The sequence below is a fragment of the Ranitomeya variabilis genome, chromosome 4 (genome assembly GCF_051348905.1).
Source record: "Ranitomeya variabilis isolate aRanVar5 chromosome 4, aRanVar5.hap1, whole genome shotgun sequence".
Classification (NCBI taxonomy): domain Eukaryota; kingdom Metazoa; phylum Chordata; class Amphibia; order Anura; family Dendrobatidae; genus Ranitomeya; species Ranitomeya variabilis.
The window spans coordinates 299,012,260-299,156,438 of NC_135235.1; the positions used below are offsets into that span (position 1 = coordinate 299,012,260).

Below are 144,179 nucleotides of genomic sequence, written 5' to 3' on the forward strand. Positions count from 1 at the left end.
CCCCATTCCTCCGCGCTGTCCCCTCCTCACCTTTCTCTTCTTCATGGAGAAATCCCGGCTCGTTCCGCCGCCAAAACTCTCCTACTACTTAGTAAAACTTTCCAGGCTCCGCGTCAGCCCCGCCCAGCAACTCACACACGGAGAACCGGCCTGCGTCTGACGTCAGCGGGAAGAAGCACATAGTAACGTGGCCATCTTCACTGAGGGCAAAACAACCGGCAGCCGTGCGTAAGTGACCGCACGCAAGGGGACGTGAAGCCGACGGCAGCCATGACTGAAGCTGGCAAACGCGCATTAACCAGTTCAGCACTGGGTTCCTGATTCGTTTCCAAGGGAAAATAAAATAGTGAACCTGCAATTAAAATATATATATCTATCTCAGAACAAAGAAGACTTTAGATGGTTGGAAAAATAGCAAAATTAAAGACTGACATATAAATTCTGTACCTCATAGTTCGCGGCGTTCTTCACTATTCTCCTTTTGCCATACCAGAAGTATAGGAGCGCTGGGATCCGTCAGGGTCACATTAATCCACGGTGTCCACGTCCTTACACAGGCCCGGGTCCAGGCGTATGAGGGCCCCCCTGGACCCACCCTGAGTGGGACGCAGCTGCAGGAAGCAGTTGGCGGCAGCAGGAGTGGGGCAATGTCGCGGACCCCCGGGCTGTGAGTAGAGGGTGTCCCGGCAGTGGCACGTTGCGATCCCTGGGCTTCAAGAAAATGTCCGAGGCAGGGGCCGAGTCTGTTGATTTCCCGGTGGTGGTCTCCAGGAAAATGGCTGCCAGGGGCGGCGCATGCGCAGATTAAGATCATCTCGTCATCTCGCCGCTGTCTGCCCTTATGATCTACAACCGCCACACACTGTCCGACTTAATGAGGCATAACCGCCCAACTGTCCGCCATTATCAGCTATAACCACCACACCAGCGTCTGCCCCTGTGAACCACGGCCTATACCATGGCTGACCCTCTCCACTGTTTTCCCTTACACTCGCTATAGCTCGACACTGTCTCCCCTCATGCTAACCTCTCTCCATACTGTGCCCCATTTTATGCTGCCCCCTCTCCATATTCAGGCTGTGCCACTTTTTCACTCTATGTCCTCATCCTGCCCACTACGTTGTCCTTTCCAAACTGTATCCCCTCCTCACACTGCCCTCTTACACAGTATGATGGTCACCACAGTTGCCCATACTGTATAATATCCACAACAGCCCCAATATACACTATGATATTCATCAGAGACCCTCATGCAGTATGATGTCTACCACAGCCCCCTATTATATAACATAATTTCCCCACGGCACTCCATGCAATATTATGGCCTCCCAGTCACCAATAAAGTATAATGGCCCCATAGACCCTTACATGCAGTATAATGTCCCCTACAAAACCCCACATAGTATAATATCCACCACAGCCCACCAATATACAGTATAATGTCCCACACAGCCCCTATACTGTACTGTATGTGGAGCGCCCCCACGTAAGGGCAATGGGGTACTCGGTACCGGGTCCTTCGGTTCGGGGGATGTCACGGTGGCCCGACCCGGTCCGTGGCCCTTTGAGGGGCGTCCAATTAAAGGATGAAGTTTGTACGGTGTTCGTGACGCCACCTGTGGTATTCGGTCAGGGTGACCGACGCTGCTTAGGGGTCCGCTGGGGTGATGTTATGGCAGCTAGATGGTATACCTTCCCACAGGTGAAGTGTACCCCCAGGGCTTCCCAAATGTGTAGGTGGTGATGGTGGACGATGTAAGGTGCAATGAATAACGAGGACACAAGGTTGCAGTCTCTTTACCTTTTACTGAAGACTTCAGGGTCCACAGTCCAGAGCACAGATCACAGGGCTGGCAGAGTCCGGCCGGTCCGAAGGCACATCCAGAGTTCCCTTATCCAGGTGGAAATCAGTAGCCTTCCTACTAGCGCCTGTGTGTTGTAAGACCTCCCTGCTGAGCACCACGGGATAGTCCTCACAACTTTCGTGGATGTTTCTGATGTTCTCTCTCTCTGTCCCCCAGATGGTATGGATAGGACAACCCGTATGACGGGGTAGGCCTGGAGCTTATTTATAGGGACCCTAGAGACGCCCCTCTCCCACAATTTTCATCCGTGTTTTCTTAGGTATTAAGGTCGGGCAACCAACTTGGAATTGACTGTCCTGCCGGTCTCTGAAGTAATGCGTAGAGCCTATTACTCCCTCGGTGTTCCGGCCACCGGCTACGCGCCCCAGTAGGAGGCGGCCGATCTTGGGGCAGAACTCCTCCCGGTATTATCTCCTTGTGCTGTGACTTCGTTTCTCACTCTCCACAATACAATTCCTTTCTTGTCCTTTCTTAGGATGCTGCCGCAATGGGTGCAGGCGCAGCTCTGTAACGTTCTATCTCGTGCTAGGCTTCTGTCAGGATCCCACCCCTGACAGGGACCCTCTGTCTGCAGCTCAGATGTTCCTCCTTTCCCCCTGTCTGCCTGACAGGTCCTCTCTGGGTCAAACCCAGGTAGCTTCTCCCTAACTTCCTATCCAACCCACCAGTTTTACCCATGTGTGAGGAGTGCCCTAATAGATAGAAGCAAGGCTCCCCCTGGTGGACTGGAGTGTGAAGTGTAGTGTGTGACTTGTGATACCTGGTAAGGTGAACTCCTTTAGTACCATCAGACGTAATATCACTCCCCCTGGTGGAAGAGCGACATTACTGCAACGACCTTGACTCTGGGGCGCTGCACTCCCCCCCGTTAAATCCTGTACTCCGGGACTGGGAAAAGAAGAACAACAATACATGTTAGCAAAAGACATACACATTTTTGGAATCCTGTAAACAAGTTAATTTAACAGTGCTTCCCTTTATGGGAGGTGAGAACACTTGAACGTTACAAACAAGAACATATTTACATTGTGCAAAAGCAAATTGAAAACAGTTATTATCTATCTATGGAACCAATTACCCATACAGGTATTCTATCTACTAAGTGCTATAACAATAATTTAACATTTTTCTTTCTCCAATTGCAAAGTCTATCAACCATCTATCTATGGCTCTCTAGAGGACTCACTAACCCCTACGGGTTCACATTATTGAAATGCAGCTTCCTTTCAACTTCTTTTGTCATCAATTTTATTTAAAGTACATTATTAAACATTTTCTATCCTTAGCTACATACTATCACTACGTAAAACATTATTACTATCTATCTATTTAAGGCAACATTATCATTTTTAGGCGAAGTGCAACAACTAACATTCCCTTTAAGAGGAAACCAAGTCTTTTCTGAGGTAGTGCAAACAATCAACTTGCAAGTCAGTTATCAACTTGTAAAATAACAAGAACTTTCACGCTGTTATCAGGAACAGTCTCTTCAAAAAGCTCTTCTTTGTAAAACCAGTAGAGAGCACCTTTAAGAAGGTGCAAATTATTTACAGTAGCAGTTTGTGATCATGCACAGTCCATGATTCCGCAGTTCTTTTAAAATAAACTTGTGCAAACTGGAAACAATAGGGATCCCGGGCAAACTAAGGGATCCCTTTAAGAAGAATGACCCTAGACGGGTTTTAGCAGCAGAAAACAGGAAAAACAAACAGTTTTAAATGAACTATATACATTTTCATGGTTCCGAGGTTTATTCTGGCGATTCTAGAGGTGGCCCCTTCGGGTGCTGACCACCACCTGCTACCACATAAAGTGCATCTGCACTCCGGATAGGGGTCTGTGTACTCACAGTTCTCCTTGGAGTAATGGTCCGCAGGCACTTGGCGCACAGGGAGATCGGAGCGAGGGCCACTGGTCCTGGTGGAGAGCAGTAAGATGGTGGCACGGTCACTTCCGGTTTGTATTTGTGAACGTGAAGAGCATACCATCCTTTGTCTCCCCAGTGACAGGTGTTCCGAACGCGGTCCCCCGGGTAAAGATCCCGGCCTGGGTGTCCCTCGATGAGATGCGCCTCCACATACCGCCGATTCACGAATACCTCCAAGGCGAGACCAGGCTCTTTTGATGAAGCCCCAACCTCCCTGTAAGCGGAAGGTACTGATGACTCCGTAGTACTGTGGGCCCCAGTCCTCCTCAGCCGTCTGTCTGACCCGGGCTTTAGCCTGGAGGTCTTTTTCCCGTTCAGCCTGACGTCGGAGTTCCTTCTTTCGGGCCCACTCCTCCTGCCGGCATAGTTGTTGGCGATAGTCTCGCTGGTGGATGACCTCAATGCTCTCTCCCTCCGACTGGGCCTCTCCGGGGAACCCGATCAGGTTGGTGGTAGCACGGGTCCACTTAAAGGTCATCCACTCTCCCTGGAGGTTTACAGGCTGCTTGATGGGCTGCAATGGAACGTCGGCGGTCTGTAGAGTCTCCCAGGGCCTCTCGCATTCGATGCGGCTACACACCCGTCCGGGTGGTTGTGGCGGGGGTGAGTCTACGTCGATAAGCAGGGGTTCTTCGGTCAATCGGGCAGGGTCGATGTCTTTACCTGCCTCCGCGGCGTCTCCGGCGTCGGCCTCCTTTTCCGCAGACTGAGGTGTCGGCGACTGCTGATGACGTGGCTCCTCGCTGGTAGCGGCCGCACGCTGACACAGGCTCCAGAGCTGACGGCATAGTTCCTCCACTTCTGCCCCGAGGATCTCCTGGTCCACGCGGCCTGGTAAGGGTTCACTCGGCTCCCATTGGCTGGGACTGGTGCGGGTTTTCCCCCCCTCTCCCGGGCGACCTCCGCTCGCCATATTGCCAACCAGATTCTGCCTCGTGGCGTCCAGTGATTCCAGCTCCTCCCTGTCCGGAGGGCGGTTTCTTCTTCCTCCACCATCCCAGACTAGGAGGCAGACTTTTTTTGTTGATGGGCATATCTCTCGGACGTAATAGTATCTGTGAGGGGCTGGCTCTACTTTCGCGCAGTTCTTCCAAGCCACTCCCACGACGACACGCCCCACTCCTCCTGCACGCCACTTGATGCTGTAATGGCGGCGGTTTTGGCGGGAATTTGTGGTGGCAATTGGCAACACACAGTCCTTAAGCCAATCACAGTTTCAATACAGTTCTGACACAGTTCTTAGGCACACATGACCTGATTCTTCAGGCTTAAGTAGATCCTGTTCGTGACGCCAAAGTTGGAGCGCCCCCACGTCAGGGCAATGGGGTACTCGGTACCGGGTCCTTCGGTTCGGGGGATGTCACGATGGCCCGACCCGGTCCGTGGCCCTTTGAGGGGCGTCCAATTAAGGATGAAGTTTGTACGGTGTTCGTGACGCCACCTGTGGTATTCGGTCAGGGTGACCGACGCTGCTGAGGGGTCCGCTGGGGTGATGTTATGGCAGCTAGATGGTGGACCTTCCCACAGGTGAAGTGTACCCCCAGGGCTTCCCAAATGTGTAGGTGGTGATGGTGGACGATGTAAGGCGTAATGAATAACGAGGACACAAGGTTGCAGTCTCTTTACCTTTTACTGAAGACTTCAGCGTCCACAGTCCAGAGTACCGTTCACAGGGCTGGCAGAGTCCGGCCGGTCAGAAGGCACATCCAGAGTTCCCTTATCCAGGTGGAAATCAGTAGCCTTCCTACTAGCGCCTGTGTGTTGTAGTACCTCCCTGCTGAGCACCACGGGATAGTCCTCACAACTTTCGTGGATGTTTCTGATGTTCTCTCTCTCTGTCCCCCAGATGGTATGGATAGGACAACCCGTATGACGGGGTAGGCCTGGAGCTTTTTTATAGGGACCCTAGAGATGCCCCTCTCCCACAATTTGCCTCCGTGTTTTCTTAGGTATTAAGGTCGGGCAACCAACTTGGAATTGACTGTCCTGCCGGTCTCTGAAGTAATGCGTAGAGCCTATTACTCCCTCGGTGTTTCGGCCACCGGCTACGTGCCTCAGAAGGAGGCTGCTGATCTTGGGGCAGAACTCCTCCCGGTATTATCTCCTTGTGCTGTGACTTCGTTTCTCACTCTCCACAATACAATTCCTTTCTTGTCCTTTCTTAGGATGCTGCCGCAATGGGTGCAGGCGCAGCTCCGTAACCTTCTATCTCGTGCTAGGCTTCTGTCAGGATCCCACCCCTGACAGGGACCCTCTGTCTGCAGCTCAGATGTTCCTCCTTTCCCCCTGTCTGCCTAACAGGTCCTCTCTGGGTCAAACCCAGGTAGCTTCTCCCTAACTTCCTATCCAACCCACCAGTGTTACCCATGTGTGAAAAGTGCCCTAATAGATAGAAGCAAGGCTCCCCCTGGTGGACTGGAGTGTGAAGTGTAGTGTGTGACTTGTGATACCTGGTAAGGTGAACTCCTTTAGTACCATCAGACGTAATATCACTCCCCCTGGTGAAAGAGCGACATTACTGCAACGACCAGGACTCTGGGGCGCTGCATATGGTCATGAGAGCCCCCAATATAAGGCCCCCAAAAGCACCAATACAGTATGGTCACTCTATTGTTATGTCCCCACAGTCCCTATTGTAATGTCCTCTTAGCAAGACCCTCTTGTAATGTGACCACAGCCAACCCCTCGTGTAATGTCCCCATAGCCAACCCCTTATGTTCCCATAACCAGCCTCTTATGTCCCCATAGCCAGTCCCTATTGTAATGTCCCAATAACCAGCTCCTTATGTCCCCATAGCCAACCCGTCTTGTAATATCCCCATAGCCAGACCCTTGAGTCCCCATAGCCAGCCCCACTTGTAATGTCCCATATTCAGCCCCTATTGAAATGTCCCCACATGCCCTAGATATAATAGCCTCCATTCTATTAAATGTAAAATAATAGAATAAAAATAAAAAAAAAAGCTCATACTAACCTAAACCAGGCTCCCTGTGTAGTGCAGCTCCATATCCTCTATCTGGTGCAGCAGTGGGCACTGAATGGCACAATGACGTCACTGCTTAGCTCCGTCAGACATCCTCTGCGTGGGGGCTAATTACAGCTCTGCAGCTCCTGCCCTTGGTGGCAGCAATATCAACTGTATTTGCATCTTACAGATACGAATACAATTAAGTGCGTATAAGGAGCGATAGCCGGGCCGCAGTCAGAGAGAGGGGTGAGCATTATCAGTGACTGACACTGCTCCCTTTTTTTTTCTCCAAAATGCGCCCCCCTCGTGTAGGCAGGAGGTAGTGTCCTAAGCAAATGCCTACCCTGCCTGCCCCTTATTCCGGCCCTGCCAGTATAGATAATTGTTTGCTTAAGACCCTCTTGCCTGAGATAAGGAACCCTTCTGCCACTTTGTCCTTGTCTCCATCAGAACATGTTGCCCGAGTATAGACCACCTCTTTGTACACAAACAATGTCATGCTGTGACTGTCTTTGGTAAGAAATGGGAGCCTCAAACTGTCTCTTGAAATGGGACCTTAACTATCCCTGTCTCGGGAGTACTCTTGAAGGTACAGAGGCCCATGTCTCCAATATTACTATGCTTTTGTTAAAACCTCATCTGTCCTTTTCCCCACCCCATGAGTCATGGGACAGAAATGTAAGGTAAACAAGGCACAAAGACAAAACAGGGATAACAGAAAACCTCTATCATACAAAAGCACTGACCATCAATAGGGAGGAGGATAGGGACAGGGAGAAATAAACGGTAGCACACAGGGTAAATGCACACATACTACAGCAAATCACACAACACTACTACAACAACTGTACTCCAACCACTTAGCTTTAGCACATAGCACAGGAAGACAAGTCTTTCATTGGCAAGGACAAGAAGGTCTGACTAGTTTATACAGGAAGAAGTAATGACCAGATCAGAAGCACCTGAAATGGAGCGGCATGTTTCTGACCAGCATAGAAAGGGTTTGTTAACCTCTTGAGCACCAGAGGAAATTAAATCCATTTATTTTGGGATCACACCATCTCTAAAGAAGACCTGTGCTTCATTACCCGATGGACCGTCTAACTTCAGGTCCTCCAGGGGGACGTGACAAACACATCTGAATGCAAGTCCACTACATTAAGACCATAGGTCCTTCTACTCAATACTGTTCCCAATCTACTTAACAACAAGAACTAACTGTAGGTTAATTTGGCCAACTTAGCATCTCTCATACTCGGCTGGCCCCAATAGTTGACCCTATCTGTCGCTAACCCACTGTTGTAGAACACAAATCAGACAAATCAAAAAGCTGCACACAGCGTTTTCATAGACACATTAGGCTACGTTCCCACAATGAGCTTTTGATGTCGTATGCTTTCTGCACCTATTAATAAATTAGGTTACTAACAGTTTTTTCATTACAATTTTGAGTGTTTTTACGTGTTTTTATTGCGTTTTTGACACTGCTGCTTTTGTCTCTTTTTTTGTATGCCATGTTTTAAATAAAGCTATTTTCTTTTTGATACTTCCTGGTAATTGGCTTTGACAAAACTTTATTGATACATTCATGTGCAGATTGCATGCGTTTGACACGTTTCTGCTGCGGAAAGGCAATAAAATCACATGTGCTTTTGCCTGAAGATTTTCCACATCTAATACAAGTCTTTAGGGAAATTCTGCACATAAAGCTCAGTTTAAGTAGGGGAAGATAATGCATGAACGGACATTTGTAAGGGAACACCACTATCTGCTGTCCAAAGAAAATAAGAGGGGAAGAGTCGGCACCTGAACCTGTAACAGGACAGACATGTGGAAGCAGCTGAGCTGCCTTATGGCCACTATAATGAGGAGTCAGAGACGAGCACACCAGAGCTGAGCGACCAGTACCAGAACCAAGTAACCAGAACCGTGTAACTCGAACCAAGTAACCCTAACCCAGTAACTGGAACCAAGTGACCTGGACCGAAGGAATGGACCAATGTGCAAAGCTAAAACCATATGACCTGATAGCAGGACATGGAAAGTCATGTGAGCTATGATGCAAGGTGTGGACTTATGGTATAGAGGTGACCAGGGCCACGCTCCAGGGAATGGAGGTGGTCAGCATGACGGTTGATTGGAGCAACTCAATCAGAAACTTATGGCCTAACAGGGTAGTATCCTCGAGTCCTATTAGGGCTTGCACGACAATCAGTATTGTAGGAAGAGTGAGAGAACAACAGGTTGACGAAATAGAGTACCTAGGGCATACAGTCTCCAGTGAAGATGTTTATCTGATGAAGGAGAAGGTGGCTGCAACGCAGAAGTTGCCTACACCCACCACCTTGAGAGAACTGAGAGTATTCTTGGGTTTGTCAGGGTATTATAGAAGATTCCTAAAGGATTTCAGAAAGACTGCGGAACTTTTGCACAAACTGTTGAGGGGGACAGCAGGAAGTCCTAAGAGTTGCCCGATTCAGTGGTGGCATATACAAGAAGAGGCCTTCCAGGCAATTAAGTTGCCAGTGACAAATGCTACTTTCTTGGCTGACGCAGAATTCTCTCAGCCATTTGTGTTAAACACAGACAGGAGTCTCTATGGACTAGGAGCTGTGTTGGCCCATGACCAGGAAGGGCAGGAAGGAGTAATTGCCTATGTCAGTCGATCTCTCTGGGATCTGGAAAGGAACTGTGGCACCCCAGGAGTTCGGGTACCACAGTAGTGCTGTCTTCCTCTCGGGGAGGATAGTGCTATGTCCAGAGACAAGTGAGATTCCCTTTGGTAGGTTTACACACATACAACACCTTCCAATTCCAGACCAGGAGGGGGAGCTCAAATCCCTGTTTTAGGGCAGCTTCCCTGTATAAAGATCCTGTTTTGGTTTGGAGGCGGAGTGAGTTCAGTTAGTGCAGAGAGTCGGTGTGCGAGGACAGACAGGAGGGGAGCACAGAGGAAAGTGAGAGCTCCAGGAGGCCACGAGCAGGCCTCTGAAGAGCTATAGCGCAAGGAGCTGGGAACCGGGAGCCCGAGGCTTACGTGGACTCTACGACATGGAGCAGAACCGGAGGGCATTATGCAACTAAGACTTTGCCCATAATCACTTGTGGCACAGCAGCACCTAGGAGCTTGGAGTCACCGAGAACGGACCCCACAACACACGGCTCGAGCTGCCTGCCATACAAGTACCTATCCCAGGACAGCAGAATGAATAAATACCTCGTTGGGACACTTAGGGGCAGCAGGGACTTAGAGACAGAGAGCGCAGAGTGGTAGGCTCACACCTGACTTACCCAGGGGAACCTGTTTGACTTAGGACTGCCCGGACTTCTATGTGGACCTGTTTGCTGGTGCCCTGGACTGTGGCTGCTTAAGTCTTCAGTAAACGAGGTATAGAGACTGCAAACCTGTGTCCTCATTACTTACTGTACCTCTCACCATTCTACCATCTACACACTGGGAAGCCCTGGGGACATACTTCACCTGTGGGAAGTTATACCATCTAGCTGCCATAACATCACCCCAGAGGACCTCTTAAAGCAGCGTCGGTCACCTTGACCGAATACCACAGGTGGCGTCACGAACATAAACTTTATTCCCTTTAAAGACCTTTCCCCTTTACATGGGCGCCCAGGGCCACGGACCGGGTCGCAGCCACCGTGACATTCCCCTGTGACACTGAACCCGGTACCGAGTACCCCACAGCCCTGGCAGGCGACTCAGAAAAAAAAAACCCAACATGAAGAGCAGACTCACCAAAATCTTGTCAAATGACAAATGCACTCACAGGGTGCAGCAGACCCCCGATAAAAACGCTAAAGCAGCACAGGTCCAAGCTACTGATGAGAGCAACTACCCACTCACCCAAACATTAGAGAGGTTGGCCGCCTAGTAGCAAAAATGCACACAGGTAAGGCTTGCATAAGACACTATTCACACAGATAAATGTGATGCACAGTGTCTGGACAACCTATTGATCACGCCCATAGTATTAACAGGCGGGTCGTCCAGCACTAAATATATACATGCAACACACAAGGAACAAAATAAAGGGGCCCTGCCACACCCTGCAAAAAGATGATAAAAAGTAAATAATGTATATAATACATCAGATGAGGTATTAGTTACAATTTTGGCCAAAATGGATAAGCTTGCAGCCCAACGTCAAGGGTCCTCACCAACCTGCAAGTCCTACTCTAATATCAAAAACAGCTAACAGAAAAACTCAAAAAAAAAAACCAACACGAAGAGCAGACTCACCAAAATCTTGTCAAATGACAAATGCACTGGCAGGGTGCAGCAGGCCCCCGACAAAGTGCTGGACGACCCGCCTGTTAATACTATGGGCGTGATCAATAGGTTGTCCAGACACTGTGCATCACATTTATCTCTGTGAATAGTGTCTTATGCAAGCCTTACCTGTGTGCATTTTTGCTACTAGGCGGCCAACCCCTCTAATGTTTGGGTGAGTGGGTGGTTGCTCTCATCAGTAGCTTGCACCTGTGCTGCTTTAACATTTATCGGGGGCCTGCTGCACCCTGCGAGTGCATTTGTCATTTGACAAGATTTTGGTGAGTCTGCTCTTCATGTTGTTTTTTTTTTATTTTTTTAGTTTTTCTATGTTAGCTGCAGGCGACTCAGAACCCTGAAAATTACAGCTCGTTCAAACTTGAATTGTTACCCCTGGTATGGGCTATGACTGAGGAGTTCACGGAGTACCTGTCGGGGTCTGAGTTTCATGTGCAGACTGATAATAACTCACTTGCTCCCCTTAGAAAATGCAAAACTAGGAGCTTTGGAAAAATGTTGGGTTGCAAGGATGTCCAAGTACCGGTAAAAATTATCCTATCAAACAGAGAATACTACACTATCCAGAGTGACCTATGAGCAACTGGTCCAGGAGATGGATAAAGAGTTGGAGGGGGATAAGACCCCAGATTTCAGATGCTTTGCAACAGCTCTAGTGGCCTCCCAGGAATCAAGAGAAGGAAACTGACCAAATGGATTGCAGGGGCATCTAACAGACGCATAGGTACAACTTAAACAGTCTGACGCAGAACTATCAAAATTACATAAGTGGGTGACCTTGGGCCAGAAACCCTGCAGCGTAGAGAGGGCAGACTTGTCGATCAGTGCCTTACAGACACTGGAGAAGGAGTTCGGCTCTCAGTTAAGCAGAACTCCCGTGGTTATCATAACGGTCACAACTCCTGTGCCCTCATGATCACCAGAAACGTTTCATTGCGTCCATTTGTGGGAACTTACTGGTAAATAGGACATACTGAGGAGTTCAATGTTGGTAAGCGGTTAAAATTTGCAACGTGTAAATTGTTTGTGCATAAATCAGCAAGGATTTCACTCTTTGCAATAGAAAGGGTGAAATCTGCGACAACTACACAACAAAATCCACAGAAAAACCCTCATTTAACATACACAGATTTTAGTGCAGATAAGCTGCTGAAAATTGTGCACCATGTACCATGACCACAGATTACTATACATAAACTATAAACTGAAACTCACCTTATTCTCCTCACACAAGGAGCTATGCTATTAACTTATTAACCTCCTTCAGACTTGTGAATAGGAATGAGCGGACCCATGGAAATTTTGGTTCTGGTACCCAACCCACACTCTATTCCAAAGTTCGGTTCGGGTAGAAGAACTGTACCCGAACTTGAACCAGAACCTGAATCCCATTGAAAACAATAGAGAATCAAACTTTGGGTCTGGGTAATAAAAAAAATTCTCTCTCACTCACTTTCTCTGCAACACACTTCCCCGTACTCCAAACATTTCCACTGACCTCTCCCGGAACTCTGAACATTTCAACTGACCTCTCCCGGAACTCTGAACATTTCAACTGACCTCTCCTGGAACGCTGAACATTTCAACGGACTTCTCCCGGAACTCTGAACATTTCATCGGACTTCTTCCGGAACTCTGAACATTTCAACAGACTTCTCCCGGAACTCTGAACATTTCATCGGACTTCTTCCGGAACTCTGAACATTTCAACGGACTTCTCCCGGAACTCTGAACATTTCATCGGACTTCTTCCGTAACTCTGAACATTTCAACAGACTTCTCCCGGAACTCTGAACATTTCATCGGACTTCTTCCGGAACTCTGAACATTTCAACGGACTTCTCCCGGAACTCTGAACATTTCATCGGACTTCTTCCGTAACTCTGAACATTTCAACAGACTTCTCCCGGAACTCTGAACATTTCATCGGACTTCTCCCGGAACTCTGAACATTTCATCGGACTTCTTCTGGAACTCTGAACATTTCAACAGACTTCTCCCGGAACTCTGAACATTTCATCGGACTTCTTCCGGAACTCTGAACATTTCAACGGACTTCTCCCGGAACTCTGAACATTTCATCGGACTTCTTCCGTAACTCTGAACATTTCAACTGACCTCTCCTGGAACGCTGAACATTTCAACAAACTTCTCCCAGAACTCAGAACATTTCATGGGACTTCCTCCGGAACTCCGAACACTTCAACAGACTTCTATGTCCAGTGTCTGTCGCGCAAAGAGCAAGTCATCATACAGATCAATTGACGGATAAGTAAAAAAGTTATGAGTCTTAAAAAATGGTGACACAGGCAACATTATTTTATAAATTGTTCATTTTTTACACTATTTTTTCACTATTAATTAAAATATATATAAAAAAAACTTTTAAAGTTAGGTATCACCATTTTTTTACTGATCTGGAGAATCATGTTCCAGGTCATTTTTACCAGACAGGGAACGCCATAAAAACAAAAAACAAATGTGGAATTGCATGCTTTTGTTGTTGTTGATTTCGTCACACTTTGAAAAAAGTTATGAATTTTGAAAAAGGGGAGATAAAAAAAGAAAAATGAAAATTGGATTAAGGGGTTAAGAGAATCAACTTTGTGAGCATATAAGGAAGTTAGCAGACCGAAACGGTCCAGTGTCATACTGGCCTGTATAGCACTTTGCCATATAATTTGCCAGGTTAGTGACCGGCACTACCTAAGGGCTGTAAACATTTCATGTAATAATGAAAAAAAAATAAAATTAAAGAAGCCATAGATACTATATAGCTGAACGCTATTTTGGTATTAGTGATATCTTGGTTTCTTGTAGGAAGAGACTTTACAGGCACAAATGTTTACACAAGAGGGATGTCATTTTTTATTGTACGCAAAGAGATAAGAGTCTTAGTGGTTATGACTTGTTTTGTCGATTTATTAAAACTTTTTAAAAGAAAAATTGTTTTTGTTGCCCTTAAATTTTTTAATCTACTCTATTAAAATGAAGGCTGTGCTGAGATTGATTGCTAGGGGCAACACAGACAGTTTTCCAATTTTCTCTATAGTCATAGAGTCCTAGTATGTTAGAGTTGGAAGGGACCTCCAGGGTCATCGTGTCCAACCCCCTGCTCAATGCAGGATTCACTAAACCATCTCAGACAGATGTCTGTCCAGCCTCTGTTTGAAGACTTCCATTGAAGAAAAATTCACCACTTCTCATGGCAGCCTGTTCCACTCAATGATCACTCTCACTGTCATAAAGATTTTTTCTAATATCTAATCTGTATCTTCTCCCTCATCCATATTTTCCTCACTGAACTCCAAGCCTCTGGTTTACAAATATTGCTCCCACTATGGCTAGTCCAATGCCACTTTGTCTTATCTGGTCTTGATTTGTGCCTCTCACTTGAAAAAAATGTGTCTCGAGTCTGTGCTCAGTCTTACCATGGTGTATGACCTGTGACATGCCTTTTTGCCCCCTCTTCTTCCATAAACTCCATTTCTGGACAGACTTATCTGATCAGTAGTTGGTTGTAGCTGTGGCCAATTGGTTGCTTCCAGTTTTGATGGCACTGCTGGACATCTTCTGATTTCGAAGGGAAGTAAGCTTGATGTGTACTTAATCTGTTGCATAAAGTTTCACTGGCTTACCGTTGCGTCTACGGTCCTCAACATTGTCCACTTCTTGATCCTTCTTTAAAAGAGCTTGAACATTACATCTTGAAACCACAATCTGCTTTGAAATCTTTGCCTGGGAGAGACCTTGATGATGCAGTATAACTACCTGACGACTATTCAAGAATTTCAAAAATTTACATACAGCAATTGTTCCGTTGGTGGTATCTTATTCAAGTAATAAAGATCTAGCCAGAGTAAACTAAGCTCCAATGAGCCCCATAGAGTTGCCCACAAATGTTAACCATCTATCAACAGACTATCCATTATTTAATTTTTTTGAACACTAAAATAATAAAACAGCTATTCTTTTTGTAAAATTTTGCATACCTGGGTAATGCATAAAATTAGTCACTACAACTGAGGGTAAATCACACATTACATCCTTTGAATTTTTTGTACATTATACCTTGCTAGACAATGCCTGCAAACATGGATTCCGCTTCTGAGAAGTTAATGGGCCAACATTACGAGGTACCCTGACTTCCATCTGGAAGATTTAGAGACCTTAGATTTAGGCTAACCACATAAGCATCGGATTGGCTGCACTAAAGTGTGATAGATCTCGCCTGTCTTTTGGCGAAATGTGCTTGTTTTTTATGCCGAGCACCGGGGTTATTAACATGATGATATTCGTGCCACCAGGAATTAGTCAAGTTCCGAGTGGCTGAGCAATCGTTTTACGACGTCTGCTTCAGTGTGCTTTAGCTGGACTTTTCCAGTAATAAAAGCTAAACACATAATCAATATTTATATGAGCTTTCCGATGATGTCGCTCTATTGCTTCTGTGTGTTTCATTTGGAATTTAATAGCATAATTCCAGCCAGCATGATATTAATGATGTGAGATAGTGAGAGGCTGAGAGATTCTGGGAGGCATTGACTTTTTTAGTTTTTACTGCAGAATTATAAGAAATAAAATGGTCTGTTCCTGGTTGGAATTTTTTTTTTATGGTTCTGTTCATTCTGAATCTCCCAGTTCGTGAACATAAAGTCAGAACTTCCAAAAACTACTGCAGACTATCAGGAAATGTTCAGAGTTTTAAAGGGGTAACCTTTATTCTCCCCTTACTAATAATGTGTGTGATCATCATTACATTTATTGTTATGTAAGGGGGTGTAAGCACACTCTATTTCTTAAGAGAGAGACTATGCTGCCTTAATCTTGGTGTCAGGACTCTGAACATTTTTTACCTTTTGTGCATTACTGCCCTTTTCCAAGATAGCGTCTTTGTTCTCATGTGCACTGTGTCTTCCTGCTATAAAACTCCACCCCAGCCTTCAGTCTGTGCTAGAGTATTCTGAAGAAGAAATCCAGCTCAACGAGGTGGTGAAAAAGCAAAAACTTGATTCTTTATTCACTTCATATCAAAAATAGAGGATAAAACAACAGCACAATGAAGTTAAAAACACTATCTACGTGTTTCTGGTGACATAGCACCCTTAATCATGATTAAGGGTGCTATGTCACCAGAAACGCGTAGATAGTGTTTTTAACTTCATTGTGCTGTTGTTTTATCCTCTATTTTTGATATGAAGTGAATAAAGTATCAAGTTTTTGCTTTTTTACCACCTCGTTGAGCTGGATTTCTTCTTCATTTTGCTCTCTCCACGCCTTGACACAGCGTTTCCGTGCTCCGAGCCTCCAGGGATTACTACTATGGTGAGCTGGATCTTTTCTTTTGTTGCTAGAGTATTCTGCCTTGCATACAGCTCCTGACCTCTGATTACTCCCTGGCTATACACCTGCTCCTGTGAACCTGTGTGGTGATCCTGCTACTCTGCTCTGAGTTCCTGCTGCATACACAAGTTTCCAGTAATCCTCCTTCATCTGCTGCTCATGTTTACTTCCATCTGCATTTGCTGGACATGTAAGCTGTTGCTGCTTTGCAATGACCTGAGACTATTAACCAGGCCTCCCTGGTTGAGCTAAGATATGATTTGAACTGCCTAATAAGCATATCTATCTGTGCCTGGACTAAGACAAGGATTTATTCGTGTCAAGTATCCTCAAGAATAACTGTGCTTCATAGACTTTCTGCTTGATTGCATTTTCCTCTGAAGTTTCCTATAGACTGCTAAGCTGCGTTTAGTATTTGCACCAAGTGTTGTGGACTTGAGTTTCTCTCTGCACCTGTTTGAATCACCGTGTGATAATATAGACTTTACCAGTTATAAAACTGTGTCCTGTAGTTGTCTTGTTCCACGCAAAGAGTCTCCTGAGTTATCCCCTATAATTATTACACTTGGGACATTTTGCCCACTTTGTAATTTTGTATATTTGCCTGGTACTCATTTTGTCGTTGACTGTATCGCTTAGGCGAGGTTCACATTGCGTTAACAGCAGCCCGTTCAACACATGCATTAATGGGCTGCTGTTAACGCAAGTGTCAATATGTCGTCGCGCTAGCGCAGATAGAGCTAGCAGATGCTCTATCTGCGCTAGCAGTGACGGACCCGGAAACGCTGCAGCCTGCGTCCCAGCGTCCGTCACTCAATGACGGCACATCGCTAGCGCACGCCCACAATGGGCATGCGCTAGCGATGCGTCCGACATTGGACTAAATGGCGGCGTTAACGGACTACGTTACACCGCGTTATGCCGCGGTGTAACGTAGTCCGTCTAACTAGTAATGGTAAACTGACTGAACAGCAAACTAGTCTGAACAGGTGCATAACCAAAAACAACTTACATAGCAAATAGATAAATGGCTGCACTCAATTGTACTAAAGCAAGGGAATGTGCGATACATGAAATGTGAATAGCATAATGGCTTGTGAAATCTATGAAAAAACACATGAGATGCTTAGCACACAATTTGGCCAAAAAATGTGAGCCCATCCACCAAACGTCAAGGTAATCTCATGGATCGGATGGGTCCCTGACTTGACTGCCTAGTGTGAACACTTACATCTGGCTAATATCATGGTAAAGCCTGAATTTATAGGAAGGTCGGAAGCAACTGTGTTTGGATGTAATTAAAATCACAGCATGGTGAAGGGCGGGGCGTTCAAGTCAGAAAAAATAGTATATAGCTAGTAATGGTAAACTGACTGAACAACGAACTAGTCTGAACTGGTCCTTAACCAAAAACAACTTACATAGCAAATAGATAAATGGCTGCACTCAATTGTACTAAAGCAAGGGAATGTGTGATACATGAAATGTGAATAGCATAATGGCTTGTGAAATCTATGAAAAAACACATGAGATGCTTAGCACAAAATTTGGCCAAACAGTAGTCCGTCTAACTGACGCCAAAAACATAATGTGAACTGTTGTGAATTCCGTTCTCGGACTCCCTCCTGTGGTCGTGAATGGTACTTCGGTGAGTTCTGTCCGTGGACTCCCTCTGATGGCTGTGAGTGGAGCTGCTGGTTCTGAGATTCCTTCCCCACCTGCCCTCGTTTAGGGCTAGGTTGTATTTGCTATTTAACTCCAGTCAGATCATTACTCCATGCCAGCTGTCAATGTTCTAGTACTGGTTCAGATCTCTCCTGGATCTTTCTGAGGACCTGACTACTCCAGCAAAAGCTAAGTTCCGGCTTGTTCATTTGTTCTTATGATTTTTCTTGCTAAGTTCTAGTCCAGCTGGCTTTCATGAAACTGCCTGGCTAGCTGGAAGCTCTGGGGGTGCAGAGTGGCACCACCGCACCGTGAGTCGGTGCGGGGGTATTTTTTGCACACTCTGCGTGGTTTTTGTAGTTTGTTGTGTTGACCGCAAAGATCCCTTTTCTATCCTCAATCTGTTTAGTTAGACTGGCCTCTCTTTGCTAAAGCCTATTTCATCCTGTGTTTGTGATTTCCTCTTAACTCACAGTCAATACTTGTGGGGGGCTGCTTTTACCTTTGGGGAAATTTCTCTGAGGCAAGTGAGGCTTTGTTTCCTTTCTTTAGGGGTAGTTAGCTCTTAGGCTGTGAAGAGGTGTCTAGGCAGAGTCAGGCACGCTCCATGGCTATTTCTAGTTGTGTTGATAGGAGTAGTGTTTGCGGTCAGCAGAGTTCCCATTTCCCCAGAGCTCGTCCCGATTCCGTGTTTAACTATCAGGTCATTCCTGGTGCACCTAACCACCAGGTCCATAGCAGTACAGCTGGCCCACAAAGTGTTAATGCATCTCAATATAGGGAAAAAAGAAGTTCTGAGACCATTTTTTTTTTCTGCAGTGTGTTTTGCCTTTCTTTTCCCCTTAAACTCTGGGTGGTTCAGAACTCAGGTGTGGATATGGACATTCAAGGTCTGTCCTCTAGTGTAGATCAACTCGCTGCAAGGGTACAAAACATTCAAGATTATGTTGTTCAGAATCCTATGTTGGAGCCTAGAATTCCAATTCCTGATTTGTTTTCTGGGGATAGATCTAAATTTCTGAGTTTCAAAAACAATTGTAAACTGTTTCTTGCTCTGAAACCCCGCTCTTCTGGTGACCCTATTCAGCAAGTGAGAATCATTATTTCTTTGTTGCGTGGCGACCCTCAAGACTGGGCATTCGCCCTGGCGCCAGGAGATCCTGCATTGCGTAATGTAGATGCGTTTTTTCTGGCGCTGGGATTGCTTTATGATGAACCTAATTCTGTGGATCAAGCAGAGAAAATTTTGCTGGCTTTGTGTCAGGGTCAGGATGAAGCGGAGGTATATTGCCAGAAGTTCAGAAAGTGGTCTGTGCTTACTCAGTGGAATGAGTGTGCCCTGGCAGCAATTTTTAGAAAGGGTCTTTCTAAAGCCCTTAAGGATGTTATGGTGGGGTTCCCCACGCCTGCTGGTCTGAATGAATCAATGTCCTTGGCCATACAGATTGATCGGCGCTTACGTGAGCGCAAAACTGTGCACCATTTGGCGGTATCCTCTGAGCGGAGGCCTGAGCCTATGCAGTGATAAGACTTTGACCAGAGCTGAACGGCAAGAACATAGACGTCAGAATGGGCTGTGTTTTTACTGTGGTGACTCCACTCATGCTATCTCTGATTGTCCTAAGCACACTAAGCGGTTCGCTAGGTCTGTCACCATTGGTACTGTACAGCCTAAATTTCTTTTGTCCATTACTCTGATTTGCTCTTTGTCATTCTATTCTGTTATGGCATTTGTGGATTCAGGCGCTGCCCTGAATTTGATGGACTTAGAGTTTGCCAGGCGCTGTGTTTTTTTCTTGGAGCCCTTGCAGCATCCCATTCCTTTGAGGGGAATTGATGCTACGCCTTTGGCCAAGAATAAGCCTCAGTACTGGACCCAGTTGACCATGTGCATGGCTCCTGCGCATCAGAAGGATATTCGCTTTTTGGTGTTGCATAATCTGCATGATGTGGTCGTGTTGGGTTTGCCATGGCTGCAGGTCCAGAATCCAGTATTGGATTGGAAATCAATGTCGGTGTCCAGTTGGGGCTGTCAAGGGGTACATGGGGATGTTTCATTGTTGTCAATTTCTTCCTCCACTCCTTCTGAAGTCCCTGAGTTTTTGTCAGATTACCGGGATGTATTTGATGAGCCCAAGTCTAGTACCCTACCTCCTCATAGGGATTGTGATTGTGCTATTAATTTGATTCCTGGTAGCAAGTTCCCTAAGGGACGACTTTTCAATTTGTCTGTGCCAGAACACGCCGCTATGAGGAGTTATATAAAGGAGTCCTTGGAGAAAGGGCATATCTGCCCGTCGTCGTCACCATTGGGAGCAGGGTTCTTTTTTGTGGCCAAGAAGGATGGTTCTCTGAGACCTTGTATAGATTACCGCCTTCTTAATAAAATCACGGTCAAATTTCAGTACCCTTTGCCTCTATTGTCTGATTTATTTGCTCGGATTAAGGGGGCTAGTTGGTTCACCAAGATAGACCTTCGAGGGGCGTATAATCTCGTGCGTATTAAACAGGGCGATGAATGGAAAACAGCATTTAATACGCCCGAGGGCCATTTTGAGTACCTGGTGATGCCATTCGGCCTTTCTAATGCTCCCTCTGTGTTTCAGTCCTTTATGCATGACATCTTCCGAAAGTATCTGGATAGATTCATGATCGTATATTTGGATGATATTTTGGTCTTTTCGGATGATTGGGAGTCCCATGTGAAGCAGGTCAGAATGGTGTTCCAGGTCCTTCGTGCTAATTCCTTGTTTGTGAAGGGATCTAAGTGTCTCTTTGGAGTTCAGAAGGTTTCCTTTTTGGGTTTCATTTTTTCCCCTTCTACTATCGAGATAGATCCTGTTAAATTCCAAGCTATTTATGATTGGACTCGGCCTACATCTGTGAAGAGCCTTCAGAAATTTCTGGGCTTTGCCAATTTTTACCGTCGCTTCATCGCTAATTTTTCTAGTGTTGTTAAACCGTTGACTGATTTGACCAAGAAGGGTGCTGATGTGGTGAATTGGTCCTCTGCGGCCGTTGAGGCTTTTCAGGAGTTGAAACGTCGTTTCTCTACGGCTCCTGTGTTGTGTCAGCCAGATGTTTCGCTCCCTTTTCAGGTCGAGGTTGATGCTTCTGAAATTGGAGCAGGGGCTGTTTTGTCTCAGAGAAGTTCTGATTGCTCTGTAATGAAGCCGTGTGCTTTCTTTTCAAGAAAGTTTTCGCCTGCTGAGCGTAATTATGATGTTGGCAATCGGGAGTTGTTGGCTATGAAGTGGGCATTCGAGGAGTGGCGACATTGGCTTGAAGGAGCCAAGCATCGCGTGGTGGTCTTGACAGATCACAAGAATCTGACTTATCTCGAGTCTGCCAAGCGGTTGAATCCTAGACAGGCTCGTTGGTCGCTGTTTTTCTCCCGTTTCAATTTTGTGGTTTCGTACCTTCCGGGTTCTAAGAATGTGAAGGCTGATGCCCTTTCAAGGAGTTTTGTGCCTGATTCTCCTGGGGTTCCTGAGCCAGCTGGTATTCTCAGAGAGGGGGTAGTTCTGTCTGCCATCTCCCCTGATTTGCGGCGGGTGCTGCAGGAGTTCCAGGCTGATAGACCTGACCGTTGTCCAGCGGAGAAACTGTTTGTCCCTGATAGATGGACTAATAGAGTTATCTCTGAGGTTCATTGTTCGGTGTTGGCTGGTCATCCTGGGATTTTTGGTACCAGAGATTTGGTGGCTAGGTCCTTTTGGTGGCCTTCTTTGGCGCGGGATGTGCGTTCTTTTGTGCAGTCTTGTGGGACTTGTGTTCGGGCTAAGCCCTGCTGTTCTCGTGCCAGTGGGTTACTTTTGCCCTTGCCTGTCCCGAAAAGGCCCTGGACGCATGTTTCCATGGATTTTATTTCAGATATTCCTGTTTCTCAAAGGATGTCGGTCATCTGGGTGGTTTGTGATCGCTTCTCTAAAATGGTCCATTTGGTACCTTTGCCTAAATTGCCTTCTTCCTCTGATTTGGTTCCATTATTTTTCCAACATGTGGTTCGTTTGCATGGCATTCTGGAGAACATCGTGTCTGACAGAGGTTCCCAGTTTGTTTCAAGGTTTTGGCATTCCTTTTGTGCTAAGATGGGCATTGATTTGTCTTTTTCTTCGGCTTTCCATCCTCAGACAAATGGCCAAACCGAACGAACCAACCAGACTTTGGAAACCTATCTGAGATGCTTTGTTTCTGCGGATCAGGATGATTGGGTGACCTTCTTGCCATTGGCTGAGTTCGCCCTTAATAATCGGGCCAGTTCGGCTACTTTGGTTTCGCCTTTTTTTTGTAATTCTGGTTTTTATCCTCGTTTTTCTTCAGGGCAGGTTGAGCCTTCGGACTGTCCTGGTGTGGATTCTGTGGTGGACAGGTTGCAGCAAATTTGGACTCATGTGGTGGACAATTTGACCTTGTCCCAAGAGAAGGCTCAACGTTTCGCTAACCGCCGTTGCCGTGTTGGTCCCCGACTTCGTGTTGGGGATTTGGTTTGGTTATCATCTCGTTATGTTCCTATGAAGGTTTCTTCTCCTAAGTTTAAGCCTCGTTTCATTGGTCCTTATAAGATTTCTGAAATTCTTAATCCTGTATCATTTCGTTTGGCCCTTCCTGCTTCTTTTGCCATCCATAATGTGTTCCATAGGTCGTTGCTGCAGAGATATGTGGCGCCTATGGTTCCCTCCGTTGATCCTCCTGCTCCTGTGTTGGTCGAGGGGGAGTTGGAGTATGTGGTGGAGAAGATTTTGGATTCTCGTATTTCGAGACGAAAACTTCAGTACTTGGTCAAATGGAAGGCCTATGGTCAGGAGGATAATTCCTGGGTTGTTGCCTCTGATGTCCATGCTGCCGATTTAGTTCGTGCCTTTCATTTGGCTCGTCCTTATCGGCCGGGGGGCTCTGGTGAGGGTTCGGTGACCCCTCCTCAAGGGGGGGTACTGTTGTGAATTCCGTTCTCGGACTCCCTCCTGTGGTCGTGAATGGTACTTCGGTGAGTTCTGTCCGTGGACTCCCTCTGGTGGCTGTGAGTGGAGCTGCTGGTTCTGAGATTCCTTCCCCACCTGCCCTCGTTTAGGGCTAGGTTGGATTCGCTATTTAACTCCAGTCAGATCATTACTCCATGCAAGCTGTCAATGTTCTAGTACTGGTTCAGATCTCTCCTGGATCTTTCTGAGGACCTGACTACTCCAGCAAAAGCTAAGTTCCGGCTTGTTCATTTGTTCTTATGATTTTTCTTGCTAAGTTCTAGTCCAGCTGGCTTTCATGAAACTGCCTGGCTAGCTGGAAGCTCTGGGGGTGCAGAGTGGCACCACCGCACCGTGAGTCGGTGCGGGGGTATTTTTTGCACACTCTGCGTGGTTTTTGTAGTTTGTTGTGTTGACCGCAAAGATCCCTTTTCTATCCTCAATCTGTTTAGTTAGACTGGCCTCTCTTTGCTAAAGCCTATTTCATCCTGTGTTTGTGATTTCCTCTTAACTCACAGTCAATACTTGTGGGGGGCTGCTTTTACCTTTGGGGAAATTTCTCTGAGGCAAGTGAGGCTTTGTTTCCTTTCTTTAGGGGTAGTTAGCTCTTAGGCTGTGAAGAGGCATCTGGGCAGAGTCAGGCACGCTCCACGGCTATTTCTAGTTGTGTTGATAGGAGTAGTGTTTGCGGTCAGCAGAGTTCCCATTTCCCCAGAGCTCGTCCCGATTCCGTGTTTAACTATCAGGTCATTCCTGGTGCACCTAACCACCAGGTCCATAACAGGGAACCCAGCCTTATGGGAGAGAGGACCCCGCTGACCATAAGAGCTTATAATATACAGGAGAGAGAGAACCCTGGTGGCCATAAGAGCTTACACTCTACAGGAGAGAGAGGACCTCACTGACCGTAAGAGCTTATACTCTACAAGAGAGAGAACCTCACTGACCATAAGAGCTTACACTCTACAGGAGAAAGAGGACCTCACTGAGCATAAGAGCTTACACTCTACAGGAGAGAGAGGACCCCGCTGTCTATAAAAGCTTACACTCTCTACAGGAGAGAGAGAGGACCTTGGTGACCATAAGAGCTTATGTAGCGCCCCCACTGCCGCAGGGCCGAGGGGTACCCGGTACCGGGCCTCTGAGTCTCTGCTCTGGGGTTGTCACGGTGGCTAGGCCCGGTCCGTGACCCTGCCGAGGGGCATACAGTGATAGGTATGACGGATGATGGTGGTGAAGCTGTAGTGGTGCGGGAATGATGGTGGTGAAGCTGTAGTGGTGCGGTGCAGTAAATAACGAGGACACCAGGTTGCAGTCTCCTTACCTCTTTACTGATGATCTCTGGGTCCTCAGTCCAGAATCTGGATAACCAGGCTGCGCAAGTCCGGCCGGTCCAATGGCACCTCCAGAGTTCTCTTAGCAGGTGGAAATCTGTGCCTTCCTTCTAGCGCTATGTGTTGCGGTCCTTCCCTGCTGTGCTTACAGAAAGTCCCCACAACTGTTGTGTCTGTTTCTTAAGTTCCCTCACAACTCGATTAGATGATGTTCTGCTAATCCTCCGTCCCTCCCTGGTGTTACGGTTGGGACGGCACCCGTTTGACGGGTAGGCTCGGAGCTCTTCCGGGACCCTAGAGTCGCCCCTCTCCACAAGTTGCCCCCCAAGACTGCATAGGTGATATAAGTGAGACAGCCCGCCTTAGACTGACTGTCCTGCCGCTGTTTAGAGTATCGCTTGAAGCTGGATGTTGTAATACTCCCTCGGCGATCCGGCCACCGGTAGTGCGCCTCAGTAGGGTGTTGCTTCGGTCTTACAGCACGACCCCTACTGGTATTCTCCTTATTGCCTTGATCTCGTTTCTCACTCAGCACAATCTATCTCGCTTCTGGTCCTTCCTTGGGCACCGCCGCTATCCTGAGCAGGCACGGTCCCGTTACGTTCGTTCAAGTTGCCAAGCCTCTGTCAGGATCCCACCCCTGACAGAGACCCTACTGTATCTTCCCCCACAACACCCTCTGCCACAAGGTGTTGCCTGGTTCCAACCCAGTCAGCTTTCTGATCTAACTTCCTGCCTTACCCCCAGTTTACCCACTATGGTGGGGAGTGGCCTAGTGAATAGAACCCTTAGCTCCCCCCGGAGGCCCGGCTGTGAAATGTATTGGTGTCTGTGATACCTGATCAGATGAACTCCTTCAGTGCCATCAGACGCACCATAGCTCCCCATAGTGGCGGAGCCACAGTACTGCAACGACCAGGACTCTGGGGCGCTGCACTCCCCCCTGGTTAAACACAGTACTCCGGGACTGGGAAGAAAACAACAATACAAGTTAGCAAAAAGACATACAGTTTTGTTGAGTGCAATAACAATAAGCATATTTAAACAGAGCTTCCCTTTACGGGAGGTGAGGACGCTTGAACGTTACAAACATGGTTAAATGTCATAGCAACATGCTATAAATAACTTTCTTTTACCCAACCGGGTATTCTACTAAGTGCAAAATTGTTGAACAATAATTTAACATTGCCTTTAAGGACATACACTATGAATCCACTAAAGACCTTCTTATAATCACATTATAAGGCAATTTAACTTTTTCATTCTCCTACTTTAAATCTGCAGGACCGCCTGTCCTAACGGCACCAGACCTTCTGCCTCTCCTTTCTGTTACAGGACCGCACCGTTCAGTCCGGGCCTACTGCCTTTTCAACTACTATACACAGTATAGAGCATAACATTACTTTCAGTTTAAGAGCACTGAGCCATTTCTATATGGCTCCTAGGAGGACTCAGGGTTCACCTTCTATCCTCGTTGTCTATCAACATTATCAAACATTTTCTTTTCAATTAACTAGTTGAATACATATAACTTTCTCATGTAAACATTATCATCACTTTCTTTCGTCAAAACATTATTGCTACCTGTCTTAAAGCAATATCACCATTTAAGTGCAACAAATGAACATCCCCTTTAAGAGGGGACCAAGTCTCTATGAGGTAGCATATCTTCTCAAGCTACCAGTCCATACTCAGCAAAGGTTCCAGTGTGGTATCTTCACAAAGAGTCCTTCTTTAAGTAAAACCAGTAGGGAGCACCTTTAATAAGGTGCAAACTATTTACAAAAAGTTTGTATCATGCACTGTTCATGATTGCGGCAGTTCTTTTCAACAGGAAACAAAAAGTGGAAAAACAACCAAAAAGCAATAGGGATCCCGGGTCAACAAAGGGATCCCTTTAAGAGTTAACCCTAGACGGGTCTAGCAAAATCAGGAATCAAACAAACAGTTAAGAAACTATGTATATATTTTAAGAGTAGTATTATCTTACTCATCCTTCGGTACAGAAGGTGGTTCCCCACCCCTAGCTGAGGCAGCACCCATGCTGGTAGTTGGTCTCTCAGGCGCCATCAGATCAGCCGGTGTCTGGATTTGAAGGCTAATCCTGCTTGCAAGTTCAGTAGCCGCTACAAGGCGTACGGTGGTGATAGGAACAAGATCTGGCAAATCGGGATCAGTCATGATCGGGGCAACAGGGGGCGCTCTCTCAGGTTCACACCGTCGAACGTTCCGGGCACACCATCCTTGTGCATTCCGATGACGGGTGTAGGTCACCTGATCCCCCCTTTGTAATGGGTCACCATCTCGACTGCAGCAGGGGGTTTTCACGTTGTAGCTAGTAACAAAGACATCAGTTGGTAGCCCCGGTTCCTGTATGGAGCCCCATCCCCTCTTCGGGTGGTAGGCCAGCACAGTTCCCCGCTTTACCACGTCCTTCCTGCCGGGCGCAGACTTCCTACATTGTGTGTCATGTTGTTCGGTCTCGTCTCGATCTTTCCAGTGTTGTATTAGACATTGCTTATACTGCTCCCAGGTAAGTACCGCAAGGGTGAGGCCATCCTCCCGGGTTCCATCCGGCCCGGTCCAGGGGGTGTCCCACCGGAGGATCACCCCGTCTAGGCCCACATCTATGGGTTCTCCCATCTTGGTTGGTAGCGGAGGCACTAGCTTCCCCATCGCGTTAGAGGTGAGGATCACCCGCTCCACCAAGAAGGAACGATTATTGCTGGGGTGAGGAGCGGTCACAGGAGCGGGATCGGTCAGTGGAGCTGGATCGGTCGGGAGAGCAGAATCGGCCAGGGGAGTAGGGATGCCGTCCATACCTGCGCCTGATGTGATTCCACCGATGTCGCTCCGGTCCGTTGACAAGGACACTGGAATCGGCTGCAGCCCGGACCGCGGCTCTTCCGGAGTGGTCTCTGAATGTGGCTCCGCCCTCCATGGCTCCGTGGCTGGGATAGGTAAGCTCGGCTCCTCCACCGGCGGCTCCAAGGAGTTCAGGTCCTTCACCGGCGGTGGACGCAAGTCCGTCTCTGATGGGCAGGGGCAGGCCAGGATCACCTCGCTGTGGCTCGAGCACTTGCTGCTCATCGTCGCTGTCGGGCATTCGGCGGCAATGCATGCACCTGGCTCCGCCATTTCTCCGAGGTCGAGCTCCTCCTTCACCTCGTTCCCGCCGTTGCAAGTCAGGGGGCGGTTCTCCTCTGCTGCTGGGTAGGTCGTCCTCTCGCAGCAGGAGTCGGAGGGGGCGGTCGCTACTTCTGGCGCCGCTTTGGTAGTCTCCTCCCATGGCTCGCCCTTCTTCTTCCTCTGCGCTCCCTGTGACGCTGCAATGGCGGCGACTTTTGGCGGGAACTTTTGGCGGTAAATGGCGCAGCACAGTCTTTGCAATAAAGTACAGTCCAAGCACAGCAAATCACAGTTCCAAGGCACACATGACCTGATTCTTCAGGCTTAAGTAGATCCTGTTCGTGACGCCAAGTTGTAGCGCCCCCACTGCCGCAGGGCCGAGGGGTACCCGGTACCGGGCCTCTGAGTCTCTGCTCTGGGGTTGTCACGGTGGCTAGGCCCGGTCCGTGACCCTGCCGAGGGGCGTACGGTGATAGGTATGACGGATGATGGTGGTGAAGCTGTAGTGGTGCGGGAATGATGGTGGTGAAGCTGTAGTGGTGCAGTGCAGTAAATAACGAGGACACCAGGTTGCAGTCTCTTTACCTCTTTACTGATGATCTCTGGGTCCTCAGTCCAGAATCTGGATAACCAGGCTGCGCAAGTCCGGCCGGTCCAATGGCACCTCCAGAGTTCTCTTAGCAGGTGGAAATCTGTGCCTTCCTTCTAGCGCTATGTGTTGCGGTCCTTCCCTGCTGTGCTTACAGAATGTCCCCACAACTGTTGTGTCTGTTTCTTAAGTTCCCTCACAACTCGATTAGATGATGTTCTGCTAATCCTCCGTCCCTCCCTGGTGTTACGGTTGGGACGGCACCCGTTTGACGGGTAGGCTCGGAGCTCTTCCGGGACCCTAGAGTCGCCCCTCTCCACAAGTTGCCCCCCAAGACTGCATAGGTGATATAAGTGAGACAGCCCGCCTTAGACTGACTGTCCTGCCGCTGTTTAGAGTATCGCTTGAAGCTGGATGTTGTAATACTCCCTCGGCGTTCCGGCCACCGGTAGTGCGCCTCAGTAGGGTGTTGCTTCGGTCTTACAGCACGACCCCTACTGGTATTCTCCTTATTGCCTTGATCTCGTTTCTCACTCAGCACAATCTATCTCGCTTCTGGTCCTTCCTTGGGCACCGCCGCTATCCTGAGCAGGCACGGTCCCGTTACGTTCGTTCAAGTTGCCAAGCCTCTGTCAGGATCCCACCCCTGACAGAGACCCTACTGTATCTTCCCCCACAACACCCTCTGCCACAAGGTGTTGCCTGGTTCCAACCCAGTCAGTTTTCTGATCTAACTTCCTGCCTGACCCCCCCTTTACCCACTATGGTGGGGAGTGGCCTAGTGAATAGAACCCTTAGCTCCCCCTGGTGGCCCAGCTGTGAAATGTATTGGTGTCTGTGATACCTGATCAGATGAACTCCTTCAGTGCCATCAGACGCACCATAGCTCCCCATAGTGGCGGAGCCACAGTACTGCAACGACCAGGACTCTGGGGCGCTGCACTTATACTCTACAGGAGAGAGAGAGGACCCCACTGACCATAAGAGCTTATTCTCTATGGGAGAGAGAGGACCCCGCTAACCATAACTGACTCTCTACAGGAGAGAGAGAACCCTGGTGGCCATAAGAGCTTACACTCTACAGGAGAGAGAGGACCCTGCTGACTATAAGAGCTTACACTAAATAGGAGACAGAGGACCCCATTGACTATAAGAGCTGACAATCTACAGGATAGAGAGGACCCCTCTCTCACAGGCACCAGTGAGTCACTGTGACCTCAGGCATGCACGCAGATAAGATGCTCTCCCCAGTTCCTCCCTGCACAGTCATAGCTAGGAACCATGTGTATATAGTGATGACTATGCAGGGATGAACTGGGGAGAGTATCCCGGTTCATCCCCGGAGGTCACTGGAGTCACTGAATATAGCGCCCATAGAAGGAAGGATGAGGTATGTATTTCTGAGGGAGTGCAGGTCACAGGCGCAGGATTCAGGGGCCGTATCTGACGTGCATGGGAGGCGGGTAGTATTGTCATGAGGAGGCAGGGATTTCTTCCAGGCACCACACGCACCGGAGCCTGGAAGAAATCATTAGCATAAAGACAGAATATGACATTTCTCATTAACAAGACCGTTAATATGAGGCATACAGGTAGGACATTTCTATTACCTGTATGCCCATATTAATAGGTCATATATACATCCCAGGGGGGTGACAGATTCCCTTTAAATCCTGCTGTCAGAGATTGAGATTGTCAGGTTAACAGCCATGGGCAGAGCACCGCACCACCCGCGGCTGTTAAAGGCACATAACACCTGATCAGAGGCCACATCAAACTCAGGGACACGACATATGATGTTAATATGTTGTGAAGGGGTTAATTACATCATTGTTTTCCTTAAGTTACAATACATTTGCTTGAAGGATAAGGGATTCAATACTGGACTGATGGAAGGGACTGAAGGAGTCTCTGTTTCTGGCTCTTTTATCTATGGGTCTGATATGTGCATAACGTTTATGGGTCATTCAAAGCGCATAATATGTGAGCATTAAACTTTTAAAGCGGAACATGTACATTTTACCTAAAGGGAATCTGTCATCAGATTTATGGTACCTGAGGTGAGGGCTTCATAAATATAGGGGCAGAGACCATGACCTGACACTATTGCTGGGTCAGTACCATGATCAAGATCTCTGACTGCTAATTTCTTGGGATTTAAATTAGAATTTCTATGTACAGTAGATGTACTAATCATGACTTTCAAAAACTTAGATAGGGCTGGTTTAACCCCTTCATGCCGCGGCCCTTTTTCGTTTTTGTGTTTTCGTTGTGTTAACTTTTTTATTTTTCCGTCAATATGGCCATGTGAGGGCTTATTTTTTGCGGGACGAGTTGTACTTTTGAACGACATCATTGGTTTTACCATGTCGTGTACTAGAAAACGGGAAAAAAATTCCAAGTGCGGTGAAATTGCAAAAAAAGTGCAATCCCACACTTGTTTTTTGTTTGGCTTTTTTGCTAGGTTCACTAAATGCTAAAACTAACCTGAAATTATGATTCTCTAGGTCATTACGAGTTCATAGACACCTAACATGTCTAGGTTATTTTTTATCCAAGTGGTGAAAAAAAATTCCAAACTTTGCTTAAAAAAAAAAAAAAAAAAAAAAAAGTGCCATTTTCCGATACCCGTAGCGTCTCCAATTTTCGTGATCTGGGGTCGGGTGAAGGCTTATTTTTTGCGTGCCGAGCTGATGTTTTTAATTATACCATTTCGGCGCAGATGCGTTCTTTTGATCGCCCGTTATTGCATTTTAACGCAATGTCGCGGCGACCAAAAAAACGTAATTCTGGCGTTTCGGATTTTTTTTTGCTACGCTGTTTAGCGATCAGGTTAATGCTTTATTTTAATTGATAGATCGGGCGATTCTGAACGCGGCGATACCAAATATGTGTAGGTTTGGGTTTTTTTTTAATTGTTTTATTTAGGATGGGGCGAAAGGGGGGTGATTTAAACTTTTATATTTTTAATATTTTTTTCACATTTTTAAAAACTTTTTTTTTTCACTTTTGCCATGCTTCAATAGCCTCCAAGGGAGGCTAGAAGCAGGCACAGCCCGATCGGCTCTGCTACATAACAGCGATCATCAGATCGCTGTTATGTAGCTGAAATGCAGGTGTGCTGTGAGCGCCGACCACAGGGGGGCGCTCACAGCAGGCCGGCATCAGTAACCATAGAGGTCTCAAGGACCTCTATGGTTACCATCCTGATGCATCGCCGACCCCCGATCATGTGACAGGGGTCGGCGATGACGTCATTTCCGTCTGCCCGGCCGGATGCGGTAGTTAAATGCCGCTGTCTGCATTTGACAGCGGCATTTAACAGGTTAATAGCGGTGGGTGAATAGCGATTTCACCCGCCGCTATTGCGCGCACATGTCAGCTGTACAAAACAGCTGACATGTCGCGACTTTGATGTGCGCTCACCGCCGGAGCGCACATCAAAGCAGGGGACACGACATGCGCCGTACATGTACGGCGCATGTCGCGAAAGGGTTAATGTTGGTGGTGGTTTTTCAGCAAACAATTAGGCAATGTCTGAACCAGGGCCGGCTCCAGGTTTTCGTGGGCCCCGGGCGAAAGAGGCTCAGTGGGCCCCTTTAACACATACCACGATTCGTGATGCACAGATACAGCAGAGAAATATAGATATAGTACAGTGCCAAAGATTTCACTTACTTCTTACATTACATGAGTGATATCTAAATGTATATCATGTGTGTAAAATATTTGTGCTACACCCTTAATTCACATGTAAATATTACACCTGTGTTTTATCTGTTTATATTACAGCCATGATATATTACACCCATGGTTTATGTGTATATGTTACACCCATGGTTTCTGCGGCACATGTCCTTGGCCCGCTCCTCACCTGGTAGCTGCCAATGCTCCTCAGACTGTGATCTCTAGGTCTGTTGCCATGGGTGTGTCAGGTGTGACAGATAATCACTTGGCTCTGCAAGCACTTTCTTGATTGTGGAGTGATATTCTTCTCCCTCTAGGACATAGTGGAGACCTCCACCTTCTGCTGCTTATTGACACACCCTTGCTGGATGTTTAAATACCTTTAGTCTCTTCAGTAAGGCACTGGTGATAGCTCTATTCTGCTCTATCCCGGTTGGAAGTGCTAGTAGTTGACTAGTTTCTTCTTGGAGTTCTCTTGGAGGATTGTTGGGGTGATCTCCCTTGTGTCTTCGTAAGCTAAGTGTATTCCCTCATTTGTTTACCCGCTTTGTCTTTAGTTGTAGTGGAGGCTGACCAGCGCTCACCCCATTCCTCCCTATCCAGGGTCTGTCGCTAGGGGCAGTCAGGGATTAGGCTACTGCTTGGGGATAGGTGAAGAACCTATTTAGGGACGTTAGAGGAGTCAGATCTGCCTAAGGGCCTCCACTCCCCCCTTTCCTAGTGTTTGGTGTTCCACACTCTCTTCTTGTTGATGTGCACCTAGGTGCTCCCTCACCCAGCATGACATTATCAACAGCAATACACATTTATAGAGAAATAAAGAAAAAACAAACAAATAAAAACCTGCCACTTGTTTTTTGTGTGTTTTTCTTTTTCTTGGTGTGTTTTTTTTTTCTTTTTCCAGATTCATAGATCCTGTTTCACTCTGGTTGGTGAAAGATAATCCGATAGTGGATTGGAAATCCAGAGAAATTGTGGAGTGAGGAGATTACTGTCATGATAACTGCATAAACGTTTCCCTTTATGCAGTATCTACCGGGACCTTACCTAATTTTTGTCTGGTTTTGAGGATGTGTTTTCTGAGAAAGGGTGTCAGGATTTGCCTCCCCATCGTGCATATGACTGTCCGATTAACCTGACTCCCGGAGCTAAACTACCCAAGTCCAGACTGTACAATCTGTTTGGTCATGAGAGACAAGCCATGAAAGATTTTATTGCTGATAGGCTTGAAAAGGGACGTATCAGACCTTCATCTTCGCCCGTGGCGGCAGTTTTATTTTTCGTGAAGAAGAAAGATGGCAGTCTCCGTCCCTGTTTAGATTTAAGACTAATGCACCGGTGGTGTTCCAGCATTTCATTAATGATATTTTCCATCATTTGGTGGGCAGGTTTGTGGTGGTCTATCTGGATGATATTTTGGTTTAGTCACCTGATTTTGAGACACATCGGGGGCATGTTAAACAGGTGCTTCAGATATTAAGGGATTGCAAGCTTTATGCCAAACTTGAGAAATGTGTTTTCAGCGTCAAGGAGGTACAGTTTTTGAGGTACCTGTTGTCATCTGTGGATTTTAGGATGGATCCAGAGAAGGTTTGTGCTGTATTTGATTGGGACCATCCCAGGAACCTGAAGGCATTACAGTGCTTTCATGGATTTTACCAATTTTTACTGGAAGTTTATTCAAAATTATTCGGTAATGGTGAAACCCCTTACTGACATGACAAGGAAGGGGTGTGATTTTTCTAAATGGCCGAATGCTGCTCAGCAGGCTTTTTCCTCCTGAAAGAGTTGTTCTGACTCTGCACCTACTGTATTCTCAGTTAACCTGATATTTCTCAACCTTTTATTGTAGAAGTGGATGCATTGGAGGTGGGGGTTGGGCTGTGTTGTCTCAGGGTCCGTCCCCTGGTAAATGGCATCTATGCGCCTTCTTTTCAAAAAAATTAACCTCGGCTGAGATAAATTTTGACATGGGTAATGGGGAGCCTTTGGCAATTTGGCGACATTGGTTGGAGGGGGTAGTCCATCCTATTACTGTTATCACGGACCACAAGAACCTTACATTTTATTCTGCCTCCTGTGGTGACGTTTCGGTCCAGAGACCTTTTTCGGTCTCTGGACCGAAACGTCGCCACAGGAGGCAGAATAAAATGTAAGATTTAATCTTCACTACATTTTGAGGCGCTGTTTTTTGATTTATCTGGATATGGAACACGCTCTGGGATGGACTCCCTGGTTTTAAAGTGTGCCTCTTGGTCTTTGAAGACTTGGACATTTAAGGGTACGGTTTAACAAGTTTTTTTGTTTGGACCACAAGAACCTGTCATATCTTCAATCTGCTAAAAATCCCAACCCTAGACAAGCTTGGACCACCTGTTCTTTACTAGGTTCAAATTTCTTGTCACTTTCCGTCCAGGAGTTAAAAACACCAAGGCGGATGCTTTGTCCCGGAGCTTCCCTGGTGGGGGTGACTATGAGGACCCTGCCCCAATTTTGCAGAAGGGGATAGTCATTTCAGCCTTGTACCCTGACATGGAAGGAGAGGTGTTGGAGGCTCAGGGGGACGCTCCTGACTTCTGCCCTGCGGGGAGGTTATTTGTACCATCTAATTTGCACCGTAAAGTAATTAGGGAACATCATAACTCGGTGCTTGTTGATCATCCAGGGGGTAAGGCAACACCAGACCTCTTTTCTCGTCGTTTTTGATGGCCGGGGTTGCATCGGGATGTGGTTGAACAGATTTCTGCTTGCAGTGTTTGTGTGCATTCTAAAGTATCACATACCTGTCCGTCTAGTCCTCTTCTTCCCCTGCCCATTCTTAGTAGACCATGGACACACCTGTCCATGGATTTTACTACTGACCTACCAGTATCGGCAGGCAAGATCACCATCTGGTGGTTGTAGATAGATTGGTGGTTCAGTTCATCGCATTGCTCAGGTTTTTATTAATGAGATTGTGAAGCTTCACAGGGTTCCCCCTGATGTGATGTCAGATCGGGAGACCCAATTTGTTTCTAAGTTCTTGAAAGCTTTCTGTACTCGACTGGGGTGCAGCTGACCTTTTCCTTTGCATTCCATCCTCAGTCGAATGGACAGACCGAGTGCATTAATCAGAATTTAGAGACTTACCTTGGGTGTTTTGTCTCCAAAAACCAGGAGGATTGGGCATTCTACTTACCGCTGGCAGAATTTGCTGTTAATAATCATTGCCAAGAATCTATCAGCAAGACACCGTTCTTTGGTGCATATGGTCTCCATCCACAGTTTGGTACTTTTAGTGGGGAGGGGCTTTGCGGGTTCCTGAGGAGGAATGTTTTGCTTTGTCGCTCTCTTCTATGTGGCGGGGTTTCAGAGTAATTTGGAGATCATGGGAGACAGGCACAAATGTATGGCTGTCAGGAAACGATCACAAGGTCCGGACCAAAGTATGAATGACTTTATGTGGTTGTCTACCAGGAATATCAAGTTGAAGATCCCTTCCTGGAAGCTGGAACCTAGGTTTATTGGCCCCTGTAAAATAACCACCGTCATTAACCTTGCAGCTTTTCATCTTGAGTTACCCTAGGCTCTTAAAATCCACAATGTGTTCCACAGGTCTCTGCTCAAGAAATATGTTGAACCTCTTGAGTCTTCTCCCCTGCCGCTGCCCCCAATAATTGTTGATGGTAATTTGGAGTTCCAGATTTCGAGGATTGTTGATTCTTGTCTTCAGCATCGTTCCCTACTGTACTTGGTTCCCTAGAAAGATTATGGTCCAGAAGAGACAATGTGGGTTTCCGCATCAGAGGTGAATGCCCCTAGGCTGGTTTGTTCGTTCCATGCCTCTCATCCTGGGAAACCGAGTCCTGAGTGGACGCCACTCGTAAAAGGGGGGGTACTGTCACAGATGTGTCAGGTGTGACAGACAGTCATTGTGGATTTGGCTGTAGAAGGACATTGCGCTTAGCCTTGCAATACTTTCTTGATCGTTGCATCTCTGTTGTGGATTGTGGAATGATAATCTTCTCCCTCTAGGACCTAGCAGTGACCTTCACCTTCTGCTGCTTATTGACACACCCTTGTTGGATGTTTAAATACCTTTTATTCTCTTCAGTAAGGTACTGGTGATAGCTCTGTTTCTCTCTGTCCAGGTTCTAGTACTCAACTAGTGTCTTCTTGGAGTTCTCTTGGAGGATTATTGGCGTGTTCTCTCTTGTGTGTCTTCACAAGATAAGTGTATTCTCTTGTTTATTTACCCGTTTTGTTTGTAGTGGTAGTGGGGGCTGACTAGCGTTACCCCGTCCCCCCTATCCAGGGCTTATCGCTAGGGGCAGTCAGGGATTAGGCTCCTGCATGGTGATAGGTGCAGGACCTATTTAGGAACGTTGAGTCAGGGTGTTGTAAGATCTGCTTAGGGGCCTCTACTCCCCCATTACTAGTGTTTGGGCTTCACCACCCTCTTCCCACTGTTGTGCACCAAGCTGCTCACTCACTGGCGTGACATCTGTGCTCCTTCCTGTCCTTAGTGTCCAGAGCTGGAACACGGCCCCGGAACTACGCGAGCTCCTCTGTAGTCCTCGGGAAAGTGGCTGCACCCTATGTGTACTTCGGGCACGTCTGCAGTATGATGGCTGGAAGAGGCTGAGCGGTAATTATAGTGCTTTGGAACAAAGCACTATATTGTAATCCGAACGTGGTTAACTTCTTCTTCTTATTATTATTATTCAGTCCGCAATTAATTATTGCCCAAACCACTGCACTCACAGACTCCAGTGAGGCGTCGTTTCGAAGCCAGCGTCCATGAGAGGTGTGCTAAGTATTTTTCGTGTCGATCGGATTTGTAGTTTTGGCGCAATTTGCGTTTGAAATTTTTTTCCCCTCATTGCTCAATGTATTTCAATAGGGAAATTTTCCCATAAGGTTATAATGGCCTGATTTCTGAGGCAATTTGAAATGTAACTGCCACCTGGGCTGATTAGCTCATTGATATGCGCAGTCAGACCCAGTTACTATGCCAACGCCTACATGATCCCACCAGAACACAGTTTTGCCAGATAATATCAGCTCTTAAAGTGACCCGCCCACCAAATCGGACCCTGAGGGGCCCCGCCCACCAAATTGGACCCCGAGTGGCCCCGCCCACCAATTCGGACCCCGAGGGGCCCCGCCCACCAATTCGGACCCCGAGTGACCCCGCCTACCAAATCGGACCCCGGGTGGCCCCGCCCACCAAATCGGACCCGAGTGGCCCCGCACACCAAATCGGACCCCGAGTGGCCCCGCCCACCAAATCAGACCCTGGGTGGCCCCGCCCACCAAATCGGACCCCGAGGGGCCCCGCCCACCAAATCGGACCCAAAGTGGCCCGCCCACCAAATAGGACCCCGGGTGGCCCCGCCCACAATTCGGACCCCGGTGGCCCCGCCCACCAAATCGGACCCCGAGTGGCTCCGCCCACCAAATCGGACCCCGAGGGGCCCCGCCCACCAAATCGGACCCCAAGGGACCCCGCCCACCAAATCGGACCCCGAGGGGCCCCGCCCACCAAATCGGACCCCGAGGGTCCCCGCCCACCAAATCGGACCCCGAGGGGCCCCGCCCCCAAATCGGACCCCGAGGGGCCCCGCCCACCAAATCGGACCCCGAGGGGCCCCGCCCACCAAATCGGACCCCAAGGGGCCCCGCCCCCCAAATCGGACCCCGAGTGGCCCCGCCCACCAATTCGGACCCGAGTGGCCCCGCCTACCAAATCGGACCCTGAGTGGCCCCGCCCACCAAATCGGACCCCGAGTGGCCCCGCCCACCAAATCGGACCCTGAGGGGCCCCACCCACCAAATCGGACCCGAGTGGCCCCGCCCACCAAATCGGACCCCGAGGGGCCCGGCCCACCAAATCGGACCGCGAGTGGCCCCGCCCACCAAATCGGACCCCGAGGGGCCCCGCCCACCAAATCGGACCCCAAGGGACCCCGCCCACCAAATTGGACCCCGAGGGGCCCCGCCCACCAAATCGGACCCCGAGGGTCCCCGCCCACCAAATCGGACCCCGAGGGGCCCCGCCCCCAAATCGGACCCCGAGGGGCCCCGCCCACCAAATCGGACCCCGAGGGGCCCCGCCCACCAAATCGGACCCCAAGGGGCCCCGCCCCCCAAATCGGACCCCGAGCGGACTCGCCCACCAATTCGGACCCCGAGTGGCCCCGCCCACCAATTCGGACCCGAGTGGCCCCGCCCACCAAATCGGACCCCGAGTGGCCCCGCCCACCAAATCGGACCCCGAGTGGCCCCGCCCACCAAATCGGACCCCGAGTGGCCCCGCCCATCAAGTCGGACCTCAGGTGGCCCCGCTGTCATGATCTCTGCAGGCTGAGATCATAGCAAGCCTATAGAGGGACAAGCTCTCGGAAGATGGAACTATACTGACCATGAACTAAGCCTGCCGCGCAACTAGAAATAGCCAGGTAGCATTTCCTATTTATTGCTAGATGCCCAGCTCTGGCCTAAGACCTAAATAGCTAGCAGAGGGAAATATAAGACCTGGCTCACCTCTAGAGAAATATTCCAAAGAAGACAGTAGCCCCCCACATATAATGACGGTGAGTTCAGATGAAACAACAAACGCAGCAGGAAAATAGTCTTAGCAAATTTGAGGTCCGCTTACTAGATAGCAGAAGACAGATAGTATACTTTCATGGTCAGCAGAAAAACACTAACAAAACACCATCCAGAGATTACCTTAAACTCTGGCATTAACTCATAACGCCAGAGTAGCAATCCCTGATCAACGAGAGCTTTCCAGACACAGTAACAAAACTTCAGCTGTGAACTGGAACAAATAGGCAAAACGAAACATGGACAAAAGTCCAACTTATCTAGTAGTTGTCAGAAGCAGGAACAAGCACTGAGAGGCATCAGATAACATTGTTGACCGGCAAGAAACCACCAGAGAAATGAGCTTAAATAGCGACACCCACTACTGATGGAACCAGGTGAAACAGGAAAGAGGATGACAAGTCCAATTCCACAAGCGGCCACCGGGGGAGCCCAGAATCCAAATTCACAACAGTACCCCCCCCTCAAGGAGGGGGCACCGAACCCTCACCAGATCCACCAGGGCGACCAGGATGAGCCCTATGGAAGGCACGAACAAGATCAGAAGCATGAACATCAGATGCATTGACCCAAGAATTATCCTCCTGGCCGTAACCCTTCCAGTTGACCAGATACTGGAGTCTCCGTCTGGAAACACGAGAGTCCAAAATTTTCTCCACAACGTACTCCAACTCACCCTCAACCAACACCGGAGCAGGAGGCTCAACTGAAGGTACAACAGGTACCTCATACCTGCGCAATAACGACCGATGAAAAACGTTATGAATGGAAAAGGACGCAGGGAGGTCCAAACGGAAAGAAACAGGATTAAGAATCTCCAATATTCTATAAGGGCCGATGAACCGAGGTTTAAACTTAGGAGAAGAGACCCTCATAGGGACAAAACGAGAAGACAACCACACCAAATCTCCAACACAAAGCCGAGAACCAACACGACGATGACGGTTGGCAAAACGCTGAGTCTTCTCCTGGGACAACTTCAAATTGTCCATAACCTGCCCCCAGATGTGATGCAATCTCTCCACCACCGCATCCACTCCAGGACAATCCGAGGATTCCACCTGACCGGAGGAAAATCGAGGGTGAAACCCCGAATTACAGAAAAACGGGGACACCAAGGTGGAAGAGCTGGCCCGATTATTGAGGGCGAACTCTGCCAATGGCAAAAAAGCAACCCAATCATCCTGGTCAGCAGAGACAAAACACCTCAGATATGTCTCCAGGGTCTGATTAGTCCGCTCGGTCTGGCCATTAGTCTGAGGGTGAAAAGCAGATGAAAAAGACAAATCTATGCCCATCCTAGCACAGAATGCCCGCCAAAATCTAGACACAAATTGGGTACCTCTGTCAGAAACAATATTCTCAGGAATACCGTGCAATCGGACAACATTCTGAAAAAACAGAGGAACCAACTCAGAAGAAGAAGGCAACTTGGGCAGAGGAACCAAATGGACCATTTTAGAGAAACGGTCACAGACCACCCAGATGACAGACATCTTCTGGGAAACAGGCAGATCTGAAATAAAATCCATCGAGATGTGTGTCCAAGGCCTCTTAGGAATAGGCAAGGGCAACAGCAGTCCGCTAGCCCGAGAACTACAAGACTTGGCCCGAGCACAAATGTCACATGACTGCACAAAGACTCGCACATCTCGTGACAGGGAAGGCCACCAGAAGGATCTTGCCACCAAATCCCTGGTACCAAAAATTCCGGGATGACCTGCCAATGCAGAAGAATGTACCTCAGAGATGACTCTACTGGTCCAATCATCCGGAACAAACAGTCTATCAGGCGGACAACGATCCGGTCTATCCGCCTGAAACTCTTGCAAGGACCGCCGCAGATCAGGAGAAACGGCCGACAAAATTACTCCCTCCCTAAGGATACCTGTGGGTTCAGCATTACCAGGAGAGTCCGGGTCAAAACTCCTAGAAAGGGCATCTGCCTTAACATTCTTAGAACCCGGTAGGTATGACACCACAAAATTAAAGCGAGAAAAAAATAAAGACCAGCGCGCCTGTCTAGGATTCAGGCGCCTGGCAGTCTCAAGATAAATCAAATTTTTGTGGTCAGTCAATACCACCACCTGATGCTTAGCCCCCTCTAGCCAATGGCGCCACTCCTCAAACGCCCACTTCATGGCCAAAAGCTCCCTATTCCCAACATCATAATTCCGCTCTGCGGGCGAAAATTTGCGAGAAAAGAAGGCACAAGGCCTAATGACGGAGCAGTCGGAACCTTTCTGCGACAACACTGCCCCAGCTCCGATCTCCGAAGCGTCAACCTCAACCTGAAAAGGCAGATTCACATCAGGCTGACGTAACACAGGGGCAGAGGCAAAACGGTGCTTAAGCTCCTGAAAGGCCTCTACAGCATGAGGGGACCAATTAGCAACATCAGCGCCATGTCTGGTCAAATCAGTCAGTGGTTTAACGACATCCGAAAAACCAGCAATAAATCGGCGGTAAAAGTTGGCAAAGCCCAAAAATCTCTGAAGACCCTTAAGAGAGGAGGGCTGAGTCCAGTCACAAATAGCCTGCACCTTGACGGGATCCATCTCAATGGAAGAGGGAGAAAAAATATACCCCAAAAAGGAAATTTTCTGGACCCCAAAAACGCACTTAGACCCCTTCACACATAAAGAATTAGACCGCAGAACCTGAAAAACTCTCCTGACCTGCTGGACATGAGAGTCCCAGTCATCAGAAAAAATCAGAATATCATCCAGATATATTATCATAAATTTATCCAGAAAATCGCGGAAAATATCATGCATAAAAGACTGGAAAACTGAAGGGGCATTAGAAAGACCAAAAGGCATGACCAAATACTCAAAGTGGCCCTCGGGCGTATTAAATGCGGTCTTCCACTCATCCCCCTGCCTGATCCGCACCAAATTATACGCCCCACGAAGATCAATTTTAGAGAACCACTTAGCACCCTCTATACGAGCAAACAAATCAGTAAGCAATGGCAATGGGTATTGGTACTTAACAGTGATCTTATTCAGAAGCCGATAATCAATACATGGTCTCAAAGAGCCGTCCTTTTTTGAGACAAAGAAAAACCCAGCCCCCAAAGGAGAAGAAGATGGACGAATATGTCCCTTTTCCAAAGACTCCTTTATATATTCCCGCATAGCAGCATGTTCCGGCACAGACAGATTAAACAAACGACCCTTTGGATATTTGCAACCCGGTATCAAATCTATGGCACAATCGCACTCACGGTGCGGAGGTAACGACCCAAGCTTGGGTTCGTCAAAGACGTCTTGATAATCAGAGAGGAACTCAGGGACTTCAGAGGGAATGGACGACGAAATAGAAACCAAAGGTAAGTCCCCATGAATACCCTTACATCCCCAGCTCAACACAGACATTGCTCTCCAGTCCAAGACTGGATTGTGAGACTGCAACCATGGCAATCCCAGTACCAAATCGTCATGTAAATTATACAGCACCAGGAAACGAATAATCTCCTGGTGATCCGGATTGATACGCATGGTTACTTGTGTCCAGTATTGTGGTTTATTATTAGCCAATGGGGTGGAGTCAATCCCCTTCAGAGGAATAAGAGTCTCCAAAGGCTCTAAATCAAAACCACAACGATTGGCAAAGGACCAATCCATAAGACTCAGAGCGGCGCCAGAGTCAACATAGGCGTCCGTGGCAATGGATGACAAAGAGCAAATCAGGGTTACAGACAAAATAAACTTAGACTGAATGGTGCCAATGGAAACAGGCTTATCAAGCTTCTTTGTACGCCTAGAGCATGCTGATATAACATGAGTAGAATCCCCACAATAGAAGCACAATCCATTCTTCCGTCTAAAATTCTGTCGCTCGCTCCTGGACAGAATTCTATCACACTGCATACTTTCTGGCGTCTTTTCCATAGACACCGCCAGATGGTGCACCGGTTTGCGCTCCCGCAGACGCCTATCAATCTGAATAGCCATTGTCATGGACTCATTCAGACCTGCAGGCACAGGGAACCCCACCATAACATCCTTAACGGCATCAGAGAGACCTTCTCTGAAAGTTGCCGCCAAGGCGCACTCATTCCACTGAGTAAGCACAGACCATTTACGGAATTTTTGGCAGTAAACCTCAGCTTCGTCTTGCCCCTGAGATAGTGCCATCAAAGTTTTTTCTGCCTGAAGTTCCAAATGAGGTTCCTCATAAAGCAAGCCCAAGGCCAGAAAAAACGCATCCACATCGCGCAACGCAGGATCCCCTGCTGGCAATGAGAAGGCCCAATCTTGAGGGTCACCCCTGAGCAAGGAAATCACAATCCTAACCTGCTGAGCAGGGTCTCCAGCTGAACGAGACTTCAGGGACAAATAAAGCTTACAATTATTTCGGAAATTCTGGAAGCTAGCTCTATTCCCTGTGAAGAACTCCGGCAAAGGAATTCTCGGCTCAGATACTGGAGCATGTACCACAAAATCTTGTAAATTTTGTACTTTCGTGATGAGATTATTCAAACCCGCAGTTACACTCTGAAGATCCATTATTGTCAGGTGCACACAGAGCCATACAGAGATTAGGAGGAGAGAGAGAAAAAAGACTGCAGCAAGGCAAACTGGAGGAAAAAAAAAAAAAAAAAAATTCCAGCAGACTTCTTATAACTCTCCTTTCTCAACCTGGGTCTTTAACACTTTATGGGCCGGTCAAACTGTCATGATCTCTGCAGGCTGAGATCATAGCAAGCCTATAGAGGGACAAGCTCTCGGAAGATGGAACTATACTGACCATGAACTAAGCCTGCCGCGCAACTAGAAATAGCCAGGTAGCATTTCCTATTTATTGCTAGATGCCCAGCTCTGGCCTAAGACCTAAATAGCTAGCAGAGGGAAATATAAGACCTGGCTCACCTCTAGAGAAATATTCCAAAGAAGACAGTAGCCCCCCACATATAATGACGGTGAGTTCAGATGAAACAACAAACGCAGCAGGAAAATAGTCTTAGCAAATTTGAGGTCCGCTTACTAGATAGCAGAAGACAGATAGTATACTTTCATGGTCAGCAGAAAAACACTAACAAAACACCATCCAGAGATTACCTTAAACTCTGGCATTAACTCATAACGCCAGAGTAGCAATCCCTGATCAACGAGAGCTTTCCAGACACAGTAACAAAACTTCAGCTGTGAACTGGAACAAATAGGCAAAACGAAACATGGACAAAAGTCCAACTTATCTAGTAGTTGTCAGAAGCAGGAACAAGCACTGAGAGGCATCAGATAACATTGTTGACCGGCAAGAAACCACCAGAGAAATGAGCTTAAATAGCGACACCCACTACTGATGGAACCAGGTGAAACAGGAAAGAGGATGACAAGTCCAATTCCACAAGCGGCCACCGGGGGAGCCCAGAATCCAAATTCACAACACCCCGCCCACCAAATCGGACCCCGAGTGGCCCCGCCCACCAAATCGGATCCCAGTGGCCCCGCCCACCAAATCAGACCCCGAGGGGCCCCACCCGCCAAATAAAACCCCGAGTGGCCCCGCCCACCAAATCGGACCCTGAGTGGCCCCGCCCACCAAATCGGACCCCGAGTGGCCCCGCCCACCAAATCAGACCCCGAGGGGCCCCGCCCACCAAATCGTACCCCGAGGGGCCCCGCCCACCAAATCGGACCCCAAGTGGCCCCGCCCCCCAAATCGGACCTAGAGGGGCCCCGCCCACCAATTCGGACCACGAGGGGCCCCGCCCACCAAATCGGACCCCGAGGGGCCCCGCCCACCAATTCGGACCCCAAGGGGCCCCGCCCACCAAATCAAACGCCGAGGGGCCCCGCCCCCCAAGTCGGACCCCGAGGGGCCCTGCCCCCCAAATTGGACCCCAAGGGGCCCCGCCCCCCAAATCGGACCCCCAGGGGCCTCGCCCCCCAAATTAGACCCCAAGGGGCCCCGCCCCCCAAATCAGACCCCCAGGGGCCCCGCCCCCCAAATCGGACCCCGAGTGACCCCACCCACTAAATTTGCACCTGAGGTTCCCCGCCCACTAATGTGGCACCTGAGGTTCCCCGCCCACCAAATTGGCACCTGAGGTTCCCCGCCCACCAAATCGGCACCTGAGGTTCCCCGCCCACCAAATCGGACCCCAAGGGGCCCTGCCCCCCAAATCGGACCCCGCCCCCCAAATCGGACCCTGTGGGGCCCCGCCCACCAAATCAGACCCCATGTGGCCCCGCCCACCAAATCGGACCCCGAGTGGCCCCGCCCACCAAATCGGACCCCGAGTGGCCCCGCCCACCAAATCCTCAACCCTGAGGGGCTACAACTACCAAACCAGCACCTGAGGGGCACCCAAGTGTGAAAGTCTTGCAGGGGCAGCCCGGGCACCATTCCAAAGCACTATCTGTAGTTCCTTCAGGAAATACCCATCTAGTTGAAAGTGCCGCTCGGCAGGTCCGGGGAGCTATTCCCCAGTGCCCCGCTGTACGCGTACACCTCCCAGTCCCATATAATTTAACCAGACTCTCTGCAGCCTTTACCACCAGCGTGAAGGTGGAGATCTAGCAGAGCTTTCTGGGCATGAGTGGCTCCCTGAGCCTCTCCTCATCCCCAGAGCTCTCTTCCTCCCAGTTAACAGACTGCTCCTCCAGGGCTTCTCTGCTGCTCTCCAGCTCTTCTGCCTCCCCCATGGTCTTGGCCTGAACCTGCTGCTGGGACACTGCTGGAGAAAAGGGGACTGGTAGTGCCTCGACTGCCAGCCAGAAGGGCAGATATACAGAGTTCTTAAAGGTCAGCCAGAATACAGAGCCCCCTTTTTCGCCAAGGCTGCTGTCATCCTTCTTGTCTCACAGACTGAAGGTCGAGAAGCAGTGGACTGTCCCGTTTGTCCAGGCCCTGGCACTCGCCTGGGTACGCCGGGGTCTGAACCACCCCATCCACGTGTACAAAAACGGAATCTGTCACCAGGTTTTGTCACCTAATCTGAGAGCAGCATGATGAAGTGGCACAGACCCTGATTCCAGCGATGTATCACTTGCTGGGCTGCTTGCTCTGTATAACCCCACCCCTATCACTGAATGCCATCTTTCTGCCTATTCACAGTGCACAGACAAAGCTGGCAATCAGGGATGTGGGCGGGGCTTTGCAGAGCTCAGCATTCAGAGAACTACCAAAACTGTACAGATAAAACTGCGATTTTATCAAAACTACAGCAACCAGTCCAGCAAGTGATACTTTGCTGGAAACAGTGTCTCTGCCTCTACATCATGCTGCTCTCAGAAGCAAAAACCTGGTGACAGATTCCCTTTAAGTCCCTTTAAGTCTATGGGAGTTACAGAAAAATGTTGAGAATGTCATAATATCACCAATGGGGGAATTTCCAGGGGTGAGGGGTGTATATAGCACCCATTTGATGCTTACCTATGGGTTCCACTAGAAAATACTGGGCACAGTGAATTGGAAGAACCTGTCTGGGAAGGAAGGGTGGCTCGAGGAAGTCCCAGCCCCAAAAGTGGTGAAGGAGGACCAAGACAAGTGTCCATTGTGTGAATACATTCCTTTGCTGATTGCCCGAGTAATTCTATTTTCACATAATTTTCTCTTGCAGTCACATGAAGCGCAGTTGTAGAAACTTTCTGTTTTTTTGTGTCACTTGTGCTCTGGTTAATAATCCAATCCTGCGTACTAATCTCATCCCACCGGTTTAACACAGCAGATACAGTGAAACATATGAATCATGAAGAGACCAAAGACCTTTCGAAAGAAAACACAGAGACAGTTCGCTCCTTTGAGGTCGCTTGTGAACTCTTTGAAAACACAATTTTCAAAATCCTCCATAATTCTCCACATAGATCACTGTCTGACAAGGAATAACAGAGATTTCCCACAGGATCCTATCTCGGTGATTGAAAATGTCATTGCAAAATTAAATTGATATATCAAGTCATAATGGTGGAAATTTTTACAACTCTGTTATTTTCATGTCAGCAGCCGAGGAAACGGAAAGAAGAAATGGGAAAGGAATGAAGTGCATTCATATACTTCAATTAAAGAAAACAATCTGGTGACATAAAAAACAGCAATAATGGAAAACCAAAAGCTCTTATCAAATAATGTAAGCATTCTGCCACCAACCTGATTGATTGGAGCTGGAGAATCCGGATGGGGCTGAAAATGGAAAAAATATGTTCTTAAGAAATATTAGGGACATATTAATTATTTAGGGCTTTAAAGTAAAAAGCCCCAAAAGAGGTGTTGGAACTGCCACATACCCCAAAGCGCATATGCCTGCCATGGATTATCCAAAGGTTTCCCAAAATAGAGGTCTGATTCCTGATGCAGGGAAGTCTACAGTTGTAACCAGGGGGGAAGATTGAGCATTTGTTGTACCGTTAAAAATCCCAATAGGTCAATCAGGTCAATGTCCATATCTAATGATGGCTGAGCACCAGCAAGAACTAGCAGCCTGCCCATGCCAAGAAAGGTGTTGGAACTGCTACATACCTCGAAGCATACATGCCTCCCATGTGTTGTCCAAATGTTTCCCAAAATAGAGGTTTGTCAAACTTTTAGTACTGACGGTATTATTTATTGGAGACACTAGAATGGCAGTATAGGAATACGCCATTCTGGTACTATATATAGCCAGGGGCACCATACTGACATTGGTCATATTGGGGCCTTTGCTGTCTTTATTGTTTTCTTGAGATACTCTACTGCAGTGTTCCCTAAGTTCGATCCTCAAGAGCCACCAATGGGTCATGTTTTCAGGATTTCCTTAGTATTGCCCAGGTGAGAATTCCATCATCTAGACAGGCTACAATTCCATCACCTGGGTCATACTAAGAAAATCCTGAAAACACGACCTGTTGGTGGCTCTTGAGGACTGGAGTTGGGGGAACACTGCTCTACTGGCACTGTCAGTCATTTTGGTAGTATTTTTTATGGGGCAGTATTCTAGCATAGTTTATTGAGGGCATGTTGTTGGCCTTTATTATGGGTTGACACTTCGCTGGCACTGTTTAAAGCGGAACACCCTCCCAGCATTGCTAATGAGATTGCTATGATGGTGCTGTTAATGGATGCCCTTAAAGAGGAGCTATCACCAGGTCAAAAATGTTCAGTTTATGCTCCTATTTTATTCCCACTGCTTCTCTGACTATTGTTTATTTTTATTTTTTAATCCTCCATACAGTTCCAGAGATATGGGCCCTTTTATTTGGTGTTAATATTTATGGTCTTTACTTAGTGGGCGTGGCTCACTGGGTCATTATGCAGAGCAGCCCAAAGACACGCCTACAGAGTATTCTGTGAGCCACACCTCCTGGCTATAGAGTCTAAAAATTAGCACTAAATAAAGAGGCTCATATCTCTGGAACCGAAAGATGGATTTCAGAACAACAAAAAATGGAATAGTGGAAATAAAATAGGCACAAAAACTGTACACTTTGGATATAGTGATTGGTCCCCTTTAAACTAACATCATAGAGATATATCTTGTAGTTGGGTTGGAATTTGTGATGGGCTGTAGTATTATTCACAGCTGCATATACAGAAGTGCCGCTGTGTCTTCTACTATATAGACCACGGCACTCCATCTTATTGCACAGTTCTATTATTCTGCTTACAATAAATGTCTGATTTCTGACCCAAGATAGGCCATCATTGTAACCAGAGGACGGATTGTGCATTTGTTATACCATTAAAAATCCAAAAAGTCAGGTCAAGGTCCATATCTAAGAGGCGGTATGGTGGCTGAGCATCAGCAAGAACTAGATGCATGCCCATGCCATGGACTTCACCTGCTCCCCAAACCACTTCCTGACAGCTCCTGTCGCCACTATTCCATGCACCATAATGAAATATGTTGAGGCTGCACTTCTTTATCATAACACTCCATATCGACCAAAGTGATGGGGGTTTTTTAGTCTCTAGTACACCAGCGAGAAAGGCCTGTGATCGGTGACAGGAGAAGCACTGGGTGGACAGCGATTTTAGCTAGAAACTCTTAGCGCGCAGAAAAGCCGACAAAAACGAGTCAGAAACAGAAGACAAAGAAATATATGAAAGAATCAAGGTGAGTCCCTGAATTGTGAGCCGACGGTGGTAAAAGGATGTATTGAATATAAAACAGCAGCTACGTGACATTTTAGCTTAATTAGTATGCTGCAAAGGTTGCAGTTATCAACACAGTAATACAACAGCTCATTAAGTTTATCTTCCACATACAAATCTAAGAAAGGACACTCAGTCCATGTGTTGGGAGCGTACCAGACTCTGGGGTCTTCTAAAATGACGAAGTCCTTGTCCTCATGCATGCAGTAATACACATTACCCTCAGTTGTGTATTAGTGTGATAACCAGTATATGCTCTGCCCCAGAACAAATCACTAGGATCCAGTTCTCCATCATTAATCAGGCTCAGCATTGTGTCTCAGCATATTACCGGAATCCATGTGGTCGTTCCTGTAGAAGCCATGTAAACAGATCTTCTTTGTCAAAGGAGAAGACTTTTTAAAATTGACAAGCCTGTCTCAGATCTGATAGCATTCAGCAAGAGAGGTTACAGCTAGTAATATTGTGTGTCTATTCCTTTGGATTTTATTTTCTCCTTTCCTGTTATGGTCACCTTTTACATGGAAAAACATGATTCTTACATGTTATTGGTTAGCTTGAGTTGAAAAATAAAGTTGCATTAAGTTTCATTTTGCAATCTTCATTCATTTTCCGTCTCCCTGACTGAATTTGCAACTCACACGGGTAACATTGGAGGGGAAGAACTACCAAAGAGAGAACCGGCACCTGTTCCCAGTTGGTCCCTGTGCAGATTAGAAAAGGCCATAGCAGCACAACTAAATGCACATCCTCGAACCAGATGGGACGTCGAAACACAAATCCAAGAAAGTTAGAGGGGAGGGTGCATAGAGGCATGAGAACCCAAAGATTAGACAGGGATAAATAAGGAGAGCCAAAAAACAGACTGAAGTGAAACCTTCCAGACCTCAAACATGGAGAAGATGGGAAAGGTGTTTGGGAGGAAAACTCACAGATTTGCAACAGGATAAACAACTGGGACTTACCGGACAAGGTAACCCCCTAGCTGGGGAGCTGGAAGTCCAAACATCAATCTATATATAGAAGTATAGCCAGCAAGTGAGGTAAGTGAATGGTGAACATATAAAGCTTATTCTAAAATGTGATAGGACAGAGCCACAATGGAAATTGGAAAACACCTGGAGAGAAGCCAACCAAGAAAGGAAAATCAAGACAAAACAAACCATCAACATTTGAACAGAGATGAAAAGGACTGTAGCCCAGCAGAGAAGGAAATCAACCATACAGCAAAAGGTCACCAGATCGAATTCCGAGCCAAGACTGTACCCCCCTTCTACAAGGGGCCACCGGACCCTCAGAAGCCCCCACCGTCCAACATCACTGATGGAACTCTTTCACCACATGATCCACATGAAGATCCTCCGAATTAACCCAGGAGTTATCTTCCAGACCATAAACCTTCCACTTAACAAACTACTGCAGACAGCGTCTAACCCGCCTGGAACCCAGAACACACTCCTTTTCATACTCCTGATCCATTTCCAAGTCCACTTGGACCAGGTGACCCTTCAAATCTTTTTAAAAGGGAAGAATGGAAAGAGTTATTGATCCTCCAAGCCACAGAGAGTTGCTATTCAAACATTACAGGATTCAAAACTTTAGTAATCTTATAAGGACCTACAAATTTAGGAGCAAACTTTCTACATGACACCTTTTAACGTTGATTTTTTCCAGTACAACCACAAAAAATTCCCAACCCTAAAGACAGGAGCCTCCCTACATTTGCGGTTGACATCTCTTTTGGCCCGGTCATTGGTTACCAAAAGACCTCTTTCGACCTCTTCCCAAACTTCAATAAGTCGGGAAGAAAATCTCTTTCCTCTGGCAGGGCGGATTGTAACCCTGAAAAATGTCTCAAGTACTGGATGAAAACCCCTGCAATAAAAAAAAGTAATCAATAAACAAAGGAACACCCAGATAGAGGTACGGTTATTTAGAGCAAACTCAGCCATGGGCAGGAATTCCACCAAGTCTTCCTGATTAGATGAAACTAAACATCTAGATGAAAAAAAACATCAGATGAAACAAAAAACATCTCAAATACTGCTCTACCTTTTGGTTCATTCTTTCTGTTTGCCTGTTAGTCTTGAGATTATAACCTGAGACAAAAAGACTGCTTAATAGCCAATCTTGAGCAAAAACTATGTCAAAAGCTAGCCAGACATTGAACCCCTCTATCGGAAATAATATTTTGGGAACACCATGCAATTTAACGATTTGAGAAATTAACAAGTTTGCTAAACGTTTAGCAGTTGGCAACTTTTGGAGTGGGACCAAATGAACCATTTTACTGAAATGGTCCACAACCACCCACACAATAGTATTACTGCCAGAGTTAGGCAAATTGGTGACAAGGTCCATGGACAAGTGAGTCCAAGGCTGTGAAGGAACCTCGTCAGGCAACAGATAACATGCTAGAGCCTGACAAGAGGCTTTAGTCCTGGCACAGAGTCTGCATTTTTGGACATACTCATCAACATCCTTAGGAGCATTCTGCCACCAAAAGGACCTAGAAAAAAAATCTCCAAGTGGCAGTAGAAGCCGGATGTCCAGCCAAAATGGAATCATGCATTTCATTAAGGAGATTTAAGCGTAAAGAGGGTGGGGCATAAAGTTTGTTTTTGGGCACCCTGAATGTGCTGCCTGAAATCTTTCCCCAGGGCACCAATCACCACTCCCTTACTAAGAATCTTGACAAGATTTTAATTGTTCAACTCTGGGACAAATGCGTCAGCCTTGATATTCTTAGATCCGGGGAGATAAATCACAGTAAAATCAAACTGAGCAAAAAAGTGCCCAGCCGACCTATCAGATATTAAGACACTTAAAATAAAAACCTAAACAGATGAACTGGAATATAAGTTGGTGTTCATGCAGCGTGTAGGTGCATGTTCACACTGGCCACTAAATAGACAAAACCCAAGATAAACACATAATATGCAAATACCCTGCAGTAAATTCATAGCAATAGTGCACGACAATAATATAGGGTGCTTAGTTAACATAATTTGTCACGTCACGGTGACTGTTATGGACCTGGTGGTTAGGAGCACCTGGAATGACCTGATGAGTAAACTCAAAAAACGGAACTAGCTCTGGGGAAGTGGGAACTCTGCTGACCGCAAACTCTACTCCTATCGCACACACTAGAAATAGCCGTGGAGCGTACCTAACTCTCCCTAGACGCCTCTTCACAGCCTAAGAGCTAACTACCCCTAAAGATAGAAATATAAGCCTAACCTTGCCTCAGAGAAATTTCCCCAAAGGTAAAGGCAGCCCCCCACATATATTGACTGTGAGTTAAGAGGAAAGTCACAAACACAGGAATGAAACAGGTTTTAGCATAGGAGGCCAGACTTACTAAATAGTCAGAGGATAGAAAAGAATACTATGCGGTCAGCATAAAAAAACTACAAAACCACGCAGAGTATGCAAAAAGATCCCCGCACCGACTCACGGTGTGGAGGTGCAACACTGCACCCCAGAGCTTCCAGCTAGCAAGGAAACATCATGATAGCAAGCTGGACAAGAATTTAGCAGAGCTAAGAAATATATTCAGGCAGGAGTAACAACAAATGAACCAGCAGGGACTTAGCTTCTGCTGGAGTAGACAGGTCCTCAGAGAAGTCCAAGAGAGATCTGAACCAATTCTGATACATTGACAGCTGGCATCAGGTAACGATCTGAGTGGAGCTAAATAGGGAAGCAGCATAGCAACATAACGAGAGCAGCTGATAAAGTCAACCTAGTGACCAGCAGTTCTGCTCGAAGCCACCGGATGGAGCCCAAGAGCAGAACTAACCAAAGTACCATTCATGACCACAGGAGGGAGTCCGAGAACGGAATTCACAACAGTACCCCCCCTTGAGGAGGGGTCACCGAACCCTCACCAGGGCCCCCAGGCCGATCAGGACGAGCCAAATGAAAGGCACGAACTAAATCGGCAGCATGGACATCGGAGGCAACAACCCAGGAATTATCCTCCTGACCATAGCCCTTCCACTTAACCAGGTACTGAAGCTTCCGTCTCGAAATACGAGAATCCAAAATCTTTTCCACCACATACTCCAACTCCCCCTCAACCAACACCGGAGCAGGAGGATCAACGGAGGGAACCATAGGCGCCACGTACCTCCGCAACAACGACCTATGGAACACATTATGGATGGCAAAAGAAGCTGGAAGGACCAAACGAAATGACACAGGGTTGAGAATTTCAGAAATCTTATAAGGACCAATAAAACGAGGCTTAAACTTAGGAGAAGAAACCTTCATAGGAACATAACGAGAAGACAACCAAACCAAATCCCCAACACGAAGTCGGGGACCAACACAACGACGGCGGTTAGCGAAACGTTGAGCCTTCTCCTGGGACAACGTCAAATTGTCCACTACGTGAGTCCAAATTTGCTGCAACCTGTCCACCACAGAATCCACACCAGGACAGTCAGAAGGCTCAACCTGCCCCGAAGAAAAACGAGGATGAAAACCAGAATTGCAAAAAAAAGGCGAAACCAAAGTAGCCGAACTAGCCCGATTATTAAGGGCGAACTCAGCCAATGGCAAGAAGGTCACCCAATCATCCTGATCAGCAGAAACAAAGCATCTCAGATAGGTTTCCAAAGTCTGGTTGGTTCGTTCAGTTTGGCCATTTGTTTGAGGATGGAAAGCCGAAGAAAAGGACAAATCAATGCCCATCTTAGCACAAAAGGACCGCCAAAACCTAGAGACAAACTGGGAACCTCTCTCCGACACAATGTTCTCCGGAATGCCATGCAAACGAACCACATGTTGAAAAAATAATGGCACCAAATCAGAGGAAGAAGGTAATTTAGGCAAGAGTACCAAATGGACCATCTTAGAAAAGCGATCACAAACCACCCAGATGACAGACATCCTTTGAGAGATAGGAAGATCTGAAATAAAATCCATTGAAACATGCGTCCAAGGCCTTTTCGGGACTGGCAAGGGCAAAAGCAACCCACTGGCACGAGAACAGCAGGGCTTAGCCCGAGCACAAGTCCCACGGGACTGCACAAAAGAACGCACATCCCGTGACAAGGAAGGCCACCAAAAGGACCTAGCCACCAAATCTCTGGTACCAAAAATCCCAGGATGACCAGCCAACACTGAGCAATGAACCTCAGAAATAACTCTGCTAGTCCATCTATCAGGGATGAACAATTTCTCCGCTGGACAACGGTCAGGTCTATCAGCCTGAAACTCCTGCAGCGCCCGCCGCAAATCAGGGGAGATGGCAGACAGAATTACCCCCTCTTTGAGAATACCAGCCGGCTCAGGGACTCCCGGAGAATCAGGCACAAAACTCCTAGAAAGGGCATCCGCCTTCACATTCTTAGAACCTGGAAGGTATGAGACCACAAAATCGAAACGGGAGAAAAACAGCGACCATCGAGCTTGTCTAGGATTCAACCGCTTGGCAGACTCGAGATAAGTCAGATTTTTGTGATCCGTCAAGACCACCACGCGGTGCTTGGCTCCCTCAAGCCAATGTCGCCACTCCTCGAATGCCCACTTCATAGCCAGCAGCTCCCGATTGCCAACATCATAATTACGCTCAGCAGGCGAAAACTTTCTAGAAAAGAAGGCACATGGCTCCATCACAGAGCCATCAGAACTTCTTTGAGACAAAACAGCCCCTGCTCCAATCTCAGAAGCATCAACCTCGACCTGAAAAGGGAGCGAAACATCTGGCTGACGCAACACAGGGGCCGAAGAAAAACGACGTTTCAGCTCCTGAAAAGCCTCAACGGCCGCAGAGGACCAATTCACCACATCAGCACCTTTCTTTGTCAAATCAGTCAAAGGTTTAACCACACTAGAAAAATTAGCGATGAAGCGATGGTAAAAATTAGCAAAGCCCAGGAATTTCTGGAGGCTCTTCACAGATGTAGGTTGAGTCCAATCATAAATGGCCTGAACTTTAACAGGATCCATCTCGATAGTAGAAGGGGAAAAAATGAAGCCCAAAAAGGAAACCTTCTGAACTCCGAAGAGACATTTAGACCCCTTCACAAACAAGGAATTAGCGCGAAGGACCTGGAATACCATTCTGACCTGTTTCACATGAGACTCCCAATCATCTGAAAAGACCAAAATATCATCCAAATATACAATCATGAATCTATCCAGATACTTTCGGAAGATGTCATGCATAAAGGACTGAAACACAGATGGAGCATTTGAAAGCCCGAATGGCATTACCAGGTACTCAAAATGGCCCTCGGGCGTATTAAATGCTGTTTTGCATTCATCGCCCTGTTTTATACGTACAAGGTTATACGCCTCTCGAAGATCTATCTTGGTGAACCATCTAGCCCCCTTAATCCGAGCAAACAAATCAGACAGCAGAGGCAAAGGGTACTGAAATTTGACCGTGATTTTATTGAGAAGGCGGTAATCTATACAGGGTCTCAGAGAACCATCCTTCTTGGCCACAAAAAAGAACCCTGCTCCCAACGGTGATGAAGACGGGCGAATATGCCCTTTCTCCAAGGACTCCTTCACATAAGTCCGCATAGCGGCGTGCTCTGGCACGGATAAATTGAAAAGTCGGCCCTTAGGAAACTTACTACCAGGAATAAAATTAATAGCACAATCACAATCCCTATGAGGGGGTAGGACACTGGATTTGGGCTCATCAAATACATCCTGGTAATCCGACAGAAACTCAGGGACTTCAGAAGGAGTGGAAGCAGAAATTGACACCAATGGAACATCGCCATGTACCCCTTGACAACCCCAACTAGACACAGACATTGATTTCCAATCCAATACTGGATTATGAACCTGTAGCCATGGCAAACCCAACACGACCACATCATGCAAATTATGCAACACCAAAAAGCGAACATCTTCCCGATGTGCAGGAGCCATGCACATGGTCAACTGAGTCCAGTACTGAGGTTTATTCTTGGCCAACGGCGTGGCATCAATTCCCCTTAATGGAACAGGATACTGCAAAGGCTCCAAGAAAAAACCACAGCGCCTGGCAAACTCCAAGTCCATCAAATTCAGGGCAGCGCCCGAATCCACAAATGCCATAACCGAGTAGGATGACAAAGAGCAAATCAGAGTAACAGACAAAAGAAATTTAGGCTGTACAGTACCAATGGTGACAGCCCTAGCGAACCGCTTAGTGCGCTTAGGACAATCAGAGATAGCATGAGTGGGGTCACCACAGTAAAAACACAGCCTATTCTGACGTCTGTGTTCTTGCCGTTCAGTTCTGGTCAAAGTTCTATCACATTGCATAAGCTCAGGCCTCTGCTCAGAGGACACCGCCAAACTGTGCACAATTTTGCACTCGCGCAAACGCCGATCAATTTGGATGGCCAAGGACATTGACTCATTCAGACCAGCAGGCGTGGGAAATCCCACCATAACATCCTTAAGGGCTTCAGAAAGACCCTTTCTAAAAATTGCTGCCAGGGCACACTCATTCCATTGAGTAAGCACAGACCATTTTCTAAACTTCTGACAATATATCTCCGCTTCATCCTGACCCTGACACAAAGCTAGCAAAATTTTCTCTGCCTGATCCACTGAATTCGGTTCGTCATAAAGCAATCCAAGCGCCAGAAAAAACGCATCTACATTAAGCAATGCAGGATCTCCTGGCGCAAGGGAGAACGCCCAATCTTGAGGGTCACCATGCAAGAAAGAAATAATAATTTTTACTTGCTGAATGGGGTCACCAGAGGAGCGGGGTTTCAAAGCAAGAAACAGTTTACAATTATTTTTGAAATTCAGAAACTTAGATCTATCCCCAGAAAACAACTCCGGAATTGGAATTCTAGGTTCTAACATCGGATTCTGAACTACATAATCTTGAATGCTTTGTACCCTTGCATTGAGATGATCCACACAAGAGGACAGACCTTGAATATCCATATCTACACCTGTGTCCTGAACCACCCAGGGGTTAAGGGGAAAAGAGAGACAAAACACACTGCAAAGAAAAAAAAATGGGTTCAGAACTTCTCTTATCCCTCTTTTGAGATGCATTAACACTTTCTGGCCAGCTGTACTGTTATGGACCTGGTGGTTAGGAGCACCTGGAATGACCTGATGAGTAAACTCAAAAAACGGAACTAGCTCTGGGGAAGTGGGAACTCTGCTGACCGCAAACTCTACTCCTATCGCACACACTAGAAATAGCCGTGGAGCGTACCTAACTCTCCCTAGATGCCTCTTCACAGCCTAAGAGCTAACTACCCCTAAAGATAGAAATATAAGCCTAACCTTGCCTCAGAGAAATTTCCCCAAAGGTAAAGGCAGCCCCCCACATATATTGACTGTGAGTTAAGAGGAAAGTCACAAACACAGGAATGAAACAGGTTTTAGCATAGGAGGCCAGACTTACTAAATAGTCAGAGGATAGAAAAGAATACTATGCGGTCAGCATAAAAAAACTACAAAACCACGCAGAGTATGCAAAAAGACCCCCGCACCGACTCACGGTGTGGAGGTGCAACACTGCACCCCAGAGCTTCCAGCTAGCAAGGAAACATCATGATAGCAAGCTGGACAAGAATTTAGCAGAGCTAAGAAATATATTCAGGCAGGAGTAACAACAAATGAACCAGCAGGGACTTAGCTTCTGCTGGAGTAAAGCAAAGGAAAACAAAACAGGCTAGACCATGTATGTCCTCTCTTCATGATAGTTAAAGGTAGAATATATAGGAGAAGAAGCTAGCACCTGTACATGGGATAAAAGAGGACACACCAAATACAGCAAAAGCGAAAACCACAAAACAAATTGGTGCAACAAAGTCCAAAAGTCATTACAAAATCTTTATTCGATACAAAATATACAAAACAAGAGTAGAAAACTAGTGGAGGGTTAAAATCTGTAGACAGAATACATGGAGCACACAGAGTGCAGGGACTCCATTACAACAGCAAACAGGTATAGTATACTGTGAACCTCATGCTGATCTTATTTAGTAACACTGACATAGCAGAATAGTCAGAAAAGTCCACAGAGCTATAAAGCCAGATACCATATAATGACAAGTAAAGTCCAGTAAAATACCTGATGTGCTGATAGCGCAGGGAGACCACACACTCCGAACCCACCCCAACGCGCGTTTCGGAGATGTCCTTCCTCCACTAGTTTTCTACTCTTGTTTTGTATATTTTGTATCGAATAAAGATTTTGTAATGACTTTTGGACTTTGTTGCACCAATTTGTTTTGTGGTTTTCGCTTCTGCTGGAGTAGACAGGTCCTCAGAGAAGTCCAAGAGAGATCTGAACCAATTCTGATACATTGACAGCTGGCATCAGGTAACGATCTGAGTGGAGCTAAATAGGGAAGCAGCATAGCAACATAACGAGAGCAGCTGATAAAGTCAACCTAGTGACCAGCAGTTCTGCTCGAAGCCACCGGATGGAGCCCAAGAGCAGAACTAACCAAAGTACCATTCATGACCACAGGAGGGAGTCCGAGAACGGAATTCACAACAGGTGACCCAATTTGGGACAGTCCTAACCGCTAATATTAAAATCTTACCATGTGTACTGCAAAATCATCATCAATTAGATTCAAGATAGAACTTGAGTCCACAAATGCAGGTATAAAAATTAAACCTGTCTTAGTTTCCAGGGATACGTGTAAGAAACAATGGATGCCTGTACAAGAGACAATCTGAAACTCTTGTAATTTGTAACTGTACACTTTAGAGTTCCGTCATGTTTTTTCTTTAAACTAATTATTATATTTGAAACATTGAACAATTACAAGACCAGAACGACCACAATATAAAAAATGAGCTGAAGCTCCTAGTTCTGAACATCCTTTGGGATCTTTGCAAGCACCAATTTGTATAGGTTCACCAGTTTCAGCTAATGTGGAAGATGCCACTGAAACACCTTCGAATGCATTTCTATCTTTCAGGCATCTGCGTAAATGATCAGCGAGTGTTATAGCTTCCTCTATAATGTCTTTCATCTGTTCCAAAAGTCCATAGCAGAGCTGACTCCGAAGAGCGGGGTCATACTAGGAAGTATCTACTGCCCAGTGTAGATCCCCGCTCTGCGACCTGCCGGATCCAATAGATGGATCTTGGGGATTCAGCTACAGCGACTTTGTCACAGTCATCATAAATGAGGCTAAGAGCTCAGAAAAATGCCTTAACAGAGGACAACACCAGGGAATCCTAAGGCAAAGAAAATGCCCAAGATGAAACAATGCCTACATGCTGACTTACAGACCCTCAGGATACCGGACACAGGCAAAAATATAAATTACACGAGGCAGAAAATATAGAAAAATTATTTCTGTCCCCGTCTAAGTAATCTGGCAATTTTACCTTGGGCTTCACCACAAAGCTCTGATGACTTGAGTCATTTGGAGCGGCAGAAGGTGCATGTTGCTGTTGATACTTGTTGTCTGCAACCTCCAAGGACAAGGATTGTAGTTGTGTGGCCAAGGCGCTAACTCCATGCAGACGCCCCAGCACACACTAAATGGGCTAGCTATAATGTTATGATCATGCTCACACACTCACACGGGTACATAGGCAGAGGCACCAAGTTTTCCCAGGTGAAACCTCTTCAGGAAGAATGCACAAATAGGAGAACCATGAGTCAAAAAATTGCCAAAAGAGATTTTAACCAAAAATACAAAATTTATTAAAGACACATAAATGCCATCAGTAAAATATTACCATATAAGACAAAGTGACAGTTTTGTGACTAAATCCGTGGATACAATGGTGAACTGAGAGCACAGTCCGGGACAGTAACACACTAGATTCTTAACTCATAAACATGCAGTAAATATGCTGTCAGCAAGTGCACATAAGAATGTATACTGATGTCAAGCAGCCTGGCTAAGTAGTATAAGCATATGCATAAGTGCTAAAATAATAGCCATGAGCCAAAGTGCACATAATACAAGTAAAAAGATTAATTACCCATGTGGAGTGAAATAAAGGTCCCGTCCGGATCTGTTATGATCCGGTGACCTTGGAGCCGCATGAGACTTTCTCAGGAGAAGGTGGGACCTGTACTGACCGCAAACCCTAAACTGACACCCCAACTAGAAGTAGCCGTGGGGTGTACCTAACACATCCTAGACACCTCGACACAGCCGGAGGACTAAATACCCCTATAGATGGAAATGGGAATTCTATCTTGCCTCAGAGCAGAACCCCAAAGGATAGGCAGCCCCCCACAAATATTGACTGTGAGTATAAGAGGAAAGACAAACGCAGGCAGAAATCAGGATTTAGCAAAAGAGGCCATGCTAGCTAAATAGGAAAGGATAGGACAGAATTCTAAGCGGTCAGTATTAAAACCCTAAAAATATCCACAGCAGAAAATACAAAAATTCCACAATCTAACTAAAGTCATGGAATGTATCTCTGCATCTCCTGAGAATCCAACTGGACTGAAAATATCCAAACACAGTCTAAGCTGGACAAGAAAAAACAATGAATAGCACTGAATTGTAAAGCACACCGCATGTGTGCAGCAGAAACAAAACCAGACACTTATCCTGGATGATTTGGCAGCAGGAACCAGACAGAGATGAATAACCTCCAAGAACAATGGACAACTGGCAATGGCTAATGAATCCTGCACACCTAAATACCCCAGTCAGAGCTGCAATCAGCAGGAACACCTGCCCAGGATTGCAACCCAGGGACAACTGCATTACCACCAGCAACCACCGGGGGGAACCCAAGAGCAGAATTCACAACAGTACCCCCCCATGAGGAGGGGTCACCGAACCCTCACCAGAGCCCCCAGGCCGATCAGGACGAGCCAGATGAAAGGCACGGACCAAATCAGCAGCATGGACATCAGAGACAAAAACCCAAGAATTATCCTCCTGGCCATAACCCTTCCATTTGACAAGGTACTGAAGCCTCCGCCTCGAAAAGCGAGAATCCAAAATTTTCTCAACCACATACTCCAACTCTCCATCAACCAACACAGGGGCCGGAGGATCAACAGAAGGAACGATGGGCACCACATATTTCCATAATAAAGATCTATGGAAGACATTATGGATAGCAAAAGAGGCCGGAAGGGCCAATCGAAAAGACTCCGGATTAATAATCTCAGAAATCCTATAAGGACCAATAAACCGAGGCTTAAACTTAGGGGAAGAAACCTTCATAGGAACATGATGGGAAGACAACCAAACCAGATCCCCCACCCGAAGCCAGGAACCAACACACCGACGACGGTTAGCAAAACGTTGAGCCTCCTCCTGGGACAACACCAAATTGTCCACCACATGAGCCCAAATCTGCTGCAACCTGTCAACCACAGAATCCACACCAGGACAGTCCGAAGGCTTAACCTGCCCCGAAGAAAAACGAGGATGAAAACCAAAATTACAAAAGAAGGGTGAAACCAAGGTAGCCGAACTAGCCCGATTATTAAGGGCAAACTCGGCCAATGGCAAGAAAGCCACCCAATCATCCTGATCAGCAGACACAAAGCATCTCAAATAAGTTTCCAAAGTCTGATTAGTTTGCTCGGTCTGGCCATTTGTCTGAGGATGAAATGCGGAGGAAAAAGACAAATCAATGCCCAGCCTGGCACAAAAGGCCCGCCAAAACCTAGAAACAAACTGGGAACCTCTGTCAGACACAATATTCTCCGGAATACCATGCAAACGAACCACATGCTGAAAAAACAACGGAACCAAATCAAAAGAGGAAGTCAATTTAGGCAAAGGCACCAAATGAACCATCTTAGAGAACCGGTCACAAACAACCCAGATAACAGACATCCTCTGGGAAACCGGAAGATCAGAAATAAAATCCATAGAAATATGCGTCCAAGGCCTCTCAGGGACCGGCAAAGGCAAAAGCAACCCGCTAGCACGGGAACAACAAGGCTTGGCCCACGCACAAGTCCCACAGGACTGCACAAAAGAACGCACATCACGTGACAAAGAAGGCCACCAAAAGGACCTACCCACCAAGTCTCTGGTACCAAAAATACCAGGATGGCCAGCCAACACAGAACAATGAACCTCAGAAATCACTCTACTAGTCCATCTATCAGGAACAAACAATATCCCCGCTGGACAGCGGTCAGGTTTGTCAACCTGAAATTCCTGAAGAACCCATCGCAAATCAGGGGAAATGGCAGAAAGAACCACCCCTTCTTTCAGAATGCCGACCGGTTCAAGGACCTCAGGAGAATCGGGCAAAAAACTCCTAGAGAGGGCATCAGCCTTCATGTTCTTAGAACCCGGAAGATACGAGACCACGAAATCAAAACGGGAAAAAAACAAGGACCATCGAGCCTGTCTAGGATTCAGCCGCTTGGCAGACTCGAGGTAAATCAGATTTTTATGATCAGTCAAGACCACAATACGGTGCTTGGCCCCCTCAAGCCAATGTCGCCACTCCTCAAATGCCCACTTCATAGCCAACAACTCCCGATTGCCGACATCATAATTGCGTTCAGCAGGCGAAAATTTACGGGAAAAGAATGCACACGGTTTCATCAAGGAACCAACAGGATCCCTCTGAGACAAAACGGCCCCTGCCCCAATCTCAGAAGCGTCAACCTCAACCTGAAATGGAAGAGAAACATCCGGTTGACGCAACACCGGGACAGAAGTAAATCGGCGTTTAAGCTCCTGAAAGGCAGAGACAGCCGCAGAGGACCAATTCGTCACATCAGCGCCTTTCTTCCTCAAATCGGTCAAGGGTTTAACCACACTGGAGAAGTTAGCAATGAAACGGCGATAAAAATTAGCAAAGCCCCAAAATTTCTGAAGGCTCTTCACAGATGTGGGTTGAATCCAATCATGAATGGCCTGAACCTTAACCGGATCCATCTCTATAGATGAGGGAGAAAAAATGAAGCCCAAAAAAGAAACCTTCTGCACTCCAAAGAGACACTTAGACCCCTTCACAAACAAGGCATTATCTGTTGTGAATTCCGTTCTCGGGCTCCCTCCTGTGGTCATGAGTGGTATTGTGTGAGTTCTGTTCTTGGGCTCCCTCTGGTGGCCTTTAGTGCTTACTGCGGGTCTGTAGCTGGAATCCAGCTGCCTCGTTTTCTGCTAGTCTGGCCTCTATGTAACTCCACCTGGACCTTCACTTTTTGCCTGCTGTCGTTGTATTCAGTACTGGTTCTGATCTCTCTGGACTTTCCTTGTGACCTGTCTCCTCCTGAGAAGATAAGTCTTGCTAGTTCATGTTTGCTCATTATTTCCTTGAAAATGTTTCTCTGTATATGATGAGTTCTGTCCAGCTTGCTTATATGTAATATTCTCGCTTGCTGGAAGTTCTGGGGTGCAGAGTTGCGCCCCTCACATCGTGAGTCGGTGTGGGGGTTCTTGTAATCTCTGCATGGATTATTTTTGATAGCATTTTATACTGACCGCACAGATCCCTTGCTGTCTTCTGTCTATTTAGTGTTAGCGGGCCTCATTTGCTAAAAACCTGTTTTCATTTCTACGTTTGTGTTTTCCCCTTAACTCACCGTTATTATTTGTGGGGGGCTGTCTAAAACTTTGGGGTGAATTCTCTGAGGCAAGTGAGGATTTGCTTTCTCTCTAGGGGTAGCTAGTTTCTCAGGCTGTGACGAGGCGTCTAGGATTTTAGGTAACGCTCCACGGCTGCCTATAGTGTGTATTGATAGAATCAGGGTTGCGGTCAGTATAGCTCCCACAACCCCAGAGTTTGTCCTAAGGATTTCTGTTACTTAGCAGGTCAGTTTGCGATCCTTGCCACCAGGATCATAACAGTACAGCAGGCCGCAAAAGAGTTAATGCATCGCAAAAGAGGGATAAGAGAGATCCTGAGTTCATTTTTTTTTCCCTCTGCAGTTTGTCTAGCCTCTCTCCTCCCCTTAATCTCTGGGTGGTTCAGAATTCAGCTGCAGACATGGACATTCAGAGTCTGTCCTCTAGTCTGGATCATCTCACTGCAAGGGTACAAGGTATCCAGGATTATGTAGTTCACAGTCCTATGTCAGAGCCTAAAATACCAATTCCTGAGTTATTCTCTGGAGATAGATCTAGGTTTTTGAATTTCAAAAATAATTGCAAATTATTCCTTTCTCTGAGACCTCGTTCCTCTGGCGACCCTGTTCAGCAAGTTAAAATTATTATTTCTTTGTTACGTGGTGACCCTCAAGATTGGGCATTCTCTCTGCCGCCAGGAGATCCTGCATTACTAAATGTGGATGCGTTTTTTTCTGGCGCTTGGATTGCTTTATGAGGAACCTAATCTAATAGACCAGGCATAAAAGGTTTTGCTGGCTCTCTCTCAGGGTCTGGATGAAGCAGAGGTTTACTGTCAGAAGTTTAGGAAATGGTCTGTGCTCACTCAGTGGAATGAGTGTGCCCTGGCAGCAATTTTCAGAAAAGGTATTTCTGAAACCGTTAAGGATGTTATGGTGGGGTTCCCCACGCCTGCGGGTCTGAATGAGTCTATGTAGTTGGCCATTCAGATTGATCGTCGTTTGCGGGAGCGCAAACCTGTGCACCATCTGGCGGTATTTTCTGAGCAGAAGCCTGAGTCTATGCAATGTGACAGGATTCTGACCAGAATTGACCGGCAGAATCACAGACGTCAGAATGGGTTGTGCTTTTACTGTGGTGATTCTACTCATGTTATCTCTGATTGTTCTAAGCGCACAAATAGGTTCACTAAATCTGTCACCATTGGTACTGTACAGCCCAAATTCATTTTGTCTGTTACTTTGATTTGCTCCCTGTCATCCTACTCAGTTATGGCTTTTGTGGATTCAGGTGCTGCCCTGAAATTGATGGATTTGTCATTTGCCAGGCGCTGTGGTTTTATCTTGGAGCCTTTGCAATTTCCTATTCCACTAAAGGGAATTGATGCTACGCCATTGGCCAAGAATAAGCCTCAGTACTGGACGCAAGTGACCATATGCATGACTCCTGCACATCAGGAGGTGATTCGTTTTCTTGTGTTACATAATTTGCATGACGTTGTCGTGTTGGGTCTGCCATGGCTGCAGGCTCATAATCCAGTTCTGGATTGGAAAGCAATGTGTGTCAAGTTGGGGTTGCCAGGGGATTCATGGCGATGCTCCTTTGGTGTCAATTGCTGCTTCTACTCCTTCTGAAGTCCCTGAATTTCTGTCAGACTACCAGGATGTATTTGATGAGCCCAAATCCAGTGCCCTACCTCCTCATAGGGATTGTGATTGTGCTATAAATTTGATTCCTGGTAGTAAGTTCCCTAAGGGACGACTTTTCAATTTATCTGTACCAGAACATACCGCTATGCGGAGTTATATAAAGGAGTCTCTGGAGAAGGGGCATATTCGCCCGTCCTCGTCCCCTTTGGGTGCGGGGTTCTTTTTTGTGGCCAAGAAGGATGGTTCTCTGAGACCTTGTATAGATAATCGCCTTCTAAATAACATCACGGTCAAATTTCAGTATCCTTTGCCATTGCTGTCTGATCTGTTTGCTCGGATTAAGGGGGCTAGTTGGTTCACCAAGATAGATCTTCGAGGAGCGTATAATCTTGTGCGTATAAAACAGGGCGATGAATGGAAAACGGCATTTAATATGCCCGAAGGCCATTTTGAGTACTTGGTGATGCCTTTTGGGCTCTCTAATGCACCTTCCGTGTTTCAGTCCTTCATGCACGACATCTTCCGAGAGTATCTGGATAGATTTATGATTGTGTACCTGGATGATATTTTGGTATTTTCTGACGATTGGGAATCCCATGTGAAGCAGGTCAGGATGGTATTTCAGGTCCTGCGTGCCAATGCCTTATTTGTGAAGGGCTCTAAATGTCTTCTCGTTTCGTTCCTATGAAGGTTTCCTCTCCTAAGTTCAAGCCTCGTTTCATCGGTCCTTATAAGATTTTAGAAATCCTTAACCCTGTGTCATTTCGTTTGGACCTCCCAGCATCGTTTGCCATTCATAATTTGTTCCATAGGTCATTATTGCGGAGGTATGTGGTGCCTGTGGTTCCTTCTGTTGATCCTCCTGCTCCGGTGTTGGTTGAGGGAGAATTGGAGTATGTGGTGGAGAAGATCTTGGATTCTCGTATTTCGAGACGGAAGCTTCAGTACTTGGTTAAGTGGAATGGCTATGGTCAGGAGGATAATTCCTGGGTTGTCGCCTCTGATGTCCATGCGGCTGATTTGGTTCGTGCCTTTCATCTGGCTCGTCCAGATCGGCCTGGGGGCTCTGGTGAGGGTTCGGTGACCCCTCCTCAAGGGGGGGGTACTGTTGTGAATTCCGTTCTCGGGCTCCCTCCTGTGGTCATGAGTGGTATTGTGTGAGTTCTGTTCTTGGGCTCCCTCTGGTGGCCTTTAGTGCTTACTGCGGGTCTGTTGCTGGAATCCAGCTGCCTCGTTTTCTGCTAGTCTGGCCTCTATTTAACTCCACCTGGACCTTCACTTTTTGCCTGCTGTCGTTGTATTCAGTACTGGTTCTGATCTCTCTGGACTTTCCTTGTGACCTGTCTCCTCCTGAGAAGATAAGTCTTGCTAGTTCATGTTTGCTCATTATTTCCTTGAAAATGTTTCTCTGTATATGATGAGTTCTGTCCAGCTTGCTTATATGTAATATTCTCGCTTGCTGGAAGTTCTGGGGTGCAGAGTTGCGCCCCTCACATCGTGAGTCGGTGTGGGGGTTCTTGTAATCTCTGCATGGATTATTTTTGATAGCATTTTATACTGACCGCACAGATCCCTTGCTGTCTTCTGTCTATTTAGTGTTAGCGGGCCTCATTTGCTAAAAACCTGTTTTCATTTCTACATTTGTGCTTTCCCCTTAACTCACCGTTATTATTTGTGGGGGGCTGTCTAAAACTTTGGGGTGAATTCTCTGAGGCAAGTGAGGCTTTGCTTTCTCTCTAGGGGTAGCTAGTTTCTCAGGCTGTGACGAGGCGTCTAGGATTTTAGGTAACGCTCCACGGCTGCCTATAGTGTGTATTGATAGAATCAGGGTTGCGGTCAGTATAGCTCCCACATCCCCAGAGCTTGTCCTAAGGATTTCTGTTACTTAGCAGGTCAGTTTGCGATCCTTGCCACCAGGATCATAACAATTATCACGAAGGATCTGAAATACCATCCTGACCTGTTCCACATGGGACTCCCAATCATCGGAAAAAATTAAAATGTCATCAAAATATACAATCATGAATTTATCAAGATAAGTCCGGAAGATATTGTGCATGAAGGACTGAAACACAGATGGAGCATTAGAGAGCCCAAATGGCATCACAAGGTATTCAAAATGGCCTTCGGGCATATTAAATGCAGTTTTCCATTCATCACCCTGCTTAATACGAACAAGATTATATGCCCCCCGAAGGTCAATCTTCGTAAACCAACTAGCCCCCTTAATCCTAGCAAACAAATCAGAAAGCAGAGGTAAGGGGTATTGAAACTTGACCGTGATCTTATTCAAGAGGCGATAATCAATACAGGGTCTCAAGGAGCCATCCTTCTTAGCAACAAAAAAAAAACCCGCTCCCAACAGTGAAGAAGATGGCCGAATATGCCCTTTCTCCAAAGACTCCTTAACATAACTCCGCATGGCGGTATGTTCAGGCACAGACAGGTTGAAGAGTCGGCCCTTAGGAAACTTACAGCCTGGAATCAAGTCAATCGCCCAATCACAGTCCCTATGCGGTGGGAGAGAACTGGACCTGGGCTCATCGAATACATCCTGAAAATCAGACAAAAACTCTGGAATTTTAGAAGAGGAAGAAGAGGAGATTGACATCAAAGGAACATCATTATGAACCCCCTGACATCCCCAACTAGTCACAGACATAGACTTCCAATCCAACACAGGATTATGTACCTGCAACCACGGAAAACCCAGCACGATAGCATCATGCAAATTATGCAACACCAGAAATCGACAATCTTCCTGATGGGCTGGCGCCATGCACATGGTCACCTGTGTCCAGAACTGGGGCTTATTTTTGCCAAAGGTGTAGCATCAATGCCCCTTAAAGGAATAGGGTTCTGCAAAGACTGCAAGGGAAATCCACAACGCCTGGCAAACTCAAAGTCCATTAAGTTCAAAGCGGCGCCTGAATCCACAAACGCCATGACTGAAAATGATGACAATGAGCATATCAAGGACACAGATAACAGAAATTTAGGTTGTACAGTACTGATGGTAAATGAAGTAGCGATCCTCTTTGTACGCTTCGGGCAGACTGAAATGACATGAGAAGCATCGCCACTAGTGTTGAGCATTCCGATGCTGCAAGTATCGGGTATCGGCCGATACTTGCTGTATCGGAATTTCCGATACCGAGATCCGATATTTTTGTAATATCGGATATCGGTATCGAAACAACATTAATGTAAAAAGGTGTAAAATAAAGAATTAAAATAAAAAATATCGCTATACTCACCTGTCCGACGCAGCCGGGACCTCGGCGATTGTAAGCGGCAGCGTTGTTTCTTTAAAATTCGCGCTTTTACATGCTTACGTGAATTCCCGGCTTCTGATTGGTCAGGGCGGCCATGTTGCCGGGACGCGGACCAATCACAGCAAGCCGTGACGAAATTACGTCACGGCTTGCTGTGATTGGTCCGCGTCCCGGCAACATGGCCGCCATTAACCAATCACAAGCCGTGACGTCACGGGAGGCTGGACACGCGCTTATTTTGAAAAACGCGCGTGTCCAGCCTCCCGTGACGTCACGGCTTGTGATTGGTCACGGCGCCATATTGCCGGGATGCGGACCAATCACAGCAAGCCGTGACGAAATTACGTCACGGCTTGCTGTGATTGGTCCGCGTCCCAGGAACATGGCCGCCATTAACCAATCACAAGCCGTGACGTCACGGGAGGCTGGACACGCGCTTATTTTGAAAAGCGCGCGTGTCCAGCCTCCCGTGACGTCACGGCTTGTGATTGGTCACGGCGCCATATTGCCGGGACGCGGACCAATCACAGCAAGCCGTGACGTAATTTCGTCACGGCTTGCTGTGATTGGTCCGAGTCCCGGCAACATGGCCGCCCTGACCAATCAGAAGCCGGGAATTCACGTAAGCATGTAAAAGCGCGAATTTTAAAGAAACAACGCTGCCGCTTACAATCGCCGAGGTCCCGGCTGCGTCGGACAGGTGAGTATAGCGATATTTTTTATTTTAATTCTTTATTTTACACATTTATATGGTTCCCAGGGCCTGAAGGAGAGTTTCCTCTCCTTCAGACCCTGGGAACCATCAGGAATACCGTCCGATACCTGAGTCCCATTGACTTGTATTGGTATCGGGTATCGGTATCGGATTGGATCCGATATTTTGCCGGTATCGGCCGATACTTTCCGATACCGATACTTTCAAGTATCGGACGGTATCGCTCAACACTAATCGCCACAATAAAAACACAACCTATTCTGACATCTGAATCCATGTTGTTCCGTTCTAGACAGAATCCTATCACACTGCATTGGCTCAGGCGTCTGCTCTGAGGACAACGCCGCAGCGCGCACAGTTCTGCGCTCCCGCAAGCGCCGATCAATCTGAATGGCCAGAGACATAGAATCATTCAGACCGAAAGGCGTGGGAAACCCCACCATAACATCTTTGACGGCTTCAGAAAGACCCTTTCTGAAAATTGCCGCCAAAGCATCATCATTCCATCTAGTCAACACAGACCATTTTCTAAATTTCTGACAATACAACTCTGCTGCTTCTTGACCCTGAACCAGGGCCAACAAGGTCTTCTCAGCTTGATCAACCGAATTTGGTTCATCATATAATAATCCTAAAGCCTGAAAAAAGGCGTCTACATTAAGCAAGGCCGGATTCCCAGATTCCAGGGAAAATGCCCAATCCTGAGGATCGCCACGCAGCAGGGAGATGACAATTTTAACCTGCTGAATGGAATCACCAGAGGATCGAGGTTTCAGAGCAAAAAACAGTTTACAGTTGTTTTTAAAACTCAAACACTTGGACCTATCCCCAAAAAACAAATCAGGAGTAGGAATCCTAGGCTCCAAAACTGGAGTCTGAACAATATAATCAGAAATATCCTGTACCCTAGCAGCAAGCTGGTCCACCGAGAAGCCAATCCCTGAACATCCATGCTAGCACAAGACTCCTCAGCCACCCAGAGGAAAAGAGGGAAGAAGAGACCAAGCAGACTACAGAAAAAATAATGGCTCAACACCTTTCTTCCCTTCTTCTGAGATGCATTTAACTCATTGTAAGCCAGTTGTACTGTTACGATCCGGTGACCTTGGAGCCGCATGAGACTTTCTCAGGAGAAGGTGGGACCTGTACTGACCGCAAACCCTAAACTGACACCGCAACTAGAAGTAGCCGTGGGGTGTACCTAACACATCCTAGACACCTCGACACAGCCGGAGGACTAAATACCCCTATAGATGGAAATGGGAATTCTATCTTGCCTCAGAGCAGAACCCCAAAGGATAGGCAGCCCCCCACAAATATTGACTGTGAGTATAAGAGGAAAGACAAACGCAGGCAGAAATCAGGATTTAGCAAAAGAGGCCATGCTAGCTAAGTAGGAAAGGATAGGACAGAATTCTAAGCGGTCAGTATTAAAACCTAAAAATATCCACAGCAGAAAATACAAAAATTCCACAATCTAACTAAAGTCATGGAATGTATCTCTGCATCTCCTGAGAATCCAACTGGACTGAAAATATCCAAACACTGTCTAAGCTGGAGAAGAATAAACAATGAATAGTACTGAATTGTAAAGCACACCGCATGTGTGCAGCAGAAACAAAACCAGACACTTATCTTGGCTGATTTGGCAGCAGGGCAGGAGGAACCAGACAGAGATGAATAACCTCCAAGAACAATGGACAACTGGCAATGGCTAATGAATCCTGCACACCTAAATACCCCAGTCAGAGCTGCAATCAGCAGGAACACCTGCCCAGGATTGCAACCCAGGGACAACTGTTGTGAATTTGGATTCTGGGCTCCCCCGGTGGCTACTGGTGGAATTGAACTGGTGTCTTCATCTTCTCTGTTCACCTGTTCCCATCAAGATGTGGGAGTCGCTATATAACCTTGCTGCTCTGTTAGTTGCTTGCCGGTCAACAATGTTATCAGAAGCCTCTCTGTGCTTGTTCCTGCTCCTAGACAACTACTAGATAAGTTGGACTCTTGTCCATGTTTGTTTTTGCATTTTGTTCCAGTTCACAGCTGTAGTTTCGTTACTGTGTCTGGAAAGCTCTTGTGAACGGGAATTGCCACTCTGGTGTTATGAGTTAATGCCAGAGTTTTAAAGTAATTTCTGGATGGTGTTTTTGATAGGGTTTTCAGCTGACCATGAAAGTGTCCTTTCTGTCTTCTGCTATGTAGTAAGTGGACCTCAAATTTGCTAAACCTATTTTCATACTACGTTTGTTATTTCATCTCAACTCACCGCCAATACATGTGGGGGGCCTCTGTCTCCTTTCGGGGTATTTCTCTAGAGGTGAGCTAGGACTAATATTTTCCTCTGCTAGCTTTATTTAGTCCTCCGGCTGGGCTGGGCATCTAGAATCAACGTAGGCATGCTACCCGGCCACTGCTAGTTGTGCGTTAGGTTTAGTTCATGGTCAGCTCAGTTCCCATCTTCCAAGAGCTAGTTCCTATATATGCTTATGCTATGTTCTCTTGCCATTGAGATCATGACAGTTTGACCGGCCTGCAAAGTGTTAATTGTTTGGGCTGAAGCAGGAGAAAAAGAAGTGTTGAAGGGAAATTTTTTTTTTTTTTTCCCTCAGAGTTTTGCTGCCTAGCCCTTAATTGCTGTCTAGCTGCTTCTTACCTCCTCTTAACCCTTGAATGGCTCTGTGTCCACCTGTTTGTAATGGATCTTCAGAGTGTAACTGCAGGTTTGAATAATCTCGCCACGAAGGTACAAAATTTGCAAGATTTTGTTTGTCATGCACCTGTATCTGAGCCGAGAATTCCTTTGCCGGAATTTTTCTCGGGGAATAGATCCGGGTTTCAGAATTTTCGAAATAATTGCAAATTATTTTTGTCTCTGAAATCTCGCTCTGCCGGAGACCCTGCACAGCAGGTCAGGATTGTGATTTCCTTGCTCCGGGGCGACCCTCAAGACTGGGCTTTTTCATTGACACCAGGGGATCCTGCGTTGCTCAATGTGGATGCGTTTTTTCTGGCCTTGGGGTTGCTTTATGACGAACCTCATTTGGAGCTTCAGGCAGAAAAAACTTTGATGTCCCTATCTCAGGGGCAAGATGAAGCGGAAATTTACTGCCAAAGATTCCGTAAATGGTCTGTGCTTACTCAGTGGAATGAGTGCGCCCTGGCGGCGACTTTCAGAGAGGGTCTCTCTGATGCCATTAAGGATGTTATGGTGGGGTTCCCTGTGCCTGCGGGTCTGAATGAGTCCATGACAATGGCTATTCAGATCGATAGGCGTTTGCGGGAGCGCAAACCAGTGCACCATCTGGCGGTGTCCACTGAGAAGTCGCCAGAGAGTATGCAGTGTGATAGAATTCTGTCCCGAAGCGAGCGGCAGAATTTTAGACGGAAAAATGGGTTGTGTTTCTATTGTGGTGATTCTACTCATGTTATATCAGCATGCTCTAAGCGCACTAAAAAGCTTGGTAAATCTGTTTCCATTTGCACCTTACCGTCTAAATTTATTCTATCTGTGACCCTGATTTGCTCTTTGTCATCTATTACCACGGACGCCTATGTCGACTCTGGCGCCGCTTTGAGTCTTATGGATTGGTCCTTTGCCAAACGCTGTGGGTATGATTTAGAGCCTTTGGAGACTCCTATTCCTCTGAAGGGGATTGACTCCACCCCATTGGCTAATAATAAACCACAATACTGGACACAAGTAACTATGCGTATTAATCCGGATCACCAGGAGATTATTCGCTTTCTGGTGCTGTATAATCTACATGATGATTTGGTGCTAGGATTGCCTTGGCTGCAATCTCACAACCCAGTCCTCGACTGGAGAGCTATGTCTGTGTTGAGCTGGGGATGTAAGGGGGCTCATGGGGATGTACCTGTGGTTTCCATTTCATCATCCATTCCCTCTGAAATTCCTGAGTTCCTGTCTGACTATCGTGACGTCTTTGAAGAATCCAAGCTTGGTTCGTTACCTCCGCACCGAGAGTGCGATTGTGCCATAGATTTAATCCCGGGTAGTAAATACCCAAAGGGTCGTTTATTTAATCTGTCTGTGCCTGAACATGCTGCTATGCGTGAATATATAAAGGAGTCCTTGGAAAAGGGACATATTCGTCCATCGTCATCTCCCTTAGGAGCCGGTTTTTTCTTTGTGTCAAAAAAAGACGGCTCTTTGAGACCATGTATTGATTATCGGCTTTTGAATAAAATCACTGTTAAATATCAATACCCATTGCCGTTGCTGACTGATTTGTTTGCTCGCATAAAGGGGGCCAAGTGGTTCTCTAAGATTGACCTTCGTGGGGCGTATAATTTGGTGCGAATCAGGCAGGGGGATGAGTGGAAAACCGCATTTAATACGCCCGAGGGCCACTTTGAGTATTTAGTGATGCCTTTTGGTCTTTCTAATGCTCCGTCAGTTTTCCAGTCCTTTATGCATGATATTTTTCGCGATTATTTGGATAAATTTATGATTGTGTATCTGGATGATATTCTGATTTTTTCGGATGACTGGGACTCTCATGTCCAGCAAGTCAGGAGGGTTTTTCAGGTTTTGCGGTCTAATTCTTTGTGTGTGAAGGGTTCTAAGTGTGTTTTTGGGGTACAGAGGATTTCCTTTTTGGGATATATTTTTTCCCCCTCTTCCATTGAAATGGATCCTGTCAAGGTTCAAGCTATTTGTGATTGGACGCAGCCCTCTTCTCTTAAGAGTCTTCAGAAATTTTTGGGCTTTGCTAACTTTTATCGTCGATTTATTGCTGGTTTTTCGGATATTGCTAAGCCATTGACCGATTTGACTAAGAAGGGTGCTGATGTTGCTGATTGGTCCCCTGATGCTGTGGAGGCCTTTCGGGAGCTTAAGCGCCGTTTTTCCTCTGCCCCTGTGTTGCGTCAGCCTGATGTTGTTCTACCTTTTCAGGTTGAGGTCGACGCTTCTGAGATCGGAGCTCGGGCAGTGTTGTCGCAGAAAAGTTCTGACTGCTCCGTGATGAGGCCTTGTGCCTTCTTTTCCCGTAAATTTTCGCCCGCTGAGCGGAATTATGATGTTGGGAATCGGGAGCTTTTGGCCATGAAGTGGGCTTTTGAGGAGTGGCGCCATTGGCTTGAGGGGGCCAGACATCAGGTGGTGGTATTGACTGACCACAAAAATTTGATTTATCTTGAGACCGCCAGGCGCCTGAATCCTAGACAGGCGCGCTGGTCATTATTTTTCTCTCGGTTTAATTTTGTGGTGTCATACCTACCGGGTTCTAAGAATGTTAAGGCGGATGCCCTTTCTAGGAGTTTTGAGCCTGACTCGCCTGGTAACTCTGAGCCCACAGGTATCCTTAAGGATGGAGTGGTATTGTCAGCCGTTTCTCCAGACCTGCGGCGGGCCTTGCAGGAGTTTCAGGCGGAGAGACCTGATCGTTGCCCACCTGATAAACTGTTTGTTCCTGATGATTGGACCAGTAGAGTCATCTCTGAGGTTCATTCTTCTGCGTTGGCAGGTCATCCTGGCATTTTTGGTACCAGGGATTTGGTGGCAAGGTCCTTCTGGTGGCCTTCCCTGTCACGAGATGTGCGAGGCTTTGTGCAGTCTTGTGACGTTTGTGCTCGGGCCAAGCCTTGTTGTTCTCGGGCTAGTGGATTATTGTTGCCCTTGCCTATTCCTAAGAGGCCTTGGACGCACATCTCGATGGATTTTATTTCAGATCTGCCTGTTTCTCAGAAGATGTCTGTCATCTGGGTGGTGTGTGACCGTTTTTCTAAGATGGTCCATTTGGTTCCTCTGCCCAAGTTACCTTCTTCTTCCGAGTTGGTTCCTCTGTTTTTTCAAAATGTTGTTCGTTTGCATGGTATTCCTGAGAATATCGTTTCTGACAGAGGGACCCAATTCGTGTCTAGATTTTGGCGGGCATTCTGTGCTAGGATGGGCATAGATTTATCTTTTTCGTCCGCTTTCCATCCTCAGACGAATGGCCAGACCGAGCGGATTAATCAGACCCTGGAGACATATCTGAGGTGTTTTGTGTCTGCTGACCAGGATGATTGGGTTGCTTTTTTGCCATTGGCGGAGTTCGCTCTCAATAATCGGGCCAGCTCTGCCACTTTGGTGTCCCCGTTTTTCTGTAATTCGGGGTTTCATCCTCGATTTTCCTCTGGTCAGGTGGAATCTTCGGATTGTCCTGGAGTGGATGCTGTGGTGGAGAGATTGCATCAGATCTGGGGGCAGGTGGTGGACAATTTGAGGTTGTCCCAGGAGAAGACTCAGCTTTTTGCCAACCGCCATCGTCGTGTTGGTCCTCGGCTTTCTGTTGGGGATTTGGTGTGGTTGTCTTCTCGTTTTGTCCCTATGAGGGTCTCTTCTCCTAAGTTTAAGCCTCGGTTTATCGGCCCGTATAAGATATTGGAGATTCTTAACCCTGTTTCCTTCCGTTTGGACCTCCCTGCATCCTTTTCTATTCATAACGTTTTTCATCGGTCATTATTGCGCAGGTATGAGGTACCGGTTGTGCCTTCCGTTGAGCCTCCTGCTCCGGTGTTGGTTGAGGGTGAGTTGGAGTACGTTGTGGAGAAAATCTTGGACTCTCGTGTTTCCAGACGGAGACTCCAGTATCTGGTCAAGTGGAAGGGATACGGCCAGGAGGATAATTCTTGGGTGAATGCATCTGATGTTCATGCCTCCGATCTGGTTCGTGCCTTTCATAGGGCCCATCCTGATCGCCCTGGTGGTTCTGGTGAGGGTTCGGTGCCCCCTCCTTGAGGGGGGGGTACTGTTGTGAATTTGGATTCTGGGCTCCCCCGGTGGCTACTGGTGGAATTGAACTGGTGTCTTCATCTTCTCTGTTCACCTGTTCCCATCAAGATGTGGGAGTCGCTATATAACCTTGCTGCTCTGTTAGTTGCTTGCCGGTCAACAATGTTATCAGAAGCCTCTCTGTGCTTGTTCCTGCTCCTAGACAACTACTAGATAAGTTGGACTCTTGTCCATGTTTGTTTTTGCATTTTGTTCCAGTTCACAGCTGTAGTTTCGTTACTGTGTCTGGAAAGCTCTTGTGAACGGGAATTGCCACTCTGGTGTTATGAGTTAATGCCAGAGTTTTAAAGTAATTTCTGGATGGTGTTTTTGATAGGGTTTTCAGCTGACCATGAAAGTGTCCTTTCTGTCTTCTGCTATGTAGTAAGTGGACCTCAAATTTGCTAAACCTATTTTCATACTACGTTTGTTATTTCATCTCAACTCACCGCCAATACATGTGGGGGGCCTCTGTCTCCTTTCGGGGTATTTCTCTAGAGGTGAGCTAGGACTAATATTTTCCTCTGCTAGCTTTATTTAGTCCTCCGGCTGGGCTGGGCATCTAGAATCAACGTAGGCATGCTACCCGGCCACTGCTAGTTGTGCGTTAGGTTTAGTTCATGGTCAGCTCAGTTCCCATCTTCCAAGAGCTAGTTCCTATATATGCTTATGCTATGTTCTCTTGCCATTGAGATCATGACAGACAACTGCATTACCACCAGCAACCACCGGGGGGAACCCAAGAGCAGAATTCACAACACGGATCCCAGTCACATACCCCAACGTGCGTTTCGCGTTCGATAGTTACCGCTTTCTCAGGGGGCGCGAAACGTGCGTTGGGGTATGTGACTGGGATCCGGACGGGACCTTTATTTCACTCCACATGGGTAATTAATCTTTTTACTTGTATTATGTGCACTTTGACTCATGGCTATTATTTTAGCACTTATGCATACGCTTATACTACTTAGCCAGGCTGCTTGACATCAGTATACATTCTTATGAGCACTTGCTGACAGCATATTTACTGCATGTTTATGAGTTAAGAATCTAGTGTGTTACTGTCCCAGACTGTGCTCTCAGTTCACCATTGTATCCACGGATTTAGTCACAAAACTGTCACTTTGTCTTATATGGTAATATTTTACTTATGGCATTTATGTGTCTTTAATAAATTTTGTATTTTTGGTTAAAATCTCTTTTGGCAATTTTTTGACTCATGGTTCTCCTATTTGTGCAATATTCATGGTTGAGTCGCCATTTTTTTCATGTGATTTACGGCTGATGTTCCTTTATGTGCACTCTTCAGGAAGAAGCCAGCAGATTGTTTCCTGTAGAGGTTCCACCAGTGGTTTTGCCGTCATTTTGGCGGTGGCTCTGCGGTCGTTGTCTTTTTACTATATCCTATTTTAAGAGAGCTGGTGGCTTCTGGGTGAAAGCCGCCTGGAGATTGAGCGTGACACTTCTTGCAACCACTCCAGGGTGTCTGAACAAAAAGACTGCACAGCAATTTCATTTTTTCCATAGACATGCACATGTTCATTGTTTTGAACGTTTTCACATAGCTAGGTAAAAGAAAAGACTTCTCGAGGGTGTGTGCGCACATCGTCTTTTTCATGCATAGTGCACGCAAAATCCGTCTGAAAAAGCACCGTATCATCATGTGCAGAATACAAAACATTCCACGTAGTTCTGGATCACCAGTAAGGGTGACTGTGCTGCTGGCTGCTGCTTATTTTCCAGACTTGTCCTGCCTTTTTTTAAGACTATGAAAAACTGATGAAAAACTGCACGACCCGCACGTCTCTACTGTAATGTCACATTCAGACAAACAGAAAAACAGGAGCTGAACCTGTGCGAGCCGAGGCCCTTAATGCTGCAAATTACACCATTTCCTCTCATTTGTTTGCAGGAAGAAACCGAGGTCTGCACATGGAGCGTGGAATATACAGTAATAATCTGACAGGTTCTCGCTGCTTTTCCATGCTGGTACAAGTTTCCGTATTTTACCAGGCCATTTTTGCATCTCAGCTCTATTACTACTGATTTCTTAAATAGGGGTTGTTTGCTTTTTAAGACTAATTGTAGCAGCCCCATAAACTACAGCCGCTGATCCCACACTGCTTTAGTCATGTTATGTAACTAATATAATCATAGCATCATTTCTAATTCCATTTTTTATGTGTTTTACCATAATTCCATGCTCTGCAACATAATGTCATACACAGGCTGTATAGCTATAGGACAGTTCATCCTGAGCTAAATACAATTCTACAGCTGCAGTATATAGTGACACTATGGAAAAAAGTCTCTTATCTATCATCTATCAATCTATATCTATCTATCTATCTAATCTATCTATTGTATCTATCTATCAATTATCTATCTAAATTATCTATCTATCTAATTATCTATCTATCTATCTATCTATCTATCTATCTATCTATCTATCTATCAATTATCTATCTATCTATCTATCTATCAATTATCTATCTATCAATTATCTATCTATCTATCTATCTATCTATCTATCTTCTATCTATTATGCATCTATTATCTATCTATCTATCTATCTATCTATATATCTATCTATCTATCTATATATCTATCTGTTATCTATATATCTATCTATATCTATCTGTTATCTATCTATCTATCTTCTATCTATCTTCTAGCTATTATGTATCTATTATCTATCTATCTATCTATCTATCTATCTTCTATTATGTATCTATCTATTTATCTATTGTCTATATCTATCTGTTATCTATCTATCGATCTATCGATCTATATATATCTATCTATCTGTTATCTATCTATCGATCTATCTAGTACGTATCTATTATCTATCTATCTGTTATCTATCTATCTATCTATCTATCTATCTATCTATCTATCTGTTATCTATCTATCTATCTATCTATCTATCTATCTATCTTTCTATTGTCTATCTATTAATCTATCTATCTATCTATCTATCTATCTATCTATCTATCTATCTATCTATCTATTATCTATCTTCTATCTATTATGTATCTATCTATCTATCTATCTATCTATCTTCTATCTATCTATTATCTTTTTTCTATCTATTATGCATCTATCTATCTATCTATCTATCTATCTATCTATCTATCTATCTATCTATCTATCTATCTTATCTCTATATTGATTTTCCACAGTGATGTATTATTTCCATGGTTCGGAGCAGTGTAACTAGATGATTCCTTGGACAGTAAACAGAGACATTGAGAGATTACTGGATATTGTTGCAGTGAATCCTTTTACCAGCTCCTTCTGACCTTTGACAAGTTATTTTTCTCAATAAGTAGCACACACTACTTGGGCTGACAGCAAGTTCTGCCAGATTACTGCTTCAGGGGAAAATCACTGCATATAACTGGTTCAATGAATTGCTATTACATATTTATATTGAGCTGACAGCGCATTATAGATCAGTTATTCAAATCAGCCGTAATACCATCCACACTGGGGTTTACACTATAAATTCCTCTTATAAACATTGTCTAAATATGAAAACATTAAAATATTGTTAAGGATGTTCTAATTTTATTAACAAGAAGCAGAGATTTTAAACAGTGAGGATATGTAATCCCCACTGACCTACAGGTATCAAAAATGTTTAATTTGCAACTGTCATTTCTATAGAACTTGCAGTAGAATGTGCTGGTCCTGCTTATAACTCCTCCCTAGAATGTCTGTGTCTGCCTCTAGCTCCTCCCTAGAATATTTGTCTGCCTCTAGCTCCTCCCTAGAATGTCTGTGTCTGCCTCTAGCTTCTCCCTAGAATGTCTGTGTCTGCCTCTAGCTCCCCCCTAGAATGTCTGTGTCTGCCTCTAGCTCTTCCCTAGAATGTCTGTGTCTGCCTCTAGCTCCTCCCCAGAATGTCTGTGTCTGCCTCTAGCTCCTCCCTAGAATGTATGTGTCTGCCTCTAGCTCCTCCCTAGAATGTCTGTGTCTGCCTCTATCTTCTCCCTAGAATGTCTGTGTCTGCCTCTAGCTCCTCCCCAGAATGTCTACGTCTGCCTCTAGCTCTTCCCTAGAATGTCTGTGCCTGCCTCTATCTTCTCCCTAGAATGTCTGTGTCTGCCTCTAGCTCCTCCCCAGAATGTCTACGTCTTCCTCTAGCTCCTCCCTAGAATGTCTGTGTAACACCTCAGGAAGCCGGTTGTTACAGTGGTTTTGCCTTCCCTTCGGGGAGGGTGATGCCATGCCTGGAAGCAACAAGGATCCCTTTAACAGGTAGCACATACATGCAACATGTTCTGACTCCACGTCAGAAGGGGGAGCTCTAGACCCGGTTTCAGGGGAGCTTCCCTATATATATTCTGGCTGGAGGAGTCAGAAAGTCAGTCTGAGGAGAGTGAGAGGAGAGCTGGAGCCGTGCAGACACAAGGTTTTGCAGCTCCTGACCGGAGTGGAGGAGTCAGACAGAGTTGAGTCTGTAGAAATGTGTGAGGGGAAAAGAAGCACTGGAGAAGTGAGGAGCTGGAGGGGAGCTGCAACTGAGCTCCCTCCACGCTGAAACGCAGGAACCAGACACCAGGAGTCCAAGGCTGTGTGGGACTGTATGTCCCACAGCAGAAACTGGAGGGCAGGGGATTTCAAGTCGCCTGTCCACAACCACACCTGAGGCACAACAGCATATAGAGCCCGGAGTTGCCGCAAGTAGGGACACCTGTAAAAAGGCTCGAGTTGCCTGCCATGTGGGTACTGTCCTACATATAGGACAGAGAGAGGACCTTGTGTGAAGCCTCAGGCAGCAAGGGACGCACACTACAGCGCAGTAAGGAAAGCTTCCAACCCCACCTGGCTAAGGGGACTCCAAATTGCTTCCAGACTGGCCAGACCTCACCATCATCTGTTACCGGTACCCTGGACTGTGGCTGCATACTACCAGTAAAAGGTAAAGAGACTGTAACCTTGTGTCCATTAATTCTTTCTGGCACCACACCATCTATCATCTTTGCCTACTACACCGGGAGCCCTGGGGACTAAGCTTCACCTGTGGGAAGCCACACCATCATTGCTGCAATAACATCATCCCCAGTGGACTCCGTTAAGCAGCGTCGGTCATCCCTGACCAAATACCACAGGTGGCGTCACGAACATTCTTTATTCAAAACAACCCCTTTAAAGACTTTCCCTTAAACTTGGACTCCCAGGGCCATGGACCGGGTCGCTGCCACCGTGACTACCCCTTTAACGACCACCGGACCCAGTACCGAGTACCTCTAGGCCCTAGCGTGTGCTCCATCTGTGTCTGCCTCTAGCTCCTCCCCAGAATGTCTGTGTCGGCCTTTAGCTCCTTCCTAGAATGTCTGTGTTTGCCTTTAGCTCCTCCCTTGAATTTATGTGTCTGCCTCTAGCTCCTCCCCAGAATGTATGTGCTTCAATACAAAAGGTAAAACTTATATATTATATAGAGTCATTGCAAACAGAGTGATCTATTTCACGTGTTTATTTCTGATAATGTTGATGATTATGGCTTACAGCCAATGAAAGCCCAAAAGTCATTATCTCAGTAAATTAGAATAATTAACAACAAAAAGGTGCAAAGGGTTCCTAAGCATTTAAAAAGGTTTCTTAGTCTGTTTCAGTAGGCTCCACAATCATGGGGAAGACTGCTGACTTGACAGATGTCCAGAAGGCAGTCATTGACACACTCCACAAGGAGGGTAAGCCATAAAAGGTCATTGCTAAAGAAGCTGGCTGTGCACAAAGTGCTGTATCCAAGCATGTCAATGGAAAGTTTAGTGGAAGGAAAAAGTGTGGTAGAAAAAGGTGCACAAGCAACCGGGATAACTGCAGCCTTGAAAGGATTAAGAAAAGGACATTCAAAAATTTCGGGGAGATTCACAAGGAGTGGACTGCTGCTGGAGTCATTGCTTCAAGATCCAGCACACACAGATATATCCAGGACATGGGCTACAAGTGTCGCATTCCTTGTGTCAAACCAGTTATGACCAATAGACAATGCCAGAAGCATCTTACCTGGGCCAAGGAGAAAAAGAACTGGACTGTTGCTGAGTGGTCCAAGGTGGTGTTTTCAGATGAAAGTAAATTTTGCCTTTCATTTGGAAATCAAGGTCCCAGAGTCTGGAGGAAGAGTGGAGAGGCCACAATCCAAGCTGCTTGAGGTGTAGTGTGAAGTTTCCACAATAAGTGGTGGTTTGGGGAGCCATATCATCTGCTGGTGTAGATCCACTGTGTTTTATCAAAACCAAAGTCAGCGCAGCCTTCTACCAGGAAATTTTAGAGCACTTAGAATCAGAATAATAGAATGGTAGAGCTGGAAGGGACTTCCTGGGTCATCTGGTCCAACCCCCTGCTCAAAGCAGGAGTCACTAACTCATCCCAGACAGATGTCTGTCCAGCCTCTGAAGACTTCCATGGAAGGAGAACTCACCACCTCTCGTTGCAGCCTGTTCCACTCATTGAACACCCTAACTGTCCAAAATGTTTTTCTAACATCTAACCTGTGTCTCCTCCCATTCAGTTTTATCCCATTGCTTCTAGTCTTTCCTTGTGCAAATGAGAATAAAGATGATCCTTCTACAATGTGATAGCCCTTGAGATATTTGTAGACAGCTATTAAGTCTCCTCTCAGTCTTCTTTTTTACAAGCTAACATTCCCAAATCCTGTAAACGTTCCTCATAGGACATGGTTTGCAGACCGGTCACCATTCTGGCCGCTCTTGAACTTGCTCCAGTTTGTTGATGTCTTTTTTAAAATGTGGTGTTCAAAACTGGACACAGTATTCCAGGTGAGGTCTGACCAAAGAGGAGTAGAGGGCAATAATGACTTCACGTGATCTAGACTCTATGCTTCTGTTAATACATCCCAGAATTGCATTTGCCTTTTTTGCTGCTGCATCACACTGTTGACTCATGTTCAGTCTGTGATCTATTAGTATACCCAAGTCTTTTTCACATGTGCTGTTGCTTAGCCCTATTCCTCCCATTCTGTAAATGCTTTTTTAAATTTTATTGCCCAGATGTCGTACTTTGCATTTTTCCTTATTAAAAACCATTGTTAGTTGCAGCCCACTGCTCCAGTTTATTTATATCTTTTTGAATCCTCTCTCCTCTAGTATTAGCTATCCCTCTTGCTTTGTGTCATCAGCAAATTTAAGCAGTGTACCCTCAATTCCTTCATCTAAATTGTTAATAAAGATGTTGAACAATAAAGGGCCCAGGACAGAGCCCTGTGGTACCCCACTTAAGACATTCTTCCAACTGGATGTGCAGCCATTTATGACCACTCTTTGGGTCCGATCACTAAAGCCAGTTATAAATCCACCTAACATTTGCCTTGTCCATTCCATACTTAGTCATTTTTTTTAAATAAGGATGGTGTAAGATACTTTGTCAAATGCTTTGCTGAAGTCAAGATATACTATACAGCATTTCCCTGATCCACCCTGTCAGTGAGTCTGTCACAGAAGGAAATTAAGTTAGTCTGACATGACTTTAGTTATAAACCCATGCTGACTCTGGTTAATCACTTGATTCTTATCCAGGTACTTACATACATGTTTTTTAATAATTTGTTCTTTCCTGGTATAAAGTCAGACTAACTGGCCTATAGTTCCCTGGGTCCACCTTCTTCCCCTTTTTGAAGAAAGGAACAACATTTGCTCTTCTCTAGTCTTCTGGGACTTCTCCCGATTCTCTAAGAATTTTCAAAGATTATGGAGAGTGGTTCAAAAATTTCTTCTGCTGACTTCTTCAGTACTCTGGCTGTAACTCATCTAGACCTGGAGACTTTAATTCATTTATGTTAGCTAAGTGTTTCCTCACTATCTTTCTGTTTATAGATATCCTGGATTCTTCTATTCCTTTAATAGGACAGTGAAGATCAGTTGATGCTACATTTCCTTTCTGAGAGAAAGCAGATGCAAAATAAGAATTTAAAAGTTCGGCCTTCTCAGCATCCTTTCTTACCATTTCATAATTTTCATCCTGTAAAAATCCTATAGCATCTTGGACTTTTCTTTTACTTTTGACATATCCCCAAAATCCTTTTTTATTGCTTTTGACATCTTTTGCAAGCTTTAATTTATGCTTTCCTCTACCGACAAGCTTTTTGGAGATGGAAATTTCATTCTCCAGCAGGACTTGGCCCCTGTCCACACTGCTAAAAGTACCAATACCTGGTTTAAAAACAGTATCACTGTGCTTGATTGGCAGTAAACTCTCCTGACCTTAACCCCATAGAGAATCTATGGGGTATTGTCAAGAGGAAGATGAGTGACACCAGACCCAACAATGCAGACGGTTTTTGTAATGACTCTATATGATATATAAATTTCACTTTTTGTATTGAAGAACTGAAATAAATTAACTTTTTGATGATATTCTAATTTTGTGAGAAGCACCTGTATATCCTATTATTACTCCATGCCATTAATTTACTGACTGGTGCTATTAAAATTTGCTCCCGAGCCTCACCTACATGTTTCACCTGCTAAAGTGGCGTCATCAGGGGATTGAGGCTGTAATCTTTTCCCACAAAAATGCCAATCAGATCATCTCCTCCTGCTCTATAGCATCAATTTTCAACATGACAGGATCCCTTTAAACAGGCATCTGTGGTCTGTACAGCTAAGCCATGGCCTCAGTGCACTGATAGGATTTGCGGGTCCATCGGTTAATATGAACTTTATGTTGTGTCTGTGACCTTGAAGAATTAGATTGCGACACTGGTGTGAATGGAGCCAACTCCGCACAGCGCTGACGAATATGTTGACACTATATGAGGCTCAGGAAATAAATGGCTGAGTAAAGTCGGAGAAGAGCCACTAGGGGGCACTCGTGCACAAGTAACGGAAAAAAAAGGATGCACTGATTACTGTCACAGTTATATAATTTGTCATTTATTTAATGATTTAATTAATCAAACCTTATTTTTGTAGAGACATTGTAAAAAAAAATTTTTAAATGCAAATTTAGGTGCCCCTAATTTTTTTGGCACCAAGGTACGGTTCTCTAGTGCAGGAAAGAATGGTGACCATGAACTATTATGAATCATAATTTATGATATGATGCCTCTTAGCCTCCAATTTATAAGATTACCCAATGTACATGATCGGAATTAAACAATAGTATCCGACTTTATTTATTTGGCACTGATGCTGTGATTTACAGAAGGGTCTAAATAGACAAAGAACATGTCACCCTGAGTAGGAGCGGTCCTTTCATTTATGTTCTGTAAGGGTCTTCCTACAAGCAGGCAATAGCAGGTTGTTAGTTTGTCAGCTTTCCAGCAGAGGGCAGTGTTTCCTAATATTTGTATCAGCAGGAACAATAAGATTGTTTGTATTTACATGTTTAATATAAAGTAGATACAAAGTGACATTCATGGAGTGTAAGGTGTAATGTACCTCTGTATAAAGACTGCTGCAGTCTGATCAGGGTCCGCAGCTGGGAGGAATTCTGCAGGGAGAGGAAGTAAAATGAATGGAAGCGGAACTTGATTACCTCGTCATCTGACTTAATGTTCAGGTAATCAGAAAATGGGTCACATACAATAATGAATTCTCTGTGTTCCTAAAACAAGAGGCAGTGGGCTGTGCAAGAGAAACCCCCTTACATCCTGTGAGCACTGGAGAGAGTTTACATGATATTATGACAGGCGGTATGATGGGGGTAGTAGTTCTTCTATTCAAATGTAATACCAATAGCAAAAATGACTTTAGTGTACGACAAAAGTTTCTTCACCGCTTTCTTAAGATCTCTGCTTGCTGTCATGAACGTAAGCGTTTTTTTTCATTTGATTCGTTTTGACTGATAATTTTCACAGCTGAGGGTTTATTACAGATGTATCTAGAACAGGTATTCCTAGGTGAGAAAAAACAGCATTTTTCCTGCATTTGAGAGACAAAAAAAATTGGTTTGTGTTAGGTGTCAAGTTCCCACCGCTGAACAAGGGGAGCCTCAAACCACCTCCGCTGCGGTCTTCCATTCTCCTCCAGACACAGTGGAGCCTGCTCAGCAGAGACATTGGTCCCAGCGCCTGGCTCAGACAGATACTGCACGTCTGGTTACTGCTGCCCTTCCAGGCTCAGCCATTATAGCCAGTACTGTTCAGCGGAGAGCAGGCGCTCCTGGGGCTAAGTCCTGCTTTTCTCCTTCTGAGCATGCCCAAGGGAAGATCTCTCATTGGAGGTCGGGGGTCATACGCTCAGGCCCTGTAGCAGCTCCTAGTGGTCCACTAGGAAGGACCTGGAGAGCTCCAGCTATAAAAGGTTCGGCCGCACAGCCATACGCTAGTATAAACCTGTTATCGTGTGTATGTGTGGTTGTATGCTTGTTCTGGTGATTGCTCCTTAATCTTTCCCATTCCTAGAGATGTTGAATGTTGGTGAATGTTGGAGTTAACTAGCGCCTGACAGGGCTAATCTATACACAAGAGCACGATCCTTACTGCGTCTAACCAGCAGTGACCGCCAGTGCGGTGCAGTACGCACTCTGTGCGGCTATCTTCTATTACTCCTGACAATAGGTCAGTGTAGGGTGGGAACTCACGCTCGATCTCTGCATCTGACTCAGGGCGTCCTCAGGCGCGGGCTCAAAAGCCACCGAGGGTCAGAGCGGGATCAAGCACCAGCATAGTGGGGGTGAATTGCAGAGATCCCACTAGTATTCATTTGCTGCTCCCTGTGACAGCTAACAGTGCACAGCGTTTCCTTGATTCCCTGCGACTCTGTGAAGCAACAGAGTTCGCTCCTGTACAGACCGGGTGACAGAACCCATGTTTATTCTGTGGGAGTACCGCCATATAGTGCCGCCATTACCTAGCAGCAGGTTCCACTCCTGCACGGTGGACCCCGGGCTGCGAACGCACCTTTACTATCGTTATATTTACTAGGTAGGTTCCACCAGCTCTAACAGTATACTTGTGCCAGGGTCTGGCTAGTAATGGCGGATGATCAGCGTCTACAGCAGTACATCCAGCAGCTGGAGGGTGGGTTGGCGGCTCTTGAGCGCACAACCTCGGCCGTGGATGTCACCGCAATCGCTGTTCAGGCTGCTAGTGTAGCTGAAGCCAGTTTGTCCTCTGCCACCCCTGTTCCGACATTATCCCATCTCCTGTTACCAGACAAGTTTGCGGGTGACAGTAAGCTGTGTTGGGGATTCGTGAGCCAGTGTACCATACATCTAGAGCTCCTGGCTGCACGTTTTCTCATGGAACGGGCTAAAGTGGGATTTATTATATCCCTTTTGGAGTGGGCAACGCCGCTGTGGGAGCGTGATGATCATGCGGTGCAGAGTGCTCCTCACTTCTTGGACTCTCTGAAACAGGTCTTTATGGGACCTCGTGTCACCCATGATATGGCGCTCCAACTGCTGGCATTGACACAGGGCTCGTCCATGGTCAGTCAATTTGCCGTCCACTTCCGGACTTTGGCACCTGAGCTGGAGTGGCAGGATAAAGTCCTTATCCCAGTGTTCTGGAAGGGACTGGCTGACCATGTGAAGGACGCCTTGGCCACCAGGAAGATTCCCGCCACACTGGAAGAGCTTATAACTATATCCACCCGCATCGACAATCGTTTTAACGAACAAAGGTTGAAGTGAACCCAGTGTAGGCAGAGATTCCGGTTGGCTCCTACCTTCGCCAGGCCTCTGGAATCTCCTGTTCAGGCATCCGAGTCCCATGAGGCCATGGAGGTTTCTCGAGTGGGACCTAAGTCCCGAGCCACTCGAATACCCGTGGTCTGTAATGTCTGCCAGCAGTTAGGACATTATGCCAAGAAATGTCCCCAGCAGTCAGGAAATGATCGCGTCTAGTAACCGTGGAAGGAGGTTCACTAGACACAGCGGAGTTTTCCTCCAAACTGTCCTTTAAAGGGACAATCACTTTAGGCTCATCCATTCTTACAGTCGAGCTTTGTGTGGATTCAGGGGCGGAGCGGAATTTTATGTCCTCTGCCTTCGCCCAACGCCATACAATACCCCTGGTGATGCTCGCCAAGCCGGTGACTGTACGAGTGGTGACTGGGTCGACACTGCCCTCACAAATAACACACCAGACCATCCCATTTACATTATCTATGTCTCCATCCCATCGGGAGATTATTTCCCTTCTTGTCATTCCCAAGGGAATAGACGAGATCCTGCTAAGGATACCCTGGTTACATTACCACTCCCCTCATATAGAGTGGTCCTCCGGGAGAATTTTGGGATGGAGTGAATCTTGTGAGGGCAAATGTCTGAGGGAGTGCATTCAGGTTGCCACTACACAGGTACCCGCAGATCTTTCTTCTCTCCCCAAGCGCTATTGGTCCTATGCGGACGTGTTCTCCAAGAGGGCTGGGAAGACCCTTCCGCCTCACGGTCCTTATGACTGTCCTATTGATCTCTTGCCCCGGGGTCGGGTCTACCCCCTGTCTCTCCCGGAGATGGAGGCAATGACTCAATACATCAAGGAGAATTTAGCAAGAGGGTTCATTAGGCAGTCAGTGTCACCTGCAGGGGCGGGGTTCTTCTTTGTGCAGAAGAAGAACGGAGAACTACGTCCATGCATAGACTACAGGGGTCTTAACGCCATCACAGTTATGAATATGTACCCATTACCCCTGATATTTGAGCTCTTCGACAGGCTACGGGGAGTAAGGGTATTTACTAAACTAGATCTGCCGGGTGCTTACAATCTGATTTGTATCCGTGAGGAGGATGAATGGAAGACGGCTTTTAACACCAGGGATGGGCACTATGAATACCTGGTGATGCCCTTCGGGCTCTATAATGCCCCAGCCGTTTTCCAAGACTTTGTGAATGATATCTTCCGGGATATGCTCTCCTCCTCGGTGGTAGTCTATCTGGATGATATTCTCATCTACTCTCCAGGTTTGGATTCCCACCGGAGAGATGTTTGCAAAGTCTTCGACCTCCTACGGGCAAACTCCCTCTACACCAAGCTGGAGAAGTGAGAGGTTGGGCAGGAGTCCTTGCCTTTCCTTGGCTATATTATCTCCGCCCAGGAATTGGCTATGGTTCCTGCCAAACTACAGGCTGTGATGGACTGGCAGGAACCCCACTCTCTTAAAGCGGTGCAGCGCTTTATGGGGTTCATTAACTATTATCGCCAGTTCATTCCTCACTTCTCAACTCTGGTAGCTCCCTTGGTAGCCCTCACCAAAAAGGGAGCTAATCCCAAATTGTGGTCGGAGGAGGTCTCCAAGGCCTTCCTCTCTATTAAGTTTCATTTTGCTAGCGCTCCCATCCTACATTGCCCCGAAGTAGATAAACCATTTATAATGGAGGTGGATGCCTCCTCCGTCGGTGCTGGAGCAGTCCTCTTCCAAAAGGAGGCTCAAGGTCGGAAGCATCCTTGCTTCTTTTTCTCTAAGACCTTCTCACCAGCAGAGAAAAATTATTGCATCGGGGACAGGGAAGTGATAGCTATGAAGTTGGCCTTTTCGGAGTGGAGACACCTCCTGGAGGGGGCTCGTTTTCCTTTCCAAGTGTATACCGACCACAAAAATTTGGTTTATTTTCAGACTGCCCAGCAGCTAAATTCTCGCCAGGCTAGATGGTCCTTGTTCTTCTCCCGTTTCCACTTCACCCTCCATTATCTCTCCGGGGAGAAGAACATCCGTGCCGATGCTCTCTCCCGCTCCGTAGTGTCTTCAGTAGAGGAGGAGGAGGAGCCTCGGCTAATTGTCCCTTCAGAGAGCCTGAGGACCGTGGCCCCGGGTTCGCTAGAGTCTGTGCCCCCGGGCAAGACTTTTGTGCCATCTAATTTGCTACCGGAGGTTCTCTCTTGGGCTCACTCGTCCAGGGTGGGTGGACATTTTGGGACCAAGAGGACATCTGAGCTGCTGGCGAGGATGTACTGGTGGCCCCATATGGCCCATGACGTCGGAGATTATATTCGGGCATGTGTCTCCTGCGCCAAGAATAAGTCTCCTTGACAACTGCCAGCTGGGTTACTTTACCCCTTGCCGGTGGTGGACAGGCTCTGGGAGATGGTTGGGATGGACTTTGTGGTGGGCTTACCCAAGTCCCGTAGCTGCACCATTATTTGGGTAATCACCGACCATTTTTCCAAAATGGTTCACTTGGTGCCTCTTCCACGGCTACTGTCAGGATTCTGAACATTTTTATTACCGTTTGTGCATTACTGCCCTTTTCCAAGATGGCGTCTTTGGTCTCATGTGCACTGTCTTCCTGCTATAAAACTTCACCATGCATGTATTTTTTGTATATCTGGCATCAGCCTGAGTGCTGCACCGGTTTTATGATCTGTGCTATTACCCTCTCGTGCCTTTGTAAGGATCATGCTTTGTATCTTTTGAAATGTATTGTCATATGTGTTGGGTACTTTTTTGTAAACTGATTAATAAATTATTAAATTATTCTTCTTTTGGACATGAACTCCATTTTTTGTCTTTAAATATTTGCTCTAGGAGTGTCCTCATTGTACCAAGTATGTCTTCCCAGTAGACTCACCCACTGTGGTATTGAGTATGTGGAAGAACAGTGATTTGCTGTCTTTCATCTTGGGCTTGTTATATTATAAAACTTCACCCCAGCCTTCAGTCTGTGCTAGAGTATTCTGCCTTGCATCCAGCTATGGACTCTGGTGACTCCCTGGCTATATACCTGCTCCTGTGAACCTGTGTGGTTATCCTGCTACTCTGCTCTGAGTTCCTGCTGCATACATCAGTTTCCAGTAATCCTCCTTCATCTGCTGCTCGTGTTTACTTCCATCTGCATTTGCTGGACATCTAAGCTGTTGCTGCTCTGCTTACCCTGGGATTATCACCCAGGCCTTCCTGGTTGAGATAAGACATTGCTTGAACTGCCTTATAAGCATATCTATCTGTGTTTGGACTAAAACAAGTACTTATCAAGTCAAGTATCCTCAAGAATAACTGTGCTTCATAGACTTTCTGCATGATTGCATTTTCCTCTGAAGTTTACTATAGACTGCTAAGCTGCGTTTAATATTGACACCAAGTGTTGTGGACTTGAGTTTCTCTCTGCACCTGTTTGAATCACCGTGTGATAATATAGACTTTACCACTTATAAAACTGTGTCCTGTAGTTGTCTTGTTCCACGCAAAGAGTCTCCTGAGTTATCCCCTATAAGTATTACAGCTACCTTCTGCACTGGCCTTGGCAGCATTGTTTATTAACCCCTTCATGACCCAGCCTATTTTGGCCTTAATGACCTTGCCGTTTTTTGCAATTCTGACCAGTGTCCCTTTATGAGGTAATAACTCCGGAACGCTTCAACGGATCCTAGCGATTCTGAGAATGTTTTTTCGTGACATATTGGGCTTCATGTTAGTGGTAAATTTAGGTCGATAATTTCTGAGTTTATTTGTGAAAAAAATGGAAATTTGGCAAAAAATTTGAAAATTTCGCAATTTTCACATTTTGAATTTTTATTCTGTTAAACCAGAGAGTTATGTGACACAAAATAGTTAATAAATAACATTTCCCACATGTCTACTTTACATCAGCACAATTATGGAAACAATTTTTTTTTTTGCTAGGAAGTTATAAGGGTTAAAATTTGACCAGTGATTTCTCATTTTTACAACAAAATTTACAAAACCATTTTTTTTAGGGACCACCTCACATTTGAAGTCATTTTGAGGGTTCTATATGGCTGAAAATACCCAAAAGTGACAGCATTCTAAAAACTGCACCCCTCAAGGTGCTCAAAACCACATTCAAGAAGTTTATTAACCCTTCAGGTGTTTCACAGCAGCAGAAGCAACATGGAAGTAAAAAATGAACATTTAACTTTTTAGTCACAAAAATGATCTTTTAGCAACAATTTTTTTATTTTCCCAGCGGTAAAAGGAGAAACTGGACCACGGACGTTGTTGTCCAATTTGTCCTGAGTATGCTGATACCTCATATGTGGGGGTAAACCACTGTTTGGGCGCACGGCAGGGCTCGGAAGGGAAGGAGCGCCATTTGAATTTTTGAATGAAAAATTGGCTCCAATCTTTAGCGGACACCATGTCACGTTTGGAGAGCCCCCGTGTGCCTAAACATTGGAGCTCCCCCACAAGTGACGCCATTTTGGAAACTAGACCCCCCAAGGAACTTATCTAGAAGCATAGTGAGCACTTTAAACCCCCAGGTGCTTCACAAATTGATCCGTAAAAATGAAAAAGTACTTTTTTTTCACAAAAAAATTATTTTAGCCTCAATTTTTTCATTTTCACATGGGCAACAGGATAAAATGGATCCTAAATTTTGTTGGACAATTTCTCCTGAGTACACCAATACCTCACATGTGGGGGTAAACCACTGTTTGGGCACATGGTAAGGCTCGGAAGGGAAGGAGCGCCATTTGACTTTTTGAATGAAAAATTATCTCCATCGTTAGCGGACACCATGTCGCGTTTGGAAAGCCCCTGTGTGCCTAAACATTGGAGCTCCTCCACAAGTGACCCCATTTTGGAAACTAGACCCCCCAAGGAACTCATCTAGAGGCATAGTGAGCACTTTAAACCCCCAGGTGCTTCACAAATTGATCCGCAAAAATGAAAAAGTACTTTTTTTTCACACAAAATTTCTTTTAGCCTCAATTCTTTCATTTTCACATGGGCAACAGGATAAAATGGATCCTAAAATTTGTTGGGCAATTTCTCCTGAGTATGCCGATACCTCATATGTGGGGGTAAACCACTGTTTGGGTGCACGGCAAGGCTCGGAAGGGGAGGCGTGCCATTTGACTTTTTGAATGGAAAATTAGCTCCAATCGTTAGCGGACACCATGTCGCGTTTGGAGAGCCCCTGTGTGCCTAAACATTGGAGCTCCCCTACAAGTGACCCCATTTTGGAAACTAGACCCCCCAAGGAACTTATCTAGATGCATAGTGAGCACTTACAACCCCAAGGTGCTTCACAGAAGTTTATAACGCAGAGCCGTGAAAATAAAAAAATAATTTTTCTTTCCTCAAAAATTATTTTTAGCCCAGAATTTTTTATTTTCCCAAGGATAATAGGAGAAATTGGACCCCAAATGTTGTTGTCCAGTTTGTCCTGAGTACGATGATACCCCATATGTGGGGGTAAACCACTGTTTGGGCGCACGGCAGGGCTCGGAAGGGAAGGCACGCCATTTGGCTTTTTGAATGGAAAATTAGCTCCAATCATTAGCGGACACCATGTCGCGTTTGGAGAGCCCCTGTGTGCCTAAACGTTGGAGCTCCAGCACAAGTGACCCCATTTTGGAAACTAGACCTCCAAAGGAACTAATCTAGATGTGTGGTGAGCACTTTGAACCCCCAAGTGCTTCACAGAAGTTTATAACGCAGAGCCATGAAAATAAAAAATAATTTTTCTTTTCTCAAAAATGATTTTTTAGCCCACAATTTTTTATTTTCCCAAGGGTAACAGGAGAAATTGGACCCCAAAAGTTGTTGTCCAGTTTCTCCTGAGTACGCTGATACCCCATATGTGGGGGTAAACCATTGTTTTGGCACACGTCGGGGTTCGGAAGGGAAGTAGTGACGTTTTGAAATGCAGACTTTGATGGAATGCTCGCGGGCGTCAGGTTGCGTTTGCAGAGCCCCTGATGTGCCTAAACAGTAGGAACTCCCCACAAGTGACTCCATTTTGGAAACTAGACCCCCAAGGGAACTTATCTAGATGTGTGGTGAGCACTTTGAACCCCCAAGTGCTTCACAGAAGTTTATAACGCAGAGCCGTGAAAATAATAAACGTGTTTCCTTTCCTCAAAAATATTTTTTTAGCCCACAATTTTTTATTTTCCCAAGGGTAACAGGAGAAATTGGACCCCAAAAGTTGTTGTCCAGTTTCTCCTGAGTACGCTGATACCCCATATGTGGGGGTAAACCACTGTTTGGGCACATGCCGGGGCTCGGAAGGGAAGTAGTGACGTTTTGGAATGCAGACTTTGATGGAATGGTCTGCGGGCATCATGTTACGTTTGCAGAGCCCCTGATATGCCTAAACAGTAGAAACCCCCCACAAGTGACCCCATTTTGAAAACTAGACCCCCCAAGGAACTAATCTAGATGTGTGGTGAGCACTTTCAATCCCCAAGTGCTTCACAGAAGTTTACAACGCAGAGCCGTGAAAATAAAAAATCATTTTTCTTTCCTCAAAAAAGATGTTTTAGCAAGCAATTTTTTATTTTCACAAGGGTAACAGGAGAATTTGGACCCCAATATTTGTTGCCCAGTTTGTTGTGAGTACGCTGATACCCCATATGTGGGGGTAAACCACTGTTTGGGCACACATCAGGGCTCGGAAGGGAAGTAGTGACGTTTTGGAATGCAGACTTTGATGGAATGGTCTGCGGGCATCATGTTACGTTTGCAGAGCCCCTGATATGCCTAAACAGTAGAAACCCCCCACAAGTGACCCCATTTTGGAAACTAGACCCCCCAAGGAACTAATCTAGATGTGTGGTGAGCACTTTCAATCCCCAAGTGCTTCACAGAAGTTTACAACGCAGAGCCGTGAAAATACAAAATCATTTTTCTTTCCTCAAAAAAGATGTTTTAGCAAGCAATTTTTTATTTTCACAAGGGTAACAGGAGAATTTGGACCCCAATATTTGTTGCCCAGTTTGTTGTGAGTACGCTGATACCCCATATGTGGGGGTAAACCACTGTTTGGGCACACGTCAGGGCTCGGAAGGGAAGTAGTGACATTTGAAATGCAGACTTTGATGGAATGGTCTGCGGGCGTCACATTGCATTTGCAGAGCCCCTGATGTGCCTAAACAGTAGAAACACCCCACAAGTGACCCCATTTTGGAAACTAGACCCACAAGGAACTAATCTAGATGTGTGGTGAGCACTTTCAACCCCCAAGTGCTTCACAGAAGTTTATAACGCAGAGCCGTGAAAATAAAAAATAATTGTTCTTTCCTCAAAAATTATGTTTTAGCAAATAATTTTTTTATTTTTGCAAGGGTAACAGGAGAAATTGGACCCCAACAGTTGTTGCCCAGTTTATCCTGAGTACGCTGGTACCCCAAATGTGGGGGTAAACCACTGTTTGGGCGCACGTCGGGGCTTAGAAGGGCGGGAGCACCATTTGACTTTTTGAACACAAGATTGGCTGGAATCAATGGTGGCGCCATGTTGCGTTTGGAGACCCCTGATGTGCCTAAACAGTGGAAACCCCTCAATTCTAACTTCAACACTAACCCCAACACACCCCTAATCCTAATCCCAACTGTAGCCATAACCCTAATCACAACCCTAACCCCAACACACCCCTAACCACAACCCTAACCGCAACACACCCGTAACCCTAATTCCAACCCTAATCCTAACCCTAATCCCAACCGTAACCCTAATCCCAACCCTAACCACAACTGTAACCCCAACACACCCCTAACCCTATCCGTAACCCTAACCACAAGCCTAATCTTAACCCTATTTCAAACCCTAGCCCTAATTCCAACCCTAACTCTAATTCCAACCCTAACCCTAAGGCTATGTGCCCACGTTGCGGATTCGTGTGAGATTTTTCCGCACGATTTTTGAAAAATCTGCAGGTAAAAGGCACTGCGTTTTACCTGCGGATTTACAGCAGATTTCCAGTGTTTTTTTGTGCGGATTTCACCTGCGGATTCCTATTGAGGAACAGGTGTAAAACGCTGCGGAATCCGCACAAAGAATTGACATTCTGCGGAAAATACAATGCAGCGTTTCTGCACGGAATTTTCCGCACCATGGGCACAGCGGATTTGGTTTTCCTTAGGTGTACATGGTACTGTAAACCTGATGGAAAACTGCTTCGAATTCGCAGCGGCCAATCCGCTGCGGATCCGCGGCCAATCCGCTGCGGATCCGCGGCCGATCCGCTGCGGATCCGCGGCCGATCCGCTGCGGATCCGCGGCCGATCCACTGTGGATCCGCGGCCGATCCGCTGCGTATCCGCTGCGGATCCGCGGCCGATCCGCTCTGTGTGCACATGCCATAACCCTACCCCTAACCCTACCCGTAACCCTAACCCTACCCCTAACCCTAACCCTACCCCTAACCCTACCCCTAGTTCTAACCCTAGTTCTAACCCTAACCCTAGTGGAAAAAAAAAAAAAAAAAAATCTTTATTTTATTATTGTCCCTATGGGGGTGATAAAGGGGGGGGGGTTATTTATTATTTTTTTTATTTTGATCGCTGTGATAGAACCTACCACAGCGATCAAAATGTACTTGTAAGGAATCTGCCGACTGGCAGATTCGGCGGGCGCACTGAGCATGCGCCCGCCATTTTCCAAGATGGCGGCGCCCAGCGAGGAGACGGCCGGACACCGGGAGGATCGGTAAGTATGAAGGGGTGGTGGGGGGGTGGATCGGAGCACAGGGGGGGTGATCGGAGCACAGGGGGGGGGATCTGAGCAAGGAGGGAGCGGACAGGAGGACGGGGGAGCCGGCAGGCGGACGGAGGGGACCGGACCCCATAACGGAGGACTGGGGGGGCGATCGGTGGGTGTGGGGGGGGGGGCACTTGAGTATTTCCAGCCATGGCCGATGATATTGCAGCATCGGCCATGGCTGGATTGTAATATTTCACCAGTTTTTTAGGTGAAATATTACAAATCGCTCTGATTGGCAGTTTCACTTTCAACAGCCAATCAGAGCGATCGTAGTCACGGGGGGGTGAAGCCACCCCCCCTGGGCTGAAGCACCACTCCCCCTGTCTCTGCAGATCAGGTAAAATCGGAGTTAACCCTTTCACCCGATCTGCAGGGACGCGATCATTCCATGACGCATACGCTGCGTCATAGGTCGCATTGGCACCGACTTTCATGACGCAGCGTATGCGTCAAAGGTCGTGAAGGGGTTAAACACATTTTCCGCCTACATGGTATGACAGACAAAATTGTCAGTGACCGGGGTCCCCAGTTTGCGTCTCGGTTCTGGAGAGAGCTTTGTCGTCTACTTTGTCGTCTTCAGCATCGAGCTGAATCTTTCTTCAGCATACCATCCCGAGACGAATGGGTTGGTGGAGAGGGCCAACCAGACCCTGGTCACATATCTGTGACATTTTGTTTCAGCCAGGCAGGATGACTGGGCATCCTTGCTACCGTGGGCGTAGTTTGCGCTGAACAACGCCGTAGCCGACTCCACCGGGTAGACCCCATTCCTTCTTAACTACAGCCAGCATCCGCGGGTTCCTGTGCCCATGCCTGTGTCTTCCGCCGACTCCAGGGTGGCAGACTGGGCTGCGGAGGCATGTGACATTTGGGACCACACTCGGGATGCCATCTGGGCATCCAAGGAGAGAATGAGGGTCTCCGCTGATTTACATCGGCGCCCCGCTCCGACCTTTGCTCCCAGCAACTTAGTGTGGCTCTCCGCCCGTAATATCAGGCTGCAAGTTGAGTATACTGAGTTTGCACCTCGCTACTTGGGTCTCTTCAAGGTCCTGGAATAGGTTAACCCTGTGGTCTACTGTCTGGCCCTTCCTCCACGCCTAGGTATCACCAACACCTTTCATGTGCCCCTTCTAAAGCCTGTTCACATGTCCCGGTTTTTTGAGTCATCTGCCGGGACATCGGGTTTGTCTACAGATGATTATGTGGTGAACACTATTTTGTGGTGTAAGGTGGTACATGGCAAAAAATTCTATTTGGTGGATTGGAAGGGTTATGGCCCAGAGGACAGGTCCTGGGAGCCTGCTGAGCACATTCAGGCTCCGCAGCTTATTGCTGCCTTCAAGCATAGCGAGGTCCAAGGAATCTAGAGCCGTCTGCACCTGCCCTTAGGGGGATTGAGGTTGTCATTGCACCTGAGCTCTTGTACCTGACATGGCCCAGAAACCCTCTTATCAGATATGAAGACATCATTATTATACATGGTAGATAAGAGACTGGTTACAGATTTTTCATTGGTGCCTTGGAACTTCAACTTTCCCTTCCAACCTATAGTGATACATTGTAACAAACTACCAGGAAAGTATAAATATTTATACAGTTGATATACTGAGAGCCTAGACTACATATACTTCCATCCACCTCTGAGTTGTGCAAAATGTCGTTCTTTAGGATTTTCTTTTTTAATTTCTGGATCTAAACAAATATTAAGATTTGAGAGTCCACAGTGGTTGATAACTTTTAATGGACAACTGAAAAGATGGTAACAAATTGCAGCTTTCGAGACTACACAGGTCTCTTCATCAGGCATAGATGGAAACAAGAAGGTTTCTAATCACTGACAACAAGCCGAGATCTTAACAATATTGAGGAATTAAAAAAAGTATCTGGGAAAGTTGTAGGATAATAAATGAAAAGCTGAAATATCATTTTATTATTAGCAGATTTTATTTTTTACTTTGGTTCTGAAGGTGGAGTCAAGATGTGAAGATTAGAAAACTGACAGCTTTGTAAAAACGTCTCCATAAATTCTGGAGCTTTCATCTTTAGTGCGGGATTCACATGAAAGCGGCAGAATAGTTGTGGGTGATTCATCTCACTGATGGCTGTGGAGCAGCCGCGTGTGGATATATGTATCTGGTAACAGGCTGGAATCGTCTGGGTCTATATCTTTCTTTTTGCTGGGATGTGAAGCGATAATGGCAAATAAAACTATTGTCTATACAGCTTCATCCAGTGCAGAGAAAAGGGCAGAACAACTAATACTGGGACACCCCTAGAGGGAGCAATAATCAATTATGTTTAAAAAATAGCAACATATTATTTAGATTTACGATATGTAATTACATATTTGTATTTGTTTATATGTGATTAACCAAAAACAAACCCTGAAATATTGCAGTTTGATTTTAGAAGTTTGTCCCTTTTATCTCCCTGTCACTCAGCTCTGATTTAGGTAACCCCTCCCTTGTCAGCCATCATTTTAGGCTATGTGCACACGTAAGAAAAGAGGTGCAGAATTTTCTGCACAAAATCTGCATCTCCTGGCAGAATCCGCAGCTGCGTTTTTAAGGCTATGTGCACACGTAGGAAGGGTTCTCCCGCAGCGGATTTGATAAACCTGCAGGGCAAAACCGCTGCGGTTATCCCTGCAGATTTATCGCGGTTTGTCTTGTGGTTTCCGCTGCGGGTTTACTCCTGCACTTGTTTTACTATTGATGCTGCATATGCAGCATCAATAGTAATGTTAAAAATAATAAAAAAATGGTTATACTCACCCTCCGACGTCCCGATCTCCTCGGCGCTGCACGCGGCGGTCCTGTTCCAAAGATGCTACGCGAGAAGGACCTTCATGACGTAACTGTCATGTGACCGCGACGTCATCACAGGTCCTGCTCGCATAGCAACCCTGCGACCGGACGGCCGCATGCAGCGCTTAGAGGTGAGTATGCAGCGCCCCAGAGTCCTGGTCGTTGCAGTACTGTGGCTCCGCCACTATGGGGAGCCATGGTGCGTCCGATGGCACTGAAGGAGTTCAACTGATCAGGTATCACAGACACCAATACATTTCACAGCCGGGCCTCCGGGGGGAGCTAAGGGTTCTATTCATTAGGCCACTCCCCACCATAGTGGGTAAACTGGGGGTCAGGCAGGAAGTTAGATCAGAAAGCTGACTGGATTGGACGAAGCAACACCTAGTGGCAGAGGGTGTTGTGGAGGAAGAGACAGTAGGGTCTCTGTCAGGGGTGGGATCCTGACAGAGGCTTGGCATTGAAAAGAACGTAACGGGTCCGCGCCAGCTCCGGGAAGCGGCGGGACCCAAGAAAGGACTAGAAGCGAGATAGATTGTGCTGAGTGAGAAACGAGATCAAGCAATAGGAGAATTCCAGTAGGGGTCGTGCTGTAAGACCGGAGCAACACCCTACTGAGGCGCACTACCGGTGGCCGGAACGCCGAGGGAGTATTATAACATTCAGCTTCAAGCAATACTCTAAACAGCGGCAGGACAGTCAGTTTAAGGCGGGCTGTCTAACACATATCACCTATGAAGTCTTGGGAGGCAATTGCGGGAGAGGGGCGACTCTAGGGTCCCGGAAGAACTCCAGGCCTACCTGACAAACGGGTGCCGTTCTAACTGTAACATCAGGAAGGGACGGAAGATTAGAAGAACATCATTTAATCGAGTTGTGAGGGAACTTAAGAAACAGACACAACGGTTGTGGGGTACTTTCCGTAAGCACAGCAGGGAAGGACTACAACACATAGCGCTAAGAAGGAAGGCACCGATTTCCACCTGTGAAGTGAACTCTGGAGGTGCCATTGGACCGGCCGGACTTGCGCAGCCTGGTGAACCGTATTCTGGACTGAGGACTCAGAGATCTCCAGTAAAGAGGTAAAGAGACTGCAACCTGGTGTCCTCGTTATTTACCGCGACCTGCACCCCACAACTGCACCGTTACAACACCACTTATTGCACCGGACGTCCCCCACTGACAGACAGGGCCACGGACCGGGTCTAGCCACCGTGACAACTCCAGAGCAGAGACCCAGAGGCCCGGCTCCGGGTACCCCTCGGCCCTGCGGCGGTGTGGGGGCGCTCCAAGTATATCATTTTTTATTTTAATTCTTTTTTTTTTTTTACACAGATATGGTTCCCAGGGCCTGGAGGAGAGTCTCCTCTCCTCCACCCCGGGTACCGTCCGCACATGATCCGCTTATTTCCCGCATGGTGGGCATAGCCCCATGCGGGAAGTAAGCGGATCAATGCATTCCTATGTGTGCAGAATCGCCGCGATTCCGCACAAAGAAGTGACATGCTGCGGATTGTAAACCGCTGCGTTCCCGCGCGTTTTTTTCCGCAGCATGTGCACAGCGTTTTCAGTTTCCCATAGGTTTACATTGAATTGTAAACTCATGGGAAACTGCTGCGGACCCATAGCTGCAGAAACACTGTGGATCCGCAGCAAAATCCGCAACGTGTGCACATACCCTTATGCGTTTTTAGTGCAGATTTTATTTCTATAATGGAGGGGTGCAGAAACGCTGCAGAACTGCACAAAAGAAGTGACATGCACTTCTTTGAAATCTGCAGCGTTTCTGCGCAGATTTTTCTGCACCATGTGCACAGCTTTTTTTTTTTCACATTGATTTACATTGTACTGTACATCACAGTGCAGTTCTGCAGCATTTCTGCTGCAGAAAAATCTGCTGCAGATCTGCACCAATTCTGCGCTAAATCTGCATCGTGTGCACATACCCTTAAGGTTCATCTCTGTACATCTATGGATCAGAATTGTATTTTCACCTACTGCTGTTACTATTGGGCAGAATATGAGAACTCAGCCTGAGAATTAGCGTCTGGAATCCTCATAGATGCCTCTGCAGTCGAGTAAAGCTATCTGATGAAGTTTCTTGGTGTGAGTACTGGTCGATAGAGACATCTATAGAAATGCTGTCTCAAGAACCCCACACTTGCAGCCTAGTTATGGAGCCAGAATATTGACTTTTTTTTTCTACTGCTCACTTTTTAGCTTTGCTGTGTAGACTAGGACAGAGTCAGCAGAGGAGTGTCAGGAATTGAATGACAGTTGTTTTGTACTGAATGACATATGCAGACAGGGATCTCTGATTGGATCAGGTACAAATCTAATTCAGTTTCTGGTGATCTAGTGACCTTGCACCAGGTGACCTGGGACCAGGGGCTTCTTCCCTGTCTCTAACACTAGGGGGCACCCTAGCTCACCCTACTCGCCGGGATACTTCAGATGGTGAAGATGCTGGGGTCTCCACCCTTGCCTTATCTCCTGAGTTAGCCCTCTGTTTTCTTCCCCCACCCAGGAAAGAAGGGGCGCTACTGTGCACCATAATACACCAACCCGACAAACAAGGCAACACATACAAGGGTTAACAAAAAACTCTAGGCATCCAAAATTTTCACTCACATATAACAGAGTAATGCACCAGGGTGTGAAAGTAGGGGAATAATCCAAAATAGAGAAGGAGAAGAAATTACCAAACATACAAACCAAACAATAGTCACTGATAACTCCTCCAACTCTCCTTCTCATATGAACTCCTCTCCCTCCATTAGCCATGCAGCAAATGCTAGCTATAACAAGGATTTATAACAGAGGCCAGATTATAAAGGGAAAAGGAGTGGATAACCGAGCTCACGCATAGAGATTTCCAATATGGCTGATTAACCTCTGTACTGCCAGAAGAAATAAACACATTTAAATTGAAGGAGAAGTGCTTCTTCTCAGCGCCGGAGTAGGAGCAATCAGACGCTGCTGTCTTCTAGCTCCACATTGTCTCGGTAACTCCGTGACACCATGGTTGATGATATCATTTGACACTTTATTATATCCAAAGACTGAAAACATAGGTAAAAGGTTATATTAGTCACTTTTTTTCTCATATGTAATGTCTTTGGCTACTGTGAGATTCTTTTGGCCACTTTAGTTAGTTTGATTCCTATTATGGGATCATTTGTCTTCCCAGTTCCTGGTTCTTTAAATCGTTAATGGCCATAGCAGCCGTTATAATGATACTCTCTAATTAAGTATAGGCATTAGCCGGAGAACTAACTCTTTATCATTGTCTTCTTGTTAGACTGCAACCATTCATTGTCCGAATTGTTTCAGAGCTGCAGAACGGCCTTTTGAGGTTTGCTTACTCCGTGACTTACAGTTCAATATAAAGTGGATTTTCCAGGATCATCCTTATTGAGGCGTATTCCCTTCAGTATAGATGGAGAGTATTTATCTAATATTCATCTAGTTTCCATTGGTTGTTTTACTCCATTGTACTTTATGAGAATTCTTTTCTTGCTGTAATGAAAATCAGCTCTTCGCGTTCTGCATTTGTGATGAACTTTGGGTGAGTCTCTGCTCATGCCTGGCAGCCAGTCTGAGCATGACGAGCTGCAGCATGAAGTATGAGGAAGGACACATCAGCACCTTGACGAAACACGAGAACGATTTGTTCGAATCAGCTGTGACCATTTGTTGCCAATGAAAATAATAAACTAGTGTAATTTTTGGCAATATATTTATTTTTAGTGCAATTTTTGTTAAAATTATGTAGAATTAGACAGATTCTTTTTTACATTTTCTTAATTTAGTGATCAAAGCTTTTTAAGAGATGAAGACTTAAGTCAGTCTCTCCACCGTCTCACTATTTTGACATCTGTGTGAGACTTCCTGCTTCAGAGCTTGGAAATATCAGTTTGAGGCAGTACGTGGAGTGTGCAGCCTGGAAACGCAGCAAAGATCTGTGCTGCAGTCTCACTTCATACTGGATAAAGTTATATAAAAAGCAATGTAAGATTTGTTCCTGCTAGAAATGAGTAACTCAAGTTGCAGTAGCAGCTAGGTCACCATTCCATGCCATGGCTTTTGGATGGCAGCCCTGAAAACCGCTGACTATCTGCCATCATATCTGGCACATCTTTTGATTAAACGGTTTGGTGTAACGTCATTGTCGCATCGTGACGCACACACAACATTGAGCCAGGTTGGCTTATCAAAAGAAAAGCCGGAGATGCTGTCAGGTAGAAGGCGGTTCACAGGGCACCCATTTAGATGCCCGAATGGCGTGTGTAACTCTCATTATAAAAAAAAAGTTTTTATATATATATATTTTTTTTTTTTGGGGGGGGGGGGTACAAAGTTTGCTGAGCTGGTAGGAGTTGGGGTCCAGAAACTCCCACTAATCACTTAAAACTCTTGTCGGAAGTATGTGGCCTCTGAAAGAATGAGTACACAGAGTAGTGTATGGATCTATAGAGTTTCTTTCGAGCCCGTACTCCTCTCTTTCCTCATGGTCCTGTAGGAGTTGCACACTTCTGGGCTGTGTTTTGAGTGATGAATGGGGGTCCCAAAGCCAGGACCCCCCTCAATCAGCAGCTCAGTGTAGCCCCAAAATATATAAAACTTTTTTTTCTTTTAATGATAAATCATCGATATCATATAAAATGAAATATACCTCTAGCCTCTAAAATATCTCTATCGTAGTTTATAACCAGCAGACAAGGTATTTTAGGAAATAATCAAGAAAAGCAAAGAAAAAACAACTACAATTAAAGCTGGATATTGGGGTCTATAAATACAGTTTGAACCTATGCATATTTATTTCTTACAAATTTTCTTCATTGCCCGATGAACTGTTAATCATTAAAATCCACATCTACCCAGGAATTTCATATATATATATATATATATATATATACTAGCTGTACTACCCGGCTTCGCCCGGGTTAATGACTGCTGTTAGCAAAATAGAATGTGTTAACAAAAATTTATTCTGCACACAAAAACCACAAAACAAATAGATAGAAATGTAATTATTAAAAGGCAAAAACCAAGCTAATAGAAGAATTTCACAACATATATTAGCTTTGTGATACTGAGAATGTCTTTGTTGCCTATATTAACCAATCAGAGCTCAGGTTAATTAACTGTAGCAAAATAGAAGCTGAGCTGTGATTGGTTGCTATTGGCAGCCTGATAAATCCCCAGCCAACAGGAAGCCCTCCCCCCTGGCAGTATATATTAGCTCACACATACACATAATAGACAGGTCATGTGACTGACAGCTGCCGTATTTCCTATATGGTACATTTGTTGCTCTTGTAGTTTGTCTGCTTATTAATCAGATTTTTATTTTTGAAGGACAATACCAGACTTGTGTGTGTTTTAGGGCGAGTTTCATGTGTCAAGTTGTGTGTGTTGAGTTGCGTGTGGCGACATGCATGTAGCGACTTTTGTGAGATGAGTTTTGTGTGGCGACATGCGTGTAGCAACATTTTGTGTGTCGAGTTGCATGTGACAGGTTAGTGTAGCAAGTTGTGTGCAGCAAGATTTGTGCATGGCGAGTTTTGCGCGTGGCGAGTTTTATGTGTGGTGCGTTTTGAGTATGTGCAAGTTTTGTGTGAGGCAACTTTTGCATGTGGTGCAACTTTTGTACATGTGGCAATTTTTCTGTGTGTGCAAGTTTTGCATGAGGTGAGTTTTCCATGAGGTGAGTTTTGCGCGTTGCGAGTTTTGAGTGGTGACTTTTGTGTTTCGACTTTTATGTGGCGAGGTTGGTGTGTGTGTGGTGAATTGTGTGCTGAGGGTCGTATATGTGTTCAAGCACGTGGTAGTGTGTGGTGCATTTTGTGTTTGTGTTCATATCCCCGTGTGTGGTGAGTATCCCATGTCAGGGCCCCACCTTAGCAACTGTACGGTATATACTCTTTGTCGCCATCGCTCTCATTCTTTAAGTCCTCATTGTTCACATCTGGCAGCTGTCAATTTTCCTCCAACACTTTTCCCTTCACTTTTTCCCCATTATGTAGATAGGGGCAAAATTGTTTGGTGAATTGGAACGCGCGGGGTTAAAATTTCACCTCACAACATAGCCTATGACGCTCCCGGGGTCCAGACGTGTGACTGTGCAAAATTTTGTGGCTGTAGCTGCGACGGTGCAGATGCCAATCCCGGACATACACACATACATACATACACACATTCAGCTTTATATATTAGATATACCTGTATGTAATCTCCTGTATATAGTATATATCTGTGTGTCATCTCCTCCTGTATATAGTATATACCTGTATGTCATCTCCTCCTATACATAGCATATACCTGTATGTCATCTCCTCCTGTATATACTATATACCTGTAGGTAATCTGCTCCTGTATATAGTATATACCTGTGTGTCATCTCCTCCTGTATGTAGTATGTACCTGCATGTCATCTCCTCCTCTATATAGTATATACCTGTGTGTCATCTCTCCTGTATATAGTATATATCTGTGTGTCATCTCCTCCTGTATATAGTATATACCTGTGTGTCATCTCCCCTGTAAATAGTATATAGCTGTGTGTCATCTCCTCCTGTATATAGTATATAGCTGTATGTCATCTCCTCCTGTATTAGCCCTCGTTCACACGTTATTTGGTCAGTATTTTTACCTCAGTATTTTTAAGCTAAAATGGCAGCCTGATAAATCCCCAGCCAACAGTAAGCCCACCCCCTGGCAGTATATATTAGCTCACACATACACATAATAGACTGGTCATGTGACTGACAGCTGCCGGATTCCTATATGTTACATTTGTTGCTCTTGTAGTTTGTCTGCTTATTAATCAGATTTTTATTTTTGAAGGATAATACCAGACTTGTGTGTGTTTTAGGGCGAGTTTCGTGTGTCAAGTTGTGTGTGTTGAGTTGCGTGTGGCGACATGCATGTAGGGACTTTTGTGAGATGAGTTTTGTGTGGCGACATGCGTGTAGCAACTTTTTGTGTGTCGAGTTGCATGTGACAGGTTAGTGTAGCAAGTTGTGTGCAGCAAGTTTTGCGCATGGCGAGTTTTGCGCGTGGCGAGTTTTATGTGTGGTGCCTTTTGAGTATGTGCAAGTTTTGTGTGAGGCAACTTTTGCATGTGTTGCAACTTTTGTGCATGTGGCAATTTTTCTGCGTGTGCAAGATTTGCGTGTGGCGAGTTTTCCATGAGGTGAGTTTTGCACGTGTGGCGAGTTTTGCATGTGGAGAGTTTTGCGCGTGGCGAGTTTTGAGCGGCGACTTTTGTGTTTCTACTTTTATGTGGCGAGGTTGGTGTATGTGTGGTGAAATGTGCGCTGAGGGTGGTATATGTGTTTGAGCACGTGGTAGTCTGTGGCGCATTTTGTGTGTGTGTTCATATCCCCGTGGTGGTGTGGCGATTATCCCATGTTGGGGCACCACCTTAGCAACTGTACAGTATATACTCTTTGGCGCCATCGCTGTCATTCTTTAAGTCCCCCTTGTTCACATCTGGCAGCTGTTAATTTGCCTCCAACACTTTTCCTTTCATTTTTTCCCCATTATGTAGATAGGGGCAAAATTGTTTGGTGAATTGGAAAGCGCGGGGTTAAAATTTCACCTCACAACATAGCTTTGACGCTCTCGGGGCCCAGACGTGTGACTGTGCAAAATTTTGTGCCTGTAGCTGCGACGCCTCCAACACTTTTCCTTTCACTTTTTCCCCATTATGTAGATAGGGGCAAAATTGTTTGGTGAATTGGAAAGCGCGGGGTTAAAATTTCACCTCACAACATAGCCTATGACGCTCTCGGGGTCCAGACGTGTGACTGTGCAAAATTTTGTGGCTGTAGCTGCGACGGTTCAGATGCCAATCCCGGACATACATACATACATACATACATACACACACACACACATTCAGCTTTATATATTAGATATGTATATATATATACACTCACCGGCCACTTTATTAGGTACACCATGCTAGTAACGGGTTGGACCCCCTTTTGCCTTCAGAACTGCCTCAATTCTTCGTGGCATAGATTCAACAAGGTGCTGGAAGCATTCCTCAGAGATTTTGGTCCATATTGACATGATGGCATCACACAGTTGCCGCAGATTTGTCGGCTGCACATCCCAAAGATGCTCCATACAAGGCAGGATGGATCCATGCTTTCATGTTGTTTACGCCAAATTCTGACCCTACCATCCGAATGTCGCAGCAGAAATCGAGACTCATCAGACCAAGCAACGTTTTTCCAATCTTCTACTGTCCAATTTCGATGAGCTTGTACAAATTGTAGCCTCAGTTTCCTGTTCTTAGCTGAAAGGAGTGGTACCCGGTGTGGTCTTCTGCTGCTGTAGCCCATGTGCCTCAAAGTTCGACGCACTGTGCGTTCAGAGATGCTCTTAGGCCTACCTTGGTTGTAACGGGTGGCGATTTGAGTCACTGTTGCCTTTCTATCAGCTCGAACCAGTCTGCCCATTCTCCTCTGACCTCTGGCATCAACAAGGCATTTCCGCCCACAGAACTGCCGCTCACTGGATTTTTTTTCTTTTTCGGACCATTCTCTGTAAACCCTAGAGATGGTTGTGCGTGAAAATCCCAGTAGATCAGCAGTTTCTGAAATACTCAGACCAGCCCTTCTGGCACCAACAACCATGCCACGTTCAAAGGCACTCAAATCACCTTTCTTCCCCATACTGATGCTCGGTTTGAACTGCAGGAGATTGTCTTGACCATGTCTACATGCCTAAATGCACTGAGTTGCCGCCATGTGATTGGCTGATTAGAAATTAAGTGTTAACAAGAAGTTGGACAGGTGTACCTAATAAAGTGGCCAGTGAGTGTATATATATATATATATATATACGTATATATAAACAAGCACCCAATATCTTTACATAAAATGAAGTAATATGATTAAAAATATATTATAAGGTAGCAGCTGTGCTGTGCTTATTGAAATGAAAGGAGATAGCCTACTGAGCCAAGCCGCTTTGTAGCACATGGTTTATGTCTGATGATCACAGGAATATCTGCCGGCTGGAGATCCTGTTGGGAATTATTTCTGTTATTTTATTTATTTATTTTTTAATATTGGAACAGTGAACGCTTCTCATTTTGTTTAGTTACTTGCACATATACTGTATATTTTCCATTTTGTGCATCAGACCCTATGAGAGGACGGTGGTCTACGCTTGGGGGTTCTCACATAGGTCAGATGCCCAAAAGGCGAGGTCGGGAGCATGAATTAGTAATGCCTATACTGTATGTTCTCTTATATACATAGATGGATGGCGGGAAGCTATCACCTCCATTATAGGCAGGATCTCATTAGCAATTAAGGATTTTGACCGAAGGGTATGGGGCAATTAATTGACCTGCACAGACATGAGATTTATATAGATACTAAAGACATTATTACCAGTGTCAAATGGAGATCCGCAAATGGATTGTTCTTTTCGAGTTTCCTAAGATAAGAGAATTTTAAAATCGGGGATACAAAAAGTATTTTGAGCTTACAAAATGAATAGTGTAAGCTTAGACTAGGCACCGAAGTCTTAAAACACCAAAGCCTTAAAACATTTCTTAATTTTGCATTGAAGAGGTTCCCACTACTATTAATTGCTAAATTGGCCATCACAAAAAAACCAAAAAAAAAACCACCTACTGACTTCCCAGACCAGAGCCCTTTTAGTGATGACAGCACTGTCATCCCAGCACTGTCATTCCCAGTTGTCACGTGACATTGACATTTCACGTGACTGTTGCAGCCAATCAATGGGTGCTGATTGGCTGCAGCCTTTCGGTATTCTATCAGAGGGGATGTCCACTCTGATGAATTAGTGGAGGCTGATGCAATGTCACGTGACCTCCGGGAATGACAGCTCCAATGTGCTGTAATGGAAGTGATTATGTGATTTTTTTAATTTTATTATATGCAATTTAGCAGTTAAGAAGGGCCTGTCTAGTAGCAGACAACAGAATAAAAGAGAATCTGTCACCAGCTTTTTGTTACCTAATCTAATAGCAGTATGATGTAGGGGCAGATACACAGATTCCACTTATTGGGCTGCTTATTGTAGTTTTTGTAAAATCATTGATTGATCAGCAGAAGAGTCATGTAGCCATGTAGTTCTCCATATTCTTGAACTCTGTATAACCCCGCCCCCCCACCACTGATTGGATGCTTTCTGTGCATGGTACACTGTACACAGAGAGCTGTCAATCAGTGGTGTGGGCAGGGCTATTCAGGGCTCAGCATTCAGAGAACTGCTAGTGTAACCGGTTGTTACAGTGATGTTGCCTTCCTTTCGGGGAGGGTGATATCACTCTTGGAGGCAAGGAGGATTCTCTTTACCAGGTAACGCACCCACATTCAACACATTCCGAATCCAGGCCAGAAGGGGGAGCTCAGAACCTGGATTCAGGTGAGCTTCCCCAGCTTTAAGTGTTCTGGTCTGGAGGAGGAGTTAGTCAGTCTGTTGGAAGGAGAGGAGAAAGAAGGACGTCTGGAACAGAGAGCAGACAGCGGAGCCGTGCAGCCAGGACTGAGCTGCTGCTCCTGGGAAGGAAGTGAACCTGAGGGGTTGAAAGTGGTGGAGCTACTGAGGAAAGGAGCGCAGTGGAGAAAGAAAGGGGCTCAGAGGGGAACTGTGACCGGGCACCCTCAGAGCTGAAGCGCAGGAACCGGGCACCGGGAGCCCGAGGTCGTGTTGTACTCCAGAACACACGGCAGAAACGGAGGGCATAGGACTGTATGTTATTTGCCCACACCACACCTGAAGGTGAAACAGAACCTGAAGAGACCGGGTGATGATAGAGACCCTATAAAACGGCTCAAGTTGCCCACCGTACAGGTAACTGTCCCAAGACAGGAGAGAGAGGACTTTGCCAGCAGCTACAGGCAGCAGGGACCTTGCACACTAGCATGAATAGGAAGGCTTACGGACCTCACCTGGGAGAGGGATTCACTATTGCCTCCAGGCCGGCTGGGCCATACCATCACCTGTTCCTGGTACCCTGGACTGTGGACTGCTACTGACAGTAAACCAGGTAAAGACTTTACAACTCTGTGTCCTCCACTTATTTGCCGGCATACACCATCCTTGCCCATACACCTTGGGAGCCTTGGGGACCCCGCTTCACCTGTGGGAAGCGTCACCATCTTGCTGCAACGACATCACCCCAGAGGACCCCTTTAAGCAGCGTCGGTCCCCTCTGACCAAGAACCACAGATGGCATCACAAACACAAACTTTAATACAAATCCCTTTAAAAGACCTTTCCCCCTTTTAATTGAGCGCCAAGGGCCACGGACCGTATCGCAGCCACCGTGACATCCCCTTTAATTGCGACCAGACCCGGTACTGAGTACCCCATGGCCCAGATGGATGACTCACTAGATCTGCAGCAAATATACAACAACAAATTTACAGCCAGCAGCCAGTAAGTGACACATCACTGGAATCAGGGTCTCTGCCCCTACATCATGCAGCTCTCAGAATGGGCAAAAAAAAATAAATATGACAGATTTTTTTTTTAAGATTATGCCCAGTGACACAAGTGTAGATTGGGGTCACACTGCTTACATGAACTCATGGTACGCTCCAAAATCACACCGAGCATTGAGGTTTTAACATTGAGTTCAGCAGTTTTGTTATTGAAGGGTTTGTCCAGAACATCTATATCAGTTTAGTAAGGCTACGTTCCCACAATGAGATTTTGTTGAGTTTTTGATGTTGCCGATTTTCTTCATCATCTCTGCACCCATTGATTAAAATAGGTAAAGGCACTTACATTTTTTCGAAAATACGCGTTAAAATACTCACCAAAAACTCATCACTGGAACATAGCCTTAGAGTCCGACACCCTCCCTCAGCATTTAGCTGTTAGCAGGTTTGCCAGAAATACACAATATTTGGTGCTGTAGTGTTTCAGCAGTGTAGACTTCACAATTAGGGTCCACATACACATTAGATGGCTGACAGCTATCTTTCTTGACTCTCCCATACACAGGATGCTCGGCTTGGCTGAGCGCTCCTGTGATCTCTAAGATAGAGCTGCTGCCAGATTCTTCCAGCTACGGCAATCGGCTGCTGAAATTTAACAGTCCGAATCCTTCTGTCCCCCGACAGTAGAGTCAGGAGGCCCCCATGCATGTTAGATGGCCGGCCAATCCAGTAGTGGTATTGATGGTGGAACATGATGTTCTCTCCCAACCCATTTGACATTAATGACTGTCATAGAGAAAAATTGTAACATCCATAAAGACATCTCCTGAGAGAGAACATATCACCTTTACATTGAACATATGGGATCAATTATAACTGGGGAAGTGAGAAAGAGCTTACATTTCAACCTCCATTGAAGTAGAACCTCCTGTGAACAGGTAATTACAACAGTGGATGTGTTGAGAGTCAGCCATCAAGTCTAGAATTTGTATTCTCAGAGGCAGTGAAGTACAAATCTCGAGGCAGGGGCTTTCTCTGTTCAAAGGAATTATCTCAAACACTCTGGAGCCAGTGGTCAGTTATTATTATTGGGATCTGCATTGACAATATATATATGGGAGATATATTTTTTTGATGAAGTGAAGAACATAAAGCATTCAGTCACATCGCCGTAAGGCCATCCTAACACCTCCAACTTAATATCAACAGATGGATGATGCTATCCATGCCATGTTTCATCCTAATAGAAAGATAAAATCATTATAATAATTATAGGGGATATCCCTGCCATCTTATCAGATATTGGAGCCGATTCCTGCGGATCCTGGAATCAACAATTTCCTCCACCACAAATTGTTCTTGCCCATCAATCACCACAGGCTGTGGAGGTGGCACAACACGTCCCTGGAAGGTATTAGGAGATACAGGCTTTAGTAAAGATACATGAAAAACTGGGTGTACCTTCATAGTCCTAGGCAGCTTCAGCCGGCAGGCCACAGACCTCACAATACCGTTGATCTTGAAAGGGCCAATGAATTTCTGTCCAAGTTTTTGTGAAGGAACATTTAACTTCAGATTCTTAGTTGCTAACCACACGGAATCTCCTACCTTGAACATGGGTGCAGGTTTACGGAATCTATCAGCCGATCTCTTATAACGTTCTTGAGCTGTGGTCAGGGATTCCTTCAAAACCTCCAGATTTTGCCTCATCGCAGTCAGCCTTTCCTCCACTGCCACTGCTGGAACCGGAGAAATAATTGGAGACCTAGGTAAGATACATGGATGATAACCCAGATTGGCAAAGAAAGGTGTAAATTTAGTGGAGGCGCTCTGATAATTGTTATATGAAAATTCGGCTAACGGCAGCAACTCCAACCAATCATCCTGGAGATGGCTGACATAGCATCTTAGATATTGTTCCAGCGTCTGGTTGGTCCGCTCAGTCTGACCATTTGTCTGGGGATGGTAAGCGGAAGAGAGACAGACATTAATATTGAGTGCAGAGCAAAACCCCTTCCAGAATCTTGAAGTGAACTGCACTCCACGGTCAGAGATGATCTCATCCGGAACCCCATGCAACCGAAAGACATTCTGTATAACCAAGTTCACTGTATCTTTAGCTGAGGGGAGGCCGGTGCATGGAACAAAATGAGCAGCTTTAGTCAGGCGATCAACTACCACCATGATTGTATTCATGCCCCCCGATGTAGGCAGCTCCACAATAAAGTCCATTGATATAGACCCCCAAGGGTGGGATGGAACAGGTAATGGTTGTAGAAGACCCGTAGGTGCCACATGAGGAGTCTTGTAACGAGCACATACCTTGCAAGAGAGAACATAGTCCTTGGTATCCTTCAGGCAAGTTGGCCACCAGAAGAATTGGCTCAGGAACTCTTGTGTCTTCTGTACCCCCCTGTGACCAAACAACTTGGAGTCATGTACCAACTTGAGAATCTGCAGACGGACGACCTCAGGGACATATGGAGCGCCCCCACACCGCCGCAGGGCCGAGGGGTACCCGGAGCCGGGCCTCTGGGATCTCAGTCCTGGGGTTGTCACGGTGGCTAGACCCGGTCCGTGGCCCTGTCTGTCAGTGGGGGACGTCCGTTGCAAATAGGTGCTGTTAACGGTGGTGTAGCGGTGCAGTTGTGGGGTGCAGGTCGCGGTAAATAACGAGGACACCAGGTTGCAGTCTCTTTACCTCTTTACTGGAGATCTCTCGGTCCTCAGTCCGGAATCCGGTCCACCAGGCTGCGCAAGTCCGGCCGGTCCAATGGCACCTCCAGAGTTCTCCTCACAGGGGGAAATCAGTGCCTTCCTTCTTAGCGCTTTGTGTTGTAGTCCTTCCCTGCTGTGCTTACGGAAAGTACCCCACAACTGTTGTGTCTGTTTCTTAAGTTCCCTCACAACTCGATTAACTGATCTTCTGCTAATCTTCCGTCCCTTCCTGATGTTACAGTAAGAACGGCACCCGTTTGTCAGGTAGGCCTGGAGTTCTTCCGGGACCCTAGAGACGCCCCTCTCCCGCAATTGCCCCCCAAGACTTCATAGGTGATATGTGGTAGACAGCCCGCCTGAGACTGACTGTCCTGCCGCTGTTTGGAGTATGGCTTAAAGCTGTATATTATTCCACTCCCTCGGCGTTCCGGCCACCGGTAATGCGCCTCAGCAAGGTGCTGCCTCTTTCAACAAAACCCCTGCTGGTATTCTCCTTCTGCTTGATTTCGTTTCTCACTCAGCACAATCTATCTCGCTTCTAATCCTTTCTTAGGGCACCGCCGCTATTCTGAGCAGGCACGGTCCCGTTACGTTCTTTCAATGCCAAGCCTCTGCCAGGATCCCACCCCTGGCAGCGACCCTACTGTCTCTTCCTCCACAACACCCTCTCTCACTAGGTGTTGCTTCGTTCGATCCAGTCAGCTTTTTCTACTAACTTCCTGCCTGACCCCCAGTTTACCCACTATGGTGGGGAGTGGCCTAATGAATAGCACCCTTAGCTCCCCCCGGAGGCCCAGCTGTGAAACATATTGGTGTCTGTGATACCTGATTGCCACTCTTAAAGACAAGATTAATATCCACAGGTGGGTTGGCCAGAAATACATCACCGTCATAGGCCTCCCTGCACTCCTTCCACAAGTCCTGATCGTGGATAACTCCGATGAAATTGGCATCAGATAGAATGGTCTTGGACGGGGCTCCAGGTATGGAATCTGCAGCATGGATTCGGGATAAATTATCAGCCTTCCCATTACGAGAACCTGGACGGTACGAGATAACTTTGCTCAGAGTCCTAACAATCATGATAGGAAACATGACAACAATATCTCCCGCCTGGGACTTCCAGGGGCGAAGATATCCTGAAAGTTGGGGATCTTATTATTTTCTAAAGACCTAGCACATCTCACAACCAGCCCCACATATGTGCTCTACAATGGGAAGTATGTGTACAAAACCTTGAACAAATAAAAATCTAAGTTTCATTTTTTGTCATTTGTCAGTTCTGGAAGACACAATGCTCTGTGGTTCTGTCTGCTGCTCTAAGGTGTACTACCCTCCACTAAGCTCTGAGCTATTTCCATGACACAGGTTTAGTACTTTTCTTTTGTTATCAATTTTATATTTAATGCTGTGTGATTGTATATACCGTATTGTTTTGTTCCCATTCTGTATCACCTTTGTATACTTTTATAAACACCGCCTACTTTCCCAGATTAAATATATAAAATTTAATAGCTCAGTTTCTCTTGCTTTGTAAACCGCACCCCTGACACCAAATGCTACCTGTAACGGGTGTCAAGTCGACCTGTATAATCAATTTGTGGTGACTAGTGTTGAGTGATACCGTCCGATACTTGAAAGTATCTGTATCGGATAGTATCGGCCGATACCCAAAAAGTATAGGATATCGCCGATACCGATACCCGATACCAATACAAGTCAATGGGACGCCAAGTATCGGAAGGTATCCTGTATGGTTCCCAGGGTCTGAAGGAGAGGAAACTCTCCTTCAGGCCCTGGGATCCATATTAATGTGTAAAATAAAGAATAAAAATAAAAAATATTGATATACTCACCTCTCCGACGCAGCCTGGACCTTACCGATGTAACCGGCAGCTTCCGTTCCTAAGAATGAGCGCTTGAAAGACCTTAGATGATGTCGTGGCCTGTGATTGGTTGCGTGAGCGGTCACGTGACCGCCACGCGACCAATCACAAGCCGCGACGTCATCTAAGGACTTTCAAGCGCTTGAAAGACCTTAGATGACGTCGCGCCTTGTGATTGGTTGCGTGGCGGTCACATGACCGCTCACGCGACCAATCACAGGCCGCGACGTCATCTAAGGTCTTTCAAGCTCTCATTCTTAGGAACGGAAGCTGCCGGTTACATCGGTAAGGTCCAGGCTGCGTCGGAGAGGTGAGTATATCAATATTTTTTATTTTTATTCTTTATTTTACACATTAATATCGATCCCGATACCGATTCCCGATATCACAAAAGTATCGGATCTCGGTATCGGAATTACGATACAGCAAATATCGGCCGATACCCGATACTTGCGGTATCGGAATGCTCAACACTAGTGGTGACAGCTACTTTCTTTTTTGCATCATTTGGAAGCTTGGTGGTGACCGTACTTGAGTATATATATATATATATATATATATATATATATATATATATAAATATATATACAGTAGATAATAAAATAGGTGGATAGATAGATAATAGATAATATAGATAGATGTATAGAAAGATAGATAAATGAGTTAGATCTTTAATACGGTGTTGTATGTGAGCGTATGCCGACACTGCGTGATCGATGCTGGCACAAGGGGTGAGTATAGTTTTTTTATTCAGGTCAAGAAGGGGTTAACCTAGTAGTGGACAACCCCTTTAAGATCTGTGTGCCGGACATACTTTAGATCTCCCAGAGAATCTGCCTCCAGAGCTTGTTGTAAATGAAAGGTTGTGTTACCAGTGTGAGATATGTAATGACTGACAGTCTGCTCTCCTGATCTACGTGTCTCACACTGGTAACGACCCTTTCATTTACAATAACCTCTGGAGGCAGATTTTCAGGGAGATCTATGTCCGGCCCATAGATTTTAACAGATCATTTACATATTAAGAAAAATGTCGATTTCTCTGGACTAAGACATTGGATCGCAGATATTAAGGTATCATTTTATTCAGCTTCCTATGACCTACATGCCATATAAACAGCTTAATGGGGTTGATCCTACTGATAAATTCCCTTTAAGATCTCTGCTCTTTAGAGAATCCTCTATTTTTCATTTTTTCAGGTACTATATGGGTTTGTAACTCCTCAATGGAGCGTAGGTTTTTAGTATTTTGCAGTTCTTCTGTGAGATTGGACACAGACTCTGGCAAAAATGGAAAAAAAAAACATATTTTGCATTTGAACTATATTGTAGCTGAATTTTCCTATTGTTCTTTGTATGAAGCCTACCATTAAATGATGTAATGGACAATGATGGGGACGAGGGAGCACACCAATCTCCGCTTCCAATTCCAGGACTTTATTGTGTTAGCAGTTAACAAAATTTGTCTTGTATTATTTGCTGTGACCCCTCTGTGCCCCATGATGACCACCGGTCTTTCCAGTACATTTACCCAATACTCTGTTCAGTATCTGTGCTCCGGGGCATCAACTTCCAGAAATTGTATTGTTATGTTGCGATCTTGGCTCTTTCCTCCACACTACATAATTCTGTTAATGGAATAGCAGAGCTATTTGTCACAAAGGGATCAATCTCTGTAGAGTAGTACAGGAATAGCCAGGGTAGGCAGCAATAAGCATTTAGCCGGGGGGGTCAGAACACGGAACAAACAGAAAACACAGAATCACAAAGAAATACAGAACATGACCTCATTGTACAATCTGTTACTCACAAGCAGCAACGGATCTCCCAGGAGGGAAGTTTAGCTTGTCCTTTGCCAAATACCAAAAGTTCACATTTTTTTTCAACATGTTTATACCATGTGCGAAAGTGTTACATAAATATATATGGGAAAGATTGATGAAAAAAGTATTCGTATCGCGAGAACATTTCCACATTTGTTTATGTTAAACCCGCAAGCCTAAATTTATTTCATTGAGATTGTATGTGATATACCAACACAACGCACCAAGAATTTGTGAAGTCTAAAGTAAATGATACATGGTTTTCCAATTGTTTTAAAAATATAAATCTGGAAATTGTGATGAGCATTCATATTCAGCCCCCTGTAGTTTGTTTGAGAACATTAGGAATCAATTTGCATCATGAAAACCAAGGAGCCCACCAGACAGGTTAGGGATAAAGTGGTGGAGAAGAGTAAAGCAAGGTTAGATTATAAAAAAATAGGCCAAGCTCTAAAATCTCATGGTTCATTGTTCAATCTATCATCCAGAAATGGAAGGAGCATGGCACAACTGCAAACCTACCAAGACATGGCCGTCCACCTAAACCAACATCTCAAGCAAGGAGAGGAATAATTAGAGAAGCAGTAAAGAGGCCCATGGTCACTCTCGTGAGATCTATTGTTCAGGTGGGAGAATCTGTCCAAATGGCAACTATTAGTCATGTACTCCACAAATCTGGCCATAATGGGAAGAGTGTCAAGAAGAAAGACATATTTTAAAGCAAGAAATGAGAAGTCCTATTTGGAGTTTGCAAAAAGCCATATAAGGGACACAGGTAGCATGTGGAAGTAGGTTCTCTGGTCAGATAAGACCAAAGTATAACTTTTTGGCTAAATGCAAAATGCTATTTGTGATTGTAAACTAATGCTGCACTTCACCCTAAAACACCATCCCCACCGTCAAACATGGTGGTAGCAGCATAATACTGATGTTTTTCTTCAGCAGGGAGGAATACAAATGCACGTCACAAATTTCAGATACATATTTTTAAAATAATGAAAAAACCCTGTATCATTTCCATTATATTTCACAACTACTGGCACTTAGTGTTGGTTTATCACATAAAAATCCCAATAACATACCTTGAAGTTTGGGGGTACAACGTGAAAAATGGTGGTATTATACATGTATAATACAGGTATACGGAGCCAGTGCCCATTGAGCATGCACCATTATGCCAGACGTTTCCCTCTTTTGTTGGAACTACATTAGACTGTAATACTGGTGGGCGCAGACAGAAGAGGGTCCCTGTGCAAGAACAATATATGGGCAATTTCAGCCCAAGAGCTTCTAAAAATGCATCTGCTGTGTAGATATAAATGGCCCCTTACCTCTTGGGCCCCTGGTTACACCAATGATATGTCCTCCCCTGGATTGTAAGCTCACGTGCACACGTGTTCATTGTCTCTATTAATAATGATGATAACTTTCTCTTTGAAGACTTTTCTGCCTACACTTGTGAATCAGTGTGCGCATCTGCTGTTTTGATCCTTCCTTCTTGCTGTTACTCTCTACACCTCATTAAACCAACTAACATATTCTTCATTTTGACACCTTTCACAAATGGCTGCTAGCAAAATCTGCATTTAAATGAAGCATCTTCTTTTTTTACCCTGTTATTACTATTTTTTCCCCCCCTTAGACTTTCTTCAGGGCTTCACGATTTTCTTTTTCTTCTCTTGCATCGACTCCTCTGCCACAGTATCCTACAGGCATAATGATTTCCCAGCCATTATGTAGAGTACAATGCACTTTGTTATCTACATCTGAAGTTTTCCTACAGTGCTAGTTGCAGGTGGACCGCTGCGGGTATGATCTTGCAATTAGCCTATCATACAAAGGCAGGTGTGTGCTCGCCTATCGGTGTAAATATCAGCCCGTAGAAAAATGTAATCCTGAGCAGATGGGAAATATTAAAAAAAGCACTGAATATTGTACTTGAAAATAAAAAAAAACCCCCGAAATTCCTCAGTAAATCTTCTTTTCCTGATTCTATTCTGTCTCATACTGCAACTAAAATTGTAAGAAAAATGGAAAGTATTTTTTTAGGAGATCATCCATTTCCCCCTACCTTGCATTCCTTTGTCTGGCTGTAGGACAACTGGCTGTAGCAGGAGCCCTTCACCTCTTATCTGTCTACAAAAGGGGTCCATAAACACTATGTTCCAACCCTCAGCCAATCAGCACCTTTCAGCTACTAAAATGGAAGCCATCCAGAGGACACTAACTCATACATTCTTTGAAAAATTTCTATGTGCACACGGAATCTTTTTGCTGAGCAAAAGCTGAGCAAAAATAAAACGTTTTTCAAGAGTTTTGAGATTTGGTGGAGGATGTGGAGAGTTTCTGTTTAGTTTCTGCTTTAAAAACTCCTCAAAAAACTATGGTTAAGTGTCTATGTGCCCATAGAGTTTTTTGAAACGTTTTTGGAGCAGAAAGTAGCTACGTGTCCATAGAGTTTTTCAAAAGGTTTTTGGAGTAGAAAGTGGCTATGTGCTAATAGAGATTTTTGACAAGTTTTTGGAGTAGAAAGTGGCTATACGCCCATAGAGTTTTTTCTAAAACTTTTAGAAGTGGCTATGTGCCTATAGAGTTTTCTGAAGAGTTTTTGGAGTAGCACACAGAGTATTTTTGCTTTGTTTTTGGAGCAGAAATTGAGAGAGATCATGTTTAGGAGTTTTAAGATTTAGAGAATGATTTGGAGAGTTTCCTCTCAGTTTCTGCTCTAAAACCTCCTAAAAAAACTCTATGTGCATATAGCCCTGAGGAGAAACAAAGCAGAAACAGATCGGAACTTTCCAAATCTGCCTCCAAATGTCAAAACTTCTCGAAAACTCAGCAAAAACATACCGTGTGCACATAGCCAAGGAGGGTTTTATAAGCTACCGAAAAGCCTGGCACTTGATGACTCTCAGAACGTCTTATTGTTATCATGCAAATTGCTTCTACAGAGAGAAAGAGGATTTGAACTCTATAGCGCCACCCGGCTGGAAGTAGTGATCCTACAAGTCACAATGAACCCTTTAACGAGTCTTGCAATATTGCTATCATACATTTCAAAGGTTAATATTCCTATAAGAAAATGTTTCATATCTGTCATTGATTTTTGTAAAGGGAATAAGCATAGAGGTATGAATGTAATATTTGCAATCAGGCTCCTTCTCCTCAATGTGCACTAATGATTTCAATGATAAAATGACCAAACATTGTCATATTATCATTGATACAAGTAGCAATAATTAATGATATAGCTACACGTAAAGGAAAGTTCAGGAACTGCAGGATACTGTTATTAATTTGTCACTGTAGCCTTGCTGGACTTGTACAGTCAGTGTAAATATTGATCAATTGTTCTTCATTAACACGTATCCATTAGGATAAGGTTCATGCTAATCCAACTAGTCATTGCATCTTTTGGGAATCTGTAACATTTTTCTTCTCTATTAATTGGCTAAAATCTTAAACCTCATGAATTGATTTTGTTCTCTCTGTTTCAGTTTTTCTTAATTTCCTATAAATGAGTGACGGGTTGTCACCGCTTCACTTCTTTATTAAAGGGAACCTATCACCCCGTTTTTTTCGGTATGAGATAAAAATACTGTTAAATAGGGCCTGAGCTGTGCATTACAATAGTGTAGTTTGTGGACCCCGATTCCCCACCTATGCTGCCGAAATACGTTACCAAAGTAGTCATTTTCGCCTGTCAATCAGGCTGGTCAGGTCGGATGGGCGTGGCTTCTTCCCCCAGATATTGCGTAGTTTTCCGTTGGTGGCGTAGTGGTGTGCGCATGTCCAAGGTCCCCAATCCTGCACGGGGGGGTGAAAATAGCAGCGATGTCCGTTATTCCATTGGTGGTCGGTGGGCGCGGCCATCTTCCTTTGGCCGCGCGTGCGCAGAAGCGGCGCTCTGCTGGCCGCGGCTTCAGGAAAATGGCCGCGGGATGCCGCGCGTGCGCAGATGGAGATCGCGGCGGCCATTTTCCTGAAGCCGCGGCCAGCAGAGCGCCGCTTCTGCGCACGCGCGGCCAAAGGAAGATGGCCGCGCCCACCGACCACCAATGGAATAACGGACATCGCTGCTATTTTCACCCCCCCGTGCAGGATTGGGGACGTTGGACATGCGCACACCACTACGCCACCAACGGAAAACTACGCAATATCTGGGGGAAGAAGCCACGCCCATCCGACCTGACCAGCCTGATTGACAGGCGAAAATGACTACTTTGGTAACGTATTTCGGCAGCATAGGTGGGGAATCGGGGTCCACAAACTACACTATTGTAATGCACAGCTCAGGCCATATTTAACAGTATTTTTATCTCATACCGAAAAAAACGGGGTGATAGGTTCCCTTTAACATCATTGATTTATTAGTGTCATCCAATGTCTTGGCATATTGGAATCAGTAGTCAACCAAGGTGTAAGAGTGTTGTCACAACAAGACCGGTAGCCGTTCATTTACCCTGCAGTGTTTTCTCTAGAGGAGAAATGCAGTATTGAATGGTGGTCTTTCAGGTACGACATTTACAAGGTAAGTCCACCAGACCAAGAATTCAGTCAGGTTGAGCAGCATGCACTGGAGACAATAACGCAGCAGAGTCCCCTTGAAAGTCAGTGCATGGATCAGTGACGACCAAGAAATTAGGACATGCAGGAGGGCAGACAGCAAAGTTGAGTAGGAAACGCCAGATGAAGCAGAGCCAGATGTTCAGATACACTCAGCAGCAATAGATGTGTAGATAATACAGGACTTGCAGCAGACAAATGGTTAATAGCAGTGTTATATGCTTTCAGCAGATAATTGCAGTTGTATACTTGCAGCAGACAGATAGTTAATGGCAGAGAGATATATGTAACACCCCAGGAAGCCAGTTGTTACAGTGGTTGGTATTGCCTTCCTCATGGGGAGGGTGATTTTTCCTCGCCTGGAAGTGAGGAAAAATCCTTTAACAGGTAACACATACATACAACACTGCTCTGACTCCAGGCCAGAAGGGGGATCTCTGATCCAATTTGTGGGTGGCTTCCCTATATATTCTTTCTGGAGGAGGAGTTAGGAAGTCAGTCTAGAGAAGAGCTGGAGCCATGCAGACACGAGGTTCTGCAGCTCCTGTCAGACCAGTCTGTAGGAGACTGTGAGGAGAGAAGAGGCAAAGGAGAGGAAAGATACTGAGAGTGGAGCTGCGAGGGGGCTCACTCCAGAATAAGCGCAAGAAACCGGAGGCTGGAATTCCGAGTTTGGGGGGTAACTATATGCCACACAACAGAAATCGGCGGGCAGGAGATTCCAAGTCTCCTGGCCACCATTACACCCGAAAGGCACAGCAGCATACAGAGCCCGCAGTCACCACTAGAAGGGACACTTGTAAAATGACTCGAATTGCCTGCCATGCAGGTAGTTGTAAGAGGGTGGTGCTGTTATGGACAGTAAGGAACACGCTGTCACTTTAAAAGACTTCACCCCCTTGTCTGGCGTGATTGAATGTTCTGTTTCTCCCCTGCAATAGACTGTGTGAATGAACTGGACTGTGCAGAGGGTGGGGGTGGAGCCTGAACAGGGTGTGTGAGCTGAAGCTGCTGCAGAGAGAGAACTTTGTGCTGTTTTGCTGCAAGAGAAGACCCACAGCCTTTAAAGTAGTGGACTTGTGAAATTTGACAGACTTTTATGAGAGTGGCTGTCCTGTGTGAGTTTGAGAAGCCACGAAGACACAGAGAAAGGGATTTTCAGTTTCCAGAAGCATTCCAGGACCCAGAAGCAAGGAGAAGACCATGTTTCATGGAGCTGGCAGAAAGCCATGCGCACCACCGTACTAGACTGTAGGGGGCCCCCTGGAACTGGATCTGAGTCCCCAACATCACCATGAGTTTGTTCCTGTTTTGTGCACATGTTAGGGCCTAGTGGAGGCTTCAATTGTCCGTACACGGGTGCCTGTGTGGCCTGCTTAGTAAAGGCCAGGGAGGTTATACGTAGAGTAGCATCATTATTTGTTTATTGTTTGCATTTGCTTGTGTGGCATATATTGAATCTGTAACAGTTGGATCACCGTGCTATTTGACGGGCAGGCTAAAGAGTATAACTCTTGTAAATTATCTTTTGCCATTGCATACCCCTTATTGCATCTTCCTCATCCACTTCATTCCTTTCCTTCCAATATATTAACCCTTTGTTGTTTGCACCTCATCTTGTGTATGGTAATCTTCCTGCACCGTGGTGGTCCCCTGGCCATCGTTTCAAGTGGCACTGCGAGCAGGGTACTGTCACCAAGATGGAGGCAGCAGATAGCAATGGCGGAAATGCTCATGTTAATGGAGATGCTGTGGGCATTGGTGGAACCCCTGCAAGGACATTCCCTATGGGCACCATATTTAGTGTGCTACCAAAGTTTGACGGCAATAATATGCCACTGTCCAACTGGGTGTCCAAGCTGCAAAGCACCCTGAAGATTTATAACATCAGCCCAGACCTTGAAGCGGACATTGCTTTAACTGCCCTAGAGGGAGAAGCCCGTAGAAATGTCTGCCTACAACCAGAACTCACCCGCAGTACCCTGAAGGAGCTAGTGAAGTTCCTGGAAGAGATCTGCGGTGAGACTGCTAGCGCCAGACACCTTCGAGCCAAATTTTTTCTAGGCTGCAGTGGGAAGAAGAAGGAATTTCTCAGTATGCAACAGCTGTGCAAGAAGTGTTAGTGGAGGTGCAGAGAAAGTAGGCAGATGGATTTGGCAGCATGGGCTCTAAAGACCGGATACTGCAGTAGCAATTCATTCTGGGACTGCACTGCACATCCTTGAGGCGAGCACTGTCAGAATGGGTCCGGGCAGATCCGGCTCTTACGTTTCGTCAAATCCTGGTGGAAACAGTGGCCCGAAATAAGGAAGAGAGCTATGCATCTGGGGTGATGCGTGTCCAGGGTGCCAATACCAGAGGGAACCCAAACCATCAGGAGGTACTGGTGCAGGTGGTGCAAGACTTGCAGCGGTCCCTTGTCAACGTGTAAGAGAAACTGACCCAGATGGATGGGGGAACTACAATAGTCTGACCCACCGTACTCATGCAACCATTCTTCGGTCTGACCGATAAGGGATCAGTGGGAGCAAGCCCCCTCCCATCAGGCATTGGAGGCACGAGGACAGGCTCGAGATGCCCCCCCGGCGAGGAGGAGGCATAAAATGCTGGGAATGTGGAGGACGGGGGCACCTTGCCAGAGACTGTCGGAACTATACTCGAGGCCAGCGGAAGCCACCGTTAAACTACCAACCCCCGCAGTAGTGTGGCACTCTGCGGGGGAGGTGAGGAGAGAGGCCGCTCCATATCATAACGAACACTTGATTGCTGGGAGCCCCATCCTACGTGCTGAATTCGAAGGAGTTTTAGTGGATTGCCTGATAGATACCGGGTCACAAGTGACAACGATGACAGAAGCGTATTTCAAGCAGCATTTCCAGGACCTGGCCAAGCCAGAAAAAGAGACATTGATCCAGTTGTTTGCTGCCAACCAACAACCGATCCCGGTCACAGGGGTCGTTTGGATGAATATTCGGATCTGTGGGCAAGAAGTTGGGAGAAAAGGGATCCTGCTAGTCCCTGAGCCTATCAAGGAAGGTGTGCCTGTAGTACTGGGAATGAATATCCTACGTGAATTCGATTAGATTATGTTTACCAAATGGGGACCTGGATATTGGAAGAAGGCTACTACACATAAGCCCACTCAAGAAGCCCTTCAACGACTGATCCACGTCTGTGGGACGCAGAAGAGTGTGCCATCTTATCAGAGGGTAGGGGTCATCAGGGCTCCTGGTAAAGAACCTGTAATTCCAATGGGGATCTCGATGAGCATCTCGAAGAGGAGAAAAGCGCAGACTTTCGTAAGTTTAAGCCACCAGCGGTTGTGGCCCAGTCAAGAAGGGAGGCCTGCACATTGCCCCGGTCTCTGGGGAGAACCAATGAGGAATGGGGACATGTTCAGGATAAAGACGAAGGGCTGAGACAAATGAAATGGTGGGTAACTCAGAAGCAGAAGCCTGGCAAACAAGAGAGAGATGATCTGGACTCTGAAATGAAGAGTGTGTTACACCAGTGGGATAGACTGGAAGTGCGAGAGTCAGTGCTATATTGTAAGAGACAACAGCCAAAAGATATGGAAGTAAGGTGGCAGGTGGTCATCTCAGGAAGAATGGCTCAAGAAGTGGCTAAAGAAGCCCACGAATTTGGAGCTCACTTCGGGCCCACAAAGACCTACCAATGGTTACAGTGGTATATGTATTGCCCCCGGTTGGAGTCTGTGGTGGAAGAGGTTTGCCGGAAATGTCGAGTATGTGATCTCATTAAGAGTACCGAACAGAGGGCACCCATCCAGACCATACAAACTAAGGAGCCGCTTGAAGTCTTGTTGATTGACTATCTCCTCATGGGACACTCGGCCCGGGGGCTACAGTACTGTTTGGTGATACCGATCTTTTCTCTAAGTTCGCAGTAGTCACCCAGACTAGAGATCAGACTGCGGAATTGGCAGCGCGAGCCATCTGTCAAGACTTCATCCAGGTGTACGGGTGCCCAAAGCACATCCACTCTGACCAAGGCACATGTTTCCAAGGCAAGGTGATGGAAGAACTGTATCGTATGTATGGCATCGAAGCGGTCTCGGACCACCCCTTATCATCCTCAAGGCAACGGAACATGTGAACGCTTTAACTGAACCTTACTTCAAATGCTGAGAACGTTGCAGGATGATAAGAAGACGTGTTAGACAGACTACCTGCCAGAGTTGGTCTGGACCTGCAACAATCAGGTCCACTCCACCATGGGTTATACCCCCTATCTACTGCTATTTGGAAGAGCTGGGCGAGAGATCATTGAGCTGAATTTGGAACAGCCAGAGGAGCTGATGGAGCGAACTGTCACCTCATGGGTGAAAAAGTATCGGCAATGATTCCAAACGATACGGCGGTTGGCAGGTCAGCAGCTGCAAGAAAAAGAACATACGGGCTGTAAACCGACTCAAGAGTTACCGTTCCAACCCGGTGACCAAGTATTAGTAAGAGAGAAATGCCCCAAGGGAAAACTAAGTGAGAGATGGGAAGCACAGCCTTACAGAGTAATCGAGCGAGTGTATGCTAACGGCCCTGTCTACAAGGTGCAGATTGAGAGTGGGGCATCTGTTATGACCTGGTGGTTACGGAGTGGTACTGAGATGACCTGGTGGGTAAAACCAATCATGGACAAGCTCAGAGGAGGTGGCAGCTCTACAGACAGTAATCACCTATATGACCTAGTGATAACGGAGCAGCACTGAAATGACCTAGTGGGTAAAACAAATAATGTACTAGCTCTGAGGAGGTGGTAACTTTACTGACCGCAATCCCTACTCCTAACACCAACACTAGAAATAGCCGTGGAGCGTTCCTATCTCTGCCTAGACGCCTCTTCACAGCCTAAGAACTAGCTACCCCTGAAGATGGAAGCGGAAAACTATCTCGCCTCAGAGAAACCCCCAAAGGAAAGATAGCCCCCCACAAATATTGACGGTGAGTGAAGAGGGAAAAGACAAACTCAGAAATGAAACTAGATTTAGCAAAGGAGGCCACTACTATCTAAATAGACAGAGAAAGAAAAGGCTACTGTGCGGTCAGTATAAAAACTAAATGTCCACGCAGAGTTTACAAAAATAACCTCCACACCGACTCACGGTGTGGAGGGGCAAATCTGCAACCCCAGAGCTTCCAACTAGCCGGAATATTTCATGATGACAAGCTGGACAAAAGAGACATAACTTAAACTGAACAAAAGGTCATAGGCAGGGAAACACCCCAAAACTAACAGAACTTATCTTAAGCTGAAATGGACTGGCCAACAGAGAGCTTCCAGGAAAGGACTGAATCCACAGGAAGGAACATTGACAGCTGGCATCCACTACAGCCCAAAGCCCAGTTAAATAACCAGGCCAGGGAACCGATTAGTGAAAGCAGCTGCTAAGTTCCACTTGAAACCACCAGAGGGAGCCCAAGAGCAGAACTCCCAAAAATACCATTTGCAACCACAGGATGGAGCCCAAGAACGGAACTCAAAACAGGCATCCGCACCTAGAGTACTTCATAGAAATATGCTGCGGCCCTGCCGGTCTGTGATCTGTTCTATGCCATTGTCATCTTAAGATGCTATTCCACTTCCTGAATCTGTCATGCCTGATGGTGAAATCAAAGACGAGTGGTGGACCATCCCTGACACAGTAGTGGGTCCTCAGCCGCACAAAGACTGTAATCCCATGGATGTACCAGTACCGCCATGCGAGGAGGAGACCAGACAAGCGCCCACAATGACTCCTGCAGCAAGTGTTCCTCTTGAAGATAGTTAAGCCTTGCCTGACAGCCAAGAGCTCTGGAGATCCCAGAGGTCTAATACAGGGGTTCCACCAGTCCGATATGTAGAAAAGTGTGCTCTGTCTGTTTTTCCAACTTTGCTGCCTCCTCTATAAGTGCTATTTCCTCAGTGCACGTTCCTTCATTACACTTTGACCTTGATGCTGTGACGGCTGAGGAAGACCATCATTAAGAAGGGAGGCATGTAAGAGGGTGGTGCTGTTATGGACAGTAAGGAACACGCTGTCACTTTAAGAGACTGCACCCCCTTGTCTGGCATGATGGAATGTTCTGCTTCTCCCCTGCAATAAACTGTGTGAATGAACTGGACTGTGCAGAGGGTGGGGGTGGAGCCTGAACAGGGTGTGTGAGCTGGAGCTGCTGCAGAGAGAACTTTGTGCTGTTTTGCTGCAAGAGAGGACCCACAGCCTGTAACGTAGTGGACTTTTGAAATTTGACAGACTTTTCCGGGTGAGAGTGACTGTCCTGTGTGAGTTTGAGAAGCCGCGAAAACACAGAGAAAGGGATTTACAGTTTCCAGAAGCATCTCCAAGACCGAGAAGCAAGGAGCTGGCAGAAAGCCATGCGCACCACCGTACTAGAGTGTAGGGGGGCCCCCGAGACTGGATCTGAATCCCCAACATCACAGTGAGTTTGTTCCTGTTTTGTGCACATGTTAGGGCCTAGTGTAGGCTTCAATAGTCAGTACACAGGAGCCGTGTGGCCTGCTTAGTAAAGGCCAGGGAGGCTATACATAGAGTAGCATTATTACTTGTTTATGTTTGCATTTGCTTGTGTGGCATATATTGAATCGGTAAAAGTTGGAGCACCGTGCTATTTGACAGACAGGCTAAAGAATATAACTCTTGTAAATTATCTTTTGCCATTGCATACCCATTTGCATCTTCCTCATCCACTTAATTCCTTGCCTTCCAACAAATTTACCCTTTGTTGTTTGCACCTCATCTTGTGTACGGTAGTCTTCCTGCACCATGGTGGTCCCCCGGCCATCGCTTCATAGTGTCCACCTGAAAGGGACAGAGAGAAAGAGAGGACCTTGTGTGAAGTCTCAGACAGCAAGGAACTTAAAACACAGAGCAGTAAGGAAGGCTTCCAACCCCACCTGGCTAGGGGGATTCCGAATCACTTCCAGGCTGGCTGGACCTCACCATCACCTGTTACCGGTATCCTGGACTGTGCCTGCATACTACCAGTAAAAGGTAAAGAAACTGAAACCTTGTGTCCTCTAATTCTTTCCTGCACTTCACCATCTACCATCCTTACTAACTACACCGGGAGCCCTAGGGACTAAGTTCTACCTGTGGGGAACTATACCACCTCTGCTGCGATACCTTCATCCCCAGAGGACCCCTTTAAGCAACGTCGGCCATCCCTGGCCGAGTACCACAGTTGGAGTCACGAACACTACTACAATAGACTTAATCCCTATTTCCATTAAACCCCTTTGATTGGACGCCCAGGGCCACGGACTGGGTCACTGCCACTGTGACTTGTCCCTTTAAGAAACCGGCCCTGTGCCGAGTACCCCACGGTCCTAACGGGCACTCCATATACAATCAGGAAGTTGCAGCAGAAAAATTGCTAACAGCAGAACAGCAATGATGAATAGGTAAACTGGTTACTACATGCAGTGATAACCTTACATACAGAAATATTAGAGACAAATCATAATTAGGTAACTAGCTTGCAAAGACATTTGCGAGAACAACACCGGTATTAGCTAGATGAGTCTTGTCACAGGTACCTGTAAGAGCAATGTTGAGTCTGCAATAGCACCAGGATTCACAGGACTAATATATGAAATCACTGCAGAGCCTGAAAAGCACCTGAGCTGGACCAGGTGAGTAAAAAGAGAGGAGCTGTGGCCTGTGACCAAAGTAGTGCTGTGTCTTCTAACTCTGTGTGATGCTGTGGCCTGTGACAGTGGGAGAATCTGTGATCTGTGATAATGAGTTTTGTTGCCCAAGAAAGCAAATTACCTGTGGTTTGAAATGAGAATCTTCCTGAGAAGGACTATAGTCTGTACCTGGAGTCCTGTTGAGTGAATACACACGTGGTCAAAATTGTTGGTACCCCTCGTTTAATGACAGAAAAAACCACAATGGTAACAGAAATAACTTGAATCTGACAAAAGTAATAACAAATAAAAGAGCTATGAAAATGAATAAATGAAAGTCAGACATTGCTTTTCAATCATGCTTCCACAGAATTTATAAAGAAAATAAAACTCATGAAATAGGCCTGGACAGAAATAAATCAAGGTGTCTCCACTAACTAGCATCACATGAGTTTACAATCTTGAAATCAGTGAGTGAACCTGTACTGTATATAGGGCTACAAATACTCACTGTGCTGTTTGGTGACATGGTGTGTATCACACTCAACATGGACCAGAGGAAGCGAAGGAAAGAGTTGTGTCAGGAGATTAGAAAGAAAATTATAGACACACATGTTAAAAGTAAAAGTTATAAGACCATTTCCAAGTAGCTTGATGTTCCTGTGACTACAGTTGCACATATTATTCAGAAATGTAAGATCCATGGGACTGTAGCCAACCTCCCTGGATGTGGCCGCAGGAGGAAAATTGATGACAAATCAAATAGACGGATAATATGAATGGTAACAAAAGAGCCCAGAAAAACTTCTAAACAGATTAAAGGTGAACTTCAAGCCCAAGGAACATCAGTGTCATCAGTGTGCATCATCCGTCATATGAGCCAAAGTGGACTTCATGGGAGACGACAAAAATGGATACCACTGTTGAAAAAAATCATAAAAAAGCCAGACTGGAATTTGTCAAACTACATGCTGACAAGCCACAAAGCTTCTGGGAGAATGTCCTATGGACAGATGAGACAAAAATGGAACTTTTTGACAAGGCACATCAGCTCTATGTTCACAGACGGAAAAATGAAGCATATCAAGAAAAGACCACTGTCCCTACTGTGAAACATGGAAGAGGCTCTGTTATGTTCTGGGGCTGATTTGCTGCATCTGGCACAGGGTGTCTAAAATCTGTGCAGGGTACAATGAAATCTCAAGACTATCAAGGAATTATAGAGAGAAATGTGCTGCCCAGTGTCAGAAAGCTTGGTCTCAGTCGCATAAAATGAGAATAATGGGGATAGGGGAAAATATGTGCAAGTGGGTAAAGAGCTGGCTCAGGGATAGGAAACGAAGGGTGGTTATTAATGGAGCACACTCGGACTGGGTCGCGGTTAGCAGTGGGGTACCACAGGGGTCAGTATTGGGCCCTCTTCTTTTTAACATATTTATTAATGATCTTGTAGGGGGTATACAGAGCAGAATTTCAATATTTGCAGATGACACTAAACTCTGCAGGGTAATCAATACAGAGGAGGACAATTTTATATTACAGGATTTATGTACACTAGAAGCTTGGGCTGATAAATGGCAAATGAGCTTTAATGGGGATAAATGTAAGGTCATGCACTTGGGTAGAAGTAATACGATGTATAACTATGTGCTTAATTCTAAGACTCTGGGCAAAACCGTCAATGAAAAAGACCTGGGAGTATGGGTGGATGACAAACTCACCTTTAGTGGCCAGTGTCAGGCAGCTGCTACAAAGGCAAATAAAATAATGGGATGCATTAAAAGAAGCATAGATGCTCATGAGGAGAACATAATTTTACCTCTATACAAGTCACTAGTTCGACCACACTTAGAATACTGTGCACAGTTCTGGTCTCCGGTGTATAAGAAAGACATAGCTGAACTGGAGCGGGTGCAGAGAAGAGCGACCAAGGTTATTAGAGGACTGGGGGGTCTGCAATACCAAGATAGGTTATTACACTTGGGGCTATTTAGTTTGGAAAAACGAAGACTAAGGGGTGATCTTATTTTAATGTATAAATATATGAGGGGACAGTACAAAGACCTTTCTGATGATCTTTTTAATCATAGACCTGAGACAGGGACAAGGGGGCATCCTCTACGTCTGGCGGAAAGAAGGTTTAAGCATAATAACAGACGCGGGTTCTTTACTGTAAGAGCAGTGAGACTATGGAACTCTCTGCCGTATGATGTTGTAATGAGTGATTCATTACTTAAATTTAAGAGGGGACTGGATGCCTTTCTTGAAAAGTATAATGTTACAGGTTATATATACTAGATTCCTTGATAGGGTGTTGATCCAGGGAACTAGTCTGATTGCCGTATGTGGAGTCGGGAAAGATTTTTTTTCCCCAGTGTGGAGCTTACTCTTTGCCACATGTTTTTTTTTTTGCCTTCCTCTGGATCAACATGTTAGGGCATGTTAGGTTAGGCTATGGGTTGAACTAGATGGACTTAAAGTCTTCCTTCAACCTTAATAACTATGTTACTATGTTAGGTCATGGGTCTTGCAACAGGATAATGACCCAAAACACACAGCTAAGGTGTCTCCACTAACTAGCATCACATGTGTCTACCATCTTGAAATCAGTGAGTGAGCCTATACTGTATATAGGGCTACAGATACTCACTGTGCTGTTTGGGGACATGGTGTGTATCACACTCAACATGGACCAGGGGAAGAGAAGGAAAGAGTTGTCTCAGGAGATAAAAAAGAAAATTATAGACACACATGTTAAAGGTAAAAGTTATAAGACCATCTCCAAGTAGCTTGATGTTCCTGTGACTACAGTTGCACATATTATTCAGAAATTTAAGATCCATGGGACTGTAGCCAACCTCCCTGGATGTGGCCGCAAGAGGAAAATTGATGACAAATCAAATACATGGATAATATGAATGGTAACAAAAGAGCCCAGAAAAACTTCTAAACAGATTAAAGGGGAACTTCAAGCTCAAGGAACATCAGTGTCATATCGCATCATCCGTCATATGAGCCAAAGTGGACTTCATGGGAGACGACCAAAAAGGACACCACTGTTGAAAAAAATCATAAAAAAGCCAGACTGAAATTTGTCAATCTACATGCTGACAAGCCACAAAGCTTCTGGGAGAATGTCCTATGGACAGATGAGACAAAAATGGAACTTTTTGGCAAGGCACATCAGCTCTATGTTCACAGATGGAAAAATGAAGCATATCAAGAAAAGAACACTGTCCCTACTGTGAAACACGGAGGAGGCTCTGTTATGTTCTTGGGCTGATTTGCTGCATCTGGCACAGGGTTGTTATGATCCGGTGACCTTGGAGCCGCATGAGAGACTTTCTCAGGAGTAGGTGGTACCTACTAGAAGTAGCCGTGGGGTGTACCTAACACGTCCTAGACACCTCGACACAGCCGGAGGACTAACTACCCCTATAGATGGAAATGGGAATTCTATCTTGCCTCAGAGCAGAACCCCAAAGAATAGGCAGCCCCCCACAAATATTGACTGTGAGTATAAGAGGAAAGACACACGCAGGCAGAAAAACAGGATTTAGCAAAAGAGGCACTTCTAGCTAAATAGAAAAGGATAGGACAGAATTCTAAGCGGTCAGTATTAAAATCCTACAAATATCCACAGCAGAAAATACAAATATTCTACATCTAACTAAAGACATAGAAAGTATATCTGCATCTCCTGAGAATCCAGCATGACTGAAAAATCCAAACAAAGTCTAAGCTGGACAAAAACACAATGAATTGCACTGAATTGCAAAGCACACTGCATGTGTGCACAGAGACAAAAACCAGACACTTATCTTGGCTGAATTGGCAGCAGGGCATGAGGAACCAGAGAGAGATGCAATCCCTCCAAGAACAATGGACAACTGGCAAGGACTCATGGATCCTGCACACCTAAATACCTAGTAGAGCTGCAATCAGCAGAAACACCTGCCCAAGATTACAACCCCAAGACAACTGCACTACCACCAACAACCACCGGAGGGAGCCCAAGAGCAGAATTCCCAACACAGGGTGTCTAAAATCTGTGCAGGGTACAATGAAATCTCAAGACTATCAAGGAATTCTAGAGAGAAATGTGCTGCCCAGTGTCAGAAAGCTTGGTCTCAGTCGCAGGTCATGGGTCTTGCAACAGGATAATGACCCAAAATACACAGCTAAAAACAGCCAAGAATGGCTAAGAGGAAAACATTGGACTATTCTGAAGTGGCCTTCTATGAGCCCTGACCTAAATCCTATTGAGCATCTTTGGAAAGAGCTGAAACATGCCATCTGGAAAAGACAACCTTCAAACATGTTCAACCGGAGCAGTTAGCTCTTGAGGAGTGGGCCAAAATACCTGTCGAGAGGTGCAGAAGTCTCAGTGACAGTTACAGGAATCGTTTGATTGCTGTGATTGCCTCAAAGGGTTGTGCAGCAAAATATTAATTTAAGGGTACCATCATTTCTGTCCAGGCCTATTTAATGAGCTTTATTATTTTTAAAATTCAGTGGAAGCATGGATGAAAAGCAATGTCTGACTTTCATTTGTTCATTTTCATAGATTTTTTATTTATTATTACTTTTGTCAGATTCATGGAAAGAGGTGACCACGGCACTCAGGGATTCTTGGGAGGTGCTCAAGTTAGGGATCCAACCCGTAAATGTAACCGAAAATATACTTGGCACTCAGGAGAAATTCGTTGCAAGATTCAGAAATAGATTTTTATTTCGGTGCATCCAGCTCAACATATATAAACGTTTTCGGTCTCTACAAGTGAGACCTTCATCAGATTCATCACGTTGTATTGAAAAACCAAGTTCGGGCCAGATGCTATTAATATGTTGGTCAAAGGCTATTAATGACTCAAGGGGACCGTCCCAAACGCAAAAAATGTCATCAATATACCTGCGCCATACCCTGCAGTGGGCGATGAATAGAGGGTGATCATACACGTAATCGTTCTCAAAAGCCGCCATGTATGCTATAGCATACAGGGGCGCTACGTTCGCGCCCATTGCAGTACCTTGTAACTGGGCATAAAAGGAATCTTGGAACATGAAGTAATTTTCTTTAAGAACCAAGTTCAACAGGTCGGCGCAGAAGTGACGGATTTTGGTGTCGACTTTGTTGTCTAACAGGAGCCTGTCAGTGGCGGCTAAACCCTTTTCGTGGATGATAGATGTATAGAGGCTGTTTACATCCCATGTGATCAAAAGAGAAGAATGGGATATGGGACCCAAAGCTTTTATGACCTGGATGAATTCACCAGTGTCCAGAAGGAAAGACCGGGTAGTTTTGACAAGTGGCGTGAGGATTTTTTCCAGTACTATGGATAGTGGTGAGAGGACTGAGTCAGTCAGGGAGACAATGGGCCGACCGGGAGGTTTGACTAGTCTTTTATGTATTTTAGGTAGGTATAAGGATGGGGGTTATAGGGTCTTTTTTAATGAGAAAATCCCTCATCTTGCTGTCTATGGTACCTACTTGCATGTGATACTCAATAATTGGTGCGATTTTTTTCACCAATTCATTGAGGGGATTATGTGGTATTAGTTTGTATACCGTGGTGTCCCCTAACTGTCTGTATACCTCCTCAAGATAGTCAGATCTGTCCATCACTACCGTTGCTCCACCCTTGTCCGCCGGTTTGATAATTAGAGATTTATCAATCGCCAATTGTTCCAACGACAGTCTTTCTGAAGATGAAAGGTTGGTCTGGCACTGGAACTTCCTCTGCTCCAATTTGCGGGTCAGTGAGTGGATGTCCTGTATGCAGACTGTTGTATAATATAGTATGGATCGCACCTTTTCATTTTCATTTTTATTTATTTTCTTTGTTATTGTGCATCAGTATTTTCTTTGTTTAAAAGCATTTCTCTTGTCTTTTTTGTATATACATTGCAGCTTTGACAACTGTATCTGATGAAGGTCTCACTTGTAGAGACCGAAAACGTTTATATATGTTGAGCTGGATGCACCGAAATAAAAATCTATTTCTGAATCTTGCAACGAATTTCTCCTGAGTGCCAAGTATATTTTCGGTTTTGTCAGATTCATGTTATTTCTGTGAACATTGTGGGTTTTTCTGTCATTAAACGAGGGGTACCAACAATTTTGACCACGTGTGTATGTTTCTCTGATGCCTGTTGTGCTATTCATTTGTGAATGCTAAATATTTTTCATTTGTGAATGCAAATTCAGGACATTTCCTGTGTTAAACGGAATCTGTCAGCAGGATTACACACCCCAAACTATTCATAAGGCCATGTAGCTTTTTCATAGACAAGTCCAGCAATACCTAAGTAATACGCAAAATAGTCACTTTATTAAAAGGACAAAAAAATGGAAAAAACACCCGGAACCCCAAAACAAGATCAAGTTATAGCAGAAAAGGGGGGTATCCCTCACCTCCCTGAGCATGGTAGGGATAAGTTATGTTAGGAGCATAGATAGATTCGAGACCTCCACCTTCAGGAGAAATCCAGGGACATGGATAGACTAGGGCGCCCCTAGTTCGAAGGGATCAGGTAGGTGCCCACAGTCCTTTGTCATTACCTGACAGTAGAGTTCCTGAGACACACAGAGATTTTTTTTATGTCATTTTCAATTTTAATTGTAATACGTGGCAAAATAGGATAAAAAGAGAGATTATGGGAGAGAAAACTGAGCTATTTTCTAATTTTTTGTGTGTGCATTTTCTAAAAGAACACTTCAGAAATTCCTAGTTGCTAGCACTCATGCTAATCCATGACAATTCTAAGTGTGAGCGCAGCCTTAACAGTATGCTTAATACCCGACCTTCCAATTGATTAGCAATGTTCTACCTCAATAAACAGTAAACTTTCACTTAAAATTCAAAAGTCTGTTTTTGTGTAAAATTTGCAGGAAAATACTCAAAACAAAGTTATTCCTTGTAAGGCTCCATATAATTATGGACTCTTCTGCATTGTTAATTGGAGATAAACGATTTTCACTGGTTACCATGGAATGATGCGTTAAATCTATTCAGCAGACAAAGATACAATTAGAGGCTCCTGTTCAGCGGATTCCTTGGGTGTACAGCTAAGCTCATTTTAATATTCATGTGGGGATGGAATACCATTAGTGAAGCCTGATAGCTAAATGTGTCTCCTAATCTATTGCTGATGCTTCTACTTCTCAAGTCAATGCTCAAAAACCAGGCGATAGCAATGTGTCTGTATATACCGGGGAAGCATAATGAGGTCTGAAACTATAATCTACTGAAGTGATAAAGACGGGTCCTAAATAAGCAGTGTTCTTGGGATTAACATGAACATCAGATGTCTTTTAATACTAATGCTTCTTGACGCAATGGAGACAGCTAATTTTTGGGCTATGATTCTTCTTGAAGGCTCCTTTCACACAGTGTTCTTCTCACGTTCGTTGACCCCATCGAGGCTTTTGTCCGAACCACCTTCAAAACGCAGTAGACTGCATCAGGGTGTCACCCTCCAGGATGTCTGCGTCAGGGTGTCTGCCTCAGAATGTCTGCGTCATGATATCTGCCTCCAGGTTTGCCTCTGAAAATGATTCCCAACAGAGAACACGGTGACTCCGTCTGCACCAGTATGGTCAATGGCCCCGTCGGCGCAGACGCCCGAATCACGTTTTGTGGGGCGTTCAAACATAAGCCTCGACTGTCCCACTGAATGTGGTGAAGAACGCAGTGTAAAAGGGCCCAAGGGGTTGATGTAAATCATAAAGTGTTCAATTCCACTGCATCACCTCCATGGTGTAAATAAATCATTGCATAGTTCTCACTAAAAGGAATGGGTAGTCCACTCCTTATAATGTGTGGCCTTCTACGCTGAACCTCCCTCTGTGAGCCAAAGCAGAGAACTGATTTGTCAGGTGGGAATGCCCTTCTATTACATAAACAGCTATTTACTTGACTTTTTGTCACACAGGCTTGGACTTGCCCACTGGAGAACAGGGGAATTCTCCGGTAGGCCCCCTAAATGAGCAGTAGATGGCACAATAGACTATCTATGGACAAAGTCAGCGCCAAATCATTCATTTATTTAAGAAGTTTTTTATTGAAGGATAAAATGTTCATGTTCACAAACTATGCAATACCATAATCAATGTTTTAGTATGCAATACAACATCTCTTGGGCATTATATAATTGAAACATGTAAAATTACACTCAGGATCCATGAGATCGATAAGGTCAACAGTATTACACAATTGAAAAGAAAAAGACCTTCATTTTTAACTTATTTTGTTACTTATATTTTTTAACACCAAAATAAAGATAATAGAATAAACATATAACTTTACATTCTTAGAATCACATTAATTTCCTGGTAACAATTATTAAGTGCATTGTCGCTTCAGTCACACCCTAACCTGTTCTCCATGTTCTCCATGCCGAATTGGGGGATCTCCTGCCAGTATCCTATTAATATACCATGGGGACTGTTCAAAGCAAGCTATAAGATGGGTTCTCATCTCCTCGGAGAACAAATCAATAAAACTCTCCCAAGTATCAAAAAAGCGGGACACCATGTGATTTTCCCCCAGCTGCGCCTCTATCCATTCCATACGAAACACATGCTTTAATTTATTTAAGAACATAGTCAGCGTAGGAGGTTCCGCCGTTATCCATTGTTGTAAGATACATTTTTTCCCCACCATGGACACTATAGATATCAGACGTTTGGCCCCTTTCGTAATTCTCGATCCCTCCCCCGACCATATTCCCAATATCGCCCACTCTGGCGTACAAGGCAAATAGTTTAGAAGATGGTCTAGACAAAAGTTTTTCACCTCACTCCAGAATCCCATAATCACCGCACAATCCCAAAACTGATGGTAAAGGTCAGCCCCAGGAACCTCACATTTCAAACAATTAGCCGATTGAGATAAGCCCATGAGAAACGAACGGTGTGGGGATATATATGTGCCATGGTACAATCTGAGCAACATTTCCCTATAAGAAGAGGCCGGTAGAGCCTTCCAAGCGTAAGACATTGTCTTGAGGATATGATCTAAAGTTAAATCTGGAAAACGAGTAAGCCATCGTGGAAGGCCTGTTTTTCGTTTAGTATAATCCATTTCCCCTCTCAACAAGCTATAGAATCTGGAAGTAGAGTGAAATAATAAAGACCTGTTTCGTAACATGGTGTCTAATGGGTTCTCCCAATCAAGCTCCGATAACCGTTCTCCTACCCCTGTAGCATAAACCTCCAAAATTGCACAATTCGCAAGACAACCCATTGTCAAAGGAAGGTGTCTCCGAGAATATGCCCAGGAGTGTGGTCTACGTGTCGCAAAATCCATTATAGAACCCACTGTCACCGCCCGAAACCTAGTGCTCCAATTCTCCACCCCACATCTCAACCCCACATCCCGATTCCCAAATATAGGCAAGAAAAGTGAGGAATGTGCATTAAGTAAAAGTTTATGGCGTAACTTATGCCATATCGTCCACATCACCATTAACAAAGGATTGTCCATCACTGAGGAGGGTAACAGTTCCATATGTGTATGAAGGAGATATAACAAGTTGGTATGAGGTGTCAAATTCTGGTCTAATTGAGTGTTAGTGTAAATAGAAGTATCTTGAATCCAGTCTTTAAGATAACGAAGCAACGCCGCTAGGTTATAATTTTCTAAATTTGGAAAATTAATGCCTCCGTTCGATGTGCGCTGTTCCAATATAGCCATGCTAATAGCATGATGCTTCTTTCCCCAGATGAAAGTGCGAAACATCCCATTTATTAGCCGCAAGTCACTAGAGGAAAGCAATATTGGAAGAGACTGTATAAGATATAAAATTTGCGGGACAACCACCATTTTTAACAAATATGCCCGACCCAAATATGTAAGCGTTAAATGCTGCCATCCTTCTAGTTCCCTTTTGATTTTTTGGATAAGAGGAAAGAGGTTACTTCTCTGGAGATCATGAGGGTTCCTAGTTATAAGAACCCCCAAATAAGGCAAAGCCTCCCTGCACCATTCGAAGGTATACAATCCTGCCCATGGTGGTTTGCGCGCAGCACGTAAATTAAGTGCCTTAGATTTAGTTGGATTAATCGAATATCCAGACATAGTCCCCAATTTATTCATAAGGGCCATAATTTCAGGAAGGGCCTCCTCTGGATTAGCAATGTATAGCAAGATGTCATCAGCAAATGCCGTAAGCTTAAGGCTCAGTTTCCCTACCCGTATCCCTTTAAACAATGTCAAGGACTCCAAAGCACGAATAAGAGGATCAAGGGCGAGATTGAATAAAATTGGGGAAAGTGGGCAACCCTGACGAGTGCCTCTAGTTAGTTCCACCCCCTCTGTTAGTTGTTGATTAACTATAATTTTGGACGTAGGTGAATTATATAATAATCTGATCAGTGCCGCAAATCTCTCACCGAATCCCTGCTTTTCTAACACCGCATGTATCCAATGCCACTCAACACTATCAAACGCAGCCTCTGCATCCAGGCTCAGCAAGATGTTGGGAGAGTTCTTAATTCTAGCTGAAACTATGGTGGCCGCAATTGCCGTTCGAATAGCAATAGTCGAGTGTCTGTTTCGGGTGAAACCATATTGATTAGGCGACAAAATCTCAGTAAGAAACGTCTGTATTCTATTAGCCATAATCTTCGCCAACAATTTACAATCCAGATTTAACAAGGATATGGGCCTGTATGCTGTTATCTGCGTTGGGCTCCTACCTGGCTTTAAAATTAGGGAAGTTAATGCAGAATTAAAAGAAGTTGGGGATGCGCCCCCATTCAAATAATGATTGAGTAGATCCTTGAGGAGAGGAACTATATCTGGAGATAGCAATTTGTAATATTCAGCAGGTAAACCATCCGGTCCTGGTGACTTATGATTTGCCAATGCTTTAATGGCCGAGCTTATTTCCATTAGTGTGATAGGCACCTCTAGAGTTGCACGCTGAGAATCTGTCAACATAGGTAATTGCAAAGAATTTAGAGAATGTGCTATGGAGGAGATATCTCCTCCCCGTGTGGAGTAGAGAGCCGTATAATGAGCATGAACCGCCTGTAATATGTCTTTGCTATTAGTCAGGTGGGACCCTGATAAGGGGTCCACTAAAAGCGGAATTTTCTGTCTAGGACCTTTTGGATTTGCCAACCTAGCCAGTAAGGTTCCTATTTTATTACCCCATCTAAAGAAATGTTGTCTAGTAAAGTCTACTTTCTGTTGGGCTATCTTAGTCAAATGTGCATTTAATAACGATAAAGCATCTTGCCACTGTGCCCAATCCTCTGGAACATTAGATCCCAGGTACCGTCTATAGGCCAATATGGTCAATCCCTGGAGGTCTCTCGTTTCCTGTCCCGCTTTACGCTTTTTCCCTGCCACATATGCAATAATTCTCCCTCTCATAACTGCCTTGCCCGTCTCCCACATGAGTACTGAGTCATCCCAGTGCTGTATATTATCATCCACAAAATTACCCCACTCTTGTTTAAGGAATGTCTCAAACTCTCTGCTTTTAGACAAGTAGGCTGGGAATCTCCATGAGCCCGGCTGACGCGGGTCACGCCCACAGCGAAGGAGTAAAGTGATAGGAGTATGATCAGAAATCCCAGCATCCCCTATAGCTGCTTCCAACACCTCCGACAAAAGAGACTCCCCTACCAAAAACATATCAATACGTGAGAGGGACTTATGTGCCTTAGATATGCAGGTGTAATCCCTTTCCGTCGGATGTAATACTCGCCATATATCTACCACAGGAGTGTCTCGCATGAGATTAGTCAAACCAGGTCCCGGACCGAAATAAGGAGTGGGCAAGGCCGCAGACCTATCTAATTGTGGATCCAGCACAGCATTAAGGTCACCCCCCACCACCAAGTTAGGCAAGTCCATTGTTAAAATCATCTGGGCGACAGATGCAAAAAAGGCGGCATTATCAGCATTGGGGGCATAAATATTTAACAACGAATAAGGGGTATCTTCAATAGTCACTTTCATAAGAAGGAACCTGCTCTGAGGGTCAGTCACCACGTCCCCCGGAGTCACCCGCAAATGTCTAGCAAAGGCTATGGCCACTCCCCGCTTTTTTGACGAGTATGTGGTAGCATAAGTTTGTCCCAACCAGTTATCTTTCAAATGTAATGTATCCCTATGTGACCAATGGGTTTCCTGTAAAAATATAACATCCGGCTTAGCTCGTTTGAGTGCCTGTAATACACGGCGCCGTTTTACCGGCGAATTAAGGCCCGCTACATTCCATGATAAGATTTTTAAAGGATTACCTGTCCCTTTTCGGCCAGACATACGCGAAGTTGTCATCATGGTGGATAGAAGTGACATAGAGGCAGGGCATTTCCAATGTATAGGAGCACGGAGGATTTCGGAGTCCCAGCTGCTCCGCTACCCTCTAGAGTAGATAGGTGTGTGACATCATTAGCAACAATACACTTATGCAAGAATATAACAACCAAATTCTTTTTTCCATACAAAATTAATTTCAACCAAAATATAGTCAATATCACTATGTAACTCATATTCCTTGTCATTTTGACTCATTAAAGAAAGATCTATTAGTTTCTCATCTAGTCTCACCCTAGATGTGAAAATGTGTTTTCAAGTGTCTGGGGGAGCAAGGTCTCGTTTCAGCTGATCTAAAGCAATCTTAGGGTCATCAAATAACTTTGTCTCTGTACCCAGTGTTACTCGGAGCCTAGCCGGGTAAGCCAAAGCAAAACGGACCCCTTGATCAATAAGAAACCGACAAACCGGGCCAAACTCCTTTCTACGCCGGGAAACAGCTGCTGAGAAATCCTGAAACACCAGGATCTTTATCCCTTGGATAGTGACATCTCTAAGGTTTCTGGCTGCTGCTAAAACTCTCTCCTTGTCGTGATAGTGGAAATATTTAGTAATAACCGGGCGAGGTCTCGCACCAGACTCTCTCCTCTCTGGTCCCACCCGGTGTGCCCTCTCAATTTGTCTAGAAGAACCGGGCTCCAGCTGGAGGGCCTCCATTAAGTCAACCGTTAAGAACCGAATAAGATCCGCACCCTTGCAACTCTCAGGAATGCCAATAAACCTGAGGTTGGATCTCCTGCTACGATTCTCAAGGTCCTCAACCTTGTCTAGCAAAGAACCAATGAGAATCTTTTGTGCCTCCACCGTAGTTTGAGTATTCACTACAGTGTCCTCCATATCGCTAATCCGCTGCTCAGCTTCTGTAATCCGAGATGTATTTGCCGACACAGCAGTCACTGTTGCCTCAAGGGCCTTATTCCAAGTTTCAAATTTTTTGTCAAAATATGGGAGAAGAATTTTTGATACTGCTTGAGCCGTAGCAGTGTGAGGTTCAGGTGGGAACTGTGAATCAGAGGTGTCCTGCGACCCCTCTCCCGGCCACATCCGATCCAAAGACCCCCCAGCTGAAGATCCACCCTCCGTTCTACTTTTATTCTTATGTTTAGTGCGTCTAGAAGTAGTCCCTTTCTGTAAGGGAACCTGCGTTTTTTCCAGGTATTTTTCCATGATGTGGTAGCACGCAGACCTCCCCACCACCCAAGGTCCCAGTAGTAAGCTTTGATCTTAGACCCGTTACTCTCAGCTCTCACTATCACCTAGGCTTATGAGATAGAGGTCCAAAATCCGTGAAAGCGAGGGACCGCAGCAAGATAGAAGATTATGTATATGATAAAATGACTCCCAGAGAGTCCCAAGAAATGAGAACAGCCTGTGGCTATGGGCAGAACAGCAAAAATTATTGAGTATATATATTACAACCAAAAGAAAAAGGAAAATAACATTAGGTACAATAATTATGTATAATATAATGACAAAGCTTTGTAGTACCACTAGATGACGTTATTTGGTTGCAATTTCCAAAATTGTGGCTCCAGGCATTGTCCATAGAAAGAAAGAGAGGGGAAAAGCTGAATTAATTATGAGCTAACAACCGATATTCTCCTGCTTTTCCTCCCAATCTGTCATATTGAGGGGTATATGAGGGTTGTTTCCTCCTCCCTCTTCCTCTCAAAGCCCCACTCCACTGAGACACCGAAAAAAGAAATTGTAAGGGGGGGGAGATTGAGGCCAGATAAGTTGTGGAAAAAAAAAGAAAATAAAACTAAAAGTAAAAAGATTAAGTCCAATAAAAATAATATTGACTCTGCCTGTGCTTCCCAAAACTAAGGAAGTCCTTGTCCTTTCTCCAAGGAAGTTCCGAGAAGATGTCACTTCACACTGAGTCAAAATCTCAGCAACAACAGTGGGGTCTGAGGGCCACACCACCAGCATCCAACAAGGGCCCAGCAAAACCGGAGAATTGTTCAGTCACTAGGGGTGCAAAAACCAGCCCGACAATCCAGACAACCCCGCTCACCTCCACCCTGACAGCCACTTCCTCTCCGTTGTTATCAGCTGCCAAACCGGAGGGCCAGTGATCCAGCACCAGACCGAGGCCAATTATGGCGGGAAGATGCCTCTGCACCGCAGCCGCGATGTTCCGATGCCGTCAGATCAGGCCAGGCTCCCTGTTACCAGCTCGCCCTCCAGGTGCACTGCTCCACTGGGACCATCTTAGGCTGTCCGGATCCGACCAGTAAGTATAACGATCAGGAGCCACACCCTCGTGTCTTCCAACTCCCGCTCATCACTCCAAAGGACCGCAGTCTCTCCGCAGCTCTCTCCGGCACCCTCCAGCCGCAACAAGAGCAGGGGCTTTCCGGGGTCACGAATCCCGTTCTCCGGCAAGGTGTCGCCGGACCCCTCTAGCAATGCGGTCAGGGTGGCTGCAGTTTGCCTCAGCGCCTCGTGGTCCACCTTCAGGCCACAGGTTAGGTCTCCTCCCTCAGATAGGACAACAAATGGCAGGGACTCCCAGGAATAAAAATGCACGTATCCCTGTAATCTCCTTCTCAAGGGGAATCACATCCACTGTAATCAGCCCACGATTGAAGGCTGTAATCGAGGATGGCTCCAGATTAGGTCTCTCACTAACAGGGAGCGCTTCTAAAACGCGGCCATCTTAGTTGGCTCCGCCCCCGGAAGTCCCCAAATCATTCATTTAACAAACATTTAGAGGCATAGGAAAAATGGTAAATGTGGGTAATGTAATATATGTAATATTTCATGTAACTGAACAGTGGGCTTCATTAGTCAGTGTTACAGGTGGGCCCTTGGCAGACGCTACTAACATATGACATTGGCAAGTTGAAGCTAAAACTGAGTCCATGACTGTTGAAGCGTTCTGTGCCACCGACTGTGATCAGCCACCATTTTTGTAAACTGCAACCACCATTCGTATCATGCCTTTTGATAGTGAACTATAACCATCAAGCGAAATGTTCCACGTAATATGTTTACAAGCATCAAGAATCTGTGAAACTGTTATAAAAAAGGAACGTAAACGCTACCGTCAGGAAATTGTCTTCTCCCTCAAACACCTCTCGCAGCAGTATCAGGAAAACTGCTACATCTACGCCCCTATAGCTACGCCACTGTGAAACTTTCATTCTTTGTTGGTAATGCTGCATTGGCTTATACGAGGGAAATATTAAGTGCGGAGCTGGAATCATCTAAGCATTGCCTTCAGCCTGTGCAGCAAAATGTTACGGACAGT

The 144,179-nt window shown here is 45.8% G+C and overlaps 1 protein-coding gene across 1 annotated transcript in view; it reads right to left on the bottom strand.

The window, feature by feature from the left end:
* The window catches only part of C4H1orf174 (chromosome 4 C1orf174 homolog), an 11,893-nt gene extending 11,587 nt beyond the window's left edge, over positions 1–306 (bottom strand). The window contains exon 1 of the mRNA XM_077250314.1: positions 31–306. Coding sequence (XP_077106429.1) covers positions 31–45 — 15 coding nt within the window. The 5' untranslated portion in view covers positions 46–306. The remainder of the gene's footprint in view (positions 1–30) is intronic.
* Positions 307–144,179: the final 143,873 nt, after the last annotated feature.